Source organism: Mesoplodon mirus (assembly GCF_964341445.2).
Source record: "Mesoplodon mirus genome assembly, chromosome: 5".
Taxonomy (NCBI): domain Eukaryota; kingdom Metazoa; phylum Chordata; class Mammalia; order Artiodactyla; family Ziphiidae; genus Mesoplodon; species Mesoplodon mirus.
Genome location: NC_138980.1, coordinates 32,500,444 through 32,609,657, shown reverse-complemented (window position 1 = coordinate 32,609,657; position 109,214 = coordinate 32,500,444). Strand labels below are relative to the sequence as shown.

Sequence of the window (109,214 nt, the reverse complement as noted above, 5' to 3'; positions counted from 1 at the left end):
GGTCTGGGCATGTTCTGACGCTCATCTATACACACGCAGGCCGTGGACCCCCTCTCACCCCCTGGTCCCTGTTCTATCAATAGAGGCCAGGGTGCCTCTTCATTAATTGCTGGCAGGAAATCCCCAGCCCTCTCGGTGGCAGCGACAAGTAATAGAGTTATCCCCGAGGAAGCAGAAGCGTGGGGTCCTCCTGGGCAGCAGGGTACCTAGGCCTGGGGTGGCACCCCACCCACCAGCCCTGCTCCCAGGCCTCCTTCCAAGATATCGCCGGGGGCGGGCAACAGGGCTCCCAAAATGGTCCCGGTCCAGGCTCTGAGGAGTGTCCGTGGGACATAAATTAGACTCCGCTGTGGCAATAAATAAAACGGGGCTGCCCTGAACGCCAGGCCCAGGCCGGTCCCTCAGGCTCACACAAAGTTCTCCTCCTCCTCCTCCTCCTCCTCCGACTCAGCATCTAGCGGCTCGAGGGTGCCTGCAGAGTGGGAGGGACCAAAAGAGAAATGCGGGCGCGGAGAGGGGCTGCGGGCTAGACCCCGCCGCTGCTCCCCGCCCCTCGCCGCACCTGCACAACTGCCCGGGTGGCGCACGCCAATGGAGCGGCCCAGGAAGCAGGTGGCCTGACGGAGGTGGCACGAGGACATGTAGGTGACGTTGTTGTTGCCACAGAGCTCCTGGCCGGGGCTGGAGGGCGCGGGGCAGGGCGCCGCGCGGCACACGACGCAGTGCGCGCTGCCAGTCTGGTCCACCACGCATGACTGCGGCCGCAGGCACACAACGTGCGCGCACGATTCTGCAGGTGGGGCGTCGGGGAGGGTCAGGGGCGCTCCTCCTAACCTGGGCCACAGGCCCCGCCCCCGCCGCGAGCCCGCCCTCAGGGTCCCACCCTCAGACGCGGCCCCCTTGTTGCACCACAAGCCACACCCCTTCCACGAACCGCGCCCACACTCCAGATCCACCCTCAATCCCTCCCCCCTTTGATTGCACCAGTCAGCTTCTCTGACTCACACACTCGTATCTCTCACCCCATATGAGCCCCAGAACTCCCCTTTCCAAACCTGCACCCAACTCCTTCTCATTCATGACCCCACAAAAGACTTAATCCAGTGACACTCTCGCGGGACAATAGACTCCCTTCACTAGGCCCCGCCCACGAGCTCCCATCTAAGCCCCGCCTAGCACAAGGCCTGGGAGCAGGGCTGGTGGGTGGGGTGCCACCCCGCCTAGCACGCCCAAATCCGTAAGACATAGTAGGACACCCTGGATTGCAGACCCTGCCCCTTCCTGCCACGACCCCGCCCCCACGCGCTGCGGCAGCGGCCTCTTACAGGATGTTCAGGCCCAGTGGCCCCGCCCCCCCCAGGCCCCGCCCCTACGTACTGCGGCAGCGGCCCCGGTACATGACGCGCAGGTCTGGGTGGGCGCGGCAGCGCGCGGCGCGCAATTCGCACTCGTCGCGGTAGGTGGCGCCGTCCGAGCCGCAGACCTGAAGGCGCGCTGGGAGCCCCGAACAGTCGGGCGCGCACTCGCAGCGCGGACGGCCCCCCAGCATGCGGCAGGCCTTGCCTGGGCCGCACTCCACGCCCTCGCACGAATCTGTGGACAGAGGACACACACGTGTGGGCTGGGGCGCATGGCCGAGGCCGGAGGTCCTCAGAGACCTCCGCGCCCTCGCCTCCTGTTCCGAGGGATAGAGGCCGGGCCGGAGTGATGGGCGGTCCGGAGTCGGGGCCCACAGGGGAGGAGACTGATTTGGGGGTCTGGGGGCGGGACCGTTAGGGACGAGATTCAGCCACGGCCCGGGTGGACCCGGACTCGACGCTGCTCCTGGGGCGGGCTTCTGTGTGGGCGGGAGGGGGGTCTCTGCCCGGAATCTGGGGGTCCGGGAGGAACGGGCTTCCGCCCCCGGTCCAGCTCTCGCTCCGCAGCTGGGCCACCCGCTCGGGCTGACGTCTGTTCCCTGATTTACGCGCGTTTCTGGGAAGGCCGGCGGGGGACCGGCTGCGTCAGCCCGCGGGGGGAGCTGGGGGCTCCACCCCGTCCAGGCGCGGGTATGGGGAGGACGGGCAGCGTCTGTTCCCTGTGCCTGCCAGGACCTCCCCGGAGGAGGTGTCAGGGAGGGCGGGGCGTCGGCCTGGTCTGAGGCTCATTTCCTGAGGAGGGGGCCTCCCACAGCCCGAGCCCTCCGAACCAGGGGCCACCGCCCCCCGCAGCCCCATTTCTCAGGTAGGGAAACAAGTCTCTCTCTGAGATCCCCGCCCCCACTCAGGACTGGCTAACGGCTGCTTCTGGCCTCCCAGGCCCAGTGCAGCCTCCCATCTGCCCCCACAAGGTGGTGCCGTTTTGTCGTCATTTTACAAAAGGGGGAAACGGTCACAGCTGTGAGTTGGAGACAGCCAGGGTACTTCGGCGTGAGAACTCCAGGCCGGACCCGATGGACCCCCCAGCTCTGTGGCTTGTGGGTCTGGAGGGCCGTCTCTGAGTTCGAGTTGATGTTTCAGCCTGTTTCCCTGTGTGTAAAGTGGGGCTGATGGGGAAACCCACCTTACAGGGTGAGCAGAAAATGATGGATGCTCCTAAGAGACTAGCTGGCTTGCCCCATGTCCCCATGCCAGGGCATATGGGCTGCACCTGGGCGCCTCCCATGCTGCCCGCCCACGTGCACATCTGGAAACGCTCCCCAGGGTGGCTTCACGCAAGCAAGAACAGAAGTGGCAGAGCTGAGTTCCTGTCCCCAAGGCCAGACAAGGTGGGGGGGAGGGGGTCCTGGACCATCTCATACCCAGGCCAGGCACTTTTTGAAGTCTGTCCTCCTCCCAGAAGCCAGAGGGGCTTCTGGAGGGAGCCAGGGCACATGGCAGTTGAGTCTAGGACCACCCAGCCAGGCTGATCTGGGATTAATCACATCCCAGCGGCCAGTCAGGCTCCTCAGTTTGGCCTGCAGGTCTGCAGCCCTCAGCTCCAGCCTCCTCCCTGTGCCCCTGTCCTGACCCCACCCACCAGGGTCTGATCCCAGGCCATGGTCTCTGCTGATGCTCTCCCCCATGCTTTCTCCAGCTGGCGAACTCCTAATCATCCGCCAGCACCCTGGCTCTAGAGCCCACCTCCTTCAACTCATGCCCCCCTGCGCCCTCTGGGTCCTTGCAGGTTCAGCCTTGCACAGGGGGCTGGGAAAGTCCCCATCCCCTTCTCCAGGGCAGAGATGATGTCTTGACTTAGTCATTCACTCATTCTGCCTTCAAAGAGCCCCTAGTCTGATGGGATGGGGGAGGCAGCATTTCGCAGAGCATGGTGCAGAGGCACATGCTTGTTAAACATGCAGCTGTTTAACCACAGCTAAGCCCAACCCCAGACCCTAGAATCTGTGGTGTCAAGGGCAGATAAGTGTTTGGGAACACTGAGTGTGGGGTCACAAACCCTAATGGCCAGTCAGGGAGAATCCACCTTCCCAGGAGCTAGGTGTGAGCACATCCACCAGGTGCAGTGCAGGTGGGAAAGGCCACCCTGGCAGAGGGCTCCTCGTGAGCAAGGGCCTAGAGGCTGGAATCCAAACTGGGGACTCCTTGGAGCTTCCTGAATCCTCACCTGCAGGTGGCTAAGCTGGGAGCCTGAAGGCCCGCAACCCCTCTCTGAGCCTGGGATCCCTGTGCCGGCAGCCTCAAGCTTCTGCCTGCCCCCAAGACGGGGGGCTCACTCTCGGCTGTCCCGCCTCAGAACACAGTGACCCTGGCCTGCGGCCGACACCCAGGGTCTCACCTTTGCAGGGGAGGCAGTGGACGAGGCCCAGGAAGCCCAGGAGGCTGATCTTGTTCCCTGGGTGCGTGAAGTTGGACCAGGCGGTGTCGATGTTACCAGACGCACAGCACTCAGCCTGGCTCACGTCCGTCCTCAGCACCAGGCTGCAGGTGGCCTCTCGGCCCTGCTGGAGCCAGCAGACACCACCTGCGGACAAGCGGGCCAGTTCCCACGTGGCCAGAGGCACCCTCCGGTGCCCCTCCCCACACCCAGGCCTTGGCCTTCCAGCCAGCTGCCGGCCCATGGCGATGCATACAGTCGGTGCTCAGTAATTATGGAGGGGATAATCTGCCCCTGACCTGGGAAGGAGGGGCAGAGAACCGCACAGTTGTCCCCACCCTGGCTGAAGATTCTTTGGGGACCCTTCCTCTCTGGGCTCCAGCCCCAACACTGCTCCAGCCCCCACCCCATCCCCTCCTGGGAACCTCTCCCCCCTGGGTCCAGGCCCCCAGCCCGGGCCTGGCATCTTGCCTGAGCAGGCAAACGCCTGGAGCTGGACGTGTCAGGGTCAGCAGGCCCTGGAGCTGCCTCTCCCGCCTCTGCCCTCTGTCTAGACAGCGCCCGAGGGCACGCGGAGCCCCCTCGCCCAGCAGCCCCCCCTCGCCTGGCCCGCCTCTTACTCACTCCAACTCGGGAACATTCCCCTCGCATGAGCTCACTGTCTCCCCGGGGACGCGGCCTTCGGGGAGGGGGCTTGGCTCTCCCCTCACTGCGGGGCTGGGGTGGGGCTGCAGGGTGGGGTGGGGGGCAGATGGCCCTCGGTTTCTGCACCGTTAAGTGGGGATGGGGGTGGCCACGGCCCCCATTCTATGGAGCTCCCAGGCTCTGTGCTGAGCGCCTCCCAGGGACCAGCTCTGGGAAGCCAGCATATTGGCACCCCGTATAAAAGGGGAAACTGAGGCCAGGAGTGGGGATGTGACTTCCCCGGCACCTCCGCAAGTGGCAGGTGTGAGATTCCAATGACCTGTCTGCCTGAACCAGACCCAGGGAAAATCTGAGACCCCAGCTGGAGGTCCTGAGTCCAGCCACCCAGCCCTGCCTTTCTGGAGCATCGGCACCCGGATGGTCGAGGTTCAAATCCCCGCTTTGCCACTTACAAGCTGTGTGACCCTGTGCCTCAGTTTCCCCACCTGGAAACCGGGCAGAAGAGTGCCAACACTACTGGGCTGTTGCGTGGATTCCAGGACGGAAGAGGCAAGACGCTAGGCGCCCGATAACTGTCAGCACCTCTTGTGACTAGATTATTGATAAATAAATTGTGAAGGAGTCACATCTGCTCTCCTGACCTCCTGGTGACCCTCCTTTGGGCCTTTTGGGGCTGGGGGAGGAGAGCCTCAAGCCCTCCCAGATTCAACCTGCAGTGGCCACGGGTCACCAAGGGTCACCGCTCTCTGCCCCCAGCTGCCACCGCCGCCGCGCCCCCCGACTTCGCCCCCAGGCCCGCATTCCGGGTAGGCCCACGTGGGTGGCTCGCCTCGCCCGCCCCTTCCGGCCACCCCACTCACCGGGCGCGGGGTCCCCAGAGCCCACGGAGCCAACGAAGCCCACGGCCCACGCTAGGGCCCCCCAGGGCAGCGGCCACAGTGGCCCCGGCGCCCCGGGACGCATGGCGGACGCAGACACGGCGGCAGCCCCCGCGTCGGACGCGCGGGCAGCGGGCGGGCGGCGGGCGGGCGGGCGGGCTGCAGGGAGGGCGGCGGCGGCACCACTTCCAGCGCGCGGCCGGCGCGCCCTATAAAGGTCCCGCGGGCTGCGGGCGGGGCGGGGCGGGGCGGGACGGCCGGGGCGGGGCGCGGGGCAGTGTCGCGCGCGATGTGGGCGGCAGCTGGTGGGGGGCGGGGGCACGACCCGGGAGCCGGGCTGGTGGCTGTGAGTTCGAGGTGTCGCCGTGCGTTTGGGGGACTGGCCGGTGACCCAAGGGGAGCGCGTCTGCGGATCCGTGCGCGTCGTGGTCTGCATGTGGTCGCTGGGGTGGCCCCAGTGTGCTCTGGACTCCTGGCCTATCCTCCCTGTCCCTACACGCCCACACACCCGGGGACCTCAGCCCCAGCCAGTTCCCTAATCACACCCCCTGGCCATCCGCCTGGCCACTTGGCCGCTGGAGCCGGTGGGCACGGCTGGGTGTGAGCGCGTGGGGGGATGCGGAGGCTGGTGGGGTGGGAAACAGAGGCAGAGAGGTGTGGCAGAGAGAGACCCCAGAGACACGATGGTCCTGACAACATCGCTGACAGCAATAATCATACCACAAGATTTATACAGTGCCCACGGTGCCTGGCCTTTGCCCCTCACAGGTGAGATTGCACCAAACACCCCAGGCCTTTGCAAACCGTGCCCCCAGGCCACATCAACAACCTGCTGGCTTCTCTCCTCCACGGGTCAGTGCTCCCTGTCCTGGGACACCCTGGAATCCTGGGTTTTCCACAATTTATGATGGCCACATCAGCGTGGGCCTGGGAAGCACTGAGTCTGCTGGGGCCTCAGTGCAGCAGGATGCTTTTCCAATTTTTTTTTTTTTTTTTTTTTTTTTTTTTTGTGGTACGCGGGACTCTCACTGTTGTGGCCTCTCCCGTTGTGGAGCACAGGCTCCGGACGCGCAGGCTCAGCGGCCATGGCTCACGGGCCCAGCCGCTCCGCGTCATGTGGGATCTTCCCAGACCGGGGCACGAACCTGTGTCCCCTGCATCGGCAGGTGGACTCTCAACCACTGCGCCACCAGGGAAGGCCCTGCTTTTCCTATTTTGGAGCTGATCTCTTCGATCTTGGGGGCCTCCCCAATTGTTAGGGCACCCCAACAGGCTCATGGGTCCTGTGCAGCCCCTCTGTGTTTGTGCTTCTGGGAACTAATTAGTGACAATCTGCTGGTAGCAGGGAACTTTTGGGGGTGCTGGAGCCTCAGGTTGACCAAGGCAGACCCAGTCCTGTCCTCGCTGAGCTCATGGTTTGTCAGAGTCATAGACAAGAAAATACATAGAAAAACAAACTAATATATAACTTTAAAGAGTGGAAAATGCTTTTAGGAAAAAAACAAAAATGATTGAGGGCAATTGGTTATCTCACAGGGCCACCTATGCCTCATCGTCCCCCATCCCTGCATCTGCCCCTACCCTGGGTGTAGAAACAGGATCCCTGAAGGCACAGCCCTTCCTCTGCATGCACGAGATCTGCTGCTGGCTGACACCATGCCCAGACCACTTACTCCACCTTAGCTGCCCAGCCTGACCCGTGTCCCCAGGCCAGTGCCAAGGGCCACATTACTTCCTAGCAGCACTGAGGGAGGGCACCCAGCTGTCTCGACCTGGCCTTGGCCTCTGACAGTCCAAGGAGATTCTCCCCTGGTTGGGAAATGGGGCAGGAATGAGACCCTGTGTTCTCAGCAAGGGTGTGCGGGGGCTGGACAGGGTGACCTTGGCTGAGACCTGACCCTACCATGGCTCAGCCACCCCGTCCTGGGCTGTGCAAATAAAAGGGCCATTGTCAGCCTGGCGTGGGTTCGAAACCGAGGCCAGCGGCCAGTGGCCTTCTGCTCCCCAGCCTGGCGTGTCTCCCCAACCCAGAGGCTCTGCACTGGATGACCTCAAACAAGTCATGGCCCTCTTTGGGGAGCCCTCTTCTGAGTATCTCCCATTTGTGCCCTCCTCACCACCCCGACCCAGCCTGCAGCCTGCTTCCTACCCCAGGCGCCTGCCATAAGGTTCCTCTCTAGCCCATACCCATCATGACTCCCCTAGGTCCCTGCTCACCACCCCAGGGAAACCGACAGTGACAGTCCAACATAAACAGAGCTGTGATGGAGGATGCTGTACCTGACCCAGCCTGGGGAGATCAAGGCAGACTTCTCAGAAGAGGAGGACATTTACATTGTTAGATTGAACAGTGGGGGAGGGAAGGGGGGATGGGAAAAGAAGTCATGGTCTGTGTGTGCTACAAGTAAGAGAAAGCCCGAATACAGCCCCCTGAGACATGTGGGTCCCTGGACCCTGTGAATATGTCACCTCCCATGGCAAAAGGACTTTGCAGATAGGATTAAGTTGAGGTCCTTGGGATGGGAGATGATCCTGGGCTATCCAGGTGGGCCCAGTGTCATCACAGGATCCTTGAAAGTGGGGAGCTTCCCCACCGTGGTTGGAGAGATGCAACATGAGAAGGACTTGATCTGCTGTTTTTGGCTTTAAAGAGGGAGGAGGGGGCCTCCGGCCAAGGAATGTGGGCAGCCTCTAGAAGCTGGAAAAGGCAAGGAACAGATTCTCCCCTGGAGTCTCCAGAAAGGAATGCAGCTCTGTCAGTACCTTGATTTTAGCTCAGAGAAACCCATGTTGGACTTCTGACCTCCAGAACTAGAAGAGAAAAATTTGTGTTGTTTCAAGGCCCCAAGTTTGTGTCGATTTGTGACAGCAGCTAATACAAAGGGGTTCAGTGTCGCAGTGATATGGTCCCTGCCTGGCTGGAGACAAACGAGGGAGTGAGCACTGGTGGAAAACGGTCGCAGGACAGAGACCCTAGGAGCAGGAAGGTTTCCAAGGAGGTGACTGAGGTCTGGAGGGAGAAGGAGGCATCTGGTGGAAGCCCAGTGCAGTCTGTGCCACTCTGGCCAAGCCACATGTGACATCTCCATGCCTCCATTCTCTCATCTGTAAAATGGGCACAGATCCCAGTACTGCAGATTTCAGCCAGGACACCAGGGACAATGCCTGGTGCATGGTAGGGGCATGACATGGTGCAGAGATTCTTATTAATTAAGAATGGGTAAGTATTTTGCCATTCCCCACAATGCTGTGAGGCAGGCATCCATTTTACAGAGAGGGAAACTGAGGCTGGAGGAAGGAAAGTGACTTTCGGGTGGGGGCGTTACAAAGCCCCACAAGGTTGAGAATGGAGTCAGTACCAGGTAAGCAAGGTTCCAGGACCCATGTGCTGAGCCCTGAGCAATCAGGATGAGCCCCCAGGTTGTGGCTGGCATCCCTGCTCCAGTTCCAGCACCAGATTTTCCTTTGGGGGATCATCTCCTGCACTCCCAGCTCAAATGTCCCCAAGAGTGGGCACCAACCAAGGCCCAACCACTTAGAATCGTCGGACATTCAGCAAACCAGGAAGAGTCAGCTCTGAGACTTTTGCTGGGAAAGGGACACCCACTTCTTGCCTGAGCTAGAGGGGTGTGAGCCTGGAGCTGCAGGTTGCTTCTGCCAATGGCCAGGGAGAGGCCGGCGCAGTGGGACACTGAGCCAAGAGAGGCAGCAGCAATGCCCTGTGCTGTTTTTGGAGGTCCTGGATCCAGCTGTGCCTGAACTCCGCCTCCCCAATTAGATAAAGCTGGTTTAAGAGGCGTTTCTGTCACTTGCTGTGGACAAAACCAGCTTACAATAAGCCCGTTTACATTTTATTCAAGCGGAGCCTTTAGAATCCAGAGCAGGGGGTTCTGCAGGGGCTGTAGGAATCACACACACACCCTGATGTGCCACTGCGTCCAGGATGCAGGTCATGGCCTGGTCCAGAACGCTCAGGGTCACCCGATCCCATATTACTCAAGCCAGAAGAATGCTTGTGATAGACTCCATATGAACTTAGCATCTGCAGCCCTTGGACTAGACGTGAAGCACTCCAAGCTGTGGGAAGCAAGGCCTTGCTTGTTCCCTAGTGGGGCATACGATGATAACCAAGGCAGCACTGAAGACTCGGCCATGGCAGATAGCATGGGAGATCTCTGAACAGAGCTGGGCATTATAACGCTACCATCATACGCACGGTCCCTGCTCCAAACGCCACCCACGGCTCCCCATAGCCCCCGGATGGAGTCCAGGCTTGCCGGCCTGGGTTTGAAGCCCTTGTTTCTGGGCCTGCTCAATTCATACCCCTTCCCGCAGCTACTTTACCACGATAACCCCGAACGTCCCCACCCCATCCCCTTCCCTACAGGGGACAACGAGATTTTACGCAGGAATCTGGCGGCCACGTTTGCGGCAGAAGGTAGAGCCCGCCCTCAGCCCAGAGGTGAATTCTGATTGGTTGAACAGAGTTGACGAGCTGTCAGGCACAACCATGTGATCCAGCACTGGCCAATGGCCTGTTGGGGGTGGGGTTTCAAGGAAACTCACAAATGCGGCCTGTGTCTGGAGGTGACCCAGTATAGCTTGACGTATGAGTTTCCTGTTTGCTGCTTTAACAAAGTGCCGTAAATTTAGCTGCTGAAAACAGCACACATTTATTACTTCTGGAGATCAGGAGTCCGACAGGAGTCTTACTGGGCTGAAATCAGACGTATTTGGGGGCCTTTATTCTGCGCATCACGGCGCTCAGTATTGTTGAGTGCGTGGCTAGTTTCGCAGACATTTGTTGCTGCATCCCGGCTGTGTTCTTGCTCCTAACACACAGTCGATCCTCCACCAGCATCTTGATTGAGGGATTGCATGGTGGTCTCTGTCCCTGACAGGCTGAGAGGTGGAGGGACCCCACCCCCTTTTCCGGGGGTGGGGGTGGGGCAGCCTTGGTAAAGCCCTGAAAGCTGATTACCCAGTTTGGTAAACGTGCTACTGGTTCAAGTAAGAGAGAGGCCTGCTTTTGGAAGTAGGCCTGGTCGTGTTTGGGATAAAGGGGCGTGGGGGCAGTAACGTTGCCTGAAATTCCACACAGACACAGAGAGAGAGCGAAAAATGTTAACCACTGGGGCGTCTGGGTCAAGGACGCGCGGGGCCCTTTGTATTATTCTTGAAACTTTTCTGCAAGTTAGAAATTGTTTAAAATAACAACTTTTGAGCAGCACTCAAGGGACATTCATCAGGAGAGAGAGAATGGAGGCATCCATCTCCCCCACTGGCTTCCCCATCCCTGTTCTGACGGCTTATTCCTGAAAGATTCTTTGAGCAGGTAGAAATGAAGGAAGTTGGATCTAACATGATGGTGACTACCCTCCTGGGGAATAGCTTGGGGAATATCGGAGGTTCTGGGGCTGCAGGATCCTGGGTCCTGGTCTGGGTATGGGTGACTCAGGGGTCCACGTCAGGCCATTAGAACAGAACTCTGAGGAATTACTGTGTGTGTTTATATCTCCAAACCAACAAATCAAAAATAAAGTTAAAAAACAAACCCATTCCACAAACTAAAACATATGAATTAAAAAGTGAAAAAAAGAGGAAAAAGCACAACTCAAAAAGTATCAACAGAAATAAAAAACAAACAAACAAAAAAGCAAGTGGGGCTTCCCTGGTGGCACAGTGGTTAAGAATCCGCCTGCCAAAGCAGGGAATACGGGTTCGCGCCCTGGTCCGGGAAGATCCCACATGCTGTGGACTAACTAAGCCCGTGCGCCACAACTACTGAGCCTACACTCTAGAGCCTGCGAGCCACAACTACTGAGCCCACGTGCCACAACTACTGAAGCCCGCACACCTAGAGCCTGTGCTCCGCAACAAGAGAAGCCACCGCAGTGAGAGGCCTGCGCACTGCAACAAAGAGTAGCCTCCGCTCGCCGCAACTAGAGAAAGCCCGCGCGCAGCAACGAAGACCCAATGCAGTCAAAAATAAATTAATTAATTAAAAAAAGCAAATGAAAAAATAGAAATAAAAACCACAAACCAACAAATATAAATAAAAAGAAAAAAAGGACATAAGAAAATATTTAAATAAAAGAATAAAAAGCAAACCCAAAAATGCATGAGCAGATAGCAGTGTACTCATACCTGTTGAAATAATGCCTGGTGGAGTGGTGACCTGCCTGCAAGGTGGGTAACAGCACTGCTTTCTCCAGCTCCAAAGCCTCCAAAGGTCCCTCCCAGAGGCTTGATTTGAACCCAAGTCAGTGACTTGGGGGGTGTGTGACATGGTTCTGTCCTGAGGGGTTACCTCATAATCCACTTTCAAAGACTTTTCAAGAAAATGCTGAGAACCTATCAGGAGGCACCTGTGTCTCACTGCACCCCGCAATCAGAGAGCCCTGGGGTGGCCAGGGCACCCCTCACAAATCTGTCCCATCAGTGGCAGCAGCAAGGTGGCCACCAGTCACAAATGGATGCCTGAGGCCTGAGAACCTCAGGAACACTGGATCACACGCAGACAGTGGCCCGATTTCTTGAATTCAGATGCCCCAGTCCCAGGGTGACCAGCAGGGCAAGTAGCCCAGATCCAGAGGTCCAATGGTGGAGTCTGCTATATGACCATGTTTGAGCCTCAGTCTCCTCATCTGTAAAATGGGAGTCTTCATTTTTCCTACATCATGGTGTTTGTATGAGGATTAAATTTCAGGCCTGGCACATCCTGAGCTCTTAGTTTTATAATATACAAAACCCCATATTCTTATTCCCACTGTATCCCCAGCACCCTGCGCGGGCCTGGCACTGAGGTGCTATTGAGCACCTCCTATATGCAGGGTATTGGCTTCACATATTGGGAGACACCACTGATAACTCCTGGATCCAAGAGTGGCTGTGGCGGGGGGAGAGGGAAGAAGGCACTGGGCAGCCGGGTGCAGCAGGAGATGTCCCCCAGGACAGGGTCGGGACAGCCTCATGAGAAGCAGGTAAAGAGAAGGGAAGGTAGGAATGACACTCCCAGCAGAGGGCATGACCAGGCTAATGCCCTGAGGTGGGATACAGATTGGCCCACCAATGGAGGCAAATGAGACTGGGCTGGGGAGGGATGGGAGAGGGGCAGATAAACTCAGGGCAGGCAGCAGGGCCCAGTGAGGAGGTGTTTTGGGTACCCACAGGTGCCCCAAGCCTAATCCAATCTCACAACCCTAAGAGGCAGTTTCTGCCACCTGCCCAGAGAGGTTAAGTGAGTTGCCCAGGACCACAGAACCAGTGTGACTTGGTGGGATTTGAACGCATGCCCGCTGACTCCAAGGCCTCTTGGGCAGTACCTCATAAACTTCTGCAGGATGGGGAATTCCCTGGCAGTCTAGTGGTTAGGACTACGTGCTCTCACTGCTGAGGGCCCAGGGTTCAATTCCTGGTTGGGGAGTTAAGACTCCACAAGCTGCGCGGCAAAACAAACAAACAAAAAAACCCACACCAAAAAAACAAACTTCTGCAGGATGAATGAATGAATATATGTCTTTGGTGTGAAACAAGCCCAGGGCGAGGCATTAACGGCCTGAGGCAAAAGGCCCATCCTGGGGGGTGGGTGGGTGTGTGGGTGTTGCCTGGTTTCCCAGCAACAGGGTTGGGGCGCTCTCTGGTGGTCAGAGCAGGAATGGCTTGGAATCACTGAGCCTTGAGGGGTACAAAATGGCGGCTGGCAGACAAATCCCTGTTCCTAGTTTCTTGACATTCAAGGTCCTTTATACACAGGCTCCAATTTGTAATTCCTTGACACTCGTGCTCCAATGCTCCCTTCAGCAGGAAGCGCAACTCCAACCAACTCCTATTCGTTCTTCAAAGCCCTGGCTCCAATGTCCTCTCCCCTGGGAAGTCCTGTCTGTCTCCCCAGGCTGAACCAAGGCTACCCTAGGGACTCATCCTCCGGCTCAACCTCACGGGGCTGGGGGGCATCTGCAACCAGCTCTGTCTCCTCCAGACATGGAATACTTCAGAAAACCACTTTTATTGCCTGATGAGTCTGTGATTGCCCCTGCTGTGTCCTTGCACCCAGCAAAGGGCCTGGCATACTACAGGAGCTCAGTGAAAGTTTGTCGAGTGGATAAAGAAATAAGTGCATGATTGGCCTGGAACTAACCTCATAAATGACCCTGGCCTGCTGATTAATTTTTTGGGGGGTTTAGGTTTTCTGTCCTCTTCTCACCCGAAGGCATCATGGAAACAAGGCCATACCTGGCAAGCCTCAGACTCTCTTATCCCATGTGCCACACTGAGGCATGGGAGGGCAGCCCTCCTTGATTCAGGAATGGGTCTCCTGTCTGTATGCATTCAACGAATGTTTATCGATTGCCTGTGTGCCAGGCACTGTTCTGAGTCCAGCCGGGAACAAGATACAAAAATCCCTTCTGCTGTGGAGCTGACCCTACAGTTTATCAGGCAGAAATAAGTGCTATTGCGGAGGGCGCCTCAATAGATGGACATTTGAGCAAAGACTTGAAACGCGTGGGTTAGGAAGCCACGCAGGTGTCTTGGGAACGGTGCACCGGGTAGGGGCACAGCCAGTGCAAACGTCCGGAGGGGAGAGCGCTCAGGAGCGTCCCAGGAACAGTGAGGACAGAAAGGTGAGAGAAAGGTGGGACTTGGCAATAAGAGAAATAATGAGGGAAGCGGGGACCTTTCTAGATTTGTAGAAGAGGAGGGGCTCGGCCCCGCCCAAGACCCGCCTTCGGCCTTCCCCGCAGTCTTCGGCCCCGCCCCAACCCCACCCCGGGCCCTGATCCAGGTTTGCCAAGGGTACTCGGCCTCGCCCCCTCAGGACCCGCCCCCCTCTGCCATCCCCACAGCCTGGCCCCGCCCCGGCCCTGCGCCCGCACCTAGTTTGCCCCTCGGCAGCCACCGTCGCCCGGGCCACCGCCCGCCGCGTGCGCCGCCTGCCCCGCTTCCGCCGCCCTTCCCTGTCTCACGCCGTGCGTGCCCTGCGTGCCTTGCGTGAGCGTGCGCGGGAGCGTCGGCCGGCGAGGGAGCAGCAAACGGCCGGTGGCGGGCGGCGCGTGCCGCGCGGGGGGCGGGCGGCGCGGAGGAGGCGGCGGTGGCCATGGCCGAGGCGTCACCGCAGCCCGGACGGTACTTCTGCCACTGCTGCTCGGTCGAGATCGTGCCGCGCCTGCCGGTGAGGCCCAGGCCGGGCGGGCGGGGGCCTTTGCCTCAGCCTGAGGCGAGCTGGCTCGGACGGGGAAACTGAGGTCCCCGCGGAGGGCCCGGAAGCGGGCGGCCCTGATGGCGCAGCGGGGCTGGCTGCCGGGAGGGAACGATGCCGGCCACGAGCGCGGTCGGCGCCGCGGGCGCCTCGTGGGAGGGAGTCGCCGCTCTCCCGGGCCCGACGGCGGCCCGAGCCTGCGTTCTTCTGCCTGCCGGGGGTGGGGGCCTGCACCCAGGTGGGCTCTGCGTCCTCGCCCGGGTGGAGGCCGCGGGAGGGCTGCTCGTGAAAGGCTCGGTTTCCAGACCCCTCAGCCCGGAAGTTCCGAGTCGGTAGGTCCAGGATGGGATCAGTGCCCCCGCTCCCGGCCGACCCTCCCCCGCTGCACGGGTGGAAGACTGAAGGCACGGCGCCCCACGGCGGCCCCGCTCCCGGCATTTGCCGCTCGGCTAGCTCTCGGGGAGCAAGAAGCGGGCGGTGCGGTTGACCAGGGGAAGGAGCTGCAGGTGGCAACGATTGATAGAGCACCAGCTCTCCTTGGTCACCTGGTTGATTTTAGAGCCAGCCTCTTAGTCCTGCCTTTGCAGCTGTGGGCTTCCCTGGGGGAGGCAGGAGGAGTTGGTGGACATTATCCCAGCTTCAGAGGAGAGTGAGCTAGAGTCAGGGTTTGGAGCGGAGAGGAGTGCCTGGGCCCAGGAGGAGAGAAAGGGGAGAGGTGGTGTGGCTTCCAGAGGTAAGGGGCTTGGCGGGGGGGCATAAATCGAAACCCTGGGTGCATGAGCAGACTTGAGGAGCTGAGACTTGCCCCACTCCCCCACTCCAGCGTCCCGGAAGAAGTCCTCCTCCTGCCTCTTCCGGCTCCCTGCGCGCCCCAGCAATGGGTCTGGTTTTCTCAACTGGCAGGAAGGGGCTGGTCGCAGGACAGTCCCCAGCCTGAAGGAGCTGCACGCAGCCCCTCGCAGCTGTTGTGAGCCCCGGACAGGCCCTGGGTCTCAGGCTTACCCCAGAGTGGCCTGTCCAGAGCCATCGGGAAGCCTGGGGCCGAGCAGTCTGTGTTGCTAGCTGTTCTGGCCTCCCGTCCTGGGGCCAGCCTGGGGCCCGGGTCCTGGCCGAGAAGGACCCTGACCTTTTCCGACTGTCACTGGGCTAGCGAGGTTTTTCCTAGTCACAGGATCCAGTGGTGACAAGGTAGCCATGACCTTTGCCCTCCCAGTTTATAGGGAGCCAACGCTGAACAAGCGATTGGCAAATATTTGATCGGGAACGTTGGTAAATTCTGTTAAGCTCAAATAATGGCAGGGAGGGGACCGGCGTGGGGTTTGGGACGGGATTCGAAGAGGCCCAGTAGAGTGGGTGTCTGTTTATGAGTAAGGGGCGCACTTGGTGTTCTCAGGGGCAGGAAGGTGGGCTCTTAACGTGGTGACGTTGGAAGTTCCCCGCCAGCAATTGCGCTTCCCGCCACCACCACCACCCCCTGCCCCCCGCCAGCACGGACTTCTGTTCACGTGAAATTGGCCCTAGGTTGGTGTGCAGTGAGACGCCGGCTGGTGTTGAGCTGCTCCTCCTGACCTGCTGTCGTGGCCCTCTGCCCGCCGGCTTCCTCCCAGCAGCCCAGACGCCCTGGGCCTCGGTCTCCTCGCCTATCAGATGGATTGGCGAGGGCACCGCTGTGCTTGACGGGCGCGCAAGGGCAGGGGGGGCCCGGGAAGCCGGGGAGGCTGGTGCCTGCCTGGAGCGGGCGTGTGGGAGCAGGAACCGGACCGGCTGGCCGACCCGGAGGCCTCTGCGCAGGTGCGCAGGCCCAGACTCGATTTCCCCAGGAAACGGGAGCACCGGGGACGAGGTGGACATGGGGCGTCCGCGGGCGGGGCCCGCGGGTGGGCGGACCAGGTGGCGTTTGGGGTTCAGCCCACCACCACGGGTGGCCTTGTTGAGGCCTGCTGTCCTGTGGATGGCCCCTGCCTTCCTCTCAGAAGTGTCCCTGAGCAGGGTCGGAGGACGGGGACAGGACCTGGCAGCTGCCTCGGAGGGCCATCAGGGTGAGGAGAGAAGGCCCGTGTGCTTCCCCAGCCTTACACACCTGCACCTACTTAGTCCTCCACACAGAGCCGCTGGGGAGCAGGCCGGGCCCCCGCCCGCCCGGCAGCGTGCTGTGCCTCTGCCGAGGGCGCCCATTTTCCCCGCTGCTGCCGAGGGCGCCCATTTTCCCGCTGCTGCTGAGGCCCAGGGAGGCTCAGCTCCGGGCCTGAAGTTGAGACCCAGGGGCCCAGAGATGAGGGCTGCCCCACGGGGCCGACCCAACGGCTGCTCCAGAGACAGCCGGTGCAGCGCAGGGCGGGAGTCTGGGGATGCAGCAGGGGGCTGAGCCCCGGAGGGGTGGCTGGACGAGGGGCGCCAGACAGAGCCACACCGTGGGGCTCCCCGGCTGCACCTCCAAGCCTCCCGGCGCCGTTGGAGGCTGAAGTGAGGCGCACCCCCGGCAGGGTGGCCCCACGTGTCACACCGATGGGAGCTTGCCGGCACTCAGCGGGCCCCAGGCAGGTGATGCGAGGCCCTGGGACGGGTGCAGCACCCGGCATTCAGCAGCATGCGTGGGGCTCACAGACGCTGGGGGCGACAGAGGAGCAGGAATGCGCTTTGCGGGGCAGCTGCTAAGACGCAGAAGAGAGTGCTGTGGGGAGGGAGCACTTGCCCACGGGGTCTGGGTGGGCCCCTGGGCCCAGTGACATCTGAGGAGGGTTGCCCCTGGGGGCTGGTGAGCCCAGGCTGGGAGCATGAGGGGCTACAGGGGTGTGGGGAGTCTCGTCACGTCTGTGTCTGGACCTGAGCTCACATATCTCCTGCAGCTCTGTGCCCCAACCCTTTCTGGGGGCCCTGGGCCCGCCAAGGCCAGCGTCTCTCCAGCTCCCACCTCATGGTCCCCGGCTTCACCACACGCGCCTGGCCGGGGACCTTGGGTCTGCACGTGGTGTGAAGGGGCGCGTGAAGGGTGAGGCCTGTCTCTGAGGGCCCCAGCTGGCCGAGCACAGGGAGCAAACGCTCAGTAGATGTAGCACTTGCTGTCTCGCCGTCTGCCAGTCGGCCGCTGTTGCCGTGGTGATGATGACAGGATGGCCCCTTGCCGGCCATCTCCTCAACACGAGGAGTCTTTGGCTAGGAACAGGTGCTCACGAGCTAGGGTCCTGCCCTGTGGGGGGCGAGCACTCCATCCTGGGGTTTCCACCGCCTTTATTACACGGTGATGTAATACAAGTCTCAGGGACACGCCCTTGGAGAAGAGCATGGGAAGACCAGGGTCTGGGCCTTCCCCACCGCCTGCGAGCAGAACCCGGGACCCTGCCTGAATCCCTGGGTGCAGGGCGATCGCTGCTCAGTCAGGCCACTCAGTCTCAGGGCGTGGGGCTCTCCGAGGGTGGAGGGCGCAGAGCAGGGCCTGACCACAGCCAGCACTGAGCCGCAGGACAGCCGCGGCTGCCGGATTCCAGAGCCTGGGGTTGAGGCCACCCTCCGTTTGCAGATGGGGAGACCGAGGCTTGCAGCCGGGAGGTGATGTTTGAGCAGACCCAGCTTCCAAGAGGGAGCAAGCCAGGTAGATATCTGCTCGGATCGAGGGGACACAGGGGACAGGGGATGGCAGAGGCCCAGAGATGGGTGGAGCTGGGAGTGGGCGTGGCCGGGCTGGGTTGTTCAGGGGCTGCAAGGTGAGGTGGGGAGCACTTGGGTTCAGGGAGACACAGGGACCCCAGAGAATGGCGAGGTGACAGGCTCTCAGGCACCCAGGAGCAGTGGCGAGCCTCAAGAGTGGAAGGGGGGTGCCCGATCTCCAGCAGGGTGTGGCGACGGCCCCGCCCTGGCTCTTCTAGGCTCACCCTGGGGCAGGGTGCGGGCCTGGGGCGGGCAGGGTGCGGGCCTGGGGCAGGCAGGGTCCCCAGGAGAGAGAGAGAGACGCTTCTCACGGGGGTTCTGCCAGGCTCCAGTGAGGTTCTGGACCTGCCTGCTGAGCCAGGTCAGACCCTGGTGGTGTGGGCAGGCCAGAGTCCTAGCTTGGCTGTGAGCTTGTGTTCAGGGGCCGTCTGGTTCCCAGCTTCCTAACCTCGGTCACCACAGACTCACCTGCAGCCACGTTTGCCTGTGTCCATTGCCCTCCCCCCGGGGGCTCCCGGAGGGGGGTGAGAACCGTGGTCACCAGGTCACCCATCACAAAGCCTCCTGTGGCCACGTTTTGCACCCTGTGAAACGTTGAAATAAACAACAGGTTGAGGGCTGGCTGGGGGGCCTTAGGAGGAGCCCCTGAGTGATGTCCCCGCTGGCTCTGGAAATCCCACGCCAGTGACAACTGTCGTGGCCACTTACTGTTTAGGGGAGCCTCCCCTGGGCCCCTTGCCCCTGCTCAGGAGGGCAGAGCGCTGCCATCCCTGTCATTTCTGGCTCAGCGTTATTGCGATACACTCCACCCATTTAAAGCGTACACGTTGGTGTGTTCAGTCCACTCAGAGTCCTGAAGCCAGCAGTCACCTCTGTCCAAGTCCAGAACATTCCGTCACCCCAAACAGAAGCCTTGTGCCCATCAGCTGTCACCCCAGCCCCTGATAGCCACTAGTCCACTCCCTGTGTCTGTGGATTGGCCTGTTCTGGACGTTTCCCATCAATGGAATCACACACCGTGTGTCCTTCTGTGTCTGGCTTCTCTTACTGAGCATCGTGTTCTCAGGGTCCGTCCACGTGGTAGTGAGTGTCGAGGCTTCCCCCTTTTACGTGGCTGCGTGATGCTCCCGTGTGTGGAGGGACCATGTGGTGTTTATCCGTCATCCACTGGTGGACACTTAGGTTGTGTCCGCCTTTGGCTGCTGTGGACGTGTGTCTCCGTTGCCCCTGGTGGGCGCCTGGCAGTGGAATCAGGGCCGTGGGGTGACTGACTGTTTTCCGAGGATGCTGCCCCGTCTCATGCCCCCACCGGCCGTGGAGGGGCTCCGATTTCTCCAGCTCCTCCCTGCACTGGTCCTTGCCGGCTTTGTGGGTCCAGCCGTCCGGGCAGGTGTGAAGTGTGTCCCGCTGGTTTCGGGTTGTGTTTCCCTGTTGCCTGTGTTGTGTGTCTGTTCTTGGCTTGTTGCCACTTGTCTATCTGGGAGAAATGTCCGTTCTGATCCTCTGTCCGTTTTTTTTTTTTTTTTTGAAGTTTTGAATTTTATTTATTTTTTTTATGCAGCAGGTTCTTATTAGTTATCCATTTGATACATATTAGCGTATGTATGTCAATCCCAATCTTCCAGTTCATCACACTACCATTCTCTCTGGCCGTTTTTTAACCAGGGTGTTTGTCTTTTTGTTGTTGAATTGTGAGAGTTCTGTAGGTATTCTGGATACAAGTCCCCATCACCTGTGCAGCTCCAGCAGCCCTCCCCGTGGCTCAGACAGTGTCCTCTGATCCTCGACCTCCCTTTGCTTTCTGGAGCGGGGCAGGTGGGGGGACACGGTATGCACCGTGGTGGTCCCGCCGTCCGCAGGGTGGGCCATGCCCGCTGCACCCCGGCGTCGCTTCCCGCAGAGGGTGGCAAGGCCAGCGGTGCCCTCTGCTCCCGGGAACCATGCCTCTCCCCGTGGGTACGCGGCTGGCCTCGGGTGGAAGGACCTCACGCTCGCGGCTCAGCTCCCTGTTTGTGTGACTTTGGGACGTGTGGCCTGGGCCCGGTTCTGGGCCTGAGTGGCGGCTTTGGTGCTCAGATGTCTTGCCGTCCCTGGGGCGGGTCCCCCTCTCCGCTTCCTTGGAACATCATGGTCTCTGCCCGCTGGCTGTCCGGCCTGGGGAAAGCGAGGGCTGGGAGGGCAGGTGGCCGGTGTGGATGGAGTCAAGCTCCAGCCTGGTGTCATGGGCTGCGTGCTGGGGCTGCCAGAATGTTCCGCAGGCCGGTTCCTCTGCCTGGGTGGTGCCTCCCACCCTCAGTGGCCACCTTCCTGGGAGCGGATCTGTTCCGAGGCCCAGATAGTCCTGGAGCCCCGCTAGTCACTCTCCCAGCCCTCCTTTTTGTGCGTGTGTGGGTGAGGGTGTCACAGAACATTCTCGTGTCCCCCAAGTTGGGAGAGTTCGCTGAACCCATGTCAGCTAGCTTGTTGATGGATGCGGCTGACTGGAGGCCCCGAAACTGTGACTTCTGTCACTGTGGGGAGCACTGGCTGATGGACTCGGGGACATGGGAGGTCGAGGAGGCCACCAGAGAGCTCGGAGCCCACCTGCGAGGGGAGTATCGGAGGGTGTAGCCACGGTCAAGGGCATCTGTGCGCCAGCCCTGCCCGGGGCGGCCCGGCCGGACCTGGCGGGTTCCCGCCCAGGGCCTTGAGATGACGCCCATGCTGGCCCTACCTCAGCCCCGAGATCACACTCGCTGCCCTCTCCTCCCGCAGGATTACATTTGTCCAAGATGCGAGTCTGGCTTTATCGAGGAGCTTCCGGAAGAGACCAGGTAAGGCTGCCCCCGGCACAGACCCCCGGCCCGAGGGTGCGCTGGCCAAACCTGGTAAGGGGGACGGGGGGCCGTGATGAGGGCCGGCGGCTAGACCTGGGTGGGGGGTGGGCTGGACCCCCACCCTTAGTTTCCTCAGCCTCCTGCCTTGGGCCCTGGGCAGGGGCTGCGGAAGGCGGCCTGAGGCCCATGGGTACGGGGGTCCCGCCTTTGTCCCGCTGCTGACGGCGCCTGTCCTCCCAGGAGTGCAGAGAACGGCTCGGCCCCCTCCACAGCCCCCGTGGACCAGAGCCGGCAGCCGTTCGAGGTGAGCGGTGAGCGGTGGCCTCTCTCCCCGCCCCCCCCCTCCGCGCCCCCATCCACGCGGTCACGGCCCTCCTCTCCGCAGAACGTGGACCAGCCCCTGTTCACGCTGCCGCAGGGCTACGGGCACTTTGCTTTCGGCATCTTTGACGACAGCTTCGAGATTCCCACCTTCCCCCCCGGGGCACAGGCCGACGACGGCAGGGACCCCGAGAGCCGGCGGGAGAGAGAGCAGCACTCCCGGCACCGGTATGGCGCCCGGCAGCCCCGCGCCCGCCTCACCGCGAGGCGGACCACCGGCCGGCACGAAGGCGTCCCCACGCTGGAAGGGTGAGGGGGCCCGGGGGCGGCCGCGGGCGGGACGCTCCGGGCTTCGAGCCCGCCCCACCCCGCTCAGGCAGAGCAGCCAGCTATCCTTCCAGGAGGTTCTGTGGGCACGGAGGTGTGGGTGCTGGCTCAGGGGCCGTCCCCTGGGCAGGGCGGTTCCCCAGTGGGTCCGGCTGGCCCGAGGAGCAGCTGTGTGCCCACTGCCTGTCTGCCCCCCCCGCCCCCCATCATCCTTCTCAGAGGGGCCTCCGCCCCGTGGGCATCTTCATCTGCTGAGATGCGCAGGTCCACGCCCAGACGAGCCGTCCCGGGTGCAGGCGAGCAGCGGTGTGCGGTGTCTGGTGTCCCTGCCCCTCCCGTGTGCGGGATCGTGAGGACTGGTGGACCTAGTAGGACCCTAGTAGGACCTCCCAGCCCTGCAGGAGACGGGGCTGAGCTTTCGTGCGTCTTTGTAGATGGAACTTGACTGCAGGTAGGCCGAGGCCTGTCCAGCTCAGGACACCGCCTGGCTCACTGTGACCTCAGCCGGCACGTTTCAGGGCCGCCGCGAACAGCCGGGCTGATCCCACGGTTCCTCAAGCCCCTGGGATCTCCCACGGTGCTTTCCCCAGTTTGCAAAATGAGAGTTGGATGCAGTTGTGCATTGACAGGCGCCATGCAGGCCTCAAGGAGACCCTGCCTTTGGGCACCTTTCGTGTTTGGTTCTTATTATTACCAGTTGAAAAGCCAGCCCCTTGACGCTGGCCCCTCCCTGGGAGGGTGCTAACCTTGGGCCTGGCTGCTCTGTTCCAGAATCATCCAGCAGCTGGTCAACGGCATCATCACCCCAGCCACCATCCCCAACCTGGGCCTGGGCCCCTGGTGAGTAGGTGGGGGGGTCCCCCTGTGCCCTGTCTGGCCCCTCTGCCACTTGAACCCCAGACTTCTTTGCCCAGGGGCGTCCTGCATTCAAACCCAATGGACTACGCCTGGGGGGCCAACGGCCTGGATGCGATCATCACACAGGTACAGGGGCCTCCCTGGGGCTGGCACTGGGCACGACGACTTTACAGGCCCGTGTTCCCTGGAGGACGGGGTATCGTCTCCCACGTCCACGTCCCTGGTGGCACTTGTGAGGTGGGGACATGACCACCTTGGGGCCTTCCACTGAGTATTTTGTCACTGGCGCCCGGTCCCCTGGTTGTAGCCGAGCGAGGAGTTAGGGAGGTGCCTCGGCCCTGGGAGGTGCCTGCCGGCCCCAGCTGTGAAGGGACGCTCACTAGATGAGCAGAAGAGTGGGCAGAAACCCGGGGCTGGGCCTCCTGGGGGCAGCTGACCTCTGACCCCCGAGGGGGTCGGGCCTGGACAAACGGGGCCTCGGTGCTTTTGCAGGTAACCCAGCCTTGCATTTCAGAGCCCCATGGGGCGAGGGCCCTGCCCGCCCGCCAACAAGCTCCCGGCACTCTGGCCTCTTGTCTTTCAGCTCCTCAATCAGTTTGAAAACACGGGTCCCCCACCCGCAGACAAAGAGAAAATCCAGGCCCTCCCCACCATCCCCGTGACCGAGGAGCACGTAGGTACGCGCCCGCGCCCAGCCTTCTCAGCGGTCCGGAGGCCAGTGTGCCCTCCATCCCCTGGGACACCTTTGGCGGGGGCTGCAGAGAAGCCCCCCTGAGAGCCCTGCGGCCTGCCCATTCCCACAGGCTCCGGGCTGGAGTGCCCCGTGTGCAAGGATGACTACGGGTTGGGTGAGCGCGTGCGGCAGCTGCCCTGCAACCACCTCTTCCACGACGGCTGCATCGTGCCCTGGCTAGAGCAGGTGAGTGGCGGGCCGGCCCGGGACCCTCCCCGCCCCGCCCGCCTCTGAACGGCTCCCCTCTCCCCTCTGTCCCCGTAAAGCACGACAGCTGCCCCGTCTGCCGAAAGAGCCTCACAGGACAGAACACGGCCACCGACCCCCCGGGCCTGGCAGGCGTGAGCTTCTCCTCCTCCTCGTCCTCCTCCTCCAGCTCGCCTGGTAACGAGAACCCGACCAGCAGCTCCTGAGCATCCCGGCCGGCCCCCAGGGTGAGCACCGGGCCGTGGGCTGGGACTGCGGACGCCGCGGCACCCCCCCCCCCCGCACCCCTCGCGCCCACGGACTGCGGTGCTGCCGGGCCCACCGCGGCACAGGCTTGGAGGACCCGCTCCTCCCGGCTGCGGAGGGAGCCCGGCCTCCCCAGGGCCGGGCCGGGCCGGGCTGGGCACCTGCCGCCCGGGGTGTCTGACTCCCTTCCTGTTTGTCTCTGACCTCACCCTCTACGTGTTCGACGGCAGAAAGGTTTTTATAATTTTAAATTATTACTGGTTTGAAATAAATGGACGTTTGAGCTCACTCGCGGCCCTGCATGATCTGTGGAGAGACAGGGTGGAGTCGCTCGGCTGGGGTCCCAACTGCGTGGACAGGCCGTTGCACCCCACTCCAAGTTCGGTGGCCCGGGACCACCAGGACGACCAGCAAAACAAGGACGAAACTGCTCTGACAGACGTTTTTTAAAGGAGAAAATATGTGTATCTTGAAAGCTATTTAAAAATACATCTACTTAGAAAGAAAAGCAGGTGGTTGGCGTGTTACTTGTGTGCATCGGGGGGCGCAGCTCCGGGCCGGGGAGGTGAGCTGGCCGAGCCCCCGTGGCTGGCGTGTCATCCACAGGCTGTCCCCCATCAGGGTCACACGGCTGCCTCGGCCGGTGAGCGTCCAGCCTGTGCCCTGGGAAGTGCCCCCCATATTGGTCTTCCGTCTCTGAAGTGGAAGGTGGCTGCTGGGAGGGGTGGGAGCCTCCCCTGCACCCTCTTGGCTCCACCCCTGCAACTCAGAGGAAGATAAACCCCCAGGAGGCTGATCGCACCCCACCCCCACCCCAGCCTGTACACCCTGCCGGATCTGAGGGGCTCTGAGGACACCGTGTTAGTGTCTCCAAGGGCAGCTGTGACAACTCACCAAAACCTGGTGACTTAAAACAACACGCTTATCATCTCAGTCCTGGGGTCACAATTTGCATTTTAGGGGCTAAATGCAGGCGTGGGCAGGGCGGGTCCTTCCCGAGGCTCCAGGGCAGCATTGGTTCCGCCTTTTCCAGCTTCTAGAGGCGCTGCATCCCTGGCTCGCGGCCCCTCCTGCATCCTCACAGCCAGCAGCGCAGCATCTCCCATCTCTCTCTGCCTCTGACCCTCCCACCTCCCTCTTATAAGGACCCTGGGATGACGCTGGGCCCTTCGGGAAATCCAGGGTCGTCCCCGTCTCAGGGACCTTAACTTAATCCCACCTACGAAGTCCCCTCTGCCCCGTGAGGTGACACGTGCTCGGAGGCCCAGCACCAGGCCCTGCCAGTCTATGGCGGGTCGGTGTCCCCCAGCCTCCCTCACCTCGCTGCCTCAGGCACCCCAATGAGTTCCCAGGTCCGAGCCTTTGCTTGGCTGTGCCCGGCCTGGAATGCCCTCCCAGACCTGGCGCCCGCGTGGCCGAGTCCCCGTCTCCAGCCTGGCAGGTGCTTTTGTCGAAGCCTCCCTGCCCTCCAGCTTGTGACTGGACTCCTATGGCCCCTGCTCAGCTCAGTGTCCCCTCAGACTCAGGGGCTCCCTGAGGGCCGGCCGCGTCTGTGGGGTCCGGCGGTGTCCCCAGTGCCCAGCACAGCAGGCGCTCAACGCATGTGAAACCAGTGAGTAACCAGGCACAGGCTCGCCCGGACCGGGCCTTCCCCGGCCTCGGTCTTCAGTCGCCCGCCCGGCTCGCGCGCCTCCTAGAATCTCGGTCCAGCCGTCACTCATGGATCCTGGGCCTCAGGAGACCAGGACGGGCAGGAAGTGCGTGGACGGGTGGTGTCTCTGCGTGCGGACCCCGCGCCTCGGGGCCCCCCGCCCGTCCAACGCCAGGAACATGGGCCGGCCGTGGTGGCGCCAGGGCACGAACTCGTAGGTGTTGTAGCCGTTCTCCTCGATGCACTCCCGGAACGTAGCGCAGACGCGCTTCGGGGCGGGCTGTGAGCGGCCCTGGGCACGCCCCTGGACACGCCCCCACCGGGCGCGCCCCACGCACCCCAGCCCGCCCCGCGCACTTGCACTCACCGACCGGGAGTGGCGGCCGCGGCGGTTCATGGCCACGTAAAAGCCGGTGTTCACGGCCTTGAGCGCCACGACGCCCACGCGGATGGAGCGCATGTCGAAGAAGACGCCTGCGGGGAGGGGCTGGGTCAGGGCCCGCCCACCACCCGCTCGCCCACCCATCCCGCTCTTCATTCATTCATTCGTGTGGGGAACATTCCCTAAGTACCTACCGTGCTCCTGGCCCTGTGCTGGGCGTGGGGACGCACCAGGGACCACGCAGGTCCTGCCCGCATCTGTCCCAAGGCCTTGGGAGTGACGGGGCGGTGGAGGAAGGACACCAGGCCAGGGGGAAGGCCTGAGGCAGGACTGGCCCTGATGGGTCGGGGGAAGTCATTGGGGAGAGCTCAGGCTTTTCTCTGGAGGGCAATGGGGAGCCCAGGGGAGGGCCCCGTTAGTCACAGATGAGAAAACCAAGCCAGAAGAGGTGAGTGCCTGCCAGGTGAGCTGCTGCTATCAGATGTAGACCCCCGGCAATGAACCTGACAGCTCAGCTAGCCACGGCCGTGTCCTGTTATGGGGGAGACAATTCCAGACAGGAGGTACGGCCCAGGCAACGGCCTGGGGGTGGGACACAGGGTGTTTAAAGCAGTGTGTTCAGGTCAGTGATACCCGCTAACACTGCTTGAGTGCCAACTGTATGCCAGGCATTGTATCCCACCAAGCCCACACAGCAGCCCCAGGAGGGAGGTGTGGACCGTGCCCACTTCCCACAGGGGAAAACTGAGGCCTGAGAAGTGGCAGAGCCAGTTTCTCGGTCCCTGTCTGTGGATGGATGACCCTGGGCGAGCCCTGCCCCATCTGAGCCGTTTCCTATCCAGTGAAGCAGAGCTGGGGGACAAGCCCCAGCCCACACTCTCTGAGCCACACCCAGGCACTGGGGCCTAATCTGGAGTCAAGGCCTTGCCCTCTGGTGTTCAGTCTGGACTTGGATGCCTCAGGTGACGGGCAGCTCACCTCATGTGACATAGGACATTTGCACCTGCTAGTTCCTGGGTCAGGCACTCAGCTCCCCTTGTGCACGGCCAGCTCCTTCTTTATGAGGCTCAACTCAAGCCCACCTCCTCATTGTCACCCTTATCGCTGCCCAGATGGGGAAACCGAGGCTCAGAGAGAAGCAGTGACTGTCCCAGGTCACCCAGCAGAGCCAGACCTCACCCCCAGCCCAAGGCCACCCTTCCTGGCCAGGCCCACCACTGAGCAACCGGCCCAGCCACTCCCCCTGTCCTTGCCCTCGTCCAGTTAGCCTAATGAGGGCCTTGAGAGCCCCAGATGAAAGCAGGTGGGAAGAGCAGGGGTGATTATTTGCCCTAATGGTGGTGATTCAGGCAGTGGCCGGCAATGGATTGGCTCCCCCGCTGCCCTGCCCGGCCTCAAAAATGTGGGGAGGGCTTCCCTGGTGGCGCAGTGGTTGAGAGTCCGCCTGCCGATGCAGGGGACGCGGGTTCGTGCCCCGGTCCGGGAGGATCCCACATGCCGTGGAGCGGCTGGGCCCATGAGCCATGGCCGCTGAGCCTGCGCGTCCAGAGCCTGTGCTTTGCAGCGGGAGAGGCCACAAGAGTGAGAGGCCCACGTACCACACACACACAAAAAAAAAAATGTGGGGAGACTGAGACAGGCCTGGGGTCACCGACCACCCTGGTCTCCCACTTATCACCAACCTCCTCCTTCTCCTTCTTTGTCCCTTCATCTCCTCTTGCCTCATACATTCCACACTTATTGAGCACCTACTGTTTGCTGGGCAGGGCAGCAGAGATATGAGTCCAACTCGATGAGGTTCTGGGCACTTTGGAGCCCTAGCTCCATGCCCCCACCTCCCACCTCAGGCAGGTAATTTGCCCTCTCTGTGCCTCAGTTTCCTCATCTGCCAAATGGGTGTCTAGGAAGACATAGAGGGGTCCCCAACTCTGGCAGGTCCTGAGTTTTGTTTTGCAGGGTGGGGAGTTCAGAGTTCAGACCCAGCTCTGCCCCCATCTCATTATGTACTGGGCCCACGGGGGCCCTTCCGGGAGCCTTAGCTTCCCCTCTGTAAATGGGTCCCGTGACCCCAACCTCAACTATCTCACAAAGACCCTTCTGCTGAGCCAGGCCCGGAGCTGGGAGCTTCCCCTGTGACCTTCACCCCAACTGTCCAACCCTCCTTCCAAGTGGGTTGGACCCCATTTTACAGTTGAGGAAACTGAGGCCCCAGTCAGGAAATGACTTGGCTGACGCCACGCAGCCAGAGAAGCCTCCGGACCCTCCCTCAAGTGAGAGAGGGCCCAGCTCACTGCTGCCTTTGCTGTTATTGTCCGCCTATTTGCCCTGTACCCCTGCCCCCGCGCAGCGCCCCCGGCTACTCACTGTCAGGGCTGTCGCGCCAGAGGGTGCCCTGCACGTGGCCGCTGGATTCCACACACAGGAAGAAGTGGGTGGAGGAGAAGAGGCGCCGCCAGCGCACGTCGCCCTCCAGATGCGTGTAGCTGCGCGGTCTCCGCGGACTGTTCGGGGTACCCGCGGCGCCGGGCGCCCGTGCCAGCAGTAGCCACGCCAGACCCAGTCACAGGCCGCCGCGTATGGCCCCGCGCCCCGCTCGCCGCCGCCTGCTCTGTCTCCCCGCGCGCGTCCGCGGCTCTGCCATTGCGAGATGGGGGGCAGAGTGCCCGACGGGGCCAATAGGGCGCCTCGGGGGCGGGGCCAGAGCCACAGTGGGTGGGTCGGGATGCGGGGCGGGGCCGTGGTCAGGGCGGCCTGACCGCTCTGCAGAGTCTGGGACAGGCCAATGCGGCTCCTGGGGGGCGGGGCCAGAGCCGCAGGGGGCGGGATGACTCCCCACGGGGGTGGGGCCAGTACAGGGGTGGGGCCCATTCGGGAAAACACTCAGGTCTCCACGCGTGTTTGTTTGCCTTGCGGAACGGGGAGGGCGGTGCTTGTCCGTGAGTAGCCAGATTGGCCTGCAGGGGCTGCGGGAGTGTGAGTGTGAGAGAGGCGGGCCACAGAGACACGGCGGGAGTCAGAGCCAGAGAGAGGGAGAGACAGAGCCAGAGCCAGAGATATAAAGACGGAGCCAGGTGTACAGCACAGGTCTTGTAATAACCTATAATGGAAAAGAATCCAAAAAAGAATAGATATATATGTATAACTGAATCACTTTGCAGTACGCCTGAAACTAACACAACACTGTAAATTAACTACACATCAATTTTTTAAAAGGGTAAAAAAAAAAAAAAAAAGAACCAGAAAGAGAGAAAGACAAAGACAAAGAGACAAGAGACTGAGAGGCAGAGATAGACAGAGACTAAGATGGAGGGACAGAGTCTATGAGACTGCACAGGCGAAGATGGCTGAGACAGAGACAGAGACAGACAGATGTGTGAGAGACAGAGAGCCAGGGAGAGACGGAGCTGCCCAGGGGCCAGAGGAAGTTCTGGCCCGAGTGCCTGTCCATGCCAGCCAGGCCCCTGGACAGGGGAATGCCCCGGGGGGCTTGTCTACCCTTCCAACTGCAGCTTCCTGAAAGCCAGGCCCAGGGGGCATGCGGCTTCGCTGAGGGGTGGGCCTGGGGGAAAGTGTGGGTGGAGGGCCAGGTGAACTGTTGGAGCATATGCTGTGCACACAGGTGTTGGACAGGAAGGTGGCCGATGGGAGGATGGACAGTTGGGCATGTCTGAGGCCAGCTGATGGGAACCGGAATGATGACCAAGGCCAGCACCCCGTCCCCAGCATCCGTCTCTGCATGTCCAAGGTGTAGGAATGGAGCTGCCCTGTTACAGACACACCCACCCAGTGCCCTGGGCCCTGCGAGGTCAGTGCAGTAAACCTTCACAGACTCAGAGCCAAGCGACATCATTGACAGGTGGGGAAGCCAAGGCCCAGGAGGGGCAGGGATTTCCCCAAGGCCCCACACAGGACACATCCCAGGGCTCCCTGCCTTTTGGCTCCTGGCGGCTCAGTTCTACAGCTATGGATGCAGGCGGCACCTTTAAATAGCACCGGGGTGAGGACAAGGTGACAACCCTGCCCTGATGGACTGCTGGAGGGCCAACCGGTCCAGCTGGACGGTGTCGCCCGGATGCCTTCCTGGTGGCTCCGGGGATTCCCTGATCCATCTTCCTGGCCCCAGGAGGGCCACGCATGGGGTGTAGCAGACATCCAAGCCCAGGACCCCAGGACTGAGATAGGGGTCCAGCCCGGACTGTCTCCCCACACTCAGAGCCCTGAGGCCAGCACCCAGGGGACTGGCCTGCCGGCATCACCTCCCCAAGCCTTGCCTCCTCCTGTGGAAAATAGGCCAGGAGAGGGAAGGCTGGAAGGATGGAATGAGATAATCCACGACCTCACTGGGTACTAGGAGAAACACCTCCACGTCCCGCCAGCTAGAAGCTTGGTCTTCCCTTCATAGACTGTCCCCACCCCACCTGCCAGGAGGACAAAATCCAAGGCCCTGTATGACCGGAGGGGACCCACGCCTGAGAAGACAGCTGCGCCCCAGGTGCTTTTCACAACAGCTTCACTGAAATATAATTCACATGCCACCCAGTTCACCCAGGAAACTGTGCAAATAGTGCTTTCAGTACAGAGTTGTCAACGCTTACCTCTGTCTAGTTCCAGAACATTCCATCACCCCAAAGAGAAGCCCCGTCCCCATCAGCAGTTGCCCTCATCCCTTCCCCAGCCCCTGACAACCACGAATCTACTCTCTGTCTCTGTGGATTTGCCTGTTCTGGATGTTTCGCATCAATGGACTCACACCCTTTGTGTCCTTCTGTGTCTGGCTTCTCTCACTGAGCATCGTGTTCAACTTCCATCCACATTATATCAAGTGTCAGTGCTTCACGCCTTCGCATGGCTGAGCGATGCTCCCGTGTGTGGAGGGACCATATTCTGTTTATCCATCATCTATCGATGGACACGTGGTTGTTGCTGCCTTTTGGCTGTCGTGAATCATGCTACTGTGGATGTGTGTGTACGAGTTTAAGTGTGAATATAAGTCGCCATTTCTCTCATGTATATATCCAAGGGTGGAACTGCTGGGTCACGTGGTGATTCTATGGTTGGCTTTTTGAGGAGCTGCCAGAACGTCTTCCACAGCGGCTGCCCCATCTCACATTCTCACCAGCCGTGCACGAGGGCTCCAGTGTTCCCACCTCTTCACCAGCAGCTGTGATTGGCCATCGTTTTGATTGCAGCCATCCTAGTTGGGTACAGCAGTATCTCACTGTGGTTTTCTGGAAGACGTCAAGCCTACAGACAAGTTGTGAGAACAGCACAACGAACGCCCTGTTCCGGGAGTCCCCAATTCTACATATTATTTTTGATTTCCATCAGCTGGAGGATGAGTAGATACACTGCAGCAAACTCACGGGGGAGTACTATGCAGCCACGAAAAAGAGTAACCCACTGAATACACAACAAAGTGGATGACTCTCAGACAGAATGAGGAGAAGCAGTCAGACACAATAGATGTCGTCTATGGGACATTCTGGAAAACCAACCCACGGTGTGAACTGTCTGATGGGTGTCGCCCTCAGGGGCAATGATAGGGGACGTGAGGGGGTTTCAGGGGCTGGGTGTTCTTTGGAACACCCCTGTGTCCTGAAAAATTAATTGAACTGTATTCTTTCTATCTTTTTTTTTTTGGCCGCGCCCACGTGGCCTGTGGGATCTTAGTTCCCTGACCAGGGATGGAAGCGCGCCCCCTGCATTGGATATGCAGAGTCTTAACAACTGGACTGCCAGGGAAGTACCGTGAACTGTATTCTTGATGTGTGCACTGTTCATGTTCTACCTGAAAAATACACACGTGTGGTCTTTTTATGTACGTGAGTACTTGAGAGGCAGCCTCAGAAATGGTCGGACGAGTATTTTTTTTTTTTTTTTTGGCTGTGCCATGCGGCTGGGGATCACATTTCACCGACCAGGGATCGAACCCGGACCCTCGGCAGTGAAATCGCGGACTCTTAACCACTGGACCGCCAGGGAATTCCCGGACGAGTCTTCTAATGGCAAGGTCCTCCGTCATAGCCAAGCGGCAACCTCATCCCTCATCCACGCTCAAATGCCCCCTCTTGTCACCGTTATGTCCTTGAATACATTTTTTTCTCATCCCAAACCTGGGTAGGGCACGTGCAGTGCTTTCTGTTCTCTGTGATGGGCTGAATAAAGACCCACAAACATGTGTCCACATTCTAATCCCCAGAACCTGTGAATCTGACCTTATTTGGATAAAGAGTCTTGGCAGCTGCCGTTACATTAAGATTTTCAAATGAGATCATCCTAGGGGCCCTAAATGCAGTCACAAGTACCCTTATGAGAGACACAGACACAGAGGAGAGGCCACGTGAATGCGAAGGCAGAGACGGGAGGGACATGGCCACAAGCCCAGGACACCTGGAGCCCCAGAAGCTGGAAGAGGCAGTAAGGACCCTCCCCGGGAGCCTCCAGATGGGGCACGGCTCTGTCCACACCCTGATTTCATCCCAGTGATACTAATTTTGGATGTCTTGTCTCCAGAAATATGAGAGAATTAATTTCTGTTGTTAGGGCACCAAGTTTGTGGTCGTTTGTTACTGTGGCCCCAGGAATCTGATGCCGTGTCTTTCCATTTAGAGAGCATTCCTTGCCTTCCTCAACACGTCTCCTTTTTTTTATTATTAATTTTTTATTGGAGTATAATTGATTTACAATGCTGTGTTAGTTTCAGGTGTAGAGCAAACGGAATCAGCTATGCATATACATATATCCACTCTTTTCTAGATTCTTTTCCCATATAGGAGTAGTGTACCTACTCCTACTCTGAGTAGGTACACTACTCAGAGTACTGAGTAGAGTTCCCTGTGCTACATGGTAGGTCTTTACTAGTTATCTGTTTTATATATGGTAGTGTGTGTATGTCCATCCCAGTCTCCCAGTTTATCCCTCACCTCCCCCCAACACTTCTGTAGTCTCACAGAATGTCCCACAGCCTAAGTTCATCTGATCATCTCTTGGTTCAATTTGGGTGAAAAGTTTTGGGGAAGAACCCAGCACACACGAACAGCTTCTGAAACACAGTCTTGCCCAAACCCCAATGTCTCGATGCCATGACCCCCTCTTAAGGACATCGGTCCCCACTTGTCTCATGTGTTATTCATATTTTCATGCTTAAGTTTTACAAGGAAATTTGATATCCCCATCAGGAGTGGAAAACCAGTGCCATACGTTGACACATTGACAATAAGCTGTAAGAAGAAATACAAAGAGAAGACACCATGTGACAGAAGTCTCCGATTGGCAGGACCCCAGCCCGGGAGCTGAGACAGGGGTAACACGCAGGTGGCACCAAGCGAGACCGCCTGTGTTTGAGCAGGGACTGAAAGGAGAGTGGCTTCCTCACCGCCAAGATCCAGGATCCAGCTCTTGGGGAGATACTGGTTTAGGGAATCTGATGTCCCAGAGAGTAGAAGAGGAAACTGAGGCAAAAGAATTCAGAAGTCGGGCTTCCCTGGTGGCGCAGTGGTTGAGAGTCCGCCTGCCGATGCAGGGGACACGAGTTCGTGCCCTGGTCCGGGAAGATCCCACATGCCGCAGAGCGGCTGGGCCCGTGAGCCATGGCCGCTGAGCCTGCGTGTCCGGAGCCTGTGCTCCACAACGGGAGAGACCGAAAAAAAAAAAAAAAAAAAGAATTCAGAAGTCTTGGCTTCCAGCCCAGGCTCCTGGCTCTGCCAGACTACAGGGATACGAGGGGATGTCTCTAGATCTTGGGGGGGGGCAGGGCCAGCTGATTCAGTGACCCCCTCCCCCACCAGGCCAGGAAGGAGACCCTAGATGTGAGCCAGGTCTGAGGTCACGGCCCCCCAGGGCATCTTGGGGTGGATTGGGGCGGTTTCGGGAGGATGCTGCTGTCTGTTGAAAACATTCCCAGCTGGTGGCATCACGGTTCACAGGCCCACGTGGGCAGCTGCGTCTGGAATGTGCTGTTGAGAGGCGTCCAGACCTAGGAGTCTGGCCCTTCCACAGTACAGGTCCGGCCTCCACTCTGGGTAGTGGGGAGATTGAAGTCCGAGCAACTGGGGACAGGTGGCAGCTTGAGCTGAGGCCCCTAAGGCCCGCCGTGGTCTGGCCCCTGAGCACCCTTCCACCTTCGTCTCTGCTTCCTCTCTCCCAAACACTGCTCGAATTCCAACTTTCCACAGTTATTCCTGCCTCTCAGGCCTTTGCACTCACTTTGATTGCTGCCTGGAGCGCAGTTACACCATGTGTGCCTATTCTCATCCTTCACATACCAGCCGATCCCAGAGCAGACGCTCCCTCCCCTGACCTCAGTTTCCCCAACTGAATGATAAGGTGAGGCATGCCTTCCAGGTCTGATTCTAAAGTTCTGGCCCTGCTTACTCCTGAGTGGGATCTCCCTGGAGACCAGGGTTGAGATGCTCCAGGCTCCAGGGATTCTTTCATTCCACTTGTCATCAAATCAACTTAGTTAGAGGTGAGTCTGTGCTCTCTGCCCCACTCCGTCCCTGGCCTTGGGAACTAGTGGGTAAACTTAGGCCAGAAAGAGTGAATGAGGGAAATGTCCAGGAAACACAATGACCCAGCTGACCGTTGGCTCTGCGGCTTTGAGTCAGACGGATGTGGGCCTTCACTCCAGTCTCTCTGACATTCGTGCTGTGTGTCTTTGGGGAACTTGATTGACCTCTCTGAACCTCAGCTTCCTCCACAATAAACCGGAGATAGTAATAGTTCCCTCCCCAGAGCTATCTTTGGATCAATGAAGATCGCGGATAGGAATCTCTAAATTGCAGAACGCTGTCCTAATTATTTGGCAACTATTCCTTAAACAACAACAACAACAAAACCCGGGTTCCGGGTCCTCCCAAAGATGGCTTAGATTCTCGCAGTGTTGCCCAAGCAACGGCTCTGTCCCGCCCCGCCTCGACAGGGAACAGCCACTCAGCGGGCGCCACTGGCGCATGCCCCCCCCGCCTCCGGCGCCCCGCTTCCCCCTGGGAATTGTGGTTCCTCCCGCGCTCTCCAGGCGCGTAGTCCCTTCGCGGCCCCCGTAGGCCTTAGGACTACAACTCCCGGCGGGCGCGGGCGGCGCAGGTGCGTTGCGGCGGCGCGGTGGTTCCGTGTGCTGGCGGCATGTCCGCTGTGCGCTGGGGCCGCGGCGCGGCGGGGTTCGGGAGGGCCCTGTGGCCGGCGGGACCCCCCGGCCTCCTGGCCGAGGAAGGTAATGAAGGGGAGTCCCGGGACCGCTCCCCACCCGCGGCCGTGACCTTTGGCTTCTCGACCCTCGGGATCCAGCTCTCTCCGACCCCTGGCCCTTTGCTCTTGGGAGTTCTGGGGAACCCAGTGACTCGACCCCGCTTTCACTCGCCCTTGGCCCACTCTCCGGACAGGGGTCGGCGGGGCACTTTGATCTTCGACCCTTGATTTCTTTTGGAGCCCCATGACCCACTATTTACGGTTTAGGGTTTTTAACCTTTGAATTGTCTGTGCCTTAGTTCGACGAACCTTTTATCCTCCACCCCACGCCCCAGTTTTCTTTTTTCCTTTGCCCGTGGTGCCCCTTCACTTTTGTCCTGTTAGTTTCTTTCCAGTGTGAGACCGGTGACCACTGACAGTTCCCACTGCCTTTAGGGTTCCTTTGCCCCGGATCCTGCCATTCCTGACCCTGTCAGGGCCCTCCCTCCCCCACCCCTGATGCCCGCCTCCTTCAGCCTCCCTGGTCTCTCCTGCAGGGGCCCTTGGTGGCGTCTGGGGCCGTAAGAGGAGCTCGACTGCCAGCCCTTGTGAGCAGGACCGCCGGAAGGACTGGGGCCATGCCGAGCTGCTGGAGGGTGAGCCTGACCCCCGAGGTTTGGGGCCTGAAGCCCCTTCCTCGCTGTTCCCCCGTCGGCAGCGCTGCTGGGAGCCCCCTCCCTGGTTCCCCACAGGGACCCCGGTGAGAAGGGATGTCAGTCTGTAAGGTGGGGTGACTCATGGGGTCCCGCTCTCTGGTGGTCCGAGGGCCCACACGGTGAAGCGAGTGCTGTACACAGCGAGCTCTTGTAGTTCCCTCGTCCCAGCAGGGGCTCCCCCTTTCCAGATGAGACAGTCGAGGCCCAGATCTGTGGCTGGAGAGACTGGCTCAAGGCCACACACCGCTGCACGTGCAGAGCTGGGCTTTGAGCTATGACCTGACCAAGCTCAGTGGTCCTGGCTCAGCTTCCTGGGCTTGGGCGCATGATGGGGTCTGGTTGTGGTCATTGTCACCTGGGACGGACAGCCAGGTCCTGGTGGCCTCTGTAGCAAGTGGGGGGCATCTGTCCTTCTCGCCACCTCACTGTCCTCTCCTTCCCAGATGTCCAGTGCCTCCTGCTTCCCCTCCTGTCCCTCATCCAGTGTGTGGCCAGCAGCCAGGAGTGGGGTGGGGGAGGCTTTGAAAAACAACACCTAATTTCAGAAAACCCCAAACACGCAGATGTGAAGCCACAGGTCCCATGCGCTTCCAGAGCAACCTTCTTTCGTTTCTCACCCATCTCATGATTTTAAAGCTAAGCCCAGGGTCTGGAAATCTGAATCACTTCATCTCACTACCCAGCCTTGAACCGTCCAACTGTTTCCTCTGTCACAGAATAATCTCCAGACCCCCACTGAGGGCCACAGACCTCCGGGCCTTTGCCTACCTCCTCGGCTTCTGGCATCAGGAGCTTTGCACCTGCTTGTCTCGGGTCACCCCCCTAGGTGGCTCGGATGTGGCCGCCTCCGAGGGAAACCTGTGCCCACATCCTGCTTCTGCCGCGTGTCCTGCCCGACGCTTTGCTGCTGGACAGTCTCCCGCACGTGCAGGAAGGGTCTGCTGAGTCTCTGGTCACTGAGGCCAGGGCCGCGCCTGTGTTTCTGCTCTGGGCCAGCTCTCTCTGGGGCCGATGTTGTAGTGAGACAGGCGCAGGCAGGAGATGGATACCCTTGGTCCTCACGTTCGCGGATTCTGTGTTTGCAAAGTCTCCTACCAGCTGAACTTGTAACCCCAAAGCCGATGTACACCTTCCCAGCTGAGGTGGAGCCGGGCGACGCCCTGTCAACAGGCATCCTTTTCAGGGTGTATCTAGTGCCACGTTTTTGCATTGTATGCTATTCGTTGGTGGTTCTGCAGTTTAAAATGGCCCCAGGCATGTGCTGGGGTGCTGTCTAGTTTCCTCAGCTCAAGGGGGCTGTGACATGCCTTTTGTAGAAAATCTGCATGTTCGACAAGCTTTGTTGAGGGGTGAGTTGTAGAAGTGTTGGCTGTGAGTTCAATGTTAGTGAATCAGAAATACAGAGGAAATAAGATATCTCAGATGAGAACTCACAAGACAGGGTTATGTGTGGACCTGTTGGTGGAAATATGACCACGGGCTTTCAGGAGCCCCATGTTTGCCTGGGAGTGGTGGTTCCCTGTTCACCAGCTCAGTGGCCTGAAACTCTAGAACAGAACTGCCCCAGGTCCTGAGAGCTGACTGTCCGTGAAGTGGCACAGGGCAGCGGCGGGCTGTGAATTGTCTGTGTGTGTGTGGGCGGGGTGGGGTGGGGTAATGGCACGTGCAAAGGCCCTGAGGCCATTACGGATGGAGTGGGGTTGGGAGGGGCAGGGAGGTGCCGGCACCCCGGTGGATTTTGAAGGCAGAGCCCTGAGGAGGCGCTCACGGGCTGCGTGTAGCGGGGGGAGTCGCAGACGACCTGTGACTTTTGGTCAGGCTGGGAAGGACAGAGCTTGGTGGGGGTGGGGGAAGACGCAGAGAGGCAGGTTGTGGGCAACACCGGGAGCCTGTTTGGGTCGTTGGGTTCGAGTGGCTTGGGTGGATGGGTACTGGTTGGGTGGGCGGGGCATGCGTGGCCGACGAGGTAAGTCTAGAGATGTTTGCGGTGGTCAGCAGACACAGGGCTGAGGTCTCTCGCCTCCTGGGCAGTGGGGTCCCCTGACGTCTCGCCCTCTGCCCCACAGTGCTCAAGGCGCGGGTGCGGCAGCTGCAGGCCGAGGGTGTGGCAGAGGTGACGGTGAAGAGGGTGGCCAAGAGGGTGGCCATGGCTCAAGTCCCGGAGGCTGGCGGCACCCAGCCACCCAGGCAGGCCCAGGCAGGGGCCGCGGGGGCCGCCCCCATGCTCAGCAGCCGCTGGGCACAGAAACTGGACAACGATCAGCGGCTGATGGAGAAGCGCAAGCAGCGGCTGGAGGGGAAGCTGCAGAAGCATGTGGAGAAGGTGGCCTGGCAAAAGCATCTGCGCTTGGAGCCCCGGCTGCTGAGCAGGAAGCTGGCAAGCCAGCTGCAGCACTGGGAGCAGGGGACGCCCCAGAACCCGTGGGAGGAGCAGCTGGCACAGCTGCTGCAGGAGGCCCCGCAGAGGCTGAGCGGCGAGGCGGCAGCGGCTCCGGCGGACAGAGGCCCCACACCGCGGCTGGAGAGCCAGCAGCAGAGGCTCCTGTCCTTCTTTGAGTGCTGCCTACTCACGGGCCACCTGCCCCTGGCCCACCACGTGCTGGTCACCCACCACAGCAAGTCTCAGCAGCAGCGGCTGCTCACACTCTCCATGTACAACATGGTCATGCTCGGCTGGGCTCGCCAGGTGAGTGGCTGGGCCCAGGGAGCGAGTGCCCCAGGGTCAGGGGCAGAATCCAACCTGGGGGCACTTAGATTCGAACCCTTGTCTTTTAGCCCCAGGGCTCAGGCCTTTGTCTTTTATTGTTTTAATAATTCTTTAGGCTTGTCGATGATGAGTCACACGTGGCCTTCAAAGCAAAGTGTGAAAATGACCAAAAGGGCAGGAAGAAGCTGTGCTCTGGTTCAGAGCATTTCCTTCTGGTTACTTGACCACGGCTCTGGTGCGAGGGGCGCTGCAGACCCTCCTCGGGGCTGCGAGCTCAGTGCTTTCCATCTAGCTTGTTCTTGTCTCGAGTTTCCTAGGTAGGATCCTTCTTTTTAATGCAGACATTCACAGCTGTGAATTTCCCTGTGGGAACGGCTTTCACTGCTTCCCTCTCCCACGTCTTCTGTTTTCACCTGTGATTTCTCCTCTGACCTGTGGCTGCTTAGGAGTGTTGCTTAAGTGCCCTTGTGGTGAAAACTTCCCCAACACCCTCCCTCCCGTGGGTCTGTGGCCTCATTTGAGGAGCAGCACGGAAAGCATTAGTGCCGGGCAAACAAGGGAAACCGCTGTGTGAAGACGCAGGTGCAACTCGCTAAGGCAGGTTGGCGGCAGGGACTTGGCTGTGCGGACTCACGCACAGAACGTGGCCCAGAGCCGCCTGATAGCGCTGGGAGGCTCCCAAGGGCTCCATGGCGACAGTCACAGGGGGCTGCTTGCCTGCATTGTCTTTGCAGGAGGGCAGTCAGTTCCAGGAGTTAGTCTGCCTTCCCAGGTCTCTGGCCTCTGGCGTCCCCCCCACAAAGCGTACTGTTACGGCAGCATATTTCTGATTAGATGAGCTTCCTGGGGCTGCTGAACAAACTGGGAGGCTTAAAGTAGCAGAAGTTCGTTTTCTTTTAGTCCCAGCGGCCAGACGTCCGAGGTCAGGGCGTGGCAGGGCCCCACTCCCTCTGGAGGCTCCAGGGGAGGGTGCTTTGTGCCTGTGCCAGCTCCTGGGTCTGCGATGTCCCTTGGGCTGTGGCCGCGTCCCTCTGATCTCTGCCTCAGTGGTCACACGGCCTCCTCCGGTGTGACCTCATCCTAACTGCACCTGCGGGAACCCAGTTTCCAAATAAGGCCCTTTTCTGAGGTTCCAGGTGGATGTGAGTTTGGGGGGCCCTAGGCAGCCAGCTTATGTCAGGCAGGCCTGGCTGCCACCCAGACCTGAGTTTAGTCCCGTTCTGCCACGTGCTCCCCGTGGCCACACCCCTCCCTTCCCTCTGAGCCTCGGGTTTCCCATCTTGGGAGGAGTGAGGGCTGTAACCCAGGGCTCCAACCCCATGTGTGTGTTTAAGAGTGTGAAGGTTCGAATGCATGTTTTCATGGTGGTGGTGACATTACTGTGAGTTTTTCTTTTCTTTTTTTTTAATAAAAGTTGTTTCCACTTTTTATTTATTTATTTGGCTGCATCAGGTCTTAGTTGTGGCTCGCGGGATCTAGAGCTCAGGCTCAGTAGTTGTGGCGCACAGGCTCAGTTGCTCCGCGGCATGTGGGATCTTCCGGGACCAGGGCTCGAACCTGTGTCGCCTGCGTTGGGGGGCGGATTCTTAACCACTGCGCCACCAGGGAAGTCCTCCTGCCGTGAGTGTTTAGAGGTAGGATAGATGGGCTGAATCTGGACCAGCAGCGTCTGGTAGGCCTTTCTGTGACTTCGCCAGTGCTCCTCATCTGCTCCAGCCTCCTGTCGCTGCTGAAGCGAGTATTTAATTTAAACTAAGCTAAGTGGCCGCTGTGGTTGGTGACTACCGGCCTGAGCAGCCCCCCCTTCCCCCCCCACGCCGGGCCGTGCAGACAGTCACCTAGGACCCAGTTGCTGGCACGTGGTCTGGGGTGGCAGTACCTCTCAGACAGGGTGCAGGACACATGGCGGGGTGCTGGGAATGCCTCTCTCTGGAAGGGTCTGTGGCATCTCTCCTGAGCCACCAGTGGGCTGGAGGAAAAACCGCAGGGGAAGTTAGCCGGGAGGCCTGTGTGGAGGAAGGAGGCCTGGTCGTCGGGAAACTGGGTAGAGGAGCGGGCGGGCAGCAGGGAGCACTGTGGGCCGAGCTGGGGCTGCCCTTCCGCCCACACCCGGCCCCTCCGCAGGCCCTCACCCCGCTTGGTTCCCCCAGGGCTCCTTCAAAGAGCTGATGTACGTGTTCTTCATGTTGAAAGACGCCGGCCTCGCCCCGGACCTGCGGTCCTACGCGGCCGCCCTGCAGTGCATGGGGCGCCTGGACCAGGATGCTGGCACCATCCGAAGGTGGGTGGGTCGTTGTGGGGTGGCCTGGCTGAGCTGGGGGTTGGGGTCTCTGGGGCTCCCCGGGCACCGGCGCTATGAGCCGGGTGTGTGTGCCCTGCAGGTGCCTGAAGCAGATGACGCAGGACGGGCTACAGCTGCAGGGGCTCTTCACGGCTGTGCCGCTGAGCGCCGAAGAGAGGGCTGAGCTCCTGCGGGCTGTGCGCAAGGCCAAGCCCACCTTCACCCCTCCGCGGCCGCCTGTGCCCCCGCCCCAGCTCAACACCTCGCCGCTGCTCCGGGAGATCTACGCCAAGGTGAGCTGGGGCCTGTGGCCTGGCACCTGTCGGGGGCGGGGGGCGGGGGTGTGTGTCGTCTCCGGGCGCCTCGGCCCCTCCCCGTCTCTCCTGGTGGGGTCGGCCCCACCTGACCCCATTCTGGCAGGAGGGAGGCTGCTGTGGGGGGCCCATGCCGCACCGTCCTCGGTTTCCACGTGGCGATGCAGCCGTGGGCCGAGCGTTGGGGTGTCGCAGGGCCTGTGTGCCCTCCCTAAGACTGGACAGCGAACTCCGCAGGCGGCAGGCAGCGGGCGAGGCTGCACTCGCCTCCCAGGGTGGAGCAGAGTGTGACGTCTTGAGGCACTGCTGGGTTTTGTCTTTTTACTGGAACATAATTCTCCTATTCTACAGTTCACCTTTTAAAGTGTAATTCAGTATTTTTTTTTTTTAGTATATTGATCTCTGTAATTCCAGAACATTCCATTATCCCAAAAGGAAGCCCGTCCCCATCAGCAGTCAGTCCCCATTCCCACCCCCCCGCCAGCCCCTGACAACCACTAGCCACTAACTCTCTGTGGATCTGCCTGTTCTGGACGTTTCCCATCAATGGAATCACACCCTGTGTGTCCTTCTGTGTCTGGCTTCTCTCACTGAGCATCATGTTCTGGGGGTCCATCCACGCTGTAGCGAGTGTCAGGGCTTTCACCCCTTCTCAGGGTTGAGTGATGTTCCCGTGTGTGGAGGGACCACATTGTGTTTATCCATCATCTGTTGACGGACACTTCGGTCATTTCTAGTTTTTAAGCATCATGAACCGTGCTGCTGTGGCTGTGGACAGGTCTTTGTGTAGATGTAATGTTTTGGATTCTCAGTGTGTTGGGTTTTGCTATTTTTAATTTATCTATTTTTGGAAGGGTCACACATTCACACAGCTGCAAGTTTAAAGAGAAAACAGCAGCATCCGGGGACTTGCACTGTCTTCCTGGGCATCCTGCCCGCCTGGCAAGGCCAGCAGATGCTGTTACACCAGCATCGTTGTCTTACTATCCTGGGCCCTGCTCTCCCCCCAGCGTTAAGGATGGACGATTTTCAGGAGACTTGGGAAAATGACTGATTCTACCGGGGGGCGGGTGGGGGTCCCGGGCACGTGTAGGGTGGGCAGCTGCTCTTCTTGACCTCGGGTGTGGCTGGAACCCTATGGGACTCAGGTCGAGAGGTCAGGCACCAGAACCTCACCACCAGCCTGTTGCCACCAGCAGGATCCCGCTGTGTCCTACCCGAGGCTGCACTTGTCCCTGAAGGAGCTGCAGGGCCTCTTCCGACAGCAGCTTCGCATGGAGATGGCCACCACCGTCACCGTGGAGTCTGTGGAGAAGGTTCCACTGCTGACCAAGGAGGTCCTGCATGCGGTAAGGGGCTGGGGGGTGGTCTGCTCCGGCCGAGCTGGGCGTCCCCTGCCTGGGCAGGGTCGCGTGGGGGAGGCCGGCTGCACGGCAACCCCCACCACCCCCGCACTGAGCCAGGCACTGCCAAGGTGTAGGGCTGGGGCCTCGCGGGCTGCAGGGTTGGGTGGGCACGGTGATGACTCCTCGTGTGCCCCCTCCCCCCAGCGGAAGACCCTGGCAGGCCTGCGCGCCCGATGGAGGACGGCGCTGTACCGGGAGCTGCAGGAGACCAAGGAGAGCGAGGCCCACGCTGCTCGAGAAGGCCGCCTCTCGCTCTTCCCGTACCTGTGCCTGCTCCGTGAGAAGGACGTGGTGGGGATGCTGCTGCAGGTGAACGCGGGGCTGGGGGGAGGGGCTGCTGTGGGAGTGCCTGCGGGTGCCACGCGGAGCGCGGGGCTCATGGTGCTCACTGCCCTCCAGACCCTGCAGGCGCTGCCCGCGCAGGGAGAGTCCCTTCTCTTCCTGGCGCACGAGCTGGGTCTGCGCGTCTTCAAGAGGAAGCAGCTCAGAAACGAGGTGCAGGAACTGGAGCAGCGCTACTCCAAGTACCTGCACCTGCTGGCCTCCGACACCCAGGTGAGGCCCAGGGAGCCTGGGTGGGGAAACGCAGGCGTTGAGCGGAAGGCCCCTCCCCTCTCTCCTCTCCCCTTTCCTGAGGCGGCCGGATTTGCCCCCAGACTCCACCTCATTTTCCTCACCTAACCCTGGGATAGCAGTCAGCTCACCCCTCCCTGGGGGTGGGTGGGGGTCTCCAGCTCTGCACCCAGACCCTCATCCCCCTGAGCCACCCTCCCACTCGCAGGTGGCGGAACCTTGCCTGCCACGGCAGCATTGGGAGGCACTGGGGGTGCCTGAGGCCCCCCACGAGCAGCCCTGGCCCATGTCAGTGGTGGTGCAGCTGGGCAAGCAGCTGGCGGAGGTGCTGGTGCGGGCCGCACAGATGCCCAGCAGCCTGGCAGCGCCCCGGAGCCCTGGCACGCTCATCCCTGTGCTCTACCACGTGTACTCCTTCCGCAGCTTCCGCCAGGTGGGCCACTGTGGGGACGGGCCTGCGAGGAGGCCGCGGGCTCCGGGTGGTGCAGGCCCCTGGGCCATGGTGGGATCCTGCCAGAATTCTGCTGTGGCCCCGGACCTGGTCTCAGGGTTGGGGCATCTGAGGGGACCCCAGGGCCCTCCTCCACTGCCTTTGGGGCAGCCCCCTGACCTTCTCCGCCTGCCCGCCCCCAGATCGGGATCCTGAAGCCTCACCCGGCCTTCACGCAGCTGCTGGAGACGGCGGCGGAGCGCACACTGACCTTTGAGTCGACGGACGTGCCCATGCTGTGCCCACCACTGCCCTGGACGTCGCCCCACTCGGGCGCCTTCCTGCTGAGCCCCACCAAGATGATGCGCTCAGTGGAGGGCAGCCAGCAGCACCAGCTCCTGCTGGAGCGCTGCCCGCCTACCGAGCTGCACGGCGCCCTGGATGCCCTCACCCAGCTGGGCAACTGTGCCTGGCGGGTCAACGGGCGCGTGCTGGACCTGGTGCTGGAGCTCTTCACTGACAAGGGCTGCCCTCGCCTGGGTGTGCCCGCCCCGCCCTCCGAGGCCCCCCGGCCACCCGAGGGCCGTCAGGCTCCCAAGCGCTGCTTGCTGCCCGAGGTCTCGCCCGCTGAAAAGGCTGAGATGCGGCGGGAGCTGGCCCGGCGCCTGAAGGTGGCACGGGAGATGCAGAGCCTGCGCGCCGATGCACTGTACCGCCTGTCGCTGGCCCAGCACCTGCGGCACCGCGTCTTCTGGCTGCCACACAACATGGACTTCCGCGGCCGGACCTATCCCTGCTCACCGCATTTCAACCACCTGGGCAGCGACCTGGCCCGCGCACTGCTGGAGTTCGCCCAGGGCCGCCCACTCGGCCCCCACGGCCTTGACTGGCTCAAGATCCACCTGGTCAACCTCACGGGGCTCAAGAAGCGCGAGTCGCTGCAGGCACGCCGGGACTATGCGGACGAGCTGATGGAGGACATCCTGGACTCGGCGGACCGGCCCATGACGGTGGGTGGCGTGGGGAGGACAGCAGCTGGGCCCTGACCCCTGACCCCTGACCGTCTGGCTCTCCTGGCCGCCGCGGCACCCACTTCAGACCCATGCAGGCACCCCCCACCCCCTGCTTCTTCCCAGGCACCCTTCTGCTTGTCTTTCCTTCTGTCCTGGGCCGTCGGCAGCCTCCCATGCCACAGTAGGCCTCCCTCCAGGCTGGTCCCTCCCTGGTCTATCACTCCTGTCCTCTCTCCACGCCTGTCCCCACGCCACCTGGGCCCGCCCAGGAAGTACCCCCAGGCTGGCTCTGACCCCACCGGGCCTGGCCTCACCCAGCCGGCTGCTTCCTGCAGGGCCGCAAGTGGTGGATGGAGGCAGACGAGCCCTGGCAAGCCCTGGCCTGCTGCATGGAGGTCGCCCGGGCGGTGCGTGCCCCCGACCCCACCGCCTACGTCTCCCACTTCCCGGTTCACCAGGTGAGCTGGGGCACTCCGGTGTAGAGCGTGCCCTGCCCTTGTGGGCCCCTGCCAAAGGTGTCTCGCTCGGGCTGAGGTGCCGAGGGATGGCACGGGTGTCCGGCACCTGCCCATCCCACTCTGCGCAGGATGGTGTTCCCACGGTGAGCAGCTTGTGCAGGCACGCCCCGCCCCTTTCTGTGCCTCGGTTCCGTTTCGTGGGGGCTGACGCCCGCCCGTCGTTGTGGGAGGTCCAGGGAGCTCGCCGTGAGCGGAGCTGGGGAAGCCTGGAGCTCGCCTTGCCCCGCCCCTCGCTCCCTGCGCCTCACTCCCTGCGCCTCACTCTCCATCACTCTCCACCCCTCGCCCAGGATGGCTCCTGTAACGGCCTGCAGCACTACGCCGCCCTGGGCCGGGACAGCGTGGGGGCCGCCTCCGTCAACCTGTTGCCCTCGGACCTGCCGCAGGACGTGTACAGTGAGGTGGCTGCACAGGTGCGCACCCACCCCGCCTCCTCTTGTTCTTATCCCCCAGACCCACCCGGCTCTGTCTTTCGAGCATCTGGGTACTGTGGACCCCACTGCCACGGCCGCCAACTGTCACGTGCCCCGGCAGTCAGGCAGGGTTCCTGGGGGACGTGTCAGAGGGGGCAATGGTGAGGTTCACGGGAAGAGAAGGAGCCTCGGGCTGGGAGGCTTTGGGGTGGGCGGGGCCCTGCCCACTGACCCCCCGCTCCAACAGGTGGAGGTGTTCCGCAGGCAGGATGCCGAACAGGGTGTGCGGGTGGCCCAGGTGCTGGAGGGTTTCATCAGCCGCAAGGTGGTCAAGCAGACGGTGATGACCGTGGTGTACGGGGTCACCCGCTACGGGGGCCGCCTGCAGATCGAGAAGCGCCTCCGGGAGATCCATGACTTCCCCCAGGTGCGCGGGGCCGAGACTCCAGATCCTGCCGGCCACTGTCCTGTACCAGGTGGCCGCTGGGCGGCAGGCGGTCCTGACACAGGGTCTTATCTCTGCCCACCGTGGGGTCCTCCAGCGGGGCCCATGGGAGCGAGCCCACCCCCTCAGAGTGCGCGAGGTCACTGGCCCAGGGCCATCAGGCGTCGTGGAGAGAACCTGGGCCCCGCCCACGCCCTCCCCTCGCCCTCTCCCCAGGACTTCGTGTGGGAGGCTTCTCACTACCTCGTGCGCCAGGTGTTCAACAGCCTGCAGGAGATGTTCTCGGGCACCCGGTCCATCCAGGTGAGGCCTCATCCTCCCCCTGCCCCCACCTCGGCCGTGGCTCCCCAAACCCGGCCCCCCTGAGCCCGGTGTCCGTCCCTGCAGCGCTGGCTGACCGAGAGCGCCCGGCTCATCTCCCACACGGGCTCGGCCGTGGAGTGGGTCACGCCCCTGGGCATCCCCATCATCCAGCCCTACCACCGTGACTCCAAGGTCATGGTATGTGCAGCCCCACCCCTGCCCCGCCCCTGCCCCCCGCCGCACCAGGCAGGACTCAACGCCCCCTGCCCCTGCCGCCCCTACCCTGCAGATCAAAGGCGGGCTCCAGAGCCTCACCTTCAGCAGCAGCGTGGACACCAGCCAGTGAGTGCACGGGGGTGGGGGGCGGGTAGGCGGGGCCAGGGCGCCTGGGCCGGGAGGCCACTGGGGTTGGGCCGGGCCGGGCCGAGGCTCCAGGGTCCCCCACCTTGCACCCCGCCCCCAGGAAGCCCAACACGCTGAAGCAGAAGAACGGCTTCCCGCCCAACTTCATCCACTCGCTGGACTCCTCGCACATGATGCTCACGGCCCTGCACTGCTACAGGTGCACCAGGGCTGGGGACCCCGCGGGGGGAGCCGCCCGCTGGAGATGGGGTCGGGCGAGGACCGAAGCTCTGGGGGCCCGGGGGACCTGGGGCCCCGGAGGCAACAGGCCTCGAGGCAGGGAGGGGTTGGGATGCGGCTGACTGGGCAGGGAAGGGGCTCCAAGTGTGAAGCTGGCCCTCGGAGGGTCCCCAGGCCTGGCCTGCTGTGTGGCCCGCTCTTGATGTGTGTGGCCCTGCCGGGGCAGGCAGAGGCTGTCTAGTTTCTCACGTTCCTGTTAGAAACGGCTGCTCCCGTGCGGCGGGGGGGGGGGGGGGGGGGCGCACTGAGCCAGACTGCTGTGGGAGTTCTGTGTTCTTCCTGTGCCCCCCTGGGATGGCTCGGGGACCCCTGGGATGGAGCCCTGTGGTGGAAGGGGGCCCAGCCTCAGCCATCCCCTATGGGAAGCTGAGAATCAGTTGGGCGGCAGCTGGGGGTAGGGTGGCCAAGGGGCTTCTTCCTAAGAGGAGAACTTGTCACTTGCCTGATGAGGGGCATGTGTGGCGCACAGACAGCTGCTGGAGTGCGCAGGGGTGAGGGGCGAGAGGAGAGTGGGCGTCACTGGACAGTGGGCCCCCCCAGCTGAGCGGTGGGGAGGGGCTTGAGGTGAGAGCTGGGCCAGTGCTGGGCGGCGGGGGGGTGTGGATTGTGAGGGAGGGGACCTCAAGGCGTGGCCTCTCCACGGGGGCCCCTCACTGCTGCCGCAGGAAGGGCCTGACCTTCGTCTCGGTGCACGACTGCTTCTGGACCCACGCTGCTGACGTTGCGGTCATGAACCAGGTGCAGGCCCACCCCCACTAGGGCGGACACCCCTGGCTCTCACGCCCCCAACCTTATCCCCTCCTGACCGGGGAAGCCCGGTCCCCCTGCCCCTTGGGCCTGGTTCCTGGCTGCTGACGCCCCCCACCCCACCCCCCCGCCGCAGGTCTGCCGCGAGCAGTTCATCCGTCTGCACAGCCAGCCCATTCTCCACAACCTGTCCAGGTTCCTGATCAAGCGGTTCTGCTCCGACCCCAGGTGAGGCCTCCCCCAGCCCAGCACCGCAGAGGCCGCTCCCTCTCCAGGCAGCCCCGGCCTTACCCCCACCCCGCCTTTGCCTTCAGGGCCTCCAAGAGCATCTGGGTCTCCAGGCTGATGGACACGCTGCTGTCTGTGCCCAAGGCAGGTGAGGCCCGGGGCTGGATGGCCCCTTACCGGGCTGGGGGCGGGGCCTTCCCCAGGGCCCGCCCCCAGCCTTCTGCTGTGCTCCGCAGGGACCTTCAACCTGGAGCAGGTGAAGCACTCCACGTACTTCTTCAGCTGACGGGCCAGTGCTGCCTCCCTGTACCTTAGTGTGAATAAAGGTCTGTCGCCACATGGGGGCTGCTTGCCTCGGGGAAGGGCGGGCTGCGCCCTGGGTCCAGGCAGAGCCATCAGACGCGGCAGGCTGGGCGCCAATGCTGTCGTTTATTGCGCGGAATGGGGGCGTGGGGCTCAGTGGGGCGTAGGGGGTGCGGTGGGCGCTGCTGCCTCGGCTTGTCAGTACATTCACCGTGACGGCAGGGACCCCCCGGCCTCGCCCCCACGCTGGGGCGCTGGAGGGAGTGGTGTGTGCCCACTCCGGGGCGGTCACCGCGGACGCGCGTGGACAGGGACCAGGCTGGTTATTGCGTGAGCGCGACGGGGGCAGCGGGAAGCCGGCGGGCGAGGTATTGCACTTAAAAACAGATCCTCATTGGAGGGCGAGGGCGGGCGCGGGCGGGGCTCCACAGCCCTCTCCCCTCGGCCCCGGCCGGCCTGTCCCCGCTTCACAGTTGGGGGAACTGAGGCACCGAGGTGAAGGGAGCCCCCTCGCCCGCGCGGGGCCGCCGGGGGCAGGGGCGATGTGGGTGGGCTCAGGGCGATGGGTGGCTTGGCGGGGGTGTCCCGCCGGCCCGGGTCGCCCGTCCGACTACAACTACCTACGTCTCTTCTATGGCTTCTGGGGCGGGCGGCCCGGGCTGCGCAATGGCATGGCTTTGGTCTGAGTGACAGCCCCGCCCCGGCCTGGCTGGGCCACAGGGCGGTGCGCAAGGGTCACAAGTTGGACGAGAGGCGTGAGCGCGCGGAGTCCAGCGGGTCGGGTCCGCTGGTGGCGCCAGGCGAGGGTGAGGGCGAGGCTGAGTCCCTGCGGTCCGGGCTGGGCGCTGCGGCCCGGGCGGCGGGCGCAGGCCCCAGGCGCGGCGTGGAGCTGCTGGCCGGGCGCACCGAGGCTCCGGGGCCGGGGCCGGGTGCGCCGTGGGGCAGCGAGGGCTGCGAGGCGGACAGCGGGCGCGAGGCGCGGCTCAGGCGGCGCACTGGCAGCGCGGGCCCGGCGCGGGGCGCAGCGGGTGAGCCAGGTGCGCCGCCATAGGGCGAGGTCCGCGGTGCCCGGGGGCTGGAGGGCGCGCCCGGGGGGCTGGCAGCGGGCGCGGGCCCGGGCGAGGCAGCGGTGGGCGCGGGCCCGGGGGGCAAGCGGCGCACGAGGCGCGGCGAACCGAGCGCCAGGGGCCCAACGAGTGGGCGTGCCACCTGCGGGCAGAAGCTCATGGCCACGGCCTGCTGCAGCGTGGCGATGGCCGAGGCGCCCTGTGGTGGCGGCGGCGGCGGTGGCGGGAAGAGGCTGACGCGCTGGTCCAGCTCGGCCTGCTGCACCATCTCACGGTCGTACTTGACGATCTCCTGGATGATGGCGTTCTCCTGGTTGTTGAACACGCCCGAGTTGAGGTCGTGCTGCACCTTGTGCAGCAGGATGGAGTTCTTCTTGCCTGGTTTAGGGGAGGGGGGAGCGTCAGAGGTGCCTGCGGCCGTGCACTGCACGCATGCGTGGAGCGCCTTCTGCACTAGTGCCTGCTCTCTACAGCCAGCACGAATGGAGCCCCTCCTGCATACAGCAAACGTGCCAGGTGTCTGCTGTGTAAAGGAAGCTGAACTTGTACACCTACCGTATACAGCAAGCATGAATCAAGCACCTTTGTGCGTAGCAAACAAACACATCAAGCACCTGCTTCACACACAAAGCAAGTATGAGACACTCGAATCCTGCCAGCATGTGTGGAGCACTTCCTGTATACAGTAAGCACGTATTGTGCACCTGCTGTGTACACCACGCAGGTATCACACACTTACTGTGCAAAAGCGGCACACGCAGACTCCTGCCTGTATACGGCCGGCATGCTAAATGCCTACCGTGTACATAGTAAGCATGGGTTGAGTGCCTACTGTATATAGCAAACACATCTAAGCAGATACTGTACAGAGCAAAATTTTAAGTGTCTCTTATAAACATTTTGAGTGCTTTCTGAGTACTGGGAAGTCTTAACTCTTCCCTACCGCATCCCATTTTGCTTTTCTAGCCATTCGCTGTCTTTATTCCCACACATAGCACCAAGGGCCTCTACCTCTCTGAATCCTGCTCTAGTCTTCAGCAAGTCCTTAGCCATTTCTAAGGATCCCCCTGCCCGCCCACCTCTCCCTTTACCCAAAGCCACCCCCCCACACACAGGCCAGGCCACCAGATTCCTCCTTTCTCCACCCTCATAAAGTGCACATCTGATCAGGTCCTCCCCTACCTAGGATCATCCATGGCTCCCCAGTGCTTCTGACCTACAGCCTGAACGCCTCCCTCTACAGCCCTGTGGCCTCCTGTGCCTGATGCCCACCTCCCTCCCAGCTTCCCTGAGTCCCTGGACTCCAGGCCTCTTTCCCACCTCAGGGCCTTGGCACATGCTGTCTCCACTCCCAGAACATGCCTCTGTCTTTCTACCGGCAACGCCTACCCATCTGGGTCTCCACTTGGAGTCACAAGGAAGCCCCCCCGACAGCCCCTCCTCCATGACAAGCCTGAGGGTGGCCACCACTTCAGCCTCGTGGGCCACATCTACACCTCCCGGCAAACAGTAGGTGCTCAAACATTTGCCTAGGGAGCAGAAACACCCATTTCCCCATCCTTGGGAAACTGGGGTCGTGTTTGGCCAAGGGAGAAAGTGGGTCAAGGAATCTGGTCCGGGGGTCAGAAGGGGCCCTGAGGGTCAGCTGGGCCATGCCACCCCGCTCCTCAGGCGGCCCCCCCGACAGCCACTGAGGCTGACCGCTGGGCCCACTCACCGATGCGGTCCAGGCGGTCGATGGCGACCGTCTCGAAGGCCCGCCGCATCATGGGGTACTCCTCCAGCACCTCGTTGAAGTTGTCCACGCTCAGCGAGTAGAGGCGGCAGTAGGTGTCAGCCCGCACGCTCGCCGTGCGCCGGCCCCGCGTCAGCAGGCAGATCTCTGCATGCAGCCCGGGGCAGCGTCTCACTGCTGGGCCACACCCAGCGGCCCCAGCCAGCTGCCCCCAGGGCCCTTCCAGCCAGCAGAGCAGTCCAGCCTCCCCCTGCCCCAGGGCCTTCCTGCTGCGCGTGCCAGCCACGCCCCTGCCCCTGGGTTCCCCACCCTGACCTCCGTCTGCCGCTGGCACCCCTGCCCACAGACACTCACCCCCGAAGTAGGAGCCGTCTGACAGCTTCATCTCCTTGTTGCCCTTGGTAAGCACACTGACCACCCCGTGCTGGATGAAGTACATCTTCTTGCCAACCGTGCCCTCACGGATGATGTAGTCACCCGGCTGGAAGACCTCGAACTTGAGCTTGGTCAGCATGGCCGTGACGAAGTTGGGGTCGGCGTTGGCAAACAGTGGCATCGAGGCCACCAGCTTCCGGCAGTTGAAGTTGACAATCTCCTGTAGGGGTGGGAGGTGGGGGTGACGGCAGGGCACACAGCCGCTCCTCCATCGCACCCTACCTTTGGGACTGTTGCACCTCTCAGACCTTCGGTTTGTGAAAGGGATTTAACACGTTAGCCTGAAAGCCAGCATCTTAATAGGCAAACACTGGAGGTTTTGCCACCAAAGAGAGGATCAAGAAAAGATTCCCGAGATCCTCTACTGTTGAACTCTCTGTGTTGGCAGTACTGGCCTATGCAGTTAGACACGGAAGAGCATTCGGAGACGTAAGAATTGGAAAGGAAAAAGTAAAACTGTCTCTTTACTATCTGTATTAATGGAATTGCCTGAAAAACCCAAAAGAGTCAATGGAAAACTGTAACAAGGGAAATTAGTCAAAATAGCAAGTGATTAAAAAAACCAACATGAAAGCCAAGAGCCTTAAAATGAATCCACGGTGGTAGAAGTCAGGATGGTTATCCTTGGCAAAGAAGCTTCTGTGGGATGGAAATGCTCCACATTTGATCTGGGTGGGGGTCATGTGGGGATTTCACTTGATGGAACATCCATCGGGGGTGCCCTAATGACGGGGCACTTTGCTTACCTTAAAAAGAAAATCAGGCTTCCCTGATGGCGCAGTGGTTAAGAGTCCGCTTGCCAATGCAGGGGACACGGGTTCGAGTCCTGGTCCGGGAAGATCCCACATGCCACGGAGCAACTAAGCCCGTGTGCCACAACTACTGAGCCTGTGCTCTAGAGCCCACGAGCCACAACTAGTGAGCCCGCATGCCACAACTACTGAAGCCTGCGCGCCCTAGAGCCCATGCTCCGCAACAAGAGAAGCCACCGCAATGAGAAGCCTGTGCACTGCACAGAGTAGACCCCGCTCGCCTCAACTAGAGAAAGTCCGTGTGCAGCAACAAAGACCCAACACAGCCAAAAATAAATAATTAAAAAAAAAATCCACAGCTTTTGTACATGCAAACGAAAGCCACTCCAAAGAAGACGTAATGGATGAGAAGACCCCATTTCCACCCACATAAAGAGCTAAGTAAGATGCCATGGCACGAGTTTACGAAGACATGGCCAAATCTATATGAGGAAACGTTGAAAACCCTCCCAGAGGCACAGAAGAGCCTTGAACACATTGTGTCCTCAGAGAGCACTGCTCACCATCTTCGAGATGGAAGACACCCATTCTCCCCGGGCAGGGATACAGCTCACAGAGCCCTGTGGAAGTGCTGCCCGGCTCGCTTCTCGATAACCGGGGCTAGTCAAGTTCATTTAGAACAAATGAGCAGAAGTAGCAGGAAGCCTGTGACAAAGAAGAGCAGGGAGGGGGAACTCGCCCTCTAAGACACCAAAGCACACCGCAAACCTCTGCGCGATACAGGCACACACAGAGCAGGCAGGCCGATGGGACAGATGAAAAGTCCAGAAATAGACCCAAGCAGGAGGGAACTTCAGCTTAAGGTGCCCCTCCCCCACCAAGTCTTGGGACAGAGCCAGATGGTTCAGCCCCACACAGCAGATGAGCCTGGATCCCTTCCTCACGCCAGATTCCACGATAAATTCCAAAGGCATAGGGGGTCTACATGCCAATAATGAAACTCTACAAGTATTAGAAGAAAACGTGGGCAAATTCCTCTAAAGCCTGGGTGTGTACAGCAAGAGGTATTGTGCACCTGCTGTATACAGCGAGCATGTATTGTGTGCCTGATGTCCGCAGACAGTAGATATTGAGAACCTACTATGCACAGCAGTCAGGTGTTAAGCACCTGCTGTGTAAAGAAGGCAAACACTGAACACTACACTCGCTCTGTTACACAAGCACACATTGAACACTCACTGTGTATAGCAAGCATACATGCAGCACCTGATGTATAGGGCATAAAAATTCCACACGTGGGGGAAAAAAACCACAGTAAGCAAGTTTTAAAGACAAATGGCCAGGGACTTCCCTGGTGGTGCAGTCGTTAAGAGTCTGCCTGCCAGGGCCTCCCTGGTGGCGCAGTGGTTGAGAGTCCGCCTGCCGATGCAGGGGATACGGGTTCGTGCCCCGGTCCGGGAGGATCCCATATGCCACAGAGCGGCTGGGCCCGTGAGCCATGGCCGCTGAGCCTGCGCATCCGGAGCCTGTGCTCCGCAACGGGAGAGGCCACAACAGTGAGAGGCCCGCATACCACAAAAAAAAAAAAAAAAAAAAAAAAGAGTCTGCCTGCCAATGCAGGGGACACGGGTTCGAGCCCTGGTCCAGAAAGATCCCACAGGCCACAGAGCAGCTAAGCCCGAGAGCCACAACTGCTGAAGCCCGCACGCCTAGAGCCCGTGCTCTGCAACAAGAGAAGCCACCGCAATGAGAAGCCCGCGCACTGCAACGAAGAGTAGCCCCCACTAGCCACAACTGGAGAAAGTCCGCATGCAGCATCGAAGACCCAACGCAGCCAAAAATAAATAAATAAAACACTCCCAATCTTTAAAAAATAAATAATAAATAAAAACAACAAAAAGACCAAAAGTTCTGTAGGAAAACAAGCAAAAGTTATGAACAGTTTACAGGAAGAGAAATGCAAATAAGCCCCTGATGGCAGGAAAATAAGAGAATCGCACCTGAGGGGTGCACCTCTCACCTCGGCGTTTTGGGACCGTCTCCAGGGTGTCCCTCGTGGTGCTCTCGGTGCACAGACCGGCAGGGCCCCGACCCCACCCTTGCCTCTGCCCTGTGCCGCGAGCTCCTCCGGCAAAGCAAACAGGACCCGGAGAGGGAGCGCCAGGCACGGACACCCCGGAGGCCTGCCCGCCTTTGTTTTGTGTGAAAAAGGCAGAAAATGGACGGAGAGAGCAGGAGGAAACCGGGCAGAGGGACAGGACAGAAGATGGGCGTTTTCTGAATATATCTGGATTTGTAAATTTGACTTTATGTAAACACCTGAGTAATGATCAAACACAGGTCGCCAGGGGCTGGCGGGAGGGGAATGGGGAGTGAGGGCCGGGTGTCCTGAGCGGCCGGGAAGGCCAGGCCGTGGGCTTAGGCGGCAGTGGTGGCACCACTCTGAATACACTCGACACACGGCATTTCATGCATTTTGTGGTCTGTGAGGTGTCTGTCTGTAAATGTGTGAATGAATGAAAATAATTACCAAGCGAATATTTTCAGTGCAGGTAGCCACAGTGCTTGCCTGCTGGGAGGCACCTCCACCCTCAGAAGAAACCCTAGTGCCCGTTCCTCTCCCTCCTCAGGGCCACGCAGGCTCACACTTGCCTCTGTGAGTTGCCCCAAGCCCCTCCCCACTCCGTCCCTCCCAGAGCTTCCCCTCTGGCACCACCTCCCTGGAAACAGGGCAGGGCACACAGCTGGCGCCCAGTAACTGCTTGCTGAGGGTCACGGGTTGAACTGTCCGCCCACCACCATCATACGCTGAAGTCCTGAGCCCTGGTACGTGTGAACAGGGCCAGATGTGGAAATAGGGTCTTTGCAGGTGTGATTGGTTAAGATGAGGTCGTGCTGAACCCAGTGGCTGGTGTCCTTACAGAGGAGGGTACACAGAGACACAGGAACAGGCCACGTGAAGATGAAGGAAGAGGCCGGGGTGATGTGTCCCCAAGCCAAGGACACCGAGAACCGTGGGCCACAACAGGAGCTGGGAGGGGCAGGAAGGACCCTCCCTGGAGCCTCTGGAGTGAGCACCCCGCCCCTCACCTCCTGCAGGGGCCCGTGGGGCTCCCCCAGGACCCTCCTCCACACGCGGACCCCCACCTCACCTCCCGCAGGGGCCCATTGAGCTCGCCCAGGATGCTGTCCTCGTCGAACATCTTGCCCTGGTAGCGGTGCTCGTAGTAGTCATGGATCTTCTGGCGGAAGTCAGCAGGCAGCTTGTGGAAGGACATGTACTGCTCCACCTGCTTGTACTGTAACAGGGCGGGGGGCCCGGGTCAGCGGCCGCCGCTCCCGAGCCCCCGCCCCGAGTGGGCCTCAACTTAACAGTAACACAATACGAGATGCCCAGGGCGATCTGAACTTCAGATAAATGACCAAAATGCCCCAGACACATATATCCTGGGCAGGGGACTTCCCTGGTGGTGATGTGGTCAAGAATCCGCCTGCCAGTGCAGGGGACACGGATTCGAGCCCTGGTCCAGGAAGATCCCACGTGCCGTGGAGCAGCTAAGCCCGTGTGCCACAACTACTGAGCCCGCGCACCTAGAGCCCGCGCTGCACAGCAAGAGAAGCCACTGCAATGAGAAGCCCACGCACCGCAACTAGATAAAGCCCGCGCGTAGCAGCTAAGATCCAACGTAGCCAAAAATGAATGAATGAATTAAAAAAAAAGTTATTGCTATGTCCTGAATTTCCTTTTTTTGGGCCATACCACACGGCATGCAGAACTTTCCCTACCAGGGGTGGAACCCGTGTCCCCTACCTACAGTGGCAACGTGGAGTCTTAACCCCTGGACCACTGGGAAGTCCCGTCCTGAATTTCATCTGGCAACCCTTCCCCCCCACCAGCACCCCACCCCCAGCCCTTAGAGGGAGCTGGACTGGCCCCTGCCCCAGAGGTCCCAGACCCTTTGGTGGCCCTGGCTCCCCTCCCCAATGATCTTTCTAGAAATCAGCCCAGCTCCTCCTGAGCAGGGTACGGGTGTGGGCACCAGGAAGGGGTGCCAGGCCCTGCTGTCCAAAGGATGGCACCCTCAGGGGAGCCCTGGCCCCGCTTCCGCCCCAGCCCCGCCTGGCCACAGCTGCCCTGAGCTTAGCGGAACCCGTGACAGCAGGCGGGTGGCGGCACCAGCTTATGTTTGGGTGGGAGGCCGGTGGCTTCCGGACAGCCGGGGTGCCTGGCACCAGGCCCAGCTGACCCAGCCAACCCGACTGCTGGGCACTGCTTGGGAGGTTGCGGCTGCCTGGCCAAGGCCAGCCATCGGATAGCAGTGCAGGGCCAATGGGGCGATGTCCCAGGGACCAGGCCACCCTTGGCCTTAGGGAGGGGAGACTGAGGCAGAGTGAAGCCTGAGGCTGACCTCCAGAAAGGGCTGGCCTGTGGGGTCCCACCCGCCCTCTCTTGGCCCTTCCCGGCCCACAGCCCTCGGATTGGCTCCACAGGTTCCCCCACCAAGGCCAAGTGCCAAGACATCCTTGCTCTCCCAGAGGCTTCCCGTGTCCTTGAGCGACCCCAGCACCCCAGCCCCTCCCGAGATGGCCCAGAGACCTTTCCCCCCAACCCCGGAGCCCCCTGATGCCCCTCGGACTGGCCCTGTCCTGTTCGGACCCCTCCGGCTCCTGTCCTCTTCCTTGGCCTGTGTCTCCCTCAACTCCTCCTGCCCTGCCCCGCTCCAGGCTCCAGACTTCCTTCCTCCACAGAGCTGGGGGGATGTGGGGTGGACCCTCAGACCCACGGGGGTGCCTCCCCGTCTCACCTTCTCCTGGTACTGGCGGCGCGAGGAGTCCAGCGACTGGATGAGGGCGGTGGCGTGGCCAATGAACATGGCGTAGCAGGTGGCGCCCACAATCATGCTTAGCATCGTCAGCCAGATGTCCGTCATGCTCTCCGGCGCCTGCCGCCCGTACCCGATGCACAGCATGTGGCTCATGGCCTTGAAGAGCGCGAAGGAGTAGAGCTCACTCCACGAGTGGTTCTGCAAGGCCACGGGCGGGCGAGCGGGTGGGTGGGCGCTCACGGCCCCCAGGGAGCCCCTTGACACACACCCCCCCCCCAGGGCCCCGCCAGCCCGTCCTCCCCCAGGCATCCAGGTAGTGAGCTCCGTGTCTTCCAGAGGTAACCAAGGGAAACTGAGACTCAGGCAGCTGACATGGCGTGCACACACGTCACAGCAACTCAGCAGCAGGTGCGGGTCTGAAGCCGCCTCCCCACTTCAGTCCTGGGAGGCTCAGAGGGGGCCAGAGTCTAGCCTTGGGGGCTCAGGAGCCCCCACCACTTTTCAGCCTCTGACGAGTGTCTGTGAGGCCAAGAGAATGGGAAGTTCCAGGGACCCCAGAGACAGTGAGCTGGGAACACTGACATCTGATCAGAGGGGCGGAGAGAGGGGAGGCATCAGGCAGGACCAGGAGCCCCCTCCCAGTCCTCAGCTGACCTGGTTAGGGGAGGGGGCAGCGGGCCCGGTTCAGGAAACAGGACCACATGCCTGGGTGTCCGGCCAGACAATGAACTGCCTCAGCCAGGCAGCTGTGCCAGGTGCCAGGCTGGGCACCCGCAGGTTTTCCCTCCGCTGCTCCTGCCCGTCAACGCCCACCTGCCCTGTGCCCCACGTGCAGGAGGAAAGCTTTTAACACTCAGCATCTCAGCCAGGAAGTAATAGATGCTTGTGAGTCTCCAATTTTTATTTCTCACGGCCCATGATACCACCTTCCCATTTGAGGACTATGATATAAAACTGTATGCAAATTAAAAAGTGGAATGCATTGCAAAGCACAGTAAGCAGATGATGCGATCTCTGGGGGACAGAAACTGTCCTATAGCCCTCAAACAGTCAAAGATCTCCATGGTCCAGGGGTCTGCAAGGCAAGGCTCGAAGTCGGATAGCAGCCCAGAGGGGCGCTCACCCCCAGAGGAGTGTTTCAGGCGCCATGCGCTCCAGGAGCGGATGTGGGGCGGGGGGCTCGGGGCTCACCACCATGCCGTTGATGGAGACCCAGCAGTTGCGCGGGAAGTCCTGCAGCATCGGCACTAGGAACTGCAGGCAGCCGTCCCAGTGGCACAGGAGCAGCATCATGCTGATGAGGTTGCAGATGCGCATGACCGCGCTGGCCAGGTCATAGGTCATGTGGAAGATCTGGGGGGTGGGGTGGCGCCCGTGAGAGTCCCGCAGACGGTGTGCGAGGGAGAGGCCTCCGCTCATGGCCTCTTGCGACCCGGGCAGTGGGAGGACGAAGCCCTCCGCAGGGCCCACTCCCCTTAGGAGCCGCCCCACCTCACCACGCCCCCCACGCGAACAGTGGGGCCCCCGCTCCCGTGAGACCCGTTGCCTTTCAACGTAATGAAGCACCCTAGACTAGAGCACATGGCTCCCTGCCCGGCCTGCGGCCCCAGGCGCCCAAATCTCTCTGCCTGGCCGGCTGCCCACTGCCCTCTCCCAGGACCACGGCCTCTTTCCGCAGCCTTGTCCCCACCCACTCCCCGCCTTGGAGCCTAGTTGCTGTCCTGGACAGTGGCGGGGACTCTGAGCCCGCGTGGTGGCCGCGGGCTTCAGGAATCAGGTCACACTCAGTCCAGAGGCGGGTCTGAACTTGGGGGAGAGGGGCGTGATTTTGCTTCTCGGAGCCTCAGTTTCCCCGTTGCCACCGGGGCTGTGGAGTCTGCCTCTTACAGGGTAGAAGGAAGGAGAGGGGTGCGGATGCGTCAAGCGTCCATGCTGCGCTCCCTGTGACCCCCCCCGACCCTCCACCGGGTACAAGCTCCTGTGACCACTCCCCGTGCCCCCCCCGCCCCGAGGCCCAGGTTCCACCCCTAAGGTTCCTAGGCCCCTCACTGCAGTCCCTGTAACTCCGCCCAGTGCCCCACCCAATGACCCCACTCGTTTGCCAGTATCCCCACCTGTCCTCTCACTGTGACCATGCCCCTGGACCCCGGTAGCCCCGTCCAGAGTCTCCCATCATGGCCCCGCCTTTTTGTTCCTGGTGCCTTCTTGCCCCCTCCTGCAGCCAATGGCCGGGTCCCATCACAGCATCCTCACCCATCACCACACCCTCGCCCATCACAACCCCGCGCCCCTACATCCTAGACCCGCTCCAGCCCATCACGACCCCACAGACCCCACGCTTGCATCCGTGTCGCTCATCACAACCCTGCCCACGCCCATGGCCCCGCCCCTGCGCCAACGTGCAGCCATGCTCACCTCCTCCCACTGGTGGATGTAGCGGATGAGGCGCGACAGGCGGAGCAGGCGCAGCAGGCTGAGGATCTTGGTGAAGCGCACGATGCGCAGGGCGCGCGCCGTCTTGTAGACCTCGGAGTCGATGCCCTTCTCTACGATGAGGAAGATGTAGTCCACGGGGATGGAGGACACGAAGTCTACCACGAACCACGTGCGCAGGTACTTCTTCTTGATCTTCTCGGGGTCCAGGATGATCTCCGTGTTGTCCTCGATCACGATGCCCGTGCGGAAGTTCAGCACCAGGTCCATGAGGAAGAATGTGTCCGAGACCACGTTGAACACAATCCACGGGGCCGTGGTCTCGTCCTTGAAGAAGGTGATGCCCACGGGGATGATGATGAGGTTTCCCACCATGAAGAGCAGCATGGTGAAGTCCCAGTAGAACCTGGGGGCGAGGTGCAGCCGGTCACGCGGTCACACCTCCACCTTTGCGCGGGGCCCTCCGCGGAGCCTGCCTGCCCCACCACGCGCGCATACGCCTTTGAAGACCAGCCCAACGCTCGCCTCCTCCGGCAAAGCTGAGACTTTGGCCCCAGCTAGTGTGGACCCTGCCTCCAGGAAGCCCTCCCAAGCCCCAGACAGCACTCCACTGCCGGCTGGGCTCCCCCAGCCCAGGTCCCTCTCGCTGGCCCAGCCTGACCTTCTCTCCTTGAAGAAACCGGAGACCTGGAAGAGTCCAAGAGGCCGCTCAAAAATTGACTAAATGTTTCCCAGGACCAAGAAGGCCCAACGTGCCTGGCACAAGGCTGCCGTCCAAAAAGCACTAGGGTCGAGCCAGGAGGGGGAGACAGACAAGCGGAGGAGCTGGAGGGGCGGGGGGGTGGGGGGTGGGAACTGCAGCCAGGAGGGTTGAGTGGCTGGGCGGCCGGGGGCTGCAGGTGCCGGGTGGGCACCAGACATCCACAGTTTGACATACAGGTGCAGGACCCCCACCCTGGCCGGACTTCCCGGTGGGGCACCGGAAGGCTGAACAGGGGGCACTGTCTGTCCATCCATTTCAAGAAGCACCCGGGGGGGCTGGGGACCGGGCAGAGGCCAGGGTGCTAGGCCGTCTGGGAGAAAGGGAGAAGCCAAGGCCTGCCCGGCAGAACGCAGGGCCAGGTGGCAGAAGAGCCTGAGGGATGGGACTTGGCCACGGCTTGGATGTTTCATGTGATAAATACGCCTGAAAAAGGGATGACTGGCCAAATATGCCCAGGATCGATACAAGTTCTGGAGGTCAATTCCAAAACTCCACCCGGGAATTCTGTGCTCCCAGAAAAAGGCCCGTCCATTTGAGGAATATTAACGGCCGGGCACAGTGTTCTGAGTCCAGCATTTACCCATGAGGACAGACAGATGCAGCAAAGGCCACATGGAGAGATGCTCATCCCTGCGGCAGTTGATAAAATAGGAATCAAAACCACTCCAAGGGAAACCTGTCAGTTCCTGAGAAAGTTAGAGTTACCATGTGGCCCCGCAATTCCACTCCTGGGCCTTCACCCAAGGACTCAAAAGTGGGGACTCAAAGAGACACCTGTGCACCAGTGTCCACGGCAGCACGATTCACAATGGCCAGAGTGTGGGAGCAACCTGAGTGTCCACCAGTGAATGGACATACAAACACATGTGTCCGTCCACACACAGGGCGTCACGCAGCCACGGAAAGGAGAGAAGCCCCGACACCTGCTACCATGTCGGTGGACCCTGAGACCACGATGCTCAGTGAGGGAAGCCAGACACAGAAGGAGCCACGGTGTGTGACTCCATTGATGGGAAACGTCCAGGACAGGCCGATCCACAGACACAGAGTGGGTTTGTGGCTGTAGGGGCCGGGGAGTTTCTGTTTGGGAAGATGAAAAGTTCTGGCGAGTGATAAGGGGGATGGCTGCAGCACACTGTGAATGTATTTAATGTCACTTGACTGTACACTTTTAAATGGTTAAAGGCTAACTGTTATATTTCTGTTAACACATATACATAAAGAGAAAACCTCCGAGGCCCAGGGTCTCAGTGATGAGTAGATGCCCCAGATCGGGGTGTAAGCCCACACTCCCTGTCTAGATTTGGACAAAGGAGGGTCTCAAATTCTGAAGAGTCATTCGTCTGATTTTGCCCATCACTGTGCAGGGAGAAATGCCCACCCCGCGGTGGGTTTCCAGGGCTCTTCCGTAGGCCCGGCGCCCTCCCCACCACGGCTGGAGTCCCCATGTCCTCTTGGAGAAGGCTCTAGCATGTGTAGGCAGGACAGGCCTGGGGGAACCCTCAAAGCCTGCCGCTCCCTGGGCTCCTCCTGGATGGATAGAAGAAGAGACTGAGGTTCCCAGGGGCTGGAGGGACTCTCCCAAATTAGCAGAAAGCCGTAAACTCCGCTCTGGTGTGGCCGCACTGGGCTCCCTGTTTGGGGACTCACTGTGAATTGGCTCTGTTCTGAGCAGCCCCCCGAGGGAAGAGCTACAGCACCGTGCCTGCCGGGTGACCCAGGCCTTCCACTTCGGGGAACTGAGCCCAAGGAAATCATCCAAGAGGGAGAGAAAAAAATTGAAAAGTGATTTGTAACAAGATGTTCACAGCAGCATGGTCTGCAAGAGCCAAGGTTGGAATGGACCCCATGTCTAAGACCGTGGTGAGAGCAGCCAGACCTGGGCTCCCGCCCACTGGCAGGTGTGGCCTTGGGCAAGTCCCTCCAGTCCCTGGGAACCTCAGTCTCCTCTTCTGTCTGGCTGGGAGGAGCCCAGGGAGTGGCAGGCTTTGAGGTTCTCCCCCACCCCCGGCTCTGTCTGCCCACATGTACTGGAGCCTTCTTCCAGTGGCCATGGGGACTCCAACCATGATGGGGAGAGCCCGGGAAACCCACCTCGGTGTGGGGATGGAGACCTTGAGAGCTGAAAGGGTTGACACGATCTGGGGTGAGTGTTAAGGGCAATGACGGCTCCAAATTCAAGACCTTCCTTTGCCTGAATCCAGACAAGGTGTTGGGCTCAGACTTCTGATCTGGGGCATCTACTCATCCTCAAGACCCCCAGGGACCTAGCCCCAACCTGACTGAGGGGCCGCACCTGCCTATTCCCCATCTCCACCCCCAGAGTGTCCACGGCAGTGGTTGGTCCTAATCCCCACCTCCAGCGCTGAAGGGCTCACGCCCAAGGACAAAGCAAGCAGGAAGAAGTAACTGAAGGCCAGGGACAGGAGCCTAGAAACCAAGGAGCGGGGTTAGAAACAATCTAAATAGGGGGGGCCTAGAAACTACCAGGGTGGGGTAGCCACAGTGTAAATGGCCAGGATGAGGAGGGCCTCCTCCTTCACAGGTGACTTGTCATAGAGGTTCCCTCCTTTTGTTCTGGGGGCGGGGTGGGGGGGCAGGCACCACACTTCCCCACTGACAGACCAGAGAGGTGGCCCAGCCAGGGAAGGGTGCAAAGACCTGAAAGCCAGCCTGCTGCCCCCAGGCCTGTGGCCCTTGGTCCTCCTGGAATTGGGTAGGAGGAGGGGAAACTGAGGCCTGGGGCAGAGGATCCAGGTCCCTCTCCCCAGCACCCCCTTTCCTCACCCTGCCCGCCCCCTTGGGCTGTGCAGCCCAGGGGTAATCACTCTTCTCTGAGCCACAATGCTTCCTCTGCCCAACCGCGGCAGCCCCTCCCGCATCAGGCTGCCCCAGAGACCCCTGGGACCGGGTCGAGGCCTGCAGGGGCCTGAGTCAGCCCTCAGCTACCCAGGGCCTTCAGGGACAGTAATTAAACCTCGTATTGAAAAGTCCTTCCTAACAAACAACGGGCCCCATCGGGAAACACTCAGACCCCGCTTCCTGCCTGTGCCAGGACAGGAACTGGGCCCTGAGAGACCAGCAAGGCCGGGGCTCCTGGTGGGGAGCGGGGGCTCAGAGGCAACAACCCCCAGTGCCCTGTGGACAGGAGAGCCCGGAACCCTCTCCCGGGCGCCACACCCACATGGCTCTGATGTCAGCAGGGCACCCCCCGTGGGCCCAGCTCCCGCTCCAGCAGCTGTCCCGACCCTCCTCTCTGCGCAGATGGAGAAACCCAGGTGGGAAGCGGTGAAATGACGGAACCCACGCGGCCAGGCCTCCGGGCCAGAGCTCAGGACCATGCGGTCACCCTCCTGTCTCCAGCGCTTGGGGCCCCTCCAATTCCAGAAGCTGACAAGCAGCCCTGTTCTTCCAGGACCAGGCAGGGCAGGGCCAGACGAGGGGCAGGGGTGTCCTGGGAGCTTGAAGTGGCTGCTCAGGGACGCTGTTAACAAGGGTAGCGGCTCCCTCCCTTCAGGGTCAGAGAACCAAGAACCAGGCTGGAAGCAGTCCAGGAATTACGGATCTGATCGGGCAAATCCCAGGGGATTAGGGGCCGGGAAGTGGGGGGGTCAGGGATTAAGGATGAGCTAGGGATGGATTATTAGGGCCTGAGCCCTCGGATGTGAGTTACGGATCCCAGGCAGGTGTCAGGGATTGGGAAACTGAGACTCCTGCGGGGGAAGATGCCTGAGTGATCCCAAGACAGGGCAGACTGTGGGGCTGACTGTGTGCAGGCCTGGGGGACACGTGGCGACCAGACAGACCCGGCCCTCCCTCAGGGCCCCCAGCCCAGTGGGGAGACAGGCCTTCCACACAGACAGATAAATGAGTGGGATGCTTCAGAGGGGCCACTTTAGCCAGGGTGGGCTGGGAGGGCTTCTCAGAGGAAGTGACATGTGGGTGGATAATGGAGAAGGGCCGCTAGGCGGAGTGCGGGCACTGCACCCCGGGTGGATGAACCGGCAAGTGCAAAGGCCCCGTGGCTGCATGGAGTTTGCCTTTTGGGGCGGCCGGGAGGCCTGGGGCTGGAGCAGGGGTGTGAAGGGAGGTGAGAAGGGATGAGAGGGGGTGGGAGCCGGGCTCTGCAGGGCTGTGGAGGCCACGGCCATGGCGGGTTTTAAGTGAGAAGGACGAACATGAATCTTGAGATGCCCCTGCCGGCAGCCGGAAGGCAAGGAAAGGGCAGAGGACGGCGTCCAGGGAGGAAGTGGGGTAGCCTGTGCTCTTTGCATTTGGGCTGGGCTTGCTGATGGGGGAAGTGAGGCAGGGTCTGTCCTGAGCAAGTGGGTAGCTAAGGAAGGCCCCCCAGTGTCCCCCTGAACCCCCAGGTCATGGATGTTGAAACAGGGGGTGTGGGGATGTGACGCTTTTAAAGCAGGGAATTCAGGGGCCAGAAACTCCAAATTCTGGCAGGAAACCAATGGAGCGAGGAGAGGGGCCTCGGCCACCTCAGGCCCCTGACCCCTCACAGGGACCATGGAGCGTCCTTCCTCCCAGTGGGTGGGCCCTGGGCCTCAATCCTCCCACCTGGGAAAAGGGCATGTCCACCAACCCCCACTCTGAGTGCCTTCATGCTGGATTCAGAACCGGGGAAACTCTGGCCCCCGCCCCTCACCACTGCCCCAACTTGGGATAATTCAGGGTTTATTCTCATGAGCTGATGCATCCTGATCTCCCACTAATCCGTAGGGCCATCTGGGGCAGGAGAAGTCCTCCAGCCCTCTTGGATCTTCAGGCCAGCCCCTCTACCACCCCAGGCCCTCAGGGACCCCACAGGATGTCACACAGATACAGGTCAGCATCCACCTGTCCTGGCTTTGTCTAAGCTCCGCTGAGGGCCAGGAAAAGGACCCACTTATCTTTTCCCCACAACCCAGGCCTCCCGGCGGTACACAATTCGGGAACATTGAACTGAAATTCAGCAGCTGCAGCAGGAGAGACTCAGGTCAGACCTCAGAAGCACTTACAGACTCGGGAACGGGATGAAAGGCCGTGGGAAGCCACTTGCCCACACTCTCTCTAGGGAGATGAAGCCTCCACCCCCCAGACCTGCCCACGCTCCCACACGGCCACGGCTGCCTTGACCACCAAGTGACCACCAACTAAGGAGGTGGAGGAAGTGGCAGAAAAAGTGGACTGTCCAGAACGGGCGGTGGGGAGTTGCAGCCGGGCCCTACTTCCCTGGGGCACCACCACCCACGCCCTCCCCTCTGAGCTCTCCTCCTTCCCGCGAACCCCTCTCTCTGGCCTCTAGAATCCGGGGTGGCCAGGTGAAGGAGTTAACTGTATTTCTTCTTCATACATTTTGGGGGCAGGGCAGAAGATCCTGCCAGGGCCCCAGGACCTCCGGGAGGCAGTGGCCCAGGCTGTGACCATGCAGGCCCCTTGGCCACTCTCCCTGCTTTGCTCTGGGGTGGTCTTTATGCTTGTTCTGACTCAGAAATGGACCTCAGGGTGCAAAGAAGGAAAACCAACCCTCCTGAACCTGAATCCTTCCTGCTGTCCCTCGAACATGCTTCTCCCCTCCCCCGCCCCCATGGAAGCTCCTAGAACATCTGTATCCGGGCACCAGCTGTAGTGTTACTCATGGCCCCATGAAGAAGTGAAGACACGCCTCAGAAAGGGTTGGGGCTGTTCCAAAGCTGCCAGGAAACGGGGCTCACAACCTGACTGGCCTTGCCTGCACCCATGTGTGCCCCTCGGCGGGTTCCCAAAACCATCCTGGGCCCCCCCACCCCGCGACGTACCAGGCCCCAGGACGCCATGGAGTTGGGGGGAGAGGCAGGTAAGCGTATCAAGGAAAAAAGGCCACTTCTGAACGCATGGGCGGTGCAGACATCGACCGGATCGAAAGGAATGGGGTGCACCACGCGTTTGGGGAAACTGAGGCAGGGAAGCCCAGAGAGGACTCCAGGCCATGCATAGGGGGTGCAGGCCTCGCCGCAGACTGCCCCAGCCCCTCTGCAGCCTGGCCCGGACAACGCACTCCTGCCCCTCCGGCCTCGGTCCGGTCACCTTCCTCAAGAGCCCCGCTCCCCGAGGACTCTGCAGATGCCTGCCCTGCCTGGGAGCCCATGTGGCCCGAGGAGCTAGGCATGACCAAGGCTGTTCCAGTTCACCAAACATGAATTGTTCTGTTCTCCGTGCCAGCTGGGTGCCGTGCCACTTTGAGCAAAGTTGTAGCTCAAGAAAGTGGAGATGCCGCGGCCCTGGGCAGGACCTGGGGCTGGGGAAGAAGCCTTGGTCTCACGGCCCCGTTTCCCTTTAAATCATGTCCAGGGCTTACCCGGGCACCAGCAGGGATGGTGTCTGCACTGTCAGGTCATGAGGACAAACGGAGCCAAGTGTGGACAAGCAGACCCAGAAAGGCCCCTCCCTACTGCTCCACGAACGGGTCTTACAACTAACACTCACACGAACATAGAGATGGCCCACGGCTCCCCCAGGGCAACCCCCTTATCTTGAACAATCCCCAGGATGCCCTTCTCCTCCCATTTCTTCTTGGCCTGGACAGGACACGGCCAGGGGCCAGCTTGCCTGACAGTCCAAAAGTGGAGCCTCAGGGGCCAGCCTGCCCGGGAATGAATCCCTGCTCTGCCAGGGACTAGCTGTGTGGCTTTGGGCAAGTGACTTTACCTCTCCGTGACCCCCTCTCCTCACATGTAAATTTGGGGTAGCTGCGGCAGCCACCTCACATCTGACATGAGGATTGGATCTATATTCTTAAGGTGCTGTGGCCCAAGAGGGACTCAGTAAGCACTTCTCCGATCATGTGCTTGGGGGTCTGTCTCCATATTGAATCCGAGGGGTCTAGAAGGGTTCCCAAAATGTGGGGGGTTGTAGAGGCCCCGCAGCACCCCAGTTTGGCAGGGTCTTAAGGTTTTTACTTTGACTGGCTCACCTAGTCCCAGCTACAGGCCTCACTCACCCCTCCCTCACCCCCATCCCGTTGCTCACCCCAGTTTACAGTGTATCTGCCCAGGGACCCACGGGCAACTGTGCTGGACGCACACAAGGCTGGGGACGCCCAGCTCCTTCTCCCAGCAGCCCCCACCCCCTCTGCAGCTGAGAGGAAGCCCAGGGCCACCCACAGCCCTGGGGATGCTGCAGGCGGATGTGCTGGAGGGGACAGAGGAATGGCTACTTTCTGCAGCCACCTCTCCCTGCCCACATGGCCCCCACGTCCCTTTCCAGCCAGCTGGCTTTAGCCCCCATTCACAGAGGGGCCAGGTGGGCCAGGGAGCCCTGGAAGTCAAGTTCATCCCCATTTCACAGACTGGAACCATCTGCAGAGGGGTGCTGAGCCCCCATGCCGGTCGGGACCATCCAGAGGCACCCCATCTGGGCCCCCTGGCCTCTCCCAAAGCCACCGGTCAAGGCTGCATTCCCCTCCCAGGACGGTCTGAGGGGTTAGGAGCTGGAATCCTGGACATTCTTCCAGCCTCCGTTCCTGAGTTGTGTGCCCCTGGGCCTCCGTTTCCCCAGTTGTCAGGCACAGGGGATATGGAGGGGCCAGGGAAAGGCAGAGTCCCACAGCTCCCCTTTCCCAGCTCTGGGGGTCCAGGAATCCGACCTCAGGCCTGAGGGAGGGGAGACCCGCGGCGTCATAGGATTCGGAGGCCGCTGGACTGCTGTCCGTGGTGCTGAAACCTTGCACTCCCTGAGATGGTGGCCCGGCGGCCTGGGGAGACCCTCTGCACCCCAACTCACACACCCCAGTCACGGACACATCACCTCACACCCACTGCCCGCTGATGCACACACCCCCTCTCTCCCCAACACACACCAGTGATCCGCCATGCAGACACACCCCCCAGAGCACTCGGCCCCCCGCCCGCCGCAGTCACATGTTCGTGATCACACACACGGCCTGCAATGATATGCATCGTTCACACTCCCAGGCCACACAGGGCTCACCCGGGAACGGAACTGCAAACATACGCGGCGGCGTGACCCTGCTCCAGCCTTGCTCTGAGGTTTTTCCACGCACCAACTGGCTTAATTCACATCAGCATCTACACAACCACTGACACCTGGGCACACCACAAACACACGCAGCTGAGCCTGCTCCGGGCCTTGCTCTGAGCCTTTCCACAGATCAGCCGCCTGAATTCACATCAACATCACCACCACTGGCACCTGGGCACACCACCCAGCCGCTGGAGCTGATGCGGCTCAGAGCAGACACAGCCGGGGGACACCAGCACTAACAGTGTCCCCTCCTTGCGCAATACCGAGGCCCAGGGACCCGGGACGCGCCTCCCTGCGGCGTGGGACGCAGGTGGAGACCCTGGGACCCGGCGTGTCCGCTTAACCCTTTCTCCGCCAGCCTCTACGGGGCGCGTCCTTCCCGGGCGCCCTTCCTTCCGCTCCGCTGCCTCCCCGGCGCCCACGTTCCCCTCTATTCGTCCTCTCCGCCCCTCCGCGCTCAGACCCTGGTCCTGCGGCCCGTGACATGCGCCCACCCGAAGGGCGGGGAATGTTAGGCTGCGTGGGAGGGGGCGCGCGCCTCCCAGTGTTCCTCCAAGGGCGGCGCCTCGCGCGCCCAGGTCATTCCGGGGCGGGTCCCGGACGCGCCCGAGGTCACCGAGGGGCCCCGAGGTCACCCGCGGGGCACACCGCCCCGCCCTCTTCACAGCGCTCCCAGGCCGACCCTTGTGCGCGTCCGCTCGCCGTGCCCCTCCGCGCTGGCCGGCCGGCCCTCCGGACGGCTGTACCTGAAGTCGCTATACGGGTGGATGATCCAGGCCCCCGCCGACTTGACGCGCTCCTGCTCCCGCTCCACGGCCTTCTGGCTGCCGAACATCCGCAGCGAGAACTTGTTGACACCCGGCTGCAGGAGCGCGCCGAACTGGCGCTGCATGAAGCTGGCCTGGCTGCCGCGCGACTCCCCCGCCGGGCCCGCCTCCTCGCTGCCCGCCTCGTCCACCGGCCCCGACCCAGCGCCCGGCTCCGGCGCGGGCCCCGCGGCCGCCCCGCGACACGAGAACGACACCTTGGGCCCCCGCGCCGGGCCCTCGGGCCCCGCGGGGCTGCACTGCGGCTCTCCGCGCCCGCACTCGCCGTTCGGGCTGCCCTTGGCCGTGCTCGCCGCGCCCGGGGTGCCCGGGCGGCCGCACGAGCTGTCTCGGCTGCGGAGTCGGGCCCGCTGGCTGCCCTCGTCCGCCGCCTCCGGGGGCGCCGCCTCGGTCCGGGGCGCCTGCTGAGGGGGCGCCGGCCCGGGGCCCGGAGGGGGCGCGGGCGGCGGCGGCTGCTGCTGCGGGGGCGCGGGCGGCGGCGGCGGCGGCGGCGGCGGCCCCGGCGCGGGGGTCGCGCCCGGGCTCTCCCCTGGCCGCCCGCCGCCCCCGCGCGCGTCCATGGCGAGGCGGCGCCGGGCAGTGCGGAGCGGAGCCGCCGCCGCCGCCGCCGGCCCGAGCCCGAGGGAGGGGGGAGGCGGGGGTAGGGCGGGGCGGAGCCGCGAGGGGCGGAGCCGCGGCCGCGGGGGAGGGGAGGGGGCGGGAGCCCCTCCTCTGCCCGCGCACACTCCCGGCGCGCCCCGCACGGGTCCCGCGCCCGGGAAACTGAGGCCGCCGGCTCTGGGACGGCCCAAGGTTACGCGGCTCGAGGCCTCGGAGACCCGATCAAGCGTAGTCCCAGAAGGGGAAACTGAGGCCCGCGAAAAAGAGGGACGCGCCCAAGGTCACCGCCTCCGCGCGCGACCTTGACGAGGGGCCTTCTCCTGGCGCTTCAATTCACCTCTGTCCAGAGGACACAGCGGGCGGTAACCACTGACGCTGGGGCTCGGAGAAGTGGAGCCGCCCCCGTACTAGCCTCCATCCTTTCTATAGGTTTGAGAATTTCCATAATAAAAGGCCACACGAGCCCTTGCTTTGTCACTTGAGACCCCGACAAAGACATGTTGTGTGGGGAGCAGCAAAGTGGGGTCAGGCCAGGAGTCTCCAGGTGCCACCGTGGCCCCCTCTCCCCCACCTCCTGCATATGAGGAAACTGAGGCCGAATTGGGCCAATAGGAAGAGCCACCCAAGGGTGCTGAGGATCCCCACCTTCAAACAAGGCCCTAAAGTACAGTGTGTGTGTGGGGGGGCTCTCCCAAAAGGCTGGTGGGCTTTAAAGTGGGCAAGTGCCCAGGGTCACAGGGGGACCCAGGGTCTGCCACCCCTTCCCACCGGATGCCCACATGTGAGTCCCGTTGGGCTACCCCATTTCTCTGCCCCTTGGGCTCAGGCTCCAGCCAGCCCCCGCCCCCTAGGCCCCCAGATCTGGGAAGACACTCGAGGCTCTGCTTCTGGGGCTAGAGCCAGGCTGGGGAGTGATTCCTGGCGTCAGGTGACATAGGCCACAAGCCCAGGATTCTTCCCAGCCTCCGCTCCACACCCCAGCTCAACCAGAGTGTCCTGCACAAAGGAGAGACGGGGAGCAGAGATAAGGAAAGGCCTGGAGAAACAGGGAGAGGGGTTGAAGACCACCACTGGCCTCCAGGGACCCTCTGGCCTTCTTAGCACTTTCAGGCCTGACATCATATTGGGTGACTTCACCCACCTGGAGGTCAGGACCATGAGGGTGGAGATGTGACATGTCCCTGCACACAGTAGGTGGGACTCAAGGGCATTGAGTGATGGGCCCATCTGAACAATGGGCAGGCTGAGCCAGGCCATCTCCTGTCCCCATGCAGGCTGTCCTGAGCCCTGGGGGGCCTTCCAGGGGCCACCTCTGCTGTGTCTTCAGTCAGACCCTGCCAGACCCACAGCCAGATGGGTGGACAGGCTGGGCTGCCATCTGCCGTGAGTCTGTGAGAGAGAGAGGCTGGGCAAGCAGCAGAGTTGGCAGTGCCAGGCTGTGGCCCGCCTAGGCAGATGTGTGTTCCAGCTGAAGGGGGATCTTTCATGCTCGCCCTGGGAAGATGTCAGTCCAGGCAGGCCGCCAGAGCCCCAGAGCTCTCGGCTGAGAGCGGGGAGGGGGTGGACCAGCAGCCCAGCCCAAGGACCCACCAGGCCTGGAGAAGCAGAATGGCATCCCTCTCCCAGGGACCTGGCCTGGACCTGCAAGTCACAGAGGAGGACAGGGTCCCAGCCCCTCTCCTGAAGACTGCTCCCCAACACATGGGCTCCACCCTGGGCCAGGCTGCCACCAGCCTCCGTCCCTCCCACCCTGTCTCACCACTTGCCCTGGGCCAGAGCAGTCTTAGCATTCATTCATTCATTCATTCACTAAATACTTATGAGGCACCTGATGGGGGCTGGGATTCAGAAGTGAACCTAACAGGCTGCCCCCAGCCTGGTGGGGTGACAGTCAACACAGCAGATGTGATGTTTAGCAGACATTGTAGTGTCCGTTAGAAGGGGGTGAACTCAACCTGAGCCGGGACAGGGGATGAGGAGGTGTTGGGGGGATGTCTGAAGTCTCACAGAGTGGGTGGTGTCAGAGCCAGGACCTGAGGGGAGGACGGAGCCCAGAGCGGCCGGCAGGTGTCGTGGCCTGTGCAAAGGTCCTCAGGTAGGAGGGTGCCTGGTTGGTGTGAGGAGAAGGGATACTGAGGACCTGGAGAGTGGGGGTGTAGGAGATGAGGACCCAGAGGTGGTGGGGGTGGGGTGGGCTGGGGACAAGCCTGGGCAAACAGGAATAAAACCCGAAGTCAGTTCACAGTGAGTGGTCTGTTACCCAAAGCTGCTGGACTCCCACTTCCCGTGGAAGGAAGCCCCAGTCCCTCCCCACCCAGTTTGCTCCACCTCTTCCTCCCCAGCGCTGGGCTCTGGGCACAGGGGCCTCTAGCAGGCCCAGCTGGCCTGGCCCGAGGCCTTTGCCCTGCTGTCCCGCCCGCAGCTCCCCTCCCCAGCCTCTCAGCACCTCAGCACATGGCCCATGTTTCCTGCTCAGCTGGGGCAGGTCCAGGTCCAAAGCCCTGGAGCCCACAGTTTGGAGGCCCTCTGAGTGCAAAATAGTTAGAGACCAGGGAGACAAAGCCACGCCAGGGTCTTGGCAGGCCCTGGACCAGGGAGGGGTCTCAGAGTTTAAGCTCCGAGGGCTGCCTGGAAAACTCACGGCCAGACTCGAGCAATACTGACTGTCCCCTCAGCCTTGTGTGGCGGGCCTGAGTGCCCACATGTGCCACTGACTTCGGAAGGGGGATGACATCTCCCAATCTGGGCTGTCTGCATGAGCACCATAGTACCGGGCAGCGCGCTGGCGTCCAGCCCCGACTGGAGAGTGACCTTACGTAGGGAGCCCCTCACCCAGGCCTGAGTTTCCTGGCATCTGTGCGATGAGGGTGGGGTCCTCGGCTAACCTTGGATTTCCTTTCCCTGCGGACCTCACTCCCCCTGGGTGGGGTCAGGGACCCGCCCACACCTCTGGCCCATTCCTCCTCACCTCTGCCCCCCTGCTGCCAGGCGAGACCCCTAAATTCCTCTCTTGCTGCCAGCCACCATGGGACCTTGGGGGTGCCCCTGGTGTACAACAGACGTGCTCTTCGTCAGGGCCCCAGAGTGGGGGAGGAACGAGCATGGGGCTTGGGACGCGCCCCCGATGCCTCCAGTGCAGGCCCCGTCCCCGTCCTCGAAGGGCTCCCAGTCCGGAGGGCGGTGGGCCCAGGGAAGGGGTGGGCAGCCTGTGCCCCAGAAGGAAGGCACGCCCAGCCCTGCCCCTCTGCCTCAGCGACTGGGACCCCGAGACAGACCCCGGGTCCTGAGCCTCCAGGCGTTTGCCAAAGATGATCTCACTGGATCCGGTGACTTCCTGTCCCGCCCCTGGGGAAACTGAGGCAGCTCCAGCGGCTGCAGCCAAGAACAGCCCCCAGTGGCACAGGGGGCCGAAGACTGCCAGTGCTCATCAAATGCTCAGTGAGGGAAACATGCAGAGCCGTCTGCCCAGTGGCCCTGTTTGCTGGTCAGGCTTCTCCTAAAAGCACACGTGAGCAGCGTCCCTCTCTGGGGGCCTGGTCCCCTCTCCACACCACATGCCACCCCCTCCTGTCCCCCAAGGCGCTGCCTGCGGACAATCCCGCACTTTCTGTCCGGACAAAGAAACCAGCAGTCGTTCCCGAGCCCCAAGTGTGTGGGCGCCATGGGTGCAGCAGGAAGGTGGGCGGAGCCCCAGCTGGGGTGCAGGTGGGGACACACACAGACCCCGAGCAGGGGACACCCTCACGTGCCCTCCAACATCGAGCCCCAGCCTCAGCAGCGTCCCCAGAGAGGAACCAGCCTCGTCACCTCCTGTGCCGGCAGAACCCCCAGACCCACGTACACCATCAGTGCCAACCACGTGACCCAGTGAACAAGAAGGGATGTACGTCCTTGGGACCAGAGAAAGTTAGATGGTGGGTGCCCGGGACCGAGGGCCCAGCGTGTCCAGCTGGGGGGCACGCAGGACAGGCAGGGCATCCCAAGACCTCTGTAGACAGGGGCTCCCCTGACTTCCTGGGCCCCGGTGCCCTCAGGGGTGTGCATGTGGTGCCCTCTGGTGGTGGCTGGAGGGAATGGCTGGCCAGCCGCAGCCCCTAGCCCCAGCCCCAGCCCCAGCCCCAGGGCTTCGGGGACCAGCGGCCTCAGTTCCTGTGAACTGGAGGGCACCTCCTCCAGGCTGTGCTGTGCAAAGCCCCCGTAAAGGAACCCCTACTCTCCCTGTGGGCGCCCAGGGAAACCAGACCTGCGAGTGACTTTTGTGACACACCTGGTCAGCAGACAGGGGGCAGCCTGGTCCACCCCAAACGCCCCCCCGCACCCCTCCCCCGCATCCCGGGGCTGTGGGATTTGCTGGGCAGAGGCCCTCTCCGTCCCACCTCAGAACCCACTGGGCCTCGAACCGGTGGCCAGTGTGCCAAGTCTGTCAATTTTTGAGGCTTTGGTATGTTGGGATTTGTTTTTGCCAACATTGAAAAATGCAGACTTCACACGAGCCCAGATTTCTGGCTTCTCTGGAGATTTGGGAAGAGCTGGCCCAACACTCTGAGACTCCTGCCTCCCCCGACCAGCAGGTGGCTTGAGACCCTCACCCAGACCTGCAGGTCTGGCAGGGCTCCAGAGGGGGACATGGGGTGACCACAGCCCCGGATGTGGGAAAAGGGTCACCCTGGACAAGCGCTTTCCCCTCTGGCACTGTTTCCCCAGGTGTGCCCAGTGGGAGGCCTAGGTGGTACTTCCCAGAGTCCCAGGGCTCCGCCCCACCTCCTAGGACCTCCTGCTCCACCCCCCCACCCCACCCCACCCCCCGCTTCAACCCCACCTATGCTCCCCCATTCGGCCCAGCTACCGGGATGCAGGCTGGGTAAGCAGGCAACCCCCTTCTCCCCCCGGGGGCTGGTGCAGAGCTGCTCCTGGGGTTCTCTGGGCTGCCCCCCACCCCCAGCTAGAGTCCCAAGAGGGGCAGCCGCACCCCCACACCAGATGTGCCTCGGGACAGACTCCCAGCTCGAGTGAGGCCCCAGCTGCTCACCTACCCCTCAGACCACCGAAGGCACCGGGAGCGTTCTGACCAGGACAGCTGGGGGCCTGGCAGCGGTGGCTGATGGCCGCCCATCCCGACCTGGGGGCCCACCAGAAGGCTGCCTTGGTTTTGTCCAGATACCCTTTGAAGGGCAGAAGCAGGCTTAGAAGAACTGGAGAGCCAGTCCTGCTGCAGTGGTCCGTCCACCACTCCCGGCTTTACCTGTCACCCAGCCCCCGTGCACCCTAACCTCATTACGCCTCACCGGCTGAACCCCCCACGAGCTTTCTTGGTGAGACCCAGGCTCGGTGCAGACAGGAGCCGGTAGAGGATGAGGGGTCAGACTTTATTGGGGAGTAGGAAGGTGGGGTGGGGAGAGAGGCCCATCACAGTGGCTCCTGCTCCGAGAAGAGCAGCAGACACCCTCTTCCTGGGTGTGTGGACAGGGCGGCCACGTGCTCAGACCTGCAATGACCCGACAGCACTGGCTTCTCACGGCAGGATGCTTGGCACCGCGGCTCCGTCGTCTGGACCTTCTGCAGAGGGCAGGGACTTGGCTCCAGCCCCACACAGCCGAGCAGTCTCAGGAGGTGGACCTGGGGCGGGAGCCTCAGAAAAAGGGCCATCTGTCCTCCACACCCAGACCAGGAGACCAACAGCCCAGGGGACGCGAGGGGACGGGTGGTGGGGGCGGCAGGGGCCTCACACAAACCTCACGACTCCCCTGGGGGGCTCACGAGATGGTTAAAAAAGAAAAGCAAAGCCCCTAAGGGGCAGAATTCTACACACAGAAAACCCTAGTTTAGTTTTTCTTTAAAAAGGTGAGAAAACATGTGATTTGAATGCACAACGTGGTTTGCTTTTGCCAGGTGGGTTTCTGTAAGAGGAAAGGGCGCGGGGTTGTACAAATGCTGGGATGGGCGCCTGCAGACTCTTCCTGGTCCTGCGGGGTTGGGGGGGGGAAGGGGCGGGGAGCTTGGACCAGCCTCAGGAGCAGGAGCCCCGCCCTCGGCCCCCCGCCCTCCCCTCCCCTCACGCCCTCCCCTCCCCTCACCTCTCAGCTGGAGTTCCTCTGGCGAACGTTCTTGTCTTTGTCGTTCACGTGGTGCCCGCTGCTCTTCCTGGTGACAGGAGGACCAGACAGCTGCCCCTCACGCCTCCCAGCTCCGCCCAGCGACCCGCCCGCCCCCAGCGAGGCAGGGACTTACAGCGGAGCAGAGCCGTTGTCCTCATCTGTGCAGGCGCACGGCCACATGCAAGAGAGGAGGACGGGCCGTCAGCGGCGGTCTGCACGCCAGGCCACGCACCGGGCGGCCCCATCCCGCGGGGCGCTGCCCTCAGCTTCCCCGACTGCAATGTGGGGGCCAGCCCGCCCCAGCACACACACCCTCACGTGAGCTGTCTGGGGTCTCAGTGTGAGGGGCACCTGGGGGCCCTGCCTGACCCCCAGCCCTGCCCACGGGAAGACGCCCAGTGGCCCCATCACACAAGGCCAGGGGCTTGCTTGGTGCTACAGCCCTGGGCCCAAAGCAGCCTCCACAGGTGGAGACCAAGCCAATGGAGGAGCACTCACCGCAGAGAACGCCTGCTGGCAGCCCAGTGAGGACGAGAGAGGGGCAGGTGAGGCCGTAAGGGCCGACACACACCCCCAGCCAGGGAAGGGGGCGGGTGCCCCAGGGAGGCCCTGGGACACGGTGGCCAAGGGGGCTAACCCTCAGGCCCACACTCCCGGACAGCGGCCCCGGCCCCAGGGGTCCCCCCACCAGGAGGGGAGCAGAGGGTGTGTGGGGCCGGCTCACCATCTAGGACCTCGTCCGGCTTCCGCCGCTTCTCGTAGATGAAGATGACGGTGACCAGCACAAGCACCTCGGCCACGATGCCCAGGAAGGGCCAGAGGGCGGCAAAGCGGTTGCGCACGCGCAGCGTGATGACCGCCTGGCCAGAGCCCTCTGAGCTGGTGCCGTTGCAGACATACTTGCCGGGGTCTGAGCTCAGGTCCAGGTCTGGGATATGCAGCTCCGTCCTGGTCTCCGAGGAGACCACGAAGAACTTGTTCTGGGAGCTGTTAGCAATGGCCTGGTCCCCAGAGTCGGTCATCTTGGACCACATCCAGTCGGTGACGGGCGGGAAGGAGTCCGACTTGCAGGCCAGCACCACAGTCTCCCCCTCGGTGGCGTGCTCCGACTTCTTCACCGCCTTGACACTGGGGGGCCCTGCGGGGAGGAGGGCGGGCTGGAGCCTGACGCCGGGGGCCGCGGGGCCGGAGATGGAGCTGCCCTGCCCGCCTCCACCCCAGCCCCTCAGGCCCGGGGCCCCCAGGAGCCCACCCTTCACTTCCAGGTTGGTGCGGCCCGCATGCTCTGGAAGGAAGATGCAGGAGTACTGGCCCGAGCGGTCGTCCGAGTCCACGCTGCAGGCAGACGCCGTGAGCGGGGTGTGAGCCGAGAAGCTTCTGTCCAAACCCTGCCGGGCGGGGGCGGGGGGGATGCCTCCCCAGGGAGGAGGGACCAGGAGGTGCAGGGGCGGCAGGCAGCTTACCCCACACCCACATCCAGGAGCCCTGGGCTTCCAGAGCCGCTCCTCCCCCCAGACAAGGCTCCGCAGTGGCCCCGGCGGTGCTCAGAACCCAGCAAGCCAGGGACCGGGGTCCCCAATGCGCCGGAAGGAGGGACGGGTCTTGGAGGTGGTGAAGTCTGGCAGCCACTGGACCCTCCCTGCATCCCAGGCCTCAGCCGTCTCCAAACCCCCGTCTGAGCCCGTTCCCAACGTCTGTCCAGAGCCAGCCCACCGACTACAACCTCCTTACTCGCTGATCATAGGCCCCTGGAGACCAGGCAGGCCCCGCCCTTTCCTGCTAGGGCAGCCTCACTCACTGGTACTCCGTCCTCAGGCCAGGCAGCGCGTCCTCCTTCAGCACCTTGCCCCCCTTCACCCAGCGGTGGCCCACGATCTCGGTGGTGCTGTGATTCAAGGCGCATGTGAGGCGGGTTCTGGAGCCATCATCATCTACGGAAGTCCAGATCGTGCTCCCTGGGCAGCCAAAGAAGAGAAGAGAACGGTGTCGGGGGAGAACCCAAGGAGCCTGCCACTTCTCCCAACCCCAACTCCCCAGAGGGAGAGAAGCCAGGGCTGGTACCCAGACCTCAGAACCGCATGGGGCTCCTGGAAGGCCCTCCCCTCGGGGTCTGGGGCAGGATTCTGCCAGGAATTGTCCTAACTGGCTGGGCCTTGGACGTGGGAACAGCAGCAGCGCCCACCCCGGCCCCAGAACAAGGACCAGGGCAGCGACTGCTGGGTCCAGCCCCGCAGCCCCAAAAGGCCTTTTCGGAAAGTTGAAGTCCATCACCGCCCAGGTCACCACCCCCGCTCTGGGTAGTCTTGCATTTTCCCCCTCTCTCCCACAACCAAGGCAAGGCCACCGGTGGGGGTGGGGGTGGGACAGGTGTGCTCAGGCCACGGGGGCCAGGGGGCTGCAGCGGCCCCGTCCTGGAGGTGCCTGCTTCTCAGAAGGCCGCATGTGCCCCAAACCTCCATACAAATGACAGTCTGTCCTCCTGCCTGGGACGCTGGGGTGACTCCCAGCAGCCCTTCCGCTCAATTTCCAACCAGGCAAGCCTCCCCGTTCGTTACGACCTTCTCTTTAGGAACCAAAATGTGAAGCCAGTTAGAACCAGACAGTGAGAAGTGCGCTGACAGCTCTGGAGCCAGGAGACGGGGCTTGAGCTGGGGAGGGCTCCTCTCCAGGGACCGGGGGCAGGAGACCCCAGACCTCTGGGCTTTCAGGGAGGGGGCCAGGACGGCAGAACAGAATGAGGACCCCTTTGCTGGGGGTCAGGGGGTCAGGCCGCACCTCCAGATGCTGACCTTCAGTGAATGTCCACACCAGAGCCCTATCCCAGGGCTGGGACCAGGTGTCCTGGGGATACTCCTGTGAAACCACCCGGGATCCCGGGGCAGCTGTCCTTGGGGACAGTGGGGACTTTATAAAGCCGGGTCCAAGGCACAGTTGTGTCTACCAGGAAGCACCTGTTTCTCCAGAACATCACCCACACCCACGCACCCGAGGCGACCCTTGGAGAAGGCCACGCTCACAGGACTTGGGCACAGAGGGTGCCAGCCCAGAGCCCTCTGGCATAAAATCAGGTGAAAGCAGAATCCAGGACTGCACTGGAACAGTTCAGCCAGTAGGAAAGCAGCCAGGCCGCGGGGCCCCAATACCCACCGGGCAGGCCGCCACCCCGGACCCCCGCTTCCTCACTGGGCTCACACGGTGACTTCTGACAGCACAACTGTGTGAGCACAGACAAAGCACATGAAGCTGAGCAGAATGATCGCAGGTCACGAGCCCCGGCTGGACTTGGCACCAGGAACCCTCCGGCTGATGCCCAATAATCCAAACCAGAGGCAAGATGTCCTGACAGCAGGAGAAGATGGTGTCCGGCCGCACAGGACAGCAGAGCCTGCTCGGGCTCCCCCATCCTCACGGACTCCTTAGCCGCTAAGAAAATTAAAGCTCAAATCCCAGGGCAGACTTCACAGCTGGGCAGCTTTCTGGAACGACTGCGGGCAAAGCGCACATCTCCCTGGGCGTCTGAGATCCCGCCTGGGCCTGTGTGTTAGGTCCTGGGTGGGCTGGCCGCACGCAGGCCCCCGCGCCCCGGCTGCATTCCAGTCTGGAGGACGCCAGCCTCCCTTGGGTGGAAGAGGCGGGACCCAAGGCCAGCCTGTGCACAGAACACGTGCAGGGCCTGGCGGGGCCTCTTCCTGAGCCTCCAGTCCTCACCTCCCCGCCTATGGCCACCTGCTGGCTCTTTCTTTAAAAGGGGACGGGACATCTCAGAAGTCCGGGCCAGCAGGGACTGAAGCAAAGGAGGCCCCTCTGCCGCTCCAGGTGCTCCCCGCTCCCAGGGGCACACCCGCAGCAGTGCCCGCATGTGTGCACGGACAGGTAGGTGCAGAGACACACGCGGCACGTGTGTGCGCACCGGCCGTGTAGGAGAGCACACCTGGCTGGCCACAAGGCCCCGGGCACAGGCCGACCTTCACGTCCGCCCACTGGCCGCTCAGGCCTCAGGCCAGGCGGTTACAGGCAGACAGGGGCGTGAGGCTGGACCTCTGCGTCACTTTCACCAAAGGCCTCTGGAAACCCGCATTTCTCCATCAAGATTTCCCAAGACGGCAGAACCAGCAGCTCCGTACAGAGCTGGGAGGTGAGTCAGGGCAGGAAGTGAGGCCAGAGGCGGCGCTTCGCCCAGACAGGGCCTGCCTCTGCACCCTAGAGCCTTGGACAGGGGTGCTCAGGCAGGTCTTACCCAGGCCCCACCCTGCCTCCTGGAGGAGAGAGGAGTGGCCGCAGGTCTCCTCCAGGCGGCAGCAGGGCGGAGCCTCAGCTCTCAGAGAGGGGCAGAGGTGGGCCCCAGCTCCACCCCTCCCAGGTGTCTGCAGAGGCCAACGGGCTGGCCAGCCTCGCCCAGGAGAGCCCTCCCTGCCTGAGGCCCCACAGGCCGACACCCCTGTCCTGGCCAGAGGGACACATGCAGCAAGGGAGCCAGCCCATCAGCCCCAGTGACCTGCCACATGCCGGTCACCCATCCTCAACAGGCCGGGTCACTCCAAGGGGGGTGCCGGGTTGTGGCCCCCAGGGCCACCAGAGACCGCTGCCACAGGGGATGTAACATCTGTGACACTGACAGATCACTGGGACAGGGCCATTAGAAAGAATGCCTCAAAATGCTCCTCAGGGTGCGGTGACGGAAAAAGGGTGAAAAGCCCACTCTCCAGAACCCCCAGCCACGCCCAGTGCCCAGGAGGCCCGGGGCAGCACCCCAAGAACTCACAGGGGCCCCGGCCGTGCACAGGCAGGCCCTCGCAGAGCCCCGGGAACCCGAGAGTGCCTGACCCTCCTTCCCGACCATGTGACCGCAACCCATGTTCTCAAGTAAAGTCACCTTCATCTAAAAACAGCCACCCCTCCTCTGTGCCCACTCGGCGGCCGGGCTGGGCGGGGCGCAGGGCCAGGCAGGCCTCGGGTACACATCCTGGGGGGAGCTCTCGGGACGAGGCGGTGGCCAGGAGAGACCGCCTCTGGGAGGCCAACCCCGGGCTGCTCACCCCTCTAATCCTGCGGGCCGGGGGCTCCGGCCCCTCACCCGAGGCTCAGAGAGGGACCCAGCTAGCAAGCCCGTGCCTGCCCACCAGCCCCGCCAGGACCACAGGGCCCTGCACAGCCTGGAGAGCAGGGCTCTCCCAGCAGGAGGACCATCCTGGGGCCTCAGGCGATGGGGGCGCCGAAGACACCTGCTCCAGCAGAGTCCCCTGAGGCAGGTTTCTGGAGAGCTGACCTGGCCAGGAAAGGCAAACACAGCCACGAACTCACTCACCCCAGGCAGAAAAAGGACGGGTGACCCAGACTTTCAGGTCTTTCCCAGAGTCCCTGGGAAAGGTGGAAAGTGAAAAAGGAGAACAAGGCACAGATACAGCCCCAGGGGGATTCAGACTCAGCGTAAATAAACCAGGACCACCCACTGCACACACCCACGTGGTGGGAGTGTGTAAGAGCAACCCCACAGACAAGGGTGATGGATCGGAGCTGTGCCCCCAGCAGAACACCGAGGGCCCTCCTTCCCCGCTGGCTGGCAAGGGCTGCGTCTAAAGGGCTCAAGCTGCCAGGCACTCACCTTGCCTGCTAGGGGCCTTGTCCAGAGGCCGGTGAATAAATGGCCGTTTTGATTATGAGGCAAAAGAAAGAGACGAACAGAGATCTAAAAGTAGGTCAGCAGTAAGCCGGTGAAGCTTCTCTAAGGGGCAGCCCCTCCCATGCCCTAGGGCAGCTGCCACCCCCCTCAGAGCCCACCTGCTCCTCCCTCCCTTGGGGGAAGAGCCCCAGACCCTGCTGGTCTGCACTTTGTTCTCTACACGCTGGTCACTATAAATCGTTAACCCAGAACCAAACGGGAAGTCGTACTCCATACAGGAAAAAAAATCTCACTTTCAGGCAAAAGAGAGGCTGCCCTGCTTTCTCCCAGAAAAGCACGCCTTAACCCATTTTGCTGTGAGCATTCTCTAAACCACGTCTGCCCACCCAACAGGCTGCCCCTCCCGTGAGGAGCTCCGTTTGAGAGTCTGTAAAAACAGTCCCCCCCCACAGTTCCTGCTCTGAGCCGGAGAGCTCACGGTGACCTTAGAACACCTCCCCTCCCGGCCGGGGCCTCTGTTTCCATCCCTGTAAAAACAGGAGAGTAGACCAGCCTCCACCTTCTTCTGGGCCCCGAAATCAGACAAAAACGAAGGAAGCAGAGTGTATGCCTCCCCACAAGGGTTTAAGTGTTCGGGCGACTCCAGGGACAAGTGCAGAGCCAGAGCGAGACACGGGACCTAAATCCCGGGAAGAAGGACAATCCCTCCGGCCGGAAAGCCGACCCGGCTCAGGGGCCGTCACGTGCCTGGGTGCCCGCGCCCCGTGAGAATAATAGCCCACCTCCTGGATGACAGCCAGGGCCTGGGCGCCCGGGGGCTCCCCTGCGGCCCCCGCCCAAGCACTCCGAGCAGGAAAGTCCCTCCTAAGCTGCCTCGCGCAATTCGGCTTCAGCTCGGAGTCTCCCTCCCCACCCCCCGGGCTGGGTCTCCCTCCACCGGCCGGGTTCTCCTCCCTCTCGCCCGGGCTGGGGTCTCCCCTGGAGCAGAGAGCGGGCCGCCCCCAGCCAGGCCAGACCACCAGCAGGCTTCGCGCCCTCACTCCAAGGTGCTTACCTGCCACGAAGCCGCCCTGAGCGCTCAGCAGCACGAGTCCCAGCACCACGAGCCGCACGGCCGCCATGTCCCGCCGTCCCGCCGTCCCGTCGTCCCCGCGCAACCGCCGCCCGCGGCACTATAAGAACCGGACAGCCGCCGGGCGCGCGCACGCAGGCGGCGTCGCGGGGGGGCGCGCACGGTGAGTCGGCCACCACCTGCGCACGCGCGCGAACGCATGTACGCACGCGCGGACCCGGCTGACTCGCGCTACGGAAGGCGAATGGGCGGCGCCACGTGACCACCCCGGGGGGCCACGCGCTGCGGTCAGGGGCGAGGCTATGTTGCTAGGAAACGGGGCGGGGCCTGCGAGACCGGGCGGGGGCCAGCTGTCCTTCCTAGTTTGAGTTAAGACCTTAACTTTACGCTCGAAGTGTAAATTTCTCAACTTATGTGTAGTTTGCCATAGTGCAAAAAATTTAAAAAGAATCGAGGGAGGCGATGGGGATCCCTGTGAACAGGTGGGATGTGTCCCCTGGGGTGAGGCTGCCAGGTTTAGCAAATAAAAATAGCTGGACAGCAGTTAAGTTTGAGTTTGAGGCAGAGAATGAGTAATTTCTTAGTGTAAGTGTCCCGTGCAAGTGTTTGAACACAGTTTTGCAAGGAAAGTATCACCATTTACCTGATTCAAATGTAACTGGCCGTCCTGTATTTGGCTGGAACACCTACACTGAGGTCCCCGTGTTTTACAACAAATACTTCTAAAAAGGACAAAATACTTTCAAACAAAACCAGGGTATGCAGTCTTTGTGACCTTGGACTAGGCAATGGTATCTTACATATGTCACCAAAAGCACAAGCAACAGCAACAAAAAATCAGATAAATTGGAATTCATCAAAATTAAAAACTTTTGTGCTTCAGAGAAGAAAGTGAAAAGACAACCCAAGGAATGGGAGAAAATACTGGTAATTCATGTATCTGATAAGGGACTTGTATCTAGAATATATAAAGAACACTTACAACTCAACTTTTTTTTTAACTCAAGTTAAAAAAAATTTTTTTATTTATTTGGCTCCGGCATGGGGATTTTTGTTGCCGTGCGTGAGGTCTTTGTTGCGGCGTGCAGGATCCTTTTTTTTTGTTTGTTTGTTTTTTATTATTATTATTATTTTTTTTGCGGTACGCGGGCCTCTCACTGTTGTGGCCTCTCCCGTTGCGGAGCACAGGCTCCGGACGCGCAGGCTCAGCGGCCATGGCTCACGGGCCCAGCCGCTCCGCGGCATGTGGGATCTTCTCGGACTGGGGCACGAACCCGTGTCCCCTGCATCGGCAGGCGGACTCTCAACCACTGCGCCACCAGGGAAGCCCCCTTTTTTTTTTTATTGCGGCTTGCGGGATCTTCATTGTCGCATGTGTGCTCTTAGTTGTGGCATGCGAGATCTAGTTCCCTGATCAGGGATGGAACCCGGCCCCCCTGCATCGGGAGTGCAGAGTCTTAACCACTGGACCACCAGGGAAGTCCCTTAACTCAACTCTTAAAAAGGACAAATAACCCAATTAAAAAATGGACAGGGCTTCCCTGGTGGCGCAGTGGTTGAGAGTCCGCCTGCCGATGCAGGGGACACGGGTTCGTGCCCCGGTCTGGGAAGGTCCCACATGCCGCGGAGTGGCTGGGCCCATGAGCCATGGCCGCTGAGCCTGCGCGTCCAGAGCCTGTGCTCCGCAATGGGAGAGGCCACGACAGTGAGAGGCCCAAGTACCGCAAAAACAAACAAACAAACAAAAATGGACAAAGGATCTGAAAACACATTTCTCCAAAGAAGACATGCAAATAACATTAGCACATGAGAAGATGCTCAGGGGAAGGCAGGCAGAAACCACAGTGAGACATCACTTCACACCCACCACGATGGCCCTCATCAGAAGGGCAGAAAATAACAAGATGAGGAAGTGGAACCCTGGGCAGGACTGGTGAGGAGGTGAAATGGTGCAGCCGCTCCTCAAAACGTTAAACAGAGTGACCACCTGACCCAGCAATGCCAGTCCTAGGTGTGTGCCGCAGAGAACTGAAAACTCACGTCCATACAGAAACTTCCACTGCAATGTTCACAGCAGCACAGCAGCCAAAAAGTGGAACAGCCCGAATGCCCATCAGTGGGTGAATGAATAAAGAAAATGTGGTCCCTCCACACATGGGAACGTCACTCAGCCAGGAAAAGGGGTGAAGCCCTGACCTTGCTACCACGTGGATGGACCCTGAGAACACGATGCTCAGTGAGAGAAGCCAGACACAGAAGGACACACCGTGTGTGATTCCATTGATGGGAAACATCCAAAACAGGCAGATGCACAGGGACAGACAGTGGGTTCGTGGTTGTTGGGCTGGGGAGGGGGAGGGGGGTGACTGCTCATGGCGATGGGGTTGCTTTCTAGGGTGATGAAATGTTCTAAAACTGATCGTGATGCTGAGTGCTCAACTCTGTGAAGGTACCAGAACTGTTAACGCTTTCATGGGTGAATTGTATGGTATGTGAATCATCTCAGTCAAAAAATGTGGTGCTGTGGATCAGGGGGCACCGCTTTAGATGAGGGGCCAGGTGGCCTCTTGGAGGTGACGACATTGGAGGTGACACGTGTATGAGGAGGGGCAGCAGCCCCTGGAGGGCTGAGCTGTGAGTCTGGGAGCAGCCTGTCAGGGGCAGGGGGAGGCAGCTGGAGGAGGAGCCTGGGCAGAGCCGGCAGAGCCCTTGCCGCGAGGCCAGGGATCCTGGAGGAAAAGGCTAGAAGGGTGTGGCAGAGGGGCCAGGACAGAGGCCTCTCCTCCGCGCTGGCAGGCTCAGCAAGGCTGCACGGAGCGGGGTGGAGAAGGACGTGCGGGAGGAGGGCGGCAAGCGACCAGCTGGCCTCAAAGCACCTCCGGGCCTGGGCGGATCTCCGCGCCCCGTTGGCCCAGAGCCCGGCTGAGGGCGGGTCTTGTGGGAGATGTGGGGCTGCCAGAACACAGTGGTGCCTCCCTGCCCCCTCCCTCCTCAGCTGGGTCCTGGCCCCAGCTGGGTCAGGAGGGTCCCATGTCCCCTTCTGCTTCTAAGAAGAGGCCTTTCAGGATGAGCCCAGGCAAGGGTGGCCAGATTCAGCAAATAAAAACACATAACACCCAGTTATATTTGAATTTCAGATTTGCAAAAAGCACTATTTAGTATAATATATCCCACACACTATCTGCTATATACTTACACTAAAAATGATCTGTTGTCTATCTGAAATTCAGATGTCACTGGTTGTCCTGCAGCCCTGTGTTCCACGGGGCACCTCTGACCCCGCCTGTCGAAAGCAGCCGATCCGGTCACCCTTAACTCTCCTCTTTGCCCCCCTAACTCTCTGTCCTTGTTTGCACCCCGTGCACACCACGTGTTCCTTGCTGGCTGTGCGTGTGGGCAGGGACATGCACAGCCGGCAAGGCCTGGGCTTGAGGGCGCCCCTAATTGGCCGTGGGAGAGCCAGGATCCTCCCTGGGTCTCCCCGACTGGCCTCTGAGGCCTGCGGGTGCCCTGGGAATGGTCCAGAGATCCACAAACAGAAGGACAAGGAAAGCGGCTCCCAGCTCTGCTGTTGGCACAGACAGGCCGCCGCTGGCTCTAGCCAGGCAGGAAGAAGGAAGAGCCAAACTCCTCCCTGGGGCCTGGCCCTGCTGACCCTCAGGCCTCAGCGCCCTCACCTCCCCCACGCTTGGCTCCAGCCTTGCTGGCACTGTCCCTGCCCCGAGGCTTTGCCTGTCACCGGGCACGCCTTCCCGGGTCTCCAACCGGCCCTTTCCACCTGGCCCTGGCTGCCCCCGAGCTGTCCTTTCTCCGGGCCTCATATTCAGGACACCAGCCACTGTCCTGTCTCTGGCTGTGTGCTTTGGTTAGTTTGCTTTCTACTTCTTCCTATGAAACGTTTTGAACGCAAAGGTAAGGGGAGAGAAAACATGAGGGTTTAATTCTCTGTCACACCCATCTGTCCATTGCTAAAATATTCCAACTTAAGGTTTCTGTTTTTAAAATTTTATTTATTTATTTTTGGCTGTGTTGGGTCTTTGTTGCTGCCTGCTGGCTTTCTCTAGTTGTGGCGAGTGAGGGCTACTCTTCCCTGTGGTGCACGGGCTTCTCATTGTGGTGTCTTCTCTTTGTTGCAGAGCACGGGCTTCAGTAGCTGTGGCTCGCGGGCTCTAGAGCACAGGCTCAGTAGTTGTGGCGCACTGGCTTAGTTGCTCCACGGCATGTGGGATCTTCCCGGACCAGGGCGCCGGCTCGAACCCATGTGCCCTGCATTGGCAGGCAGATTCTTAACCACTGCGCCACCAGGGAAGTCCCCAGCTTAAGGTTTTCAGTGCATTTTTCTGAGAGGGTGGAGTTTGAAATCCAGCCCTTCCCCAGGTGGTGACTGGTGTGAGGGTGTGGATTTTATGCTGAGGAGCCCTGGGAGGGATCCAAGCGAGGGAGCGTCTTAGTCTTCTATCTTCCGTGTGTTGTAGACGGGTCCGGGGCTGGGGGGAGAGGGTCCTGGGCAGGGAAGGCGTGGAACTGGGGGGACAGGATGGTGCAGTGGTTGCTTCCAGACCTGAGAATGGGGCCTTCCTTATTTGGAAAAAACGTCTTTGCAGATGTAACTAAATTAAGGGTCTTGACATGAGCTCATCCTGGATGAGGATGGTCCTGAATCCAATGACCTTATAAGAGACAGATACAGGGACTTCCCTGGTGGTCCAGTGGTGGAGACTCCGCCTTCCAATGCAGGGGGTGTGGGTTTGATCCCTGGTCAGGGCACTAAGATCCCACATGCCTCCAGGCCGAAAAACCAAAATGTAAAACAGAAGCAATATAGTAACAAATTCAATAAAGACTTTAAAAATGGTCCATATCAAAAGAAAAATCTTTAAAAAATAAAAATAAAATAAAAAATCGGAGACAGAGGCTGGGGTGATGGGATCACAGGCCCAGGACACCAAGGACTGTGGGCCACACCAGGAGCTGGGAGGGGCAGGAAGGACCCCCCCTCCCCCGGGAGTGAGCACAGCCCTGCCCACACCCCGTTTCAGACTTGTGGCCTTCAGAACCATGAGAACATAATTTCTGCTATGTAAGCAGCCCAGTTTGCGGCGCTCTGCTGCAGCGGCCCCAGGAGATGGTACAGAGGGTCGGGTGGTCGGTTCCTTTAGCGTTGGGGTTGACTGACGTGGCTGGTGGGCCGCCCGGTGGTGGTAGTGTGGGCAGGGCGGATGCCAAGCTGGGAGCCAGGGAAGCTCCCTGCAGGCGGGGGCCCGGGACTCACCCGCCAGTCCAGCTCCAGCTTCAAGGGCAGACACACATGGGAGGGATTTACAGAAGCAGCTGCCCTCTGACCTCCTTTGGCTTCTCCTCCTGAACTACTACTCTCCCTGGAAAAGTGACAGGCGGTTCCCCCAGATGAACGTGGCCGGGGGCTGGTGATCTTTCCTAGCGACCAACAAGTCCGATAGGTAAAAGTAGGACAAAACAAAACAAAAGCATCTGAAAGTGAGAGATGATCCAGCCTCCCCTCAGCCTCCCACGCCGAGATGGCAGAGAATTCAGAGATTCTTTCCCTGCACAGTTGTGATGTACAATGTCCTGAACACCTGGGGCACTGCTGTCAACTGGAAACCCTCCCTGGGCCTCGTGGGGGCTGAGCTTTAAGGTGTCCTGGCGTTTCAAGGTTTCCTCACCCTGTTTGCTGATGTCTTTGTCCTGCTGGAACAAGGGGAGGGTTCTTTGTTTCTCAACAGTTTATTTTGAGAAGTCCTCAAACCTACAGAGGCATCCTGGGGACAGCAGCCCCCGGCACCTGGATTCTCAGCCAGGGGCCTTGGCTACGTTTGTGCCCCAACCCCTTCCTCTGTCTCTGTCTCTCTCTGTCTCTGTCCCTCTCTCTCTGTCTCTCCGTCTCTGTCTCTGTGTTTCCCTCTCACATTTTCCAGAACCATTTGCGTGTGAGGACACCACCGCCTTCACCCTGACACGAAGGCTGGGATCTGAAGACCCGTCTGAGGTCTCCCTGTAAATTAATGTTGGATCTTCCCTGCGCTCCAGTCTCCCTGAAGGCCCCAACCTCAGCCCTTATGGCAATTTTTTCCCAGGCCCTGGGGACACTGCATTGAGCTGTCCTGTTGCTTTCCTGGCCCTTATTCCAGGACACAACACAGTTGCTCTGAGCAGCCAGGTGTAGGGTTGGTTTTGGGAAACGCATTCCCTGCAGGGTCCCTCTCCCACCATCCCCCAACCCCCAGCTGGCCAGCTGAAACCGGCAGAGACCAGAGCCCCCACCCAGCCCTGCCACTCGGTCGTGCCCTTTGACCCCCTGTGGCGGTGCCCTGGTGCCCTGAGTCCCCCAGCATGTCCTGCTGCCAGTGCCTCACTCTGTCCCTTTAAGGCTCTCAGGTCCCTGCTCACCTGGGCACAGGGTGGGGATCAGCTGGGCGGGAGGCAACAGCTGTGGACGCAGATAAGCTTCCCCCTCCAGGGCGTGGGGCCTCCAAACACCGCCAGGCCTCCACTGATCTCCGTCCAGCTGGAGCCACCCGAGGTCCCTGCCGCCGGCCGTCCCCCTTCCCAATCAGGGACTTGCTGGAGGATGGCACAGATCCCTGAAAACTGCAGCGTCGGGTGGCCCTGCTGGCGGTGTGATGCTGAAATCCTTCCGCAGCTGAACTGCGGGAAGGCGGCGGCCAGAGAGGGCAGCCGTGCATTCACAGCAGCCAAGGGCGCCGGGACAGCCCACGTGTCCCTCGACGGATAAATGGACAAATGCCATGTGGTCTCTCCACACTTGGCAACGTCACTCAGCCTGAAAAGGAGGGAAGCCCTGACACTCGCCACCACGTGGACGGACCTTGAGAACAGGATGCTCAGTGAGAGAAGCCAGACACAGAAGGACACACAGTGTGTGATTCCATTGATGGGAAACGTCCAGAACAGGCAGGGAATGTGCAAAGTGCCAACCGTGCCAGCTCTGGAGGTGGGGCATACTGCCGCTCTCTGCAGGGTCTTCAGCTTTTCTGCAGGCTGCAAGATGCACACAGGAACAGCTGGGGTGCGTCCGGTGGGGTCAGATGCTCAGCCCCCTCCCTTTGCTGGGAGTGTGGTGATTGCGGGGCTGGCTTTGTGAGGCCCCAAACCTTCAGAGACAAGCCTAGGTCCCTCCGTCGGGGCTCCCCAACCCCGCCTGCTGCCATGGGGGGCTCACCGTCTGTGGGGCATCCCGGGCACCGTGGGGTGTGGAGCAGCCTCCCTGGCCCCATGTTCTCAACGCTGGAGCCCCCAAGTCCTAGGGACCACAGACATCCCCAGTTGTGGCTCTGTGTCTCTGGGACAGAATTGCCCCAGGTGAGACCCCCTGGTCTACAGGAGCGTGGAAATGTGAGCTGGGTGCTCGATGGAACACCCCATGGGAATGGTGTGGGTGGCCAGGCGGGAGGACTGTCACACTTGGTGTTGAGGGAAGGACCCGAGCACAGAGCAGCATCCTCGGGGGCGCACAGCAGGCAGGACCCAGCTCGGGGATGTGAACCCAGAGGTGGGAACCTTGCTGGGGAGGAGGCTTGGGGGGCTCCTGCTCTGTCTGTCGACCTAGGCGCTGGTTACACAGGGGTGTTTGCCTGGGGTGTTTGTCAAGCAGCCAGCAACCCTCCAATGCCCAGAGGACGCCGTCCTGAAGATTTAACTCAGTTCTGACCCTCTCTGCCCAGAGTCGGTCAGACCCCCAGGTTACAGGCCAGCCCCACAGGTCTGCCCCCACCCCACATACCCATCCCAAGTCCACCACGTCCCCTGAGCTTCTGACTGACCAGCTATTGGGGTTCCTGCCACCCATCTTCTCGGGTTTGATTAACTTGCTAGAGCAAACAAATGGGATCTGATTAAACTTAAAAGCTTTTGCATAGCAAAGGAAACCATCAACAAAATGAAAAGACAGCCCACAGAATGGGAGAAAATATTTGCAAACGAAGCGACCCACAAGGGATTAATCTCCAAAATATACAATCAGCTCATGTGGCTCAATATAAAACAAACAAACAACCCAATCGAAAAATGGGCAGAAGATCTAAATAGACATTTCTCCAAAGAAGATATACAGACTGCCAACAGGCACATGAAAAAATGATCAACACTACTAATTATTAGAGAACTGCAAATCAAAACTACGAGGTATCACCTCACACCAGTCAGAATGGCCATCATCAAAAAGTCTATAAATAGTAAATGTTGGAGAGGGTGTGGAGAGAAAGGAACACTCTTGCACTGCTGGTGGGAATGTAAATTGGTGCAGACACTATGGAGAACAGTATGGAGGTTCCTTAAAAAACTACAAATAGGGCTTCCCTGGTGGCGCAGTGGTTGAGAGTCCGCCTGCCGATGCAGGGGACACGGGTTCGTGCCCCGGTCTGGGAAGATCCCACGTGCCGCAGAGCGGCTGGGCCCGTGAACCATGGCCGCTGAGCCTGCGCATCCGGAGCCTGTGCTCCACAACGGAAGAGGCCACAACAGTGAAAGGCCCACGTACTGCAAAAAAAAAAAAAAAACCAAAAAAACTGTTCTAAAAAATAAAGTCTATTAAAAAAAAAAAAAAGATAAAGAAGCTTTAGCAGTTTGGAAAAGAAAAAAGAGAGAGAAGGTGGGTGGTCTCCGTCCTCCTCCTCCTTTTCATCCTTCCTTCTCTCTGGCTCCGGAATAAAGATGGCAAGGGTTTCCTAAAGCATCTTAACACTTTGCAGGAGGCCTGGAACTCAGTCTGTGCTCAGCAGACAAGAAATTCTACTGCCATCACCAAAGGGGAAAAGCCCTTGCCTTCTGATGGGCAAACTCCACTTCTGGGCCCATAGCCCAGACAAGCGGATACGGGAGGCAGGTGGGGGCCAGGAGCTGTTCCCTGGCCTGGGCTGAGGCAGTGCCAGGCTGGCTGCCTGAGCAGTGGCCTTTCCTGCTTAGAAAACCCTCAGATGAGGACGGAAGGCACCAGAGGCAGTTACTTCCTGGGAAAAAGGTTATCGATGGATGACGTGGGGCACTTTTTTCCCTTGGCGGCTTTTTGTCCTTTTAACTCCTCACCCATGTGCTGTAGTAACTATGCAAAAGCTCCATTCAAGACAAGCCTGTGGGGCTTCCCTGGTGGCGCAGTGGTTGAGAGTCCGCCTGCCAATGCAGGCGACACGGGTTCGTGCCCCGGTCCGCGAAGATCCCACATGCCGCAGAGCGGCTGGGCCCGTGAGCCATGGCCGCTTAGCCTGCACGTCCGGAGACTGAGCTCTGCACCGGGAGAGGCCACAACAGTGAGAGGCCCGCCTACCGCAAAAGAAAAAAAAAAAAAAAAAAAAAGACAAGCCTGTGAGGGGCTGAGCGATCTTCTGGGGTCAGGGATGTGAATGCTGCAGGGCTTGGGCTGCTCACATCTGTCCTTGCCGTCGGAGCAGCAAATCCTTGAGTGAGATTTGTGCATTCCGCCGTGTAGGAGGGAGAGACAGGGCGCTAAATAAGCCCTGCAATCCCGGCCGTGTCCCCACAGGGCAGTGTCTGTCTGCTGTGAGATGCAAGAAAGCCAGATGGACGGACGGACGGACGGACAGTGGACCAAGAAGCAGGCACATCACCTGCTCCTGGCAGAACCTGCATGGTGGGCACCTAGGTGTTCATTGTGCAGTTATTTCAACGTGGCTATGTGTTTGAGGTTTTCATAGTAAAAGTCAAAGATTCTGCTGGAAAACAGCAGTTCCACAAACTGTTCAACAGAGAGTCACCACGTGGCCCAGCAAGCTCTCCCTCGTCGGTGCACACCCGGGAGAACTGAAAACACACGTCCACACACGCGCCTGTGCACGCATGGCCACAGCAGCCAGGGTGGAAACAGCTCAGGTGTCCACGGACAGGTGAGCAGATACACACACATGTCCCTCCACACCCAGGAACGTCACTCAGTAGCCCCAACACTCGCTACCACGTGGACAGACCTTGAGAACACGATGCTCCGTGAGAGAAGCCAGACATGGACACACAGGGTGTGATTCCATTGATGGGAAACATCCAGAACAGGCAAATCCACAGAGACAGAGAGTGGATTCCTGGTTGTCAGGGGCTGGGGGAGGGGATGGGGTTGCTTTTGGGGTGATGGAATGTTCTAGAACTGGACAGAGGGGCTGGTTGCACAACCCTGGTAATGTACCGAAAACCACTGCATTACACACTTTTCAAAAGGGTGAATTGTATGGCATGTGAATTATATCTCAATAAAGGCGGTACCAAAAGAAAAAAAAGAGGGGGAAGAAGATCCCTGGCTGCTTCCTCAGTGTCTCCCTCTGGCTCCCCAGTGCCCAGCCCACCCCCGCCAGAGGGAATCTGGCTTCGGAACCCAGTGGCCAGCGCTGCCCCCTGCCAGGTGCCCTTGGGGCCCTCGCTAGCTGCTGGGCCGCCTGGGAAGCCTCAAACCTGCAACCTCTGTTTTGTAAATAGGGAACCCTCATTCCCCCCGCCCACCCCCCGCAAGAGGCAGAATCCAGGCCGGCTCATGCCATTTCCTTATTACAGTTTATTGGTCCCCTGACACATGCAGGCCCCTGGCCGCCCCTCCCTGCAATCCTGCTGGTGCACAGAAGGGGAGTCGGGCCACCTCTGGAGGGTGGGGTTAGGGAGGTGGGCCGCTAGTGGCCGATGATCTTCTTGATCCAGGACATATAGGGGGCCACGGCGGTGGCCACGGGGGGTTTGAAGATGTCGGTACAGACCTTAGAGCTGAAGGACAGGATTCCAGCCACTTGGCCTCTGCTGCACATCACGGGTCCTCCCGAGTCCCCCTGCCAAGGCAACAGAGCACCAGTCACCTTGCTGCCCGCCGCGGGAGGTGGGGGGCGGGAGGCTGATTCCAGGGTAGAGAACCCTGCCCCCCTCTCCCTGCACCCTCCCTCCCCCCACCTCCTTAATTCCCTCCTCCCTTCCTTTCCTTTCAACTCTCTTTGCTCCTTCTTCCCACCGCAGGGCCTTTGCACATGCTCTATCTATGCCCTGATCTTCCTGGGTGCTGGAGTTCAAACCCCAGCTCTGCCGCTGGCTATGTGACCATGGGCAACCTCTCTGTGCCTCAGTTTCTGCACTTGAGAAATGGGCTCACGCTCGTGCCAACCTTCAGGACCCCCAGGGAATGGAGGGAGCAGGGCCCGGGGAGAGTTGGGGCTTGCCTGGGTGCTCAGCTGCTGGCCGATGAGGTGCCCCCCACCCCACCCCCCCAGCGCCCTCACCTTGCAGGGGGCCTGGTTCTTGGAGTGGGCTGCCAGGCAGATCATGCGGGGGCTGATGCCACCGTGCCAAAACCGACTGTTGTTGCACATCTTGGCGTCCAGCACATGCATATCCAGCTCCTGCAGCGCCCTGCTCAGCTGCCCACCTTGGTGGGTCACACCCCAGCCGGCCATGCTGCACCGCGCTCCTGCAGTCACTGCCTGGCGTCCTCGGGGCAAGGCCAGGGGCCGGATGGTCTTGCTGGGCTTCACCTTCCCATCCAGCTACAGGGACAGAAAGGGGCAGGTAAGTGCAGGAGGGGACCCTGGGAGGGGGGGGACCTTGGGGGAGGGGAACATGGGGGATGGGCAATGAGGGAGGGGACCCTGGGGGAGGGGAACACCACACCGAGCGAGGGGACCTGGAACTACCATTTCTCCCACGGGCAGCACCTTAAGCAGCGCGAGGTCATTTTTCAGGTCGGGAGCTGGCTTGTATTCGGGGTGCAGGACCACCTTCCTGATGTGGCAGGTAAGGCCAGGGTCTCTGAGCATGTGGAGCCCCAGCACCAGCCTCAGCAGCTGTGTCCTGGGGGCACAGGATTAGGGTGTGGGTGGCAGCCCTGCAGCCTCAGGGGCACTTGGTGTCCCGCAGCCCCTCACCCAGCCTCTCTCTGCGGTCCTTCCCCTGCTACTGCTCAGTCCGTTCTTCTCCCCACCTCCTCCAGTAAGCCTTCCCTGCTCCCACCCCTCCCCAGGCTCGGCCCAGCCAGGGGCTTGTGCTGAGTGTGTCTTAAAAATGCTGACCCTCCCTGCCCCCACCACCAGCCTGGGGGTCCAGACAGCGCTTATGTTATGCCTCAGGATCAGTGATTTGTTCAGAGGCTGGCAGTGACCTAGCTGGGCCCATAGGTACCTATCCTCATAAACTTGCCCAAACTAGAGAGGAAGAAGCTCTTTTTACAGGACTTAAGGGGGGCCATCCTTGCCACCATGGGAGAGAGCCTGCCTGATAATGTGGCCAGGGGGCAAGACAGCAGAATTGAGAGACAGGCAAGCTTTTGAGTGCCTCATGGGAGCACCTGGATCAAGCCATGCCTGAAGGCTGCCTCCTCTTAGCGTTTTCAGTTACATGAACCAACAGATCCCTTTTGGGTATTTCACCCAGTTTGATCTGTGGTCTTTGTTACTGGCCAGACCAGAGGTGGGGCAGCTCTGGGATGGGCTTATTTGGTGGCTTCACAATGGCATCAGGGACCCAGGTTCCTCTCCATGTTGGCCCTGCCACCCTCATAGACCAGCTCTGTCCACATGGCCACAGGTGGGAGATACACTCCTGGGTGTCACAAGGGGCCTGACTCTGTCCACTTGGAAGGTGCTTTGTTGTAGCAGATAAACCATCCCCAGGAATCCTCACAGCCTAATGTCACATACACACGCCTAAGGTCAATGTCACATACGCATGCCTCAGCAATCACTGCAGAGGGCAAGGGGAACCCCCTACAATGCTACAGTTGGCTTAAATCTCTCAGGTGAGAGTGGAGACGACAGGATAGATTTGGGGACACCTGGGGGGGTGGGGGTGGGGCAGGGCAGGGTCACTCACGGATGGGTCAGGCAGTGGGCAGCTGTCAACACCCACTGCTGGTGCACGAGGACCCCCCCACACAGGTGCGAGCCGGATTTCTGCAGCGAGACCATGTATGGGTGTGAGTTGGGGGCAGCCTCTCGACCCCCAATGATGTGGGTCTCAAACGTGTTGCCTCCTGGGGATGGGGAGAGAAAAAGCCAGGTTAGGGCTAGGTGCCCCAACCCTGCCATGACCCTGCAACTCCAGCTCTGCAGCCCTGGATGGAATGTTCTGGAATTAGACTATGGGGTTGGTTGCACAACTCTGAATGCACTGAAATTCTCTGAATTGTATCATCTAAATGGGCAAATTGTACAGTATGTGAATGACATCTCAATAAAGCTGCTATAAAAATTGTTCTAAAACCAATCATGAATTAAAAGGATAAAAAGTGCTCTAATGTGAATCAGCTCAAAATCTTCCTGGGATTCCCCATCATGCTTTAAACATCTAAACTCCTCATGACCCACGAGACACACATCAGCTGACCCTGCTTCCTTCACACTCGCCCTCACCCACTCCAGCACTTGGGGTCTCCCTGCTGTTCTTCCAGGGCACTGCCCTCGTTCCTGCCTCAGGGCCTTTGCATGTACTGTTCTGGAAGCCTGGAGTGCATTTCCCCCAGACATTCCCAAATCTGGCTGTCTCACTGGTATTGGCTCAAAAGTCTTCTCCTCAGAGACCTCCTCCCCTTACTCAGCTCTGTTCTCTTCCAAGCACTCACCCCACCCTGGTGTCGTATCCCACACACTTGCTCGTTGCCTGTCTATTCCCACTAGCCTATGAGTGATGCAAGGACAGGCCTTGTGCCAGTCTTGTTCACAACAGGTCTAATACAATATATGCTCAGCAAATGGAAAGATGGATGACGGATGGATGATGGGTGATGGGTGATGGATGGATAGAACAAAGGAAGGAAAGAAGGGAGGGAGAAAGGATAGGGGTGGATGGTTGGGTTCCTATCCTGCTGGGTAACCAACTGATCACGGAACTATTGTCATCCAGCCAGGCCAGAAGAGTGGGATGCCCACCACCGCCGACCTTCCATCTCACGCCGCCAGGTGCTGGTTCTGGCCGAGCATTCATGATTTGGGAAGGCAGGCAGCTGGGGCTCAAATTCCAGCTCCGTCACTCCCCGCTGGGCAACCCTGGCTAGGCTGCCTCACTCTCTGGGCTGTGGTCTCCTGCCCCCGCAAGCTGGAGTTGTGTATAAACATACGTAGCACGCCCTGCCTCCTGCGTGCTGCTGGGGGGCAAACAGCCTGCATCTGCCCCACATCCTGTGAATCCAGCTCGAGGGTGAGGTGTGAGGAGCACGCTCTACCCTCAGAGTCCCAAAGTCTCCCCTCAAGACAACTACAAGGAGAAACGCTGGGTTTCACTTTGGAGAAGCCCAGAGAACCTCAGCTTCTCCAAGCAGCCGAGGGGATCCACCAGGACAGGGCGAACACAGCCCCCTCTGTGGTTCCTGTGGAAACTGCACCACGAGAGCCCAGTCTGGGGACGCAGCTGACAGGCCTGCAGTGGCCAGAGGACCTGGGGGACATGGAGACGCTTCCAGAGCGCAGGGACCGAGGACAGCAGGACGACGCAGTGACCCACAGAGGACCCCATGGCGACAGTTGGAATAAGGTCTGTAGGTGAGCGGATAGGAAGGATGCTGAGAATCTACCAGTCACATAAGGGGATGTCTTTGTTCTCGGAACACTCGCTGGAGCACTTAGGGGTGAGGGGCAGCACGTCTGCAGCCCACTCTCAAAGGGCTTAGAAAAAGAATGATAAACATACCTATTTATATTTTACACACACACCCAGGGGCGGGATGTGAGCGGAGGAGATGATAAAGCAACTGAAGCCAAATGTTTATGACTGAGGAATTTAGGGAAGAGAAGATGGAAGTTATCTGCATGATTCCCTTGACTTCTCTGTAAGAGCAGAATTAAGTCAAAAGGAAAAGAATGGAAAATATCTGTCCTGATGGGGCCTCTCCTCTGCCCCAAGGGCTTGCCTCGCCCTCAGGCTTCACTTAGAAGTCCTAACAGCTACTGGAGATAAAACTCACAGACCCTCAATCCACCTGCTAAACTTTCAGAGCCTCCACTGCACTGAGCTGTGAGATGATCACCTCAGGAAGGGACCCCGTGCCATTAGCAGCCCTCTTCACACTTTTTTTTTTTTTTTTTTTTTTTGCGGTAAGAGGGCCTCTCACTGTTGTGGCCTCTCCCATTGCAGAGCACAGGCTCCAGATGCGACACGCAGGCTCAGCAGCCATGGCTCACAGGCCTAGCCGCTCCGCGGCATGTGGGATCTTCCCGGACCGGGGCACGAACCCACGTCCCCTGCATCGGCAGGTGGACTCTCAACCACTGCGCCACCAGGGAAGCCCCACACTTTTTTTTTTTTAATGCTTTTTCTTGTCTCACTTTAAAAAAAATTGAAGTATAGTTGATTTACAATGTTGTGTTAGTTTCAAGTGTACAGCAAAGTCATTCAGTTATAGATATATATTCTTTTTCAGTTTCTTTTCCGATTTTAGGTTATTATAAGATATTGGATACAGTTCCCTGTGCTAAACAGTGGGACCTTGTTGTTCATCTCTTTTATATATAGTACTGTCTATCTGTTAATCCCAAATGCCTAATTTATGCCCCCCCCATTTTTTTTTTTCCCAACACCTTCAGGCTTGTGGGATCTTAGTTCCCCCACCAGGCATTGAACCCAGGCCCTGGCAGTGACAGGGCCAAGTCCGAACCAGTGGACCGCCAGGGAAGTCCCACATCCCTCCCATTTAAAAAAATTTTTATTATCTTCTCACTAGGTCATCCACGTGCCCCGCACAAAACTGTTGTGGGAAAGTGAAACTCCTTCCCTCCCTCCATGCCTCCCAGCTCTGGAGGCTCCTTCCAGAAATATTCCAGCAAAAGGGAATGGATTCTCACATACTGTCAGAAAAGAAGCCCCCAGGACGGCGGGCATCCTCGGCCTTTTGCTCTTTCCTTACCCCACAATCTCTTTTCAAGGCTGTTTCAAGGAAAGCCGCCTTGTGCTTTTGGGGCAGCCAACATGTCTTCAGTGAGGTCCCTTCTAAGGACAGGGGAGTTGTTTCCAGTCTCTGTTCTGATGCCCCATGCCCTGTCTCCCACCCCCAGACCCCAGGTGCCACAGCTCTGGGCCTCAGTTTCCCCACTGCACTCACCTGCCCACAGGGCTCCCAGGACTGCCAGCAGCAGCAGCATCGGGGATCGCGGGGCCTCCATGATGCTGGCCCCAGGCCCCCAGCGCCGCCCACACCCACCCTTCCTGTTGGGGAGGTGACATTCACAGCTCTGGCTGGTTCCACCTCACCCGAAGTGCTTCTAAAAGATACAGATTCTCTGAAGACAAAACTCCGTCACCACGATCACACCTGAAAAACTGATGAGAAACCCTCATTAGCATCTACTGTCCCATCATGTTCAAGCTCCCATCTCACACATGGTGTTTTGTGGTTTCAGTGGGATTATCTCCCTGCCCTGTTGTCTTATTGTGGCAAAATACACACACATAATTCACCATTTTAACCATTTTTAAGTGCACAGCTTGCTGGCATTGAGCACATCCCACTGTCGTGCAGCCAGCCCATCATCATCTCTAGAACTTTCTCAATTTCCCAAACTGAAGCTCTGTCCCCATGAAATGCTGACTCCCCACACCATCCCCCAGCCCCTGGCCCCCACCATCTACTTCCTGTCTCTGTGGCTCTGACTCCCCCAGGGACCCTCCGTGAGTGGAATCAGACAGCATTTGCCCTTCTGTGTCTGGCTTCTCTCACTGAGCATCATGTCCTCAAGGTGTATCCCTGTGGTAGCAGGTGTCAGAATCTCCTTCCTTTTTAAGGCTCAATAATATTCCACTGTCTGGCTGGACCACACTGTTTAGTGTTTTTGTTTTTTGTTTTTCTTTTGGCCATGCCACGGGGCTTGCGGGACCTTAGTTCCCCGACCAGGGATTGAACCCAGGCCCTCAGCAGTGAAAGCTCAGAGTCCTAACCACTGGACCGCCAGAGAATTCCCTGGACCACATTGTGTTTATCCATCATCTGTCCATGGACATCTGGGGTCTTCTAGATTTTGGCAATTTTTAAGAAATATGGTATGAACACTTGTGTGTTATGAGTACCTGGGGGGCTCCTGCAAATCCGAGGGTCCTAGCCAGGCTCAGCTAGGTCCTCCCTCCTTCAGTCCACCCCTCTCCTTGCTGCTCCCCGACACCACGTGACCCCGACCAGCCAATCAGAGTACACCCTGTACCCCCTAGCCACAGGGTTTGGTTCAGGGCAGAGGGCCACCCTAAGCCCTAAACCAGCTCAGTGAAGACTGTGGCCCGCATTTCTTCTGGAACTTTTCAGACAGCCCTCACTCTCTGCTCGACTTGGAGAGATGTCACCCTGAGTGTGGGTGGGCCCAAGGCGAGAGGCATCCACCTGAGAATGAGGCCCACACAGAGGAAGCTGACCACACGCTCAGTGCCTGAAACCACACAAACTTACTCTCTCACAGTTCTGGAGGCTGCAAGCAGGAAATGGGCTTCATGGGATGAAAATCCAGGTGTGGGCCGGACTGGTTCCTCTGGGGCTCCAGGGGAGAATTATTTCCTGCCTTTTCTAGCATCTAGAGACAGAGATGCTGGGATTAGGGCATGGACGTTTTCAGAGCTGTTATTCTGCTGACCACAGGTAGGGGGAGACAAGAGTCAGGGCACAGCCAGCACCTGGCTCCAGCTGTGCCTGAAACCCCTGCCCTGTCAGTCAAGGAAGCCAGTGAAATTCTCCTGCACTTGAGTCAGTGTGATGAGTCAAGCGTTTTTCCCTCTGATACTGAAAGAGTTGTGATAAATAAAGAAGACTTGGCTGAAAAATGGGTCACAGAGGCAGATGAGATCACCCCGATGCTGGGGCTCTGAGGCCAGATGCAAACTGTCCACCTCTCTTCTGACTGCGTCTGGCACACGAAGCTAGAGCTGTCTTCACCCAGGAGGGCTTGTGAGGCCAAGGTTCAGTTTAAGAAAAATGAGTATTTATAGGGTGTTCACGTGTCCTACCTTGTTTAATCTTTCTAATAACCCCAGGAAGTAGGTTTCATTGGTATTGGGGGGCAGGGGAGGGTGTCATATTTTGGCAACTAAGAGATGAATTTCAGATACACAACAAGTAACTTTTTGGTATGATTACGTCCCGAACATTACATGGGATGATCTTAAAGTTTGTTTACCTGAAATCCACGTTGAACCAGACAAACCCAACGCTGAGGCCCCCGGGTGGGAGTACAGGATCCCGAGGCCCCGGTGCGAGGCAACTGTGTGCGCAAGCTCCTTTGGATCTGGGGACAAGAGCTGGGCGTTTACACCCCAGCTTCCATCCTCAGACGCTCCCTAGAGGGTGGGTCCTCGACCCCTCCCCTTGGGTCTGGGGGCTCACGCCTGTTCCCATCTGTCCTGTGCAGGGCAAGTGGCACCATGTGACCCTGAGGCTGGTGGGCACTGGCCTGGCTCCTGGGCCCTCATCCTCCCGGCCCTGAGGCTCCAGTCATCTAGGCGGTGGGGCAGGGACATGCACCCCCTCCCTCCCCACACCCATGGGACCCCGACCCACACAAGCCGAGTGTGATGAAGGGTGAACACCGAGTCTGGATCTGTTTGTTACAGAAGCCTGGGGACGGGGAGAAGGGGTCCCAGGGGAGCAGAGGGGCTGGACCAACAGGCCCAAGGGTGGTGGCAGGCAGGGCAAACTTTTCCATAAACGCCCAGACGGTATTTCTGGCTTTTGGCCCAGATGCTAGGTTGCAATCACTCAGTTCTAAAGCTGCCACTCAGAAGCAGCCAAACGTAGGGGAAGAAATGGGTGTGGCTTTGTTCCAATAAAACTTTATTTTTGCCCAGGAGCTGGGGCTTTGGACCCCCGGGGCCACCCCTCAGCCCCAAGAACACACCCCAGGCCCCCGCCTGGCCAGACCCCAGTCTCTGTGGCCCCTCCCCCCAAATCAGCAAACCTGACAGGAGACCCCTGGGGAGCTTCCAGGCTCGGAGGGGCGGCTGCCGCCTGCCTGTCTCGGGTCACATGCATGGCACCAGGGCCTGCGTCCCCGCCTGGGCCCCACTGGCCTCATGGCCAAGGAGAGGTTGGTCCTCGGGCTTCTCATAAAGTCGCTTTATTTAGATTCCAAACAACCGCAAGCAGAGAGAAGAGGTGACCCCGAGTCAATCTGTCCGCTCTCAAGCCGGGACCCCGAGTCTCTGGCTCCAGCTGGTGGGTGGGGCGGGCGGGCCAGGGTCCCCGAGCTGCGTCCGCGGCGTCCGGCCCACGCGGGGCCGCGAGCGCAGCGGCCTCCCCGGAGGCGGAGGGAACAGGGCGGACGCAGTGTCCGGAGGTAGTGGCGGCGGCAGAGAGTGGGCGGCTGAGGTAAAATCTGTAAGTTTATTTGTGGAGACATGGTGTCAGGACTCCTCGGTGCCCGAGTCGTCCTCGTCGTCCCCGAAGCAGCTGTCGGCCTCAGCCTCGACCTCGGCGTCCTCGTAGTAGTCGTCGTAGAAGAGGTCCGAGCCTTCGTCGGGCGCTGGGGCCTTGGTCTTCACACAGTACTCGGCCAGCGTGGTGGGCACCTTCACGCCGTCCCGCTCCGCGTCCACCTTGGTCCCCAGGACCTGCTTCCTGCGGGGAGAAGCGGGGTCTGCCTCACTGCAGCCAGCAGCCCCGGGGCCCCCGCGCTCGCTCCCGTGAAACAGCGTAGGACAACCAGGGTGATGGCCGGGCCACGGGGGCCAGCGACAGGATGGCTGGGGCGGGGGGCGGGGCAGAGCAGAGGGGCCCAACCGCTCACGGCCCCCATGTGTGCACGGGCCTCTGCTCACACACGCACACACAGACACAAGCACACGCACGCGGGAGGGGGTGGAACGCGGGCTCTGAACCAGGATGAGGGCTGTGCAGACACAGGGAGGGTGTGGGCTCATCAGGAGGAGAAGCGCAGGTCGGCCCTGGCCACCGAGGTCAGGTGAAGTGGGAGCAGCCATGGTGCTGGGCTGGGTCAGTGGGCGAGGGGCAGGGTGGAGGGTGGCGGGTGGGGTGGGCGGGGCTGCTCAGCAGCCCCAGGGGACGCTCGCACATCCACACCGGGGCGGGGTCCCGGGTCCTCTCTTCTCTGTACTTGAGCGTCTTCCTATCACCAGCACCGGTGTCCCCTGCATGCGCTTTCCTGTCCGGAGCTTTATCCAACTGACAGTAGCCAGCGGGAGCTCTGACCGCGCCTGCTGCGCCTGGGGTCCCACCACCCGACGGTGCCGGTGGGCTTTCTGGAGCTCCCGCCGTGGGGTCGCGCAGCCGGCCCACGGGCACAGGTCCCCACAGCTGCGCGGACACGGTGGGTGAGCATGCGTCTGGATGCAGGTGAGGACGAGAACTGTTTCCCCAGGTGAATACTGGGCCTGGTGGGGGGCCTGGGTCATCATGGAGACACGTGTCTGACCTACTCTCTTTTCCAAGAGGCAAATGACAAACTAAAAACCGCTTGGGAGGAGACTTAGTGAAGCGTTTAGTTTGTCATGAAACAAGTCACAAACCCCAGGGTTCCCAGAGCAGCTCATGGGACACAACAAACACAACAGGGCAGAGAGCGCAGGCCCTTGGGGAATGTTTCACACAGACTCCCCTGCAAGGCCGGGCACCTGCCTGTTCATGGGGAAAAACAGAAAACAACAGAAATGAGAGAAGTTCACCCTGGCAAACTCCTAACTGATGCGCCGCTTTTATAACCAGGAGAAACTGACTTTTCGTAAAAGAAGTTATTTCCTAAACATGCTCATACCACACGGCTTTGCTGCCTTTAGAGAGTAACTCCAAGTTCGAAGTTTCAAAATTGTGACATTCACTCCCGTTCGGTGAAATGATGGAGCACCCCGCACAGCACAGTCCCGGAGGAGACCGCGTGGGGAAAAGCACGGGGCCACGCACATGCGTGCACGCCCCAGCAAGCAGGGTCCACATACACGGGGGATGGGGGGTACCGGTGGGATCTCTGCCCTTTCAGTGTCAAAGCAAAAGGATGTGGCAAGACCCTGCTAGATCCTGGCGGACACCAGGGTGTTTATCTCTGTGTGAGGTGCACGCACCCACACGCCACGCATGTGAGACACGCACACACACACGGCACGTTCACACACGACAGTACACATGTGGACCACACGCTTCACGAGAGAAAGACCCCAGCTTTTCCGGCAAGAGGAGGAGGGCTCAAGAGGGGCCGCCCTGCCTCCCCAGGCCCCAGGCCCACTCACCGGATGATGTCCGTGTACTCGCGGTCCTTGCCTTTGCTTTCTTTCCACTTCCTGTACATCACGGAAGCGTCCACGTTGGCCGGTGAGAAGGTGTTGGGTTCATTGAGGAGGGAGATGACGCTCAGGAGGATGGTCCTAGGGGAGGCAGCAGGAGTTGGTGTGGGGGGGTCCACGGCCCAGGGGCTGCCTGCCCGGGAGCCTCATGCCCCGAGCCGGTCCGCCACCCTCCACCTGCCCTCTGCTGCGTGCCGGGCTCCTGGGACGGGACGTGGGTGGACAGCCAAGGCCTGGAGAGTGGGTCCCGTATGCCACTCATTCCCGCTCCAGCCTGGGGAGGAGGAGAGTGCCCGGGCCACTCAGGGTGAGCACAGCACCAGGGGATGGAAGGGCTGTGCTCCCTGGGGCTCGAGGAAGGAGGGGGGACCCCAGGGGCATGCAAACACGGCCACAGGAGTCCCAGAGACCGTTCCTGAAGGTGGGTGGGCAGGGATGGTAGGAAATGGGGGAGAGGCCGGCAGGGATGGGGGCTCCCACAGACGCTGCCACCCCACAGGGAGCTGCGTCCTCCCGCGCCCACGTCCCCAGGGCTGGCCTGCCCGACGCCGACCGCCTCACCTGACGTTCTGCGTGGGGTTCCACCGCTCCGAGGGCAGCTCCCCACTCTGGGGGTCATCGACGGGGGGGTGGAGGATGGAGATGCACACGTCCCCAGTCTATGTGGCACGGGGGGGGGGGTTAGCACCCATGAGGCTCCCGTCCACGCGCCCCCTGCCCCACCCCGCCCCCTGGAGGAGCAGGCTCACCTCGTAGATGTTGGGGTGCCACATCTTGGTCAGGAAGCGAAAGGCCGGCGGAGAGTAGGGGTAGTCAATGGGGAACTTGAGGCGCGCCTGGTGGGGGAGAGCAGAGGTTCAGCCAGGGCCGGGTCAGGCCACCCAAGACCACACACAGCGGTCAGCCTGGGACTCGCCTGCCTCCAGCGCCCCTCATGGGCCGGGGGCTTTTCGGGGGCACCGAGCTGAGCTAACAACCCCGGTCCCTGCCCTGCTGTTGGTGGCCGGGGAGGGGGGGAGTGTGTGGTCACTCGCCAGGGTGCACCTCCAGGCCCGTCCCAGCCCAGGCCTCTGGGGGGACCAGAGCCCTGGCCCCAGGGAGCGTGGTGGGCCCAGCCCCAGGAGCCGCATGCCCAAGCACCGCGCTGGGCTCCCAGCCTCAGTCTCCAGCCTGTGGGGAGGTTTAAAATAGACGGGTGTTCACTGGGCAGGCGCCGGGGGCGGAGATGAGTCAGCACCAGGCGGACAGGCTCTTTGCCCGCAGGTGTCAGTCCTGGGGGGTCAGGAAGGCACATGGGAAGGTCACGGGCAGATGGGGGAGGGCCGCGAGGGAGAGCTATGCCCCGGCCTCGCCTGGTTAAGCCCCAGCCCTGGGGTCCTGGTGGTGCTTCAGGCTCTCGGGGCCAACGTGGGACATCTCTGCTGCAGGCACCCCCATCTTTAGAGAGTCGTCCTCCTGGGCAGGGGGCGCTGGGGGCACTCGGGGGAGGGCCCTCTGTTCTGGAGTGAACGTGCTGAGGCCTGAAGTCAGTCTGGAACTTGGGCCTCAGACCCTGCCCCTTGGTCCCGCCAAGCCCAGGGCTGCGTTTCTAAGTGAAGACAGAGACCAGCTGAGGCCTCCTTAGCGGAGTAGGGGGACAGGCCTCCCCTCACCAAACACCCAGCAAGTCCCAGAGATGCCTTTACCGCTGTGCCAACTGAGGCTCAGAGAAGGAGAGTACCTTGCCTGAGGGCACACAGAATGCAGCTGTGGAGGGGCTCCCCAACCCAGGTCTCTGGGGCACCCCTCAGCACACGTTGCCCGGAGCCCCTCTGGCTTGTAAGGAGGAGTGGGTGAGGCTGGGCGGGCTGAGAGGAAGGTGCTGGAAAGCGATGGTGCCCCCCGGGCACTTCCGGCCCCTGTATTTCCACATCGTTCCCCCACTCCCCAGCCAACCGCATCAGAACAGGAGGATGTGAGGGTGGCAGAACCACTGTGGGTCCCACACTGCCTTCCTCGAGAATAGACCCTCACGGCAAATGCGATCAGATTTGCGGCGCCCCTCCCTAGCCCAGGTTTCTAGAATAACAGGATCATCCCCCCAAAGCCAGCCTGGAAGGTCCTACCCACAATCCCTTGCAAACAGTGGGCAATAGCCAGAAACCCACGTCCTTTCCTTTCCTTCCAGTCCAGCACCCTTGCTCAGAGTCCTGGCCTGGCCTCAGGATGGGACTCATGCTATTCCAGCTCTGAGTGGGGCCCTCATCCTCACAGCCAGCTGCTCCCAGATGCAGACAAAAGAGGCTGGGGAGGAGGGCTGGTTAAACCATTTGGGGACCAGCCCCCAATCCGTGTCCTGCACGGGGAAGACGGATTCCACATCAGAACTCAGCCCAGGGCTGTCCATGCTCATGCCCCCATCCCACCCCAGCAACGAGGGAATCTCAACTCAAGAATCACCCCAGCAGGCCAGCCTGCCCCCTCCAGGCCCCTGAGCAGGCGTGGCTAAAATGTTAGCCAAAAGTGCAAACACAGACATCTGTCCGGGCAGTGCCAGCCCCGCCCCGCCCCGCCACAGCCGGGGCCTCCCAGCCTGGCCACTGGGCTCTTGGCAGGCGGCAATGGGGGTGTTCCAGCTGAGGGCCCAGGCTCCGCTTCTCTTACAAGTAGACCCCCTGTCTTGTCCGTCTGGCTCAAGGAGCAAAGTCCTTTGATCTGGGAGGGGTCCTTCCAAGACCACATCTGGACTCATATCCTGTCCAGGTTCTGGCCTGAGTCCTCATCACACTTGTCAGAAACACAGCCGGTCCCCGGGACAGCCCTGGCCTCCCCGCTCACAGAGCGCCCAGAAGCGACCCAGGGCAGGCGACGTGGGGCCCAAGAAGCCGCCTGCTCAGAGGAACCTGAGAAAGGCCAGTCGGGGCGCAGAAGAGCCTAAGCTTCTGAGGTCGGACCTGGGTGGGCTCTGTGGTGTGGCTCCCGGGGACAGGGCTGAGGGTGAGAGCGACGGCCGGAGAGAACAGGTTACGTAAGGCTCAGGATGAAGCCCAGAGGGCTTGGCCCACTGCTATCGGCCAGGGTGGCCGCTTTCCAAGCAGGTCCCTGCTGCCAACCCCATCCGGACCTTTGTTGGAACCCGAGCCAGTGGCCGAGTCAGCCCCCAGGCGGCAGGCCTCCCTCCCTCCCAACAGTGCTGGCTGGTTCTGGGGAGGCCTCTTTGTCCGCTCCGGGTAGCAGGCAGGGCCAGGAGGGGGGGGGACGGGCACCAAAAGCTGGGAGAAGCAAGGGCGTCGCGCCCAGAGAAACAGGGAGGGTCCCGAGCCTCCCCTCTGGGGACATGAAGCGGCCTTAGGCTTCTCGGGGACTCCTAGGGCCAGAGGGGTTGACCGAGGGCCCCTAGCTCGCCAGAGGCGGTCAGGCAGCAGGGCAGAAGGAGGGAGCCCCGGGAGGAGGAGGGACAGAGGATGGGGGCCCCGCGAGGAGGAGAGGGAGAGGGAAGGAACCCCGTGAGGAGGAGAGACAGTGAGAACGGGTCCCGCCAGGGGAGCGGACAGGGGCAGGACGCAGAGGTGGGGGAGGGGCCCCGAGGAGCCGGAGGAGGGGGTCGCCGCCCCCTGACCCCGCCGCTCACCTTGAAGTAGCCGCCCTCGTAGTAGGTGTTGGGGGGCCCGAAGATGGCCACCTCCCAGTTGTACAGGTCGCCCTCGTCCACCAGGGTCACCCGGAAGCCCTCCACCGGCTCCTCCTGCAGCCCCTTGAGCTCCAGAAGCAGGGCCTTCTGCGAGCTAGGCACCAGCGGCCGGGCCATGGCGGCGGCGGACGGGCCCGGGGCCAGGGGCGCTTGGGGCCGCGGGGCCGTCGGGGCGCGGGCCGGGCCGGGGTCGGGGCCGCCTTCTTCGTCTGCACCGCCGCCCGGAGCCGCCGGGCGCTCCAGTAGCTCTGCACCGCCGCCCGGCGCTCACCCCAGCCTCCGCGCCCCGCCCCCGCCGCCCGCCCCCACCGCCCGCGCCTGCGCCTGCGCCTGCGCCTGAGCTCCGCCCCGCCCTGACCGCGCCTGCGCGCCCGTCCGCGAGGGAAGCCGGGAAGCAATATCTACCACTGCCGCCGAGCGCGCCACCGGGAGTCGGGGGCTGCGCGCGCAGGCGTTTTGCCGCTTCCGACACCCCGGGAGGCCGCTGCTACCGCCCCAGCTCAGACGAGCGCCCGGGACCCCTGTACGCGGGGCCGCGGGCAGGGCTGCGCTGCGCCGCCAGGCTCGGCCCACTGCGCTTTTGGGGCCTTTTTGTGACGTCTCGTCGTGGGGCGGGGCCAGGGCGGAGCTGTCCCGAGCCTCAGTTTCTCCGGGGACGCTGGAGCCAGGAGGGTCCCGCCGCTTGCAGCCCCTCCCCACTTGGCACGCCTCTGCAGCGTGGACTCGGCACCCGTCCTGGCCGAACCCCAGACCAGAGACCTGACCTTCCTTGGCTGTGCCCGCGTCTCAGGCCGAACTTTGACCCCACCCTGGGGCTTCACCCCGACCCTACCAGAGCGCTGACCTGGCTGCGCCCCGGCCCGGACACCCACCCAGCTCTGGGTCGGAGAGTTGGGATGGGGCCTGGCCTCCATCCCTGCACGCCCGCAGGTGACAGCTCCCCACGAGGGTGGGCGTGGCACTCGAGGCCTGTGGTGGCCTTGCTGGCAGGTGACCCGGGCAGTCAACAGTTGCACCAACACCTTGGGCTGAGCTGAGCTGATTTCCTCCCTCGGCTGCCCCGACACCTGGCCCTGGGCTGGTCCCCGCTGAGGACAGGCAGGTAAACCTGTCTGGGGAAGGAAAACAAGATATCATCTGTGGGGATGGAAGAGGGAATCTGAGAAAGCCCCGGGCAGAGCAGCAGCTTCATCAGTAAGGGGGCTCTGCCCTGCACCCCGAGGGACCTGGAGAGGCCTGTCATCAATAAAGTGGACTGCACACCCCTGTTTGTCCACTGTTCCAAGCGTTCTCTGTCCTTCATTCTCTGCCCCTCATTCTCTGCCCATAGCACCAGTGTCATAGCCTCGGCATGCGGCAGCTTGTTGATGAATAATAATTAGAATTAATTATGATTCTTCCAGAGAAGTTTCCCAAGATGTCATGCGGCAGCTTGTTGATGAATAAGAATTAATTATGGTTCTTCCAGAGAAATTTCCCAAGATGTCTCCCTGCGTACACCCCACAGGAGTTATTGCAGGAGTTATTGGGTGAGTGGGGGCAGCCCTGGAAATGTAAAGAGAGGTACCAGGTTTATGGCCCCTCCAGCTGGTCCCACATAAGGCCTTGTCCCCCAGGAAAGCCCACACCTCAGGCTCTGAAACATCCTGAGGTGGTGGACATCTGGGGTTTCTACCTGCCCATTTTCTGGCAAAAGTACCTCCATTTTCCCATGGGGTCTACCACTCTTAGTCTGCAAGGTTCCAGTTGGACTGATCCTCAAGCCCTGGCTGCAGGGATGTGTCCTCGAATCAGAGTATCCTAGGCCCCCTGGCTGCAGTGGTTGGTTCAGGAACAGCATATGACTTGGCCTTTTTCTGGGGACATGATGCTGCTGAGATGTCTGAGCTGGGAGAACCTGGACCTGGAGCTATAGGACCGTCTCGTCACCACGAGGCCTGTGAACAAAGCTGGTGCTCAGGAAAGCTGAGCCAACTGATGAGGAAGTGCTGAAGACCCTGTTTGTGCTCCTGGATCCAGCCATGCCTGGCCTCCCCTTGCAATGGTGCAAGTCAATAAATTACTTCTTTTCTTATTAAGCCAGTTTGAGTTGAGCCTTCCATCACATGCAACAGAAGAGCCCTCAATTCAAATCTAGGTCTGCCATGAACTTGGAAATGGTCCTCAAATATAGAATTGTAAGATAATGAACT

At 60.7% G+C, this 109,214-nt stretch overlaps 8 protein-coding genes across 19 annotated transcripts in view; 2 read left to right on the top strand and 6 right to left on the bottom strand.

The window, feature by feature from the left end:
• FSTL3 (follistatin like 3) overlaps positions 1–5,480 on the bottom strand; it is a 6,240-nt gene extending 760 nt beyond the window's left edge. The window contains exons 1-5 of one of the 2 annotated variants that reach the window (XM_082621053.1): positions 5,298–5,477; positions 3,754–3,939; positions 1,378–1,593; positions 563–790; positions 1–472 (exon numbers count right to left, since the gene is read on the bottom strand). The exon at positions 1–472 is cut by the window's left edge and continues 760 nt beyond it. In XM_082621053.1, coding sequence (XP_082477179.1) covers positions 408–472; positions 563–790; positions 1,378–1,593; positions 3,754–3,939; positions 5,298–5,400 — 798 coding nt within the window. In that variant the 5' untranslated portion in view covers positions 5,401–5,477 and the 3' untranslated portion in view covers positions 1–407. Of the gene's footprint in view, positions 791–1,377; positions 1,594–3,753; positions 3,940–5,297 lie in introns of both variants that reach the window. The other variant, XM_082621052.1, reaches the window with a different exon arrangement.
• Positions 5,481–14,329: 8,849 nt separating this feature from the next.
• Positions 14,330–23,955, top strand: RNF126 (ring finger protein 126). 3 transcript variants are annotated; one of them, XM_082620366.1, is made up of 9 exons: positions 14,330–14,487; positions 20,914–20,972; positions 21,216–21,279; positions 21,394–21,605; positions 22,395–22,463; positions 22,538–22,607; positions 23,065–23,158; positions 23,285–23,400; positions 23,481–23,955. In XM_082620366.1, the coding sequence occupies exons 1-9, from the start codon at positions 14,413–14,415 to the stop codon at positions 23,625–23,627; spliced, it is 906 nt and encodes a 301-aa protein (XP_082476492.1). In that variant the 5' UTR covers positions 14,330–14,412; the 3' UTR covers positions 23,628–23,955. The 3 variants fall into 3 exon arrangements, with proteins under 3 accessions (XP_082476492.1, XP_082476493.1, XP_082476491.1); XM_082620367.1 differs by having other exon boundaries at positions 14,331–14,487; positions 21,466–21,605; XM_082620365.1 differs by having other exon boundaries at positions 14,331–14,487; positions 21,361–21,605.
• Positions 23,956–24,092: 137 nt separating this feature from the next.
• Positions 24,093–28,568, bottom strand: FGF22 (fibroblast growth factor 22; the record flags this gene model as incomplete). Its single annotated transcript, XM_082623215.1, has 3 exons — positions 24,093–25,792; positions 28,065–28,255; positions 28,339–28,568. 3 exons carry the CDS (start codon positions 28,566–28,568, stop codon positions 25,401–25,403), a joined length of 813 nt encoding a protein of 270 aa, XP_082479341.1. The 3' UTR covers positions 24,093–25,400.
• Positions 28,569–34,786: 6,218 nt separating this feature from the next.
• On the top strand, positions 34,787–49,838 carry POLRMT (RNA polymerase mitochondrial). 7 transcript variants are annotated; one of them, XM_082622084.1, is made up of 21 exons: positions 34,787–34,911; positions 35,423–35,521; positions 37,648–38,267; positions 40,439–40,569; positions 40,670–40,862; positions 42,080–42,232; positions 42,434–42,598; positions 42,689–42,844; positions 43,071–43,295; positions 43,496–44,302; positions 44,641–44,763; positions 45,114–45,236; positions 45,484–45,984; positions 46,069–46,182; positions 46,274–46,326; positions 46,448–46,546; positions 47,292–47,364; positions 47,510–47,601; positions 47,688–47,749; positions 47,838–47,927; positions 49,445–49,838. In XM_082622084.1, exons 1-20 carry the CDS (start codon positions 34,824–34,826, stop codon positions 47,885–47,887), a joined length of 3,927 nt encoding a protein of 1,308 aa, XP_082478210.1. In that variant the 5' UTR covers positions 34,787–34,823; the 3' UTR covers positions 47,888–47,927; positions 49,445–49,838. The 7 variants fall into 7 exon arrangements, 6 of the variants coding, with proteins under 6 accessions (XP_082478210.1, XP_082478211.1, XP_082478214.1 ...); XM_082622085.1 differs by lacking the exon at positions 49,445–49,838 and adding an exon at positions 49,150–49,166; XM_082622088.1 differs by lacking the exon at positions 49,445–49,838 and having other exon boundaries at positions 42,083–42,232; positions 45,484–45,663; positions 45,898–45,984; positions 47,838–48,021.
• On the bottom strand, positions 48,128–69,315 carry HCN2 (hyperpolarization activated cyclic nucleotide gated potassium and sodium channel 2; the record flags this gene model as incomplete). Its single annotated transcript, XM_082622094.1, has 8 exons — positions 48,128–49,349; positions 50,689–50,853; positions 51,061–51,301; positions 55,046–55,192; positions 56,699–56,917; positions 57,911–58,072; positions 59,135–59,558; positions 68,675–69,315. 8 exons carry the CDS (start codon positions 69,313–69,315, stop codon positions 48,640–48,642), a joined length of 2,709 nt encoding a protein of 902 aa, XP_082478220.1. The 3' UTR covers positions 48,128–48,639.
• A 5,387-nt stretch (positions 69,316–74,702) lies between these two features.
• On the bottom strand, positions 74,703–82,281 carry BSG (basigin (Ok blood group)). 3 transcript variants are annotated; one of them, XM_082623426.1, is made up of 7 exons: positions 82,125–82,281; positions 77,249–77,405; positions 76,703–76,785; positions 76,175–76,588; positions 75,584–75,608; positions 75,430–75,496; positions 74,703–74,984 (listed from the first exon to the last, which is right to left on the bottom strand). In XM_082623426.1, the coding sequence occupies exons 1-6, from the start codon at positions 82,189–82,191 to the stop codon at positions 75,433–75,435; spliced, it is 810 nt and encodes a 269-aa protein (XP_082479552.1). In that variant the 5' UTR covers positions 82,192–82,281; the 3' UTR covers positions 74,703–74,984; positions 75,430–75,432. The 3 variants fall into 3 exon arrangements, with proteins under 3 accessions (XP_082479552.1, XP_082479550.1, XP_082479551.1); XM_082623424.1 differs by having other exon boundaries at positions 74,703–74,911; XM_082623425.1 differs by lacking the exon at positions 74,703–74,984 and adding an exon at positions 74,991–75,318.
• A 10,387-nt stretch (positions 82,282–92,668) lies between these two features.
• Positions 92,669–98,254, bottom strand: GZMM (granzyme M). Its single transcript, XM_082622040.1, has 5 exons — positions 98,188–98,254; positions 94,968–95,127; positions 93,815–93,950; positions 93,383–93,646; positions 92,669–92,941 (listed from the first exon to the last, which is right to left on the bottom strand). Exons 1-5 carry the CDS (start codon positions 98,246–98,248, stop codon positions 92,789–92,791), a joined length of 774 nt encoding a protein of 257 aa, XP_082478166.1. The 5' UTR covers positions 98,249–98,254; the 3' UTR covers positions 92,669–92,788.
• A 3,174-nt stretch (positions 98,255–101,428) lies between these two features.
• Positions 101,429–107,323, bottom strand: CDC34 (cell division cycle 34, ubiquitin conjugating enzyme). Its single transcript, XM_082622082.1, has 5 exons — positions 106,963–107,323; positions 104,102–104,188; positions 103,914–104,011; positions 103,299–103,433; positions 101,429–101,676 (listed from the first exon to the last, which is right to left on the bottom strand). Exons 1-5 carry the CDS (start codon positions 107,137–107,139, stop codon positions 101,463–101,465), a joined length of 711 nt encoding a protein of 236 aa, XP_082478208.1. The 5' UTR covers positions 107,140–107,323; the 3' UTR covers positions 101,429–101,462.
• Positions 107,324–109,214: the final 1,891 nt, after the last annotated feature.

What these genes read in the sequence shown, in the direction of transcription:
- RNF126 (XM_082620365.1), top strand. Translation starts at nt 14,413, where the DNA reads ATGGCCGAGGCGTCACCGCAGCCCGGACGGTACTTCTGCCACTGCTGC. An exon ending in GAGCTTCCGGAAGAGACCAG is followed by an intron (nt 20,973 to 21,215) that starts GTAAGGCTGCCC and finishes CTGTCCTCCCAG; the next exon opens with GAGTGCAGAGAACGGCTCGG. An exon ending in CGTGACCGAGGAGCACGTAG is followed by an intron (nt 23,159 to 23,284) that starts GTACGCGCCCGC and finishes CCATTCCCACAG; the next exon opens with GCTCCGGGCTGGAGTGCCCC.
- GZMM (XM_082622040.1), bottom strand. Translation starts at nt 98,248, where the DNA reads ATGGAGGCCCCGCGATCCCCGATGCTGCTGCTGCTGGCAGTCCTGGGA. An exon ending in CCTGGGAGCCCTGTGGGCAG is followed by an intron (nt 95,128 to 98,187) that starts GTGAGTGCAGTG and finishes CCCCATCCCCAG; the next exon opens with GAGGCAACACGTTTGAGACC. An exon ending in GCCCACTGCCTGACCCATCC is followed by an intron (nt 93,951 to 94,967) that starts GTGAGTGACCCT and finishes CTGTGCCCCCAG; the next exon opens with GACACAGCTGCTGAGGCTGG.
- POLRMT (XM_082622084.1), top strand. Translation starts at nt 34,824, where the DNA reads ATGTCCGCTGTGCGCTGGGGCCGCGGCGCGGCGGGGTTCGGGAGGGCC. An exon ending in CGGCGGACCGGCCCATGACG is followed by an intron (nt 44,303 to 44,640) that starts GTGGGTGGCGTG and finishes TGCTTCCTGCAG; the next exon opens with GGCCGCAAGTGGTGGATGGA. An exon ending in CGGGCACCCGGTCCATCCAG is followed by an intron (nt 45,985 to 46,068) that starts GTGAGGCCTCAT and finishes CCGTCCCTGCAG; the next exon opens with CGCTGGCTGACCGAGAGCGC.
- BSG (XM_082623426.1), bottom strand. Translation starts at nt 82,191, where the DNA reads ATGGCGGCCGTGCGGCTCGTGGTGCTGGGACTCGTGCTGCTGAGCGCT. An exon ending in GGCCTGAGGACGGAGTACCA is followed by an intron (nt 76,786 to 77,248) that starts GTGAGTGAGGCT and finishes GTCTGCCTGCAG; the next exon opens with CGTGGACTCGGACGACCGCT. An exon ending in GACAACGGCTCTGCTCCGCT is followed by an intron (nt 75,497 to 75,583) that starts GTAAGTCCCTGC and finishes TCCTGTCACCAG; the next exon opens with GAAGAGCAGCGGGCACCACG.
- CDC34 (XM_082622082.1), bottom strand. Translation starts at nt 107,139, where the DNA reads ATGGCCCGGCCGCTGGTGCCTAGCTCGCAGAAGGCCCTGCTTCTGGAG. An exon ending in ACGAGGGCGGCTACTTCAAG is followed by an intron (nt 104,189 to 106,962) that starts GTGAGCGGCGGG and finishes CTCCCCCACCAG; the next exon opens with GCGCGCCTCAAGTTCCCCAT. An exon ending in GAGTACACGGACATCATCCG is followed by an intron (nt 101,677 to 103,298) that starts GTGAGTGGGCCT and finishes TTCTCCCCGCAG; the next exon opens with GAAGCAGGTCCTGGGGACCA.